At 44.3% G+C, this 144179-nt stretch overlaps 1 protein-coding gene across 1 annotated transcript; it reads left to right on the forward strand.

The window, feature by feature from the left end:
* Positions 1–35741: 35741 nt before the first annotated feature.
* On the forward strand, positions 35742–113463 carry LOC149440134 (G protein-coupled receptor family C group 6 member A-like). Its single transcript, XM_089658894.1, has 6 exons — positions 35742–35929; positions 65246–65543; positions 79696–80547; positions 85698–85910; positions 96279–96396; positions 112481–113463. The coding sequence occupies exons 1-6, from the start codon at positions 35742–35744 to the stop codon at positions 113461–113463; spliced, it is 2652 nt and encodes an 883-aa protein (XP_089515020.1).
* Positions 113464–144179: the final 30716 nt, after the last annotated feature.

Genomic DNA, 144179 nt, shown 5'->3' on the forward strand with positions numbered 1-144179 from the left:
TGATTTTAATTTTCCTTTACAGTTTAAATTGCCTTACATTTAACAACAGCCCCCAAACATGATTTATTTTATTTAAATAAAGGCTTTATGAAAGTTTTTCCTGGACAGAATAGGATGAATGGTGAACATATATTAGTGAGAGTCCCATGAAGATGTAGTGCCATAGACCAAAAATTTGCTCTTTCACCACGTGCAGACAATAAGTGAATTTCTCACTCATCAGAAAAAGTTAACCTCAGCTTAGGTGCTCATATATCAATTTGTTATCATAAATAATGACCAGCAACAGGCTCTCCTGTATCAGGCCTCCTTGTCTCCTAATAAGTTGTGGATCCAGGGGATCAAAGATGACTTCCCCCAGTTGAGTGATCACAAGACTCTAGGTACACAGATAGTGGATGGATTCACAATCCCAGGCTCTCCTCAAGATAAAAATAATTCTCCAAGCAGCTCAAATAAGCACAATGAATTAAAATGCCACGAGTGTAGTATTTGTTGAAAATTGCATAACAAGTAGACATATATCAATGCACTCACGTGTATTGGTGCCCAGAAACCGGCACCATTCTATGCAGCCTGTGTTTGTGTTAATTCCAATGGTGATGGCCAGCATGCGTTCCAAACCTCACTTTCGGCAGGCTGGATGTAATGTCACCGGAACCCGAAAGTGACAGGATCACTTTTCTACATACGTTTCGCCTGGCAGCGTCCTCAACACTTCCTGAGGATGCCGCCAGGCAAAACGAACATAGAAGCTATCACTGTTCTCTCTGATGCAAAACTATCCTGCCAATGGCAAGTTTCTATCAAACTTTTAATATAAATTCAGATACCACAGATGAGAGTGCAGTGTAAAAATTGGCAAGCAACAGGTCTGCTTAAATGAGAAAGTCTAGATTAAAATGTAATGTAATGTAACCGACCACAGGCAGGTAATTTTCCAAAAAGAAATAATGTACTGCAGATGATAAAGCAGTGTAATATTTTCCAGTGTCAGGGCAATTTTAACTAGGGAGAAGAGTTCTAACAGTGCATGTCCAACATTTTTTCCCCATGATGATAGGGGGTGCTGTGAATGTGAGTAATAGAATTCATACTTTTTAATATATTTATAAACGATATAGGGTCTGGGATTAAAAATCCCATTTCAGTCTTTGCAGATGACACCAAGCTGTGCAGTGGAATAACGTCCTTACAGGATGTCTCCAACTTACAAGCCGATCTCAATGTTCTGTGTAATTGGGCAACTATGTGGCAAATGAGGTTTAATGTTGATAAATGTAAGGTGATGCACTTGGGGGCTAAGAATATGCATGCATCATACATACTGGGGGGTACAACTGGGGGAATCAATGGTGGAGAAGGATCTGGGGGTTCTGGTAGATCACAAGCTTAATAATGGCATGCAATGCCAAGTTGCGGATTCTAAAGTGAGTAAAATCCTCTCTTGTATTAAAAGAGGTACAGACTCCAGAGAGAGAGATATCATATTACTGCGGTACAAATCATTAGTAAGACCTCATCTGGAATATGCAGTTCAGTTTTGGGCACCAATTCACAAAGAGAACATTGGGAAACTGGAGAAAGTACAGAGAAGGGCAACCAAACTGATAAGAGACATGGAGGAGCTCAGCTATGAGGAAAGATTTGTGGAAATTAATTTATTCTCTCTTGAGAAGAGGAGATTAAGGGGGGATATGATCAACATGTATAAATATATCAGTGGTTCATATAATGAACTCGGTGTAGAGCTATTCACCCTGAAGTCATCACAGAGGACAAGGGGGTACTCTTTACGTCTGGAGGACAAGAAATTTAATCTCCAAACATGGAAAGGTTTCTTCACAGTGAGAGCTGTGAAAATGTGGAATAAACTCCCTGAAGAGTTGGTTCTGGCCAGCTCAGTGGATTGCTTTAAAAAAGGTCTGGATTCTTTCTTAGATACACAGAATATAACTGGATATAACATTTATAGGTAAAGTTGATCCAGGGAATATCCGATTGCCTCTCGGGGGATCAGGAAGGAATTTTTTTCCCTGCAGGAGCAAATTGGATCATGCTTTGCTCGGTTTTTTTTCCTTCCTCTGGATCAACTGTCGGTATAGGATTATAACTTTTTTTTTTTAATGGTTGAACTGGATGGACTTTTGTATTTTTTCAGCCAGACTAACTATGTAACTATGTAACTATACTTTTCAACCTTAGAGTCTGAAAATCATTAACACCCCATTAACCACTTGGGCTTCGAAAAAGTTTTACCCCCTTCATGACCAAGGAATTCTTTGTTTTTCAGCACTGTGCTACTTCAACTGGCAATTGCTTGATCATGAAACACTGTACCTGTAAAATTAAATTTTTACTATTTTTTCACACACATAGAGCTTTCATTTGTTGGTATTTAACCACCACTGGGTTTTCTTGGGATTTTTTTTGGTATATAAAAATAAAAAAAAAAAAACTTTTTAAAAAACATGTTTTCTTAGTTTCTGTCATAAGATTTTGCAAATACATTTTTAAAAATAATTTTTATTAAATTTCTTAAATCTGTTGCTACATGATTAAGGAATTGGCAGAGACCAGTGTAAAATATGGTAGACAGCATTTCTTCTTTTTCATTGTCAGAGGTAGAAGTAGGAGTATTAAATAAGGGTTTTGGATTTCTGCCCCACGAAAAGATGAATGATTTTGTATTGAGACAGGACTTGTATTGTTTTATAGAAAGATAAGCTTAAAAGCCTATTACTAGATCTAGTATAAATTATTCTAGTGTACCGTCTTTATCTAGTAAAAATGTTGAGAGTGAAAAGTCAGTTTGTACCGTCTACATCATGCTCTGCAGTAGAAGTATATATTAATAAGGTAGATTGAGGATGTTAAATCCTTTTACTTCGGTTGTACTAGAATTGACCATACACAAAGCATTCTTAGCAAGGCTGAACCTGATGCCTTATCCTCCTTGTTGGCTTGGCGTGATTGTCACGGTCCCCCTCTCACTCCCTTGCTTCCCCCCTCCCTTCCTCATTACATATCCCTGGGCCTGCACAAGCCCACATCAAAGTGGTGTGCTGGATGCCAGGGATCTGCCCCCTGCACTGCGGTTCACACCTCTCCTCAGCCTGACTCTGAGGAGTCTGACACCCCGCTGTGCCTGCCCTTGGATTTTCCAAGTGCTGGCCACCTGGGTGTCTCCGCATGCTCCTCTCCCCTTGTCTCAGCGGGCACAGTGTGGTCCCGAGGTTCCCACGCTCTGCGCTCGCCGGAGACAAAGGCCGTGCTCCCTGTGTGCGGCCAGAGTGAGGGAGCGGGGCTTGTTGCCCCGGAAAGCCGACGCCGGGCTGGCTGTTGCCAGAGAAACCAGGAAGCGTCCTGCTCCGGCGATAAAAGACCGGAGCAGGACCTGGGTAGGTAGTTCGTCCCCTGCTTGGGGGCAAAGTGCTGTGAGGGGTCTGAGTTGCAGCCAGACCCCACAGCCAAGACCCTGCCAGACCCTGCAAGTCTGTCTACTGAGCACCCCTGCACCCTGCCAATTGCTGAGTGCCCCTGGAAGCTGTTCGTTGCTGAGTGCCCCCAGAAGCTGCCCACTGCTGAGTGCCCCTGGAAGCTGTCCACTGCTGAGTGTCCCTGGAAGATGTCTGCTCCTGAGTGTCCCTGGAAGCTGTCCGTTGCTGAGATCCCCCAGAAGCTGCCCACTGCTGTGTGCCCCTGGAAGCTGTCCACTGCTGAGTGTCCCTTGAAGCTGTCTGCTCCTGAGTGCCCCTGGAAGCTGTCCGCTGCTAAGTGTCCCTGGAAACGGTCCGTTGCTGAGTGACCCCAGAAGCTGCCCACTGCTGAGTGTCACTGGAAGCTGTCTGCTCCTGAGTGCCCCTGGACTGCCTGCTACCGAGTGTCTCTGCATGCTGACTGCTGCTGAGTGTCCCTGGAAGCTGTCTGCTCCTGAGTGCCCTTGGAAGCTGTCCGCTGCTGAATGTCCCTGGAAGCTGTCCGTTGCTGAGTGTCCCTGGAAGATGTCCGCTGCTGAGTGCCCCTGGAAGCTGCTCACTGCTGAGTGCCCCTGGAAGCTGTCCACTGCTGAGTGTCCCTGGAAGCTGTCTGCTGATGAGTGTCCCTGAAAGCTGTCTGCTGCTGAGTGCCCCTGGAAGCTGTCCCCTGCTGAGTGTCCCTGGAAGCTGTCCCCTGCTGAGTGTCCCTGAAATCTGTCTGCTGCTGAGTGTCCCTGGAAGCTGCTGCTGAGTGACCCTGCACGCTGCCTACTGTGAGTGTCCCCGGAAGCTGTCCGCTGCTGAGTGTCCCTGGAAGCTGTCCACTGCTGAGTGTCCCTGGAAGCTGTCTGCTCCTGAGTGCTCTTGGAAGCTGTCCGCTGCTGAATGTCCCTGGAAGCTGTCCGTTGCTGAGTGTCCCTGGAAGATGTCCGCTGCTGAGTGCCCCTGGAAGCTGCTCACTGCTGAGTGCCCCTGGAAGCTGTCCACTGCTGAGTGTCCCTGGAAGCTGTCTGCTGATGAGTGTCCCTGGAAGCTGTCTGCTGCTGAGTGCCCCTGGAAGCTGTCTGCCGCTGAGTGTCCCTGGAAGCTGTCCCCTGCTGAGTGTCCCTGAAATCTGTCTGCTGCTGAGTGTCCCTGGAAGCTGCTGCTGAGTGACCCTGCACGCTGCCTACTGTGAGTGTCCCTGGAAGCTGTCCGCTGCTGAGTGTCCCTGGAAGCTGTCCACTGCTGAGTGTCCCTGGAAGCTGTCTGCTCCTGAGTGCCCTTGGAAGCTGTCCGCTGCTGAATGTCCCTGGAAGCTGTCCGTTGCTGAGTGTCCCTGGAAGATGTCCGCTGCTGAGTGCCCCTGGAAGCTGCTCACTGCTGAGTGCCCCTGGAAGCTGTCCACTGCTGAGTGTCCCTGGAAGCTGTCTGCTGATGAGTGTCCCTGGAAGCTGTCTGCCGCTGAGTGCCCCTGGAAGCTGTCTGCCGCTGAGTGTCCCTGGAAGCTGTCCCCTGCTGAGTGTCCCTGAAATCTGTCTGCTGCTGAGTGTCCCTGGAAGCTGCTGCTGAGTGACCCTGCACGCTGCCTACTGTGAGTGTCCCTGGAAGCTGTCCGCTGTTGAGTGTCCCTGGAAGCTGTCCGCTGCTGAGTGTCCCTGGAAGCTGTCCGCTGCTGAGTGTCCCTGAAAGCCACATGTTGCAGAGTGCCCTGAACTGTCCCCACTGTGTGCCCAGATTACCCCTGCCTGAACTGCCCCCATTGTGTGCCCGGATTATTGTTGCAGGCACTGCCCCATTGTGTGCCCTGATTATCATTGCCTGAACTGCCCTGTTGCGTGCCAAGATTATCCCTGCCTGAACTGCCCCCATTGTGTGCCCGGATTATTGTTGCCGGAACTGCCCCTATTGTGTGCCCAGATCACCTTTGCCTTAACTGCCCGATTGTGTGCCCAGATTATCCCTGCCTGAACTGCCCCATTGTGTGCCCGGATTATTGTTGCCGGGACTGCCCCTATTGTGTGCCCAGATCACCTTTGCCTTAACTGCCCGATTGTGTGCCCAGATTATCCCTGCCTGAACTGCCCCATTGTGTGCCCAGATTATTGTTGCCGGCACTGCCGCATTTTGTGCCCAGATTATCCTTGCCTGGACTGCCCCTATTGTGTGCCCGGATCATCCTTGCCTTAACTGCCCCGTTGTGTTCCCAGATTATCCCTGCATGAACTGCCCCATTGTGTGCCCGGATTATTGTTGCTGGCACTGCCCCATTGTGTGCCCGGATTATCCTTGCCTGAACTGCCCAGTTGTGTGCCCAGATTATCCCTGCCTGAACTGCCCCATTGTGTACCCAGATTATTGTTGCCAGCTCTGCCCTATTGTGTGCCCAGACTACCTTGACTTGAACTGCCCCTGCTGTGTGCCCGGACTTTTTTTGCCTGACTTGTCCTCTGCTGTGTGCCCGGATTATCTTTGAATGAACTGTTCCTATTGTGTGCCCGGACGTTACCCCGATCAAGTGTCCCACATCCTTCAATAAAACCCTTGTGTGTCTACTGCTCTCCGTGTGCATTCTGTCTCGCCCACACCTCCGTCACAGTGATATTATTATCAAACCAGTCGACAAGGGAGGTGCCATAGTGGTAATAAACACAAAGAAATATGAGGTTGAAGTTTGGAGGCAACTGGCTGATAGAGAGACCTATATGTCTTTAGATACCAGTCCTGTATTTCGGGTACAATCTAGAATTAAGAATGTGTTAGCACAGGCTGTCCATGAGGGGATTATTGATAATGATACTCAATCTTTTTTAATTAGAGAACATCCGGTTACACCTGTTATGTATATATTGCCAAAGATCCATAAGGATCCTGTAAATCCCCATGAATGGCCGATTGTGTCAGGAATGGAAACAGTTACAACTCCTTTAGCTAAATATTTGGATAAGTGTCTTACACTGTCAGTGTCAATATGAGATCATATATACGTAATTTTGAGGATTTCCTTAACAAGGTGAAGAAGATAAATGTTGTGGCTTCCTTTCTTGCCACATGGGATGTATCCAATTTGTATACCGCAATTCCACATGAATTAGGGATGCTGTTGTCTCTTAGTCTGCTCCCAGATGTAAGATAATACACAGAATTCCTTTTTGTTAAAACTGCTAGAGATTGTTTTGGAGGAGAATTACTTTCTTTTTAAAGAGTCCCATTTTGTACAATTGAGAAGTGCAGCGATGGGTTCCAATGTCGCACCCCTGTACGTAAACACAATTATGGATTTATGGATATGATAAAGACTTCTTTTATTTATAATAACAGTTTATTTTTGGATAATTGCCAATGTTGGTATAGATTTATTGTTGATGTATTTGCATTGTGGGTGGGCGACATTAGAACCCTACTATTATTTAATGATTATTTGAATTATCTTGTACCGGGTCTTAAATTTAATATGACTTTAAATCAGAGATGTAATTTTTGGACACCATGAGAATTCATGAAGGCAACATTATTCGAGATATTTCTGTGAAACCAACAGATCGCAATCAAATATTGCATTTTAAGAGTTTCTATAGGTCTTGGATTTTTTGATCACTCCCCAAAAGTCAATTGTCTCATGTATCAAGAATAGTACATAATTCTTTGGACTGTGAAAATCGTCTAGATGAGATGGAGGGTAAACTTGCACAAAAAGGTTATGCTCTTGATTTAATCAAGAAAGAACGGAATAATTAATCTAAGTTCAGAGCAGGGGCGGACTGACAACTCATGGGGCCCCCGGGCAATAGTGGATCATTGGGCCCCTATGTCCTTACCCAAACTCAAAAAAGCCTATGAAAAAGGTACCAGGGGCATCTCATGGGGCCCCCTACTTACCCCGGGCCCTCAGGCAGTGCCTGAGTTTTCAAATGGTCAGTCCGCCCCTGGTTCAGAGTAAAATCAATTAGGGACAAAAGGATACCTTTTGTGACTCAGTTTCATTCATCCTCTTTTCACTTATGCTGTATAATATAAAAAAAAAAGTATCCATTTTAAGAGATAACTATCCAACAGTTTCTAAATGTCATCTTCCCCCTTTTCCTTCATACAAGCAAGGTAAAACACTACATGATAGACTAGTTAGGACCAACCAATATCGTCCAACTGTTACCTTTTTGGGAGCTCGAAACACCAGTTCATATCTTTGTTTACATTGCATTCAAAGTAATTCTATGATTTAGAGTAAATTGTTTCATCCACATAAGGGATATAATATTAGCATCAAGGATTATTTCACCTGTCAATCATCTTATGTAGTCTATATTATTAACTGCCCATGTGGGCTGCTTTATGTGAGTGAGACAACACAGAAAATAAAAGATTGTATTGCTTGCCACAAATATTTGATCAGGTTCAAATTAGTCCAATTACCTCTTGCTAGATATTTTGTGGAAAAGGGACATACGGTCTCCTAACTTAAAAATATGGTAATTGGTGGAGTAAATAAGGATAGGAGAGGTGGCAATTGTGAATTAACTAAGAAAACATGAGGTGCAGTGGATCCACCTTTTGGACACACTACACCCCAGAGGACCTAATTCAGACTTTGATCTGTATCTTTTTGTCTAGTTGATTTTCAATTAACTTTTAAATATTTTTTTCTGTATAGTTGAGAGTGTAAATATATTTAAATCAATCTCTCTGGTGGTCTCTTTACAATTTTGTTTGTTGTATTATATTTTTTATAATAGGGTATTATCTGTATGCTCTTGGAGAGATGTCAGGGAGTGAACTTGTATCTAAATATCTATGTGTACGTCTACCATTTAAATGTGTTTAAGTCTGAAGAAGGGCGTTATCATGTTAGCCTGAAACTGTTGTATGGAATACTTTTGAGTTGATTTTTGTATTTGATGAGCTTAATCAATTTTATGTGCAGCAACCCTTCTTGAACTCATATATATATATATATATATATATATATATATATATATATATATATATATGGCCCATAGGACAGTCTGATCACATTGCAATGTAAAACTGCTGAACTGCTATGTACATGTACCTACAAGATAAGTGCATATAAACATGACTATCAAGTGCAACACTGGTTTAAGGCGGAGAGACTTAGAAACTTTGTCAGTGCCTTCTGGATCTTTGGCGCACTGAGCCAAGTTACTCCTCTCAATAACAGTGGAAGGGTGGAGTACTTTTTTAAGTGGGTGCGTTATTTGTTACAACGTTGGTAAGGGGCAGTTCCAATTTTAATGGGAAGGAGTTATCTTCTGTTAGCATGTTGGGGCCCATGGGTGATGTTAGATTTTTATAAGCCAATAATATCCTTTAAGATAGGAGTTTTATGGTGTCTGCATACGATGTCTCTGAGCCAACCGTAGTCAAATATATAGACTCTCCCACAATTCTCCTCTGTAGTCCAGCATTCTGGGATGTGTAGTTCAGAAAAAACTTAAAGATGCAATGTCTTATGACTGCAAGACTGCAGGTCCCAAGATCCCAAGATCCCTTGCTGGTATTCAGGTGATCAGTCCTCTCGCTCCTCTGGCGTGAAATGATGTAAGAATCTGAATATTGGGCACTGGAGGGAAAATGCTTAATTAATAATTCCATTTGGTAATGTCCCCTGGCTTTCCTTATAAGATAGCTGGCAACCAGCTTCATCTAAGTTCTGTGTAAGTGCATGAGAGACAATTTTGACACTTTTCAAAATATTATTTAACTGCTTTCTGCCTAGCCTATTGTAATTTGGTAATTTTACAGCTTGGCGGGAGCTCCCTGGATCTGGGTGGATGTCATATTACGTCCACTCAGACGTGCTGCTGGTGCACACCCGCGAGGGTCACAGCTCTTCACTGATCGGGGAAAAGAGCCAATGACAGAGACATTTTACCATGTGACCAATCAGAGCTGAGCACAAAAATATAAACAAACACAGATAACTTACTGTTACAGGCCTCTCCTTCACACACAGACCACGTGTGAAAAAGAGAGACCGGAGCTGTGAGTTACCAATTTAACCTTTGCATTACTGAGCACAGACACTGTTTTTCCTGAAAACTCTGATCTGAGTAACCTGCAACACAGAGCAGCCACCAGTGCAGCCATCAAGTGTACCTGTTACCCCAGTGCCACACCAGTTCAGAGATCATCATCCAGTTTACCTGTCAGACATCCACTGTGTCCCTGATTGCAGCCACACCTTTCCCAGCGTCACCAGAGCCAGTATACACCGATCACACCAAAACCCTCAAACGACGCAGTCGTGCCCTGGAGCGACTATGGCGCAAAACAAAATCCCAACAAGCTTTCACCTGCTACAAATCTGCCTTCCGCACCTACACCTCCTCCCTCCACGCAGCCAAACAAGCCTACTTCCTGACCCTCATCAAGGCCCTCTCCTCCAATCCTCGCCGACTCTTCTCCACCTTCAACTCTCTACTCTCTCCACCCCCACCTCCACCCAGCACCTCACTCACCGCCCTTGAGATTGCCAATCACTTCAAAAACAAGATTGACACAATTCGCAAGGACATTGCCGCAACTCACACGCCCTCTCAACCCGTCCCCTCTCACACAGCTACCCCCTCATCCCCCCTCCCCCTTGACATTACCCGCAGGGACTTCGTCACTGCTCAAACTCCCTCCAACCCCGTTCCCCCTCACTCAGCTACCCCCTCATCACCCCTCTCCCACGGCCCCACCACTGCTCTGACCTCCACTCCCACCCCACCCTACATTCCTCATACTGAAGCTCCCCCAACACTCCACACCTTTGACCTTACTACTATCGAGGAAGTCTCCAAGATCCTCTCTGATGCCCGCCTCACCACCTGCCCCCTCGACCCTATCCCCTCACAATTCCTACGACCTCCCTCCCCCTCCATCCTACGCTCCCTCACCCACATCTTTAATCTCTCCCTCTCCTCCGGCACTTTCCCCTCCCCACTGAAGCATGCACACATCACCCCCATACTTAAAAAGCCCTCCCTGGACCCCAATGACCCGAACAACCTCAGACCCATCTCCCTGCTCCCACTTACATCTAAACTCCTCAAGCGTCTCGTCTACACCCGCCTATGCTCTCACCTCAACGACAACAACCTCCTCGATCCCCTACAGTCTGGCTTCCGCCCCCTACACTCCACCGAAACCGCCTTACTCAAACTCTCCAACGACCTTCTAACCGCCAAAGCTAATGGCCACTATTCAGTGCTCCTACTCCTTGACCTCTCTGCGGCCTTCGACACAGTTGACCACCCCCTCCTCCTCAAAATACTACACTCCCTCGGCCTCAGAGATTCTGCTCTCTCCTGGCTCTCATCCTACCTGTCACAACGCTCTTTCAGCGTTACCTATAATGCTACCACCTCCCCCTCACTCCCCCTCTCTGTTGGGGTCCCTCAAGGCTCTGTCCTTGGGCCCCTTCTCTTCTCCATCTACACCTCCTCCCTTGGCCAACTCATACACTCTCACGGCTTCAACTACCACCTCTATGCCGACGACACACAAATCTATCTCTCAACCCCCCACCTCACCCCCTCGGTCTCTGCCCAAATCACACACCTACTGAGCGACATATCAGATTGGATGTCGCTCCACTTCCTTAAACTGAATCTCTCCAAAACCGAGCTCCTTGTCTTCCCCCCAGCCCGAACCCCACCCCCCATTGACTTCTACATCACATCCAACAACGCCAATATCAAACCCGCTCTGCAGGCCAGAGTACTTGGTGTCATTCTGGACTCCAACCTATCCTTCCAGCCCCAAGTCCAATCTTTAACAAACTCGTGCAGACTCCACCTCCGCAACATCGCCAAAATCCGCACGTTCCTAACCCCAGAAACCACTAAACAGCTCATCCACTCCCTCATCATATCACGACTCGACTACTGCAACTCCCTCCTCACTGGCCTGCCTCGCCGCTGGCTATCCCCGCTTCAGTCGATCCTGAATACGGCTGCCAGACTCATTCACCTTTCCAACCGCTCCATTTCCGCCACCCCCCTCTGCCAATCCCTCCACTGGCTTCCGATTGCGCAACGGATCAAATTTAAAATCCTAACACTGACGTACAAAGCTGTCCACCATACTGCCCCGAACTACATCACTGACCTAATATCCAAGTACCGCCCAGCACGCACACTCCGCTCCTCACAAGACCTCCTTCTCTCTAGTTCCCTGGTCTCCTCCTCCCATGCCCGCCTCCAGGACTTCTCCAGGGTGTCACCCATCCTCTGGAACTCCCTGCCCCAACCCATCAGATTATCACCTACTCTCCTCTCCTTTAGGCGCACCCTGAAAACCCATCTCTTCAGGGAAGCCTACCTCACCCCCTGCTAACTTGCTGACCTCCTCCACTCTTCCTACCACTCCATCCCCCACAGCTATCTCCTCCTGTACCACTGCCCCATCCCTTCTAGATTGTAAGCTCGAAAGAGCAGGGCCCTCGATCCCCTCATGTTTTGCATTGTATTGGTATTGTTCTGTCACATGTTCTGTCCCCCTTTGTAATGTACAGCGCTGAGTGAACTATTGGCGCTTTATAAATACTGTATAATAATAATAATATCAAAAAATTATTACACTAGCGAGGAGACATTTCAAAACGCCAGAATCACGGATGAGAGCAGCATTGAGCTCTCACTTTCCAGTTCGGATTTGGAGTACAAACCGATGGGGAGTACTGGGCAAGTAATCGAATCGGAGGAGGAAAGGGTACTCACAAAAAGGATGAGGTGTTCGGGAGAGGAGCAGGCAACCACCAGCAGCACTGTACATTATCCTGATGAAGTGGTAAGCACCAGCAGTGCTATACCCCTGAATGAAAAGGACCAGCACTAGTAGTGGGGTGTCACAGAAGACAACAAAAATTAGGTCCCATAAAAGTCTCCCAGAGGCATTTGCTAGTTTGTTGCAGCTGCTCTCCAACTCAGGATCAACTAGAATCCCCCCTGTTACCGTACAGCCAGGTGTTCAGGCTAACATAGAAAATTTTACACTAATTGATTTTGTTTATTTTTTTTTTACCGACAACTCTTTTTCAGTTACTTGTGGACCAGACCTACCTCTTGGCCGAGCAATACATTGCAAATAACCACAATTCATACTATGCCTGTAAATTTGAATAGAGATCTGTAACAGTGGAGAAATCCAAAATATTTTTGGGCCTCACACTTAACATGGAACTTACAAAAAAAATTTACACACTTACTGGTCCACCCACCCCATTCATCACATGCCAATTTATTCCTCTGTTATGTCAAGGTCACGTTATGCCATGATCATGTGCTTCCTCTATTTTAGCGACAATATACTCTGCCTTGCCCAAAATCAGTCTGGCTATAATAAGCTTTACAAAATTTGCCCACTTATTAATTTGTTTATTATTATTTTTTTTTAATTTGTCCAGTTGTATTTCCATGAAAAACACATCTGTGTTGACAAGTCCCTTGTACATTCCTTGTGAATCCCTTGTGTAGGCTGGGAAACAAGCAGTACATCCCAATGGCCAGGTATGGGGTGAAACTATACAAGCTCTGTGAAAGAGCCACAGGGTTTTTGTATGCCTTTTGTGTTTATGAAGTCAATGAGAGCCAGCTCCAGCTCTCTAACTGTGTCAACTATGTTAAATATCACAAGTCCATGGAAATACCCACCTCCTTTCTCACATTTCTAGAGGATATTGCCATTGCCCTTACATATCAGCAAGGCTTTCCACTAAAAAACATTCACTCTGGTGCTGTTAGCAGACTTCACTAGGAACATTTCCCAGAGAATAATCCACCCACAGAAACAGGCCGAAGACACCAAACTAGAAGTCGGGTATGCAGCAGACAGGGAGGGGACAGGGAGTTAGGCAAGACATCAGTTTCCATTGTCCCAATGTCCCTCCCAACCTGGCTTATGCATAGGGGACTGCTTCCCATGTTACCACATGTCACTAAGATATTAAGGAATGATAAACAAATTTCTGAGAGGCTGCCATTTACCCATTTCTAATATCCTCTGTGCTGATCATTTGCCTGCTGCCTTGACTGACCATGTCTCTGACTGCCACCTGAGCTGACCCTGGCCTGTTAATTGACAATGCCCTTGCCTGCTGCCTGAAGTGACCCTGGCCTGTTAATAAACCATGCTCCTGCCTTCTGCCTTATCTGACCCTGGCTTATTTATCGACCATGCCTCTGCCTACTCCTTGAACTGATCCTGGCCTGTTTATCAACTATACCTCTGCTTGCTGCCTGGATTGACCATGGCCTGTTTATTGACCAGGTTTCTGCCTTATACCTGAACTGACCTTGACCTGTAAATAGAGCATGTTTTTTGCCTGCTGCCTTGACTAATTATTTTCCCTGTCACTGCAGGATTGAGATTCAAGATAACATGGGGGTCTCACGTATGTGATGGGCTTCAGAGTAGTGTTTCCAACTGGAGATAACTAAGTTTTTTTTGTTTTTTCCAGGTATTCTAATGCCTGGATTAGGGTCTGGAGTCCAGAGGCTTTGAACAGCTTAGGGTGGGAAGAAGCCTGTACCCATGTCCATGTCTTACCTGACCAAGGCCATAAGCCTGATGTTTCAGCCTGCACCTGTCTGACCCCGGCCTTTTACTCAATCATGCCTCTGTCTGCTGCATGAACTGACTCTGGTCTGTTAATTGACCATGCTTCTGCCTGCTGTTTGCACTTACCCTGGTCTATTTATGGACCATGTTACTGCCTGCTGCCTGGAACATTACTTTGGCTTTGATGACCATGTCTCTGCCCCCTGCCTTGGTTATTCCTTTGACTCTTGCTGGACATGTCTCTGACTGCTGTCTGGACCAATGCTAGGTCTGTTTGCTGACCATGTCACTGCCTGGCACCAGTACTGACTCATCTACACGGCCTCTGACTACATTCCTGTGAGACACCAGTCCACTCATTTTCTGTGGACAACTGCACCATTAAAACCACAGGTAATCTTTTGTTTACCCTGTGTTCAGCCTCCTGTACTTTCTGGCTAGTGAATATAGCATTGTGCTATGGGGCAGCCAAGTACCTGTAGGTTAGGCCTGCTTGGCTTTTAAGTGCAGAAACTGCTGTAGGTGAAGCTACACTATGCTATATTCACTGACCACTCTTACAGAGGCGACCATTACAGTACATTGTTTTCAATACAGTTCTATACAGTTTTGGATAAAGAACCTGAAATGGCAAATTACTTGTTGCTTTGAAAAGAGTTTTCTCCTCCAGGAACAGGGGTCTACCTTCCACTGCTGAATCACAATGAGTTCCTCCTTTTCTTGTAAGATCACCCACTGTGTAGTTTATGCCCTTAGAATGCCTGAAAGTGCTCCTTGGATGTTGAGCCCCTCCATGTGGCTCGACTGTGAAAAAGTCTCATACATGCAGTATTACCATACTTAGGAGGAGTAGCAGAAAGTATCCTTGGTGTGTCCATGTTGTGTGTTAGAAATTTCCTGTTAAATGTATGACTTTTTGTAAAAATATATGTTTTTGTTTTCTTTCCACATTTTCCAAAAACTTGTGGCAAAAAAATGACATGTTCAAAAGACTCATTATGCATCACAGAAAATATGTTGGTGTGTTTGCTTTCCAAAATTGGGTCATTTTTTGGGAGTTTCCATTGTTCTGGTGCTCCAGGTTCTTCAGAAATGTGATAGCTAGTCAGGAAATTAAGTGTGTAAGTTATGTGTAATTTATGCTTCTTGAAAGCCCAAAGGTGCTTCTTGGATTTTAGGCTCTCTCTGTGGCTAGGCTGTGAAAAAGTCTCACATATGTGGTATCCCCTTACTTGGGAGCAGTAGTAGAATGGGATGTGATTGCAAGTATGCTTATGCCATGTGAGAAATAACTTGTTACAATGACAGTGTTGAGGGAAACATATTTAATTTCTCAATTTCCAAAGAATTGTGGAAAAGAATCACTTCAAAAGAATTCACCAAGTCTCTTACAAGATACCCAAGACTGTCTACTTTCCAAAAAAAAGGGGTCATCTGGGAGTTATTTTACTGTTCTGACATTTTAAGTCCTCAAAAAATGAAATAGGCAATCTGTGCATCAAGATTGATCAGTCTTCATATATATGTACCATAGCCTGTAGACTATATAACCTTCACTAAATAATATAAGATTTGGGTAATTTTTACCAAAGAATTGTAGCAGTTTAAATGTTGGCCCAAATTTATGAAGAAAAATTACTTATTTGCAAAATTGTACAACAGAAACAAGAGAAACACTCTTTTTCAAAATATTTTGGCAATTTTTTATTTATCTAGCAAAAAAAAATAAAACCCAGTGGTGATTCTATACCACCAAAAGAAAGATCTGTCTCAAAAAATTAATAAACATTATATTTGGGTACAGTGTTGCATGACTGAGTAATTGTCATTCAAAGTGTGACAGTGCTGATATCTGAAAATTGGCCTAGGCAGGCAGGGAGTAAACATGTTTGGTTTTGAGGTTATTAATGAAAATTTAAAAATGGTGCCAATAAAATATTTATGTAAAAAAGGGTATTACAAAGAAAACAAAGAGACAATAATGCAACAGAGAAATAAAAAGGAATTTGGGGTGAAAATACTTAACAATGTCCTGATTCTGGGCGTTCAGCAGAGTCCAAGTAATGAACAAAATGGATAAGAGGCTCTCAAGTCTTTGCAGATATTCCTTCTTTTTAATGGTAAAATAGCTGAGAGAGAGCTGTCAAGTGTGGTTGCAGTCCCTCTTTTCTGGACCTAGAGAGGGTTATTGACAGAAATTATTGGTCCAATCACCAGGTCTAACCTTCGTCTTGTGTTAGGGTCGGCACCGACCTGTTTTTAGGTATTAAATGCATAAAATAACCATATAAATTTGTTTATGACCTTGTCAGGAACCTCTATTTCAACAAAATTAAAAAAAAAAGTTGTTTTCATTAAATTATAAAATGCTCAAGTTGAAATCATGACCTTTGCGTTGTTAGGGTTGGTTTTGACCCAGTTATAAAAATAAGATTATAAAGCAATAATTAGAGCCAAAACTGAAATCATAAGTTCACTGTCAACCAGCACACTGACAGCCAGCTCCTCTCCCAATCATGTGAGCTTTAGGGGATTCTCATTTTGCCTTGTTTTCCAGTATACCTGCACAAAAACAAAACAAAGACGGGCATGTCCAGACATGTGAGGCCAATTCAGTATAGAATTGGTGACTTGCCGAGTGCACGTCTCCAATTTGTAGCAGGCAAAAATGAGAAGAAGATTTTCATTGAGCCAAGTTCTGGATAATATTTTTGGTGAAAATGAGGGAGAGGACACAGAGGAGCATAGTGATTTGGATGAGCAGGTTTCTGAGGAGGAAGACAATGTGGAGTATCATCCAGAAGACACAGACACATCTGATGAGTCTGATGAGGAGCCCACCGGTGCTGAAGTTGCTCCCGCTGAAATATTCAAGTCCAAAAACGGTAAGATCTGTTGGAGCTCAGTACCTCCTCATATACATGGCAGGGCAGCTGCTGCAAATGTCATCAAAATGACCCCTGGAATCACAAGGTTTGCTGTGATGAGAGTCAGTGACATCAAGACATGTTTTGAGCTATTTATGCCATTGTCACTAAAAAGAGTCATCATTGCTATGACAAACCTTAAAGGAAAAAAAGTCCATGGCAGAATGTGGAAAGACATTGATGAGGAATACCTGGATGCCAATATTGGTGTTCTTCTTCTTGCTGGAGTGTACAGATCCTGCAATGATCAAAATAATAGTCCCATTGAATAAACAATTGTTTGTATATAGTGACTTGGTGCTTGTTGTTCTTCAATTTGTGACTTTTGTGAATTCTTCAAATAGTGAAGATGTGCGCTCACCTCCTTTAATGCGTGCAATTAGGCTATACACGCTTTCGGTTCACTTTCCCTGGAACCTGCTGGACATATACTTTTGCTGGTAAAATAGGGAGATCCTTCCTTTAGGAGTAATGGATGTATCCTCTGGTGGCTGATTATCCCCTCAGGGATTACACACTCCTTTTGTTATCCCAGACATCCTAATTATCCTCTCCTTGTGTTTCTCCGCATGCAAGAAGAAATTGAAGACATAGTGCTTTACCTTTTAAAACTTATTATTCCCACCATCCAAGTATTAAACTCACATTGCACAGGTTTAAGTAACGCAATATCGCATTGGAAATCCTCTGCTGGCCTCTGAGTCATACACCTGCCGTCTATCGGGTTGTGCGGCTCCTCTCCGAGTGATGACGTAGCCCCTCCCCTACGTGTTACGCCACCAGTCACGTGGCTTCATCAGGGGAATGTGATAGGCAATTTGAATTAATTTAATGGCATTAATTTAATTATTATTTATTGAGAAATATTTAGGAGCGCAACATATATTTGTAGATATTTCCAACACAGTTGTAGTTATGTGTTTCATGTTTGCGATCCTCTAGAAATTATCACACCTGTGGCTCGCAAGTTAATCTGATTCATTTATACTAGTGCTCATTATGGTCACAGGAGGGAAATGTGTCCCTCCCACAAAAGCAAGCTTCTCAGTAAAAATCTCCTCCCTCCCCATAGGCAAACCCTTTACCTCAGCTACTATAAGGGATCTTCCTTAATGCAGAAATTCATGGAGGGACATTATAACAACCAGACCTCAGAGAGATCACTGCAAAGAGCCAAGGAAAGTTACTCTTCATCTGTATCATGATATTTCAGAGAAGAGGAGAAAACTGCAACAGCTTTTCTCTTTTCTGAGCAATTCTGTAGATTAGATCTGATTGGCATTTAGTGCTATGCAGGTGCTCCTGGGACTCCTACATTGCATTAGGTGTAGGGTGTAGATCGCATCACCCTAGTAATGACAATGCCCCTCAACAACTGCTCCTCCCTTCACTTACCATTAACAGATTATTTTTTATAAATAAAAAGTATCCTATGAGCCACTATAAATAATTGTTCTAGGATAAGTTCGCTAGCACCTGGCTATATTCTCATTAAATATATAAACATTGGCAAAAAAAAAAAAAAAATTTTTTGCCAAAGATTATTTTTTATATTGCCTTTGGATACAATGACATAGACATCTAAATGGTTTGGAAACTTCTCTTATTATAAATGCACATCAGTGGATGAGGCACTGAACAACATTTTTGGGCTTTTTTTGCATTGGTGCATGTCCCCAGGGCAGTGCATAGCTCCCCATTGTTTAATTTTGGGGTGCCCATAATGTTTGTTTAAAAAAAAGTCGGCAAGGATATGTCATTTAGGTCTCATTCTCATGGTTGCACTGATCAGCACAACCATGCAGAGGGTCAAGTTTACCCAACTGAAAGGTGGTCCATGTTACCACATGCAGTCAGCCTGTTTAAATCAGTGACAGATGGAGAGCTGCATGGATCTTCATGCACATCCCTGAGTGTAACTCCAGAACACAGAAGAAAGCAGCTGTTCAAATCCTTTTGGTGGCACTGACCTAAAGACAAAAATCACAGTTACCTCCAAAGCCTGTCCATTTGCCTCTACTGGTTATCTCTTTGTAGCATCTCGGCCTTGGACTGGCTAAATTTAGCATATGGCTTTGCTGTAGCCAGCTGAGTTGCAATTAATTTTGCAGGTCTTCTCATGTTTTCGCAGGGGCGCATGTACAGGGATTGCCATTGTGATCCAGCCCCATGCTCCCAGGGGCCCATGTGCCCCCCCGTACACCTGGATAGATGGGCGACAGGGGTGCCCTTGTCCTCATCAACACAGGAAAAGAAATGTGGCTCATTTTCTTCTGCATACTTAAATGAGGGTTTGTTATTTTGTTTGTTTTTTGTTTGCATGAAGTTCCCCCTTTAAATCCAAAACAAATCCCTATCAAAAATAGGGGTTCTGGCATGGAGTTTGGAGAGGATCCCCACAATATTTTTGTTGCCATTTTTGCTGTTGGATGTACTACAACAAAAGAGACTTTTTTGTAAAAAAAAAAAAAAAACACCATGATGTTCCCCCAAAAGTCATAATTCCATTTTTTTTCAAAGTAAACCAAAATGGCAGGGAAAGGCAATTGAAATGGCGATTAAAAATTTTATTTTTTTCTATGTAAATATCAGTTTTGCTGTAGTTGGCTATATACATTACACAGATGCATTACTTCATAGCCAGGCTCAGGGTATTCCTAAAGCATGTTATTTAAAAGAACTGTATGTTTTTATTATTCCCTTTAGCATTAATAAAATTACTGCTCCCTGTATATTTTGTTTACATTTTGGCATTAGTACATGCCCTCCAGGGCAGTGCCCAGTCCCCGCTACAGATAAGAGAAGGGAAAACACAGATATCAGAGAAAGGGGCAGTTATAAGAAGGAAAGAAAAAAAGGAAAATGAAGCAAAATGAAGAAGAAGAGGTAAGAAAGAAGAGGAAAGGCTTATGGTTCTAATCTTCCCAGGAGCAGCCAAGGTATCCATAGGATTCATAAACTTAACTTTCTTAGTTTGGGTGAGCATAAGATACAGTATGCATGAAGACCAATTTTTCTCATGAATGTCTGAGGAGAGAGCAGACAGTTTTTCATTTATCAGTCAAGCAAAGAACAACTTGCAAGACTGGACTGTGGTTTGCTTGGTGTATTAAAGATAAAGATAATTACCTTTGCTGTGGACCATGGGACATTTTGAGGAGGTTTTTTTTGTAAGGCCTCCACTGGGTCCTTAAGCAAGTTAGAGTCCAGCATGACGACTATCAATCTGTAAACTCATATCCACAATCTACTAACTTTTGGACATATCCAGTATATATACTGTATAACATTTTGCATTCTTGTCCACAAGTACCAAAAAAAACAAAGGTTGGTACTGAGAAACAAATTTGTCAGTTTGAGAAAGACATCTAATTTTCCATCCATTATGGTGTTTTGGCAGCCCAATAAAATAATTGGGCTGCTTTAATATAGTGTAAGTTAACACATGACATGCAATGCATGGCAAAAGATTAGGAAGGTGGATCAGGAATGTTTCACTCACCTTTTTTAAAGCGACTTTATGAAATAAAGCCATCATCCCAAAAAAAGCAATTAATGCATACTGTATCTATAAGGCTGCCTGTACCCCACACCATTTTATCACCAAGGGTAAAGGCAGAACACACGGAGTAATAAAGTCATCCGGTATGTAGAAAAAAATAAAAGGATCTTTAACAAACATTGCACCCCTACGTCTTTCAAGCCCAACAATACGCTGAAACAGAAGCTTCTACATCCAAAAGACCCAACATCAACACACAAGGAAAGTAACTTGGCATATTCCATGTAGTGTAGTGAAAAACTCAAAGAACTGTACATTGGGAAGACAAAGCAACCTCTTAACAAACGAATAGCCCAATGTAGGGGTAGATTCTACAGGTGAAGACTCAGCAGTCTTCATAGTCTTTGAGGAAATGGAACATTACTTTGAAGGCAGTGAAGTGCACTGCTTGGTTCACAAAAGGCATGAAAGAGGTTATGTATGTCAAAATGGAACAACCATCCAAATTGGAATATTGATACCTCAGTGTTTTGAGAACAATTCACACCTTCAGGCATATAAATAAAAAGATTAACACCTATGAAGTCTTCCTCATGCCAAGGATGGGATTAAATAATTAGAGCAGGGTGGTTCCAGAATTTTCACACATCCCATTCTGTTCTTATAGACAATAACATCCACCTTTCCATGGTAATTGAATTAAGGTGTCTTTGTTATCTGTGTAGATATATTGTAAATGCTGGGGTATGTTCAAGAACTGAATAAGTTCCACAATTGGTTCCACAATTTTCACACATCCCATTCTGTTCTTACAGACAATAACATCCACCTTTCCATGGTAATTGAATTAAGGTGTCTTTGTTATCTGTGTAGATATATTGTAAATGCTGGGGTATGTTCAAGAACTGAATAAGTTCCACAATTGGTTCCACAATTTTCACACATCCCATTCTGTTCTTACAGACAATAACATCCACCTTTCCATGGTAATTGAATTAAGGTGTCTTTGTTATCTGTGTAGATATATTGTAAATGCTGGGGTATGTTCAAGAACTGAATAAGTGGCTTGGACAAGTTAGAAAATGTCTTCAACATTACAGAACAAGTCCAGTGGAATGTCACTAACTACAGCTAGATACATTGACAGAAGAATTGTGCACCTCGCCATGACAATCCTTGAAACTTAAAAAAATTAAGAATGCAAAATGTTCACACTCCAATTCCCTTTCGATTCATCTTGTTAGGTATGTTTTTTTTCTCAGTTAAACATGAGTGCTCTGGAAGAAAAACACAGTTAAGCATTTGATTCACCTAGCTTTGCATGTTTTTTTCAATTAAACTTGAGTGCTCTGGAAGCAAACATCAAAATGCATACATGTTCATAGATTCATCCAATCAAATAGTACTTTCCAATGGAGAATTGCAATAGAGAGCAGGTGCCTAAAAAAGATGAAGTGTCCTTCCACCAAAAACATGCCCTAACCTCCGCCCTTACTCCCTCACCCCAAACATAAATTCACTCCCCTACTCTAGCACAAAAAACATAAAAAATCCATATGCAAACAATGATTTATGTTTGTGAAATATGATAATTGTATCCTAAGAAACAGAAATCAAAATTATGGAGATGTTCAAATAGTACAATAATATATAATAATTATATGGTTTAATTTAAGTCCAAACAATGAGCCATTTATATCTAAAAACAACATACAAAAACAACATACTGTACTAATCAAATGAGGAGTCTGCAGATATGGGAACTAGAGGAGAGATGTACATTACTTGATACTTGAGAGCAACACTGGATCAATATTGGACAAATATGTCACTGTGAAGTGAAAAATACCTTCAAATCACTCAGAGAAAAAAAAATGTTCTAGTTTGGCCAAAGAAAATATACACAATTGCACTCCTTTATATAAGTGCTTAGGTGTGCTATACAGTGTTTGGTGTGAAATCCCATAATGATGGACAGAAGGATGCAAATACCATACTACTGTAACATCATCATGATGAGTAATGAAGATTGGATTGCTGTTTTTTTCCTCACTAGGGAGATTCATGCTTCATAATAAAGCATTAAATGCCCCATTAAACATGCAGTTTGTAAATCTAGTTAGATCATCATTGGATCACTGTTCTATAAATAAAGGTGGATCATAGTTGGTATGAGGGTCCAACAAGGTCAAAAATATTCTGTAGAGAGCAATGTTGAGAAAGTCCAGATTGTGGGGGCAGTAATTTGTGTGCAATGGGACTTGCCTTCCTTAAAGTGTAACTAAAGTCAAAACCTTCTTTTCTTTTCTTTTTTTTTTTTTAGTTTTGGATAGAGTGGAGAGAAGTTAGAACACCTGACAGGTTTTTATTGTCTGTCTGTCTCCTTGTTAGGGAGATTCACCCTCTCAAATTTTGTGTTGTCCCCAGAACATGAACAGAGGGGACATCTTCCAATGGGATCTGTAGTTCTGGTGACCCTGGGGAAAACCAGGGATTCCTCCCTTTAGAATGATTATCCCTAACTTCCTTTTTTGACAGTAGGACAGGAAATAAATGGAAATCTCCCCAATGGTGGATGGCAAAAATACACCTTACAGGGGTTATAACCCTCTCTTACCCTATTTAAATGGAAAAAAAAGTTTTGCCCTTAGTTCTACTTTTAATTATTTATAGAAAACTATCAAATTTGTTTTGAGGAATGTTTGCTGAACCACCCCTAAGTTCAAAAGTTAATCCAAAACCCATTAAAGTCAAAGGGGAGCCAAATGAAAAAAAAATGCTCTGCCCACTTTCAAGGCTAATAACAAACTGGCATTGGCATGGAATGATGGCCACTGTCTATACAAGTGTTCAGTTCAGAAGGAGAAAGCTCTTTTAATAATGCTTAAAGTGAAACATTGAACCTGAAACTGCCAAAGGAGTGATGCATCTGTAGGATGTGTAGGATGTATTTCAGCAAATCCGGCCTTAAAAAAATATAATTTGTAAATAACAGTTTTCTACTGGCCTTTCTTAAAATAATTTTATAGCCCCCCAAATCTATACCAGACTCTCATCAGGGTCTGGAGACAAGGGGTTCTTTCCATCATCCCTGGTCTTATCAGAGCTTATCACAATGTGAAATTCCCTTTTAAGATAAGAGGTCCCCAGATATCCAACCTCTTCTCTACATAAATGGCCATTGTCATATTTGGTCAAAGATGGCAACCAGTATCCTCACCCCATTATTTGCTTTCAGGCTCTGGCTGGGAACTTCCTGGCTGGCAGATGATTTGCACCAGGGATGTGTCACTGTCAGGGGTGGACTGACCATTTGGAAATTCGGGCACTGCCCGAGGGCCCAGGGTCAGTAGAGGGCCCCATGAGATGCCCCTGGTACCTTTTTTATATGCTTTTTTGAGTTTGGGCAAGGACACAGGGGCCCCATGATCCCCTATTGCCCGGGGGCCCCATGAGTTGTCAGTCCGCCTGTCAAGGATTCATTTAAAACGATCACCCTGTCACGTGTCCACCACACGCCACGCCTACAGCGACTAGCTAACCGTGACGCACACGTGCAGCCGCGACAGGGTGGTAAAGAGGGGGAATAAAGGGGATTTACACTTAAATATCTCAAACCGTATATAAGATCAGCCGTGATACCTTTTCACAGCCCGCACTACCTCTGGCCACCACCGGATGGAGACTCCACTCCAATCCAGCTGGTCAACCACACACTGGCAGATACGATCTTACATACAACCTGGTGCCCTGATTAGAGTTGAGGACCAGCTTAGTAATCACACACCCTTCTAAAGGTCCCTTCAGCTATCCTAGCTTGAACCCCGGTGTTGATAACCCTTCCACTGTCCACACACCCCCACACCAGACGCACCACACAGGTAGCCTGCCACCACCCAACAGTTTATCCGCAGAATGGTCTGTTGAGACACCACACACACACAGATCTCCGCCTGGCAGATCTGTTACCTTTGCAATCTGCGTGCAATCTGCCCACTCACAGTGCAGTTGCATACAGATTGGCAATGAGCTTAACCGAGCGTTTTAAAGGCACTAAAATACAATATAATATAACCCAATCTAATCTCTCCGATCTAGTCTCTCTGATCTAATCTCTCCGAAGATATGAGCACGTGCTTAAGTACACAGAAGTTCACTAATTAATTTTAAGATTTAATTTCCCAAAGTGGGCAGTGCATAAAATATGTACAAAAGATAAAAGGTTACAGCAAATACAAAGATATAAGAAGACACACAAATGACTAATTACTATAAAATAAAAGGGAATAAAAGACAGAATAACACTTTACCCTGCGGCTGGAGCAAGCCAGAAATCGGCAATCCGCTAGTCAATCGAACAAGCTCCGTACGGATCACCCTGTCCAAATGTCCGTGCGTTCAATTTATGGCGATTTGGACATGGGCGGGACATTAGTCTTCGGCCAATTGACTCTGGGGGAGGTGGTCCTGACCTGCCCACAAGAGGTACTGTGTATGGACCTGCCCAAGTTCAATTGGGCCGAGACTGGCCTGAACACCAAGTCGGGGATTGGATTTCTGACACCAGCGCATCAGCCCGATCGCAACAGTACCAAACACCATCAGACTGTCGCACCCCCGCGTCATCTAATCATTCCATGCATTTCCCTGGCTTCCTCCCCAAGCCACAAATATGATTCTTATATGTAAATGTAGCACACAGAATGGCCTGCACAAAGGAAGCTTTTCCATCTCTCTCCAACTAATATTTTGGCTTTTATAAGTGATTAAACATACTTCTTTGATGTGAATATTGCCTATAGAGCTTTCCACTTAAGGCAGACAGTCTGTCTGCTGTCACTGGTTTTCCTAGAAGGTGATAACCTGATTGACACACAAAAGTTGTCACCTCCAGGAACATGGCTTTAGACTAATTAATGCTAAATGATGATTGGGTCTGTAAGGCCTATGGAGTAATTGTGTATACATACACATCTGATCCCAGATCATTTGTTTGTACCTTCTATTCATTTCCCTACTGCCCAGGGGGCTCAATGTACATCCTTAATGACCAGACTGTTCCTGCACACACCTTTGCAATGAAAGGGCCTGACATAATCTAATCTTCTCAACCTGTCATGGCTATGATACCATATTTCCACTCAAATCTTACATGTCCGTTACAATAAATTTTACATGTCCGTTACATCTCCCCTCTTCCAGATGACGCATAGCTGAGCCTAAACGGGTTGGCTAACGCGTCTACATGGAAGGTTCCCTAGGTTGGGGGGGGGGGGAGTTCTCCCAACTAAAGTTTGACACCGCTGACAGCTCAGCCCATCCCCCTGCTGATGGGGAAGGGCGTCTGCCCAGCTCTCTGACTGATCCCAAAGGGTCTGGGTCACCACTGGCCAGCAGATCCCCCCGCGGATCCATTTCATCTGCTGGCCACCGACTATCGACTGGACGGGTACAGGCAAACCTGTCATTGTGCGCTGTCACCATTTCCAGCCACTGGCCAGGGTCATCTGGTGGTTCTCTATCAGCTGCAACACCCAGATGCCTGAGCCTGACATAAGGTTGTTCCTGGGTGATCTGGACCTGGTTCCATGGCTTAGATACCAGAACCTCCACCTTTGGACCTGTCTCCCACACTTCTGCTCTTTCTGCCTCAGCCAGAGACTGGTCAGCATAACCCCTGACTTTCTCCGGGCTGACATCAAACCTATCAGCCAGCAAGAATACAGGGCTGTCAGCTCCAACCTCTGAGAAAGCAGATTCAGAGGGGATCAATGTTCCCCCATCATCCTGTGATCCTCCCCTTGCTGTGCACAGCAATGAGTCCTCAATCATGTAACTCATAGCTGTGGGGACAAAGGATAAATCCACAGACTTTACTCCACCAGGGGTCATCCTCTGACCCGGGCCACACCCTTCTACTCTGTCCTCCTCAGCAGAACATCTGCCAGCACCACACCTGAGCTCCTCCAGGCCAACCTCAAACCTATCAGCCTGGAAGGACTCAGTGATGTCAGCTGCAGCTGCTGAGGTGGAAGACACTGATTGGGCTGAATTTGCCCCAACATCCTGCAGACTTCCCTCTGCAACACACAGAAATGAGTCTGCACTGGCAGCACCCATGACTGTGGTGACAGAGGGGAAGGTTACAGAAGGAAAAATTCCACTAGGGGTTGTCCTCTGACCCAAGTCACACACTTCTACCCCGTCCTCAGCAGAGCGTCTGTCAGCACCCATGAGTTCCTCTGGGCTGGCATCAGATGTAACAGCCTCTGGAAACTCAGGGCCGTCAGCCACAGCTACTGAGGGGGTAGAGTCAGAATGAATCAGACTTAAACCCTCACCTTGTGGTCCCTCCTCTGTGCTCCACAGTCCAGGATCCAAAATGGCATTACTGGTATCTGTGGTGTCAGGGGAGCAGACAACAGAGAACTTCATCCCACAAGGGGAGAGGGGCACACAACACTGGTCTACTGAAACCCAATGTGCCTTTTCCCCGGGGACTTCAGAAGAACATCCTGTTGCTTTACATAGGGCTAAACAACCAAATTCCTTTTGCCCATGCACCCCCATCCTGCTATTCACCGCTGGCGGTCCTTCAGCCAGACCCCTGAGATCCTCTGGGCTGCCGTCAATTCTCACAGCTCCAGGGGACTCAGAGCTATCTGCCACAGGTGCCAGGTAGACAACAGTCTGAGGAGTCCTTAGGCCCTCTGGGCCAGGTTCACAAGGGTCCAACCCAGCTAGATTGGGCCCTTCCACAGACAGTTCCTCTGTAGCAGTGGGCAATGACTTGTCCGGGGTCACCTGGCGGGCACCCCGAGTCACTACTGCAGCAGAGGGAAGGTCTGCCTTACACATGTCATTACACTCATCATCACATAAAACATCAGTTGCAGAGTCCTCTGCGATTTTAAACTCTTCTCCAGGCCTTGACTCCAGACATCCACTAGAGCCAGGCCCTGGTACACAGTCCTTCACCCCCTGACCCTCCCCAGAATTCCCAGTGTGCATTGAGTCACTCAACAGTACATTACGTGAATCCAAGGCCTCGGGTGGAAATGTAGACTTCAGGGGTGTTGACTTAGACTGGTTCTGGGTTACCAACCGCCCCAGGTCAGTACCCAATAGTATGTTCGTGGTAGCTGCTACGCCCACTTCTCTCACTTTGCTTCTGGATCCTTGGGGCAAAGCAACACAAGCTGCAGGTAGTACAGGGGTGACTCCTCCAACCCCTATGATAACTGTAGCTTTCTTTGGGACCACATCCTCACGACTCTTCCATCCGGGAAGGGCTAGGATATCCTCGGGTCCCTTATCTCGGAGTCCAGCTGAAACATTGTTGCCTGCGGTGACTGGCTGCAGGCTCTTCACATGGCCTCCTTCATTAGTGGGATCTGCTCTGCCCACTTCTTCCACTTGACTTCCAGACTCCTGGCTCAAAGAAACACAAGCCACAGGCACAGCAGGGATGGCTCCTCCAACCCCTGTGCCAGCCATGGCTTCCACTGGGATCACATCCTCACAGCTCCTCAATTCTGGACGAGCTAGGACCTTCTCTGATCCCGTACCTTGTAGTCCAACTGTAACGCTGTTACTTGCAGTAAATGGTGGCCGGTTATCCGTTCGGCCTCCTCCATTTTCTCCAACAAGAAACACAGTAGGGGGTACATTTTCCACTTTTGCTGGTGGGCTAGATATCCTCACATTTGGACAGGGCCGTGCGTAATGTCCCACTTGGTTACAGGTAACACACTCCCAGGTCTCCTTAAATGTAGGTCTGGGCCTTGTAGTTCTTGATGCAGATGGAGGTAACAATGCAGTCCCCTGCTGGATTTGGGCCCTCTCGGCTTTGTGCCTTCTCTCAGTTTGCTCCCTCTGCTGCTGGTACTTTCTCCCAATTCGTAGTAACTCGGAAATGAGCTGAAACTGCAACTCGAGGTTATCACTTGCCAAAAGCTGTAGATTTATTCCCAGAGAAAGATCCTCTGATTTCTTGAACCAAGAGGGTTTGAGAACAGAGTCACACTGATTCTCACAGTCATCTGGATTGGCACAGTTGCAGTGTTCCACCAACTTGCTGCGCCGTTCTAACTCCATCTCTATCAAAGCACCTAGGAGCTGGTACCTCGTCTTGCCAACTGTATTGATGCGCTTCAGATCACAGAGCTCAATCACAGTCTCATCGGATTGTCTCAGGTACCACCGGATTACTTTATCTTCCAGGGTTACCATCTTCACGTTTTGCCAAAATAAAAAATAGAAAAGAAAAACAAAGAAGGGGGGGGAGCAAATAGCCAAGTATGTCTTCTACAAAACAAAAATTATGCACTGAGTGAGCTTCTGTAGGTCAGTCACTTCTACCGAGCTTCCAACCTTTAGTACATGGATTAAATGAATAAACCATGCACTAATGTACTAAGCAGATCCCGCACGCTGCCGCCAACTGTCAAGGATTCCGTTAAAACGATCACCCTGTCACGTGTCCACCACACGCCACGCCTACAGCGACTAGCTAACCGTGACGCACACGTGCAGCCGCGACAGGGTGGTAAAGAGGGGGAATAAAGGGGATTTACACTTAAATATCTCAAACCGTATATAAGATCAGCCGTGATACCTTTTCACAGCCCGCACTACCTCTGGCCACCACCGGATGGAGACTCCACTCCAATCCAGCTGGTCAACCACACACTGGCAGATACGATCTTACATACAACCTGGTGCCCTGATTAGAGTTGAGGACCAGCTTAGTAATCACACACCCTTCTAAAGGTCCCTTCAGCTATCCTAGCTTGAACCCCGGTGTTGATAACCCTTCCACTGTCCACACACCCCCACACCAGACGCACCACACAGGTAGCCTGCCACCACCCAACAGTTTATCCGCAGAATGGTCTGTTGAGACACCACACACACACAGATCTCCGCCTGGCAGATCTGTTACCTTTGCAATCTGCGTGCAATCTGCCCACTCACAGTGCAGTTGCATACAGATTGGCAATGAGCTTAACCGAGCGTTTTAAAGGCACTAAAATACAATATAATATAACCCAATCTAATCTCTCCGATCTAGTCTCTCTGATCTAATCTCTCCGAAGATATGAGCACGTGCTTAAGTACACAGAAGTTCACTAATTAATTTTAAGATTTAATTTCCCAAAGTGGGCAGTGCATAAAATATGTACAAAAGATAAAAGGTTACAGCAAATACAAAGATATAAGAAGACACACAAATGACTAATTACTATAAAATAAAAGGGAATAAAAGACAGAATAACACTTTACCCTGCGGCTGGAGCAAGCCAGAAATCGGCAATCCGCTAGTCAATCGAACAAGCTCCGTACGGATCACCCTGTCCAAATGTCCGTGCGTTCAATTTATGGCGATTTGGACATGGGCGGGACATTAGTCTTCGGCCAATTGACTCTGGGGGAGGTGGTCCTGACCTGCCCACAAGAGGTACTGTGTATGGACCTGCCCAAGTTCAATTGGGCCGAGACTGGCCTGAACACCAAGTCGGGGATTGGATTTCTGACACCAGCGCATCAGCCCGATCGCAACAGTACCAAACACCATCAGACTGTCGCACCCCCGCGTCATCTAATCATTCCATGCATTTCCCTGGCTTCCTCCCCAAGCCACAAATATGATTCTTATATGTAAATGTAGCACACAGAATGGCCTGCACAAAGGAAGCTTTTCCATCTCTCTCCAACTAATATTTTGGCTTTTATAAGTGATTAAACATACTTCTTTGATGTGAATATTGCCTATAGAGCTTTCCACTTAAGGCAGACAGTCTGTCTGCTGTCACTGGTTTTCCTAGAAGGTGATAACCTGATTGACACACAAAAGTTGTCACCTCCAGGAACATGGCTTTAGACTAATTAATGCTAAATGATGATTGGGTCTGTAAGGCCTATGGAGTAATTGTGTATACATACACATCTGATCCCAGATCATTTGTTTGTACCTTCTATTCATTTCCCTACTGCCCAGGGGGCTCAATGTACATCCTTAATGACCAGACTGTTCCTGCACACACCTTTGCAATGAAAGGGCCTGACATAATCTAATCTTCTCAACCTGTCATGGCTATGATACCATATTTCCACTCAAATCTTACATGTCCGTTACAATAAATTTTACATGTCCGTTACACCGCCCCTGGTCACTGTTTGTTAGAACTCCAACAGCCACTGGTTTCTTAACAACCAACAAAAAAGAAAAATTCCCATCTCTAATTTGCCAGCCAGCCTGCAAACAAACCAAATTAACCTGTCTAACAGTAGGCATTAAAAACAGGGGTTTATTTAGCACACATTTGCAAATACATGTGTAAACTACAGAGCCTTGTGACAGCACGTCAGTATTTTGTAGTTCCTAACTCTCCAATTTTAAGAGCCCATATAGTATAGGAACATGTATTTAATGGATAGACCAAGGGCAAATGGACCTAAGGGAGCCCACCCCTCCTTAAAGGTACAGGAGTGCACTGGACACCCAGCATGTAGCACAATGGCAGATAAGTTGTCCAGTGCGCCCTCTCAACCAGCAATTCAACAGTACAAAAAATGGCCACTGCCCCAGTCTATCACTGGCCTTCACAGCAAGGAGCACATGGAAGGGCGAAGCATGTCAAGCAACAAAACAGAAAGGTTCCCAGCTGGGAATTTTTCTTTTTTGTTGTTTGACACGCGTTGCCCTTCCATGTGCTCCTTGCTGTGAAGGCCAGTTATAGGCCAGTTATAGACTGGGGCAGTGGCCATTTTTTGATTTTTCTGAACAACCAGCCTGAGCAGGAAACATTCATATATAGCAGCAGTAGTAATATCAACCCTAATCAGCCCTAAATTAGCCCTACAGAGAACAAACTCTACCACAATTAGTAAAGTGTTGGTAAAACCTCATTTTTTGTATTGTTGCCTTTAAAATAAATTGCTCTTACTGTGTGCTATCTCTCAGCTACACATGCTTCAGTCTATCATGAATGTTGCTGCCTGGATCATTTACCTTACCAGCCCCGCAGTGTCCACCACACTCTCTATTAATCCTCCTACTTGCTTCCCCTCACCCACCTAATAAAATTTACAATACTAACAAAATACAAAGCCTTCCACAACTTTGCCCTTATCTATATCACCATCCTTGCCTCAAATTATCACTCAAACCATCCTCTTCATTCCTCCCAAGACCTGCTTTCCATTTCCCTCATCACCTCTTCTCATGTACATCTTCAGGACTTCTCCAGAGCCAAACTTCTCCCATCCTCTAGAATTTACTATCCCAACCAGTTTTTCCTACTCTGTCTGCTATTAGTCAATCCCTAAAAGCTCATCTCTGCCTAGACACTGAACTTTCACTTTCTTTATCAGCTCATCCTTCACAATTATTACCTTGGGTGTCACTTTCCTTTCCCTTTTAGATTGTAAGCTCTTAAAAACCGGACCCTTCTAAACCTCTTGTCTTGAATTGTATTGCACTTGTATTGTTTGCCTTTATTTTTTAAAGCATTGAAAAAGCTTTTGGCATGTAAATCTTGTTAAATAACTGGAAATACTGTATTACTTATATTCACAACACTTTCCTAACGGGTTTACATTTACTTTAAGTAGTCAGAAAATAGTTGCTTTATAAGCAATCTTCTGTTGTCCTGGTGCTCAGAGGACTTCAAACGTGTGATAGGAAATCAGGAAATTAAATGTATAATTTATGTCCCTAGAACACCTGAAGGTGCTCCTTGGATGTTGTGCCTTTCTGTGTGGCTAGGCTGTGATAAAGTCTTACACATGTGGTATCACCATACTCAGGAGGAGTAGCAGAATGTATTTTGGGGTGTAATTGTTGCTATGTCCATGCTGTGTGTTAGAAATATTTTGTAAATTGACAATTTTGTGTAAAAGAAAAAAAAAATCATTTTCTTTCCACATTTTTTTAAATCTTGTGGAAAAAAAAATAACATTTTCTAAAGACTCATTATGTTTCATAGAATATACATTGGAGCGTTTTCTTTCCAAATTGTCATAATTTTGTGGGTATTTCCATTGTCCTGGTGCTCTAGAGCCTTCACAAATGTAATAGGTAGTCAGGAAATTACTGTAGATGTGTAATTTATGTCCCTAGAACACTTGAAGGTGCTCCTTGAATGTTGCACCTCTCTGTGTGGCTAGGCTGTGAAAAAGTCTCACACATGTCATGTGATATCCCCATACTCAAGAGGAGTAACAGAATGTGATTTGGGGTGTAATTTCAAGTATGCATATGCCGTATGAGAGAAATAACTTGTTAATATGAAAATTGTGTGGAAAAAAGAATAATTTTATTTAATTTCTTCATTTTCCAAAGAATTTTGGGAGACAATTAAAACTTCAAAAAACTTACCATGCCTCTTACTAAATACTTTAGACTGTTCAATTCTCAAAAAGGGGTAATTTGGGGGGTATTTATATTGTCTTGGCATTTTAGAACCTCAAGAAATGAGATACAGTAGCAGTCAGTAAATCAGGATTGATCAAGCATCAGTGATGAATAGCTTGAGGATGCGATAACTTTCACAAAGACTACATAATATACACTGATTTGGGTTTTTTTACCCATGAAATGTAGAAGTATAAAATATGGCCTACATTTTTAAAGAAAAATTATTTATTTGCAAAATGTTATAATAGAAATAGAAAAGCCTTTGTTTTATTTTCAAAATGTTATAAATATAAAAACCCAGTGGTGAATAAATACCACCAAAAGAAAGCTCTGTCTAAAAAAAAATTATAAAAATTGTAGTTTGGGTACAGTTTTTAATGACTGAGTAATTGTCATTCAAAGTGTGAGAGCACTGAAAGCTGAAAGTTGGTCTGAGCAGGAAGGGGTAAAAGTGCCCGGTATTGAAGTGGTTAAACAGTTCAAGTCCAGTGTATAACCTGAAATGGTACAAAGGTAAACAGACTGTGTTAATACACTCTCTTAAGCAATATTTGGACAGTGTAGTACTGCAGGAGATAGTCCAGAATACAGTGCATACAGTTTCCCACACCATCAAAAGGTAATTGGAAACTGAAAGAAAGTCTAACAAGAGGAGATCTGGCAGACCTAAAGCCACAATAGAATCAGAAGACAAGCTTCTGAGAGTCAACAGCTTGCGTGACAGGTGGTTCACAGAACAACATTTTCAAGCACAGCTAAACACTGATCAAAGCAAGTGAGTCTCAGTTTCAACTGTGAAAAGAAGACTTCAAGCTGCAGGTTTGACAGGTTGAATGGCTGTAGGAAAGCCATTGCTAAGATGGCAAAATAAGAAAAAGAGGCTTGCCTAGGCCATGAAGCACAACCGTGGATTACTGAAGATTGGAATAAAGTCTTATGGTCTGTAAAATCAAAATTTGAGATCTTCAGTTCATCACACAGGATTTTTGTATGTTGCCAAATAGGTGAAAGGATAGTTCCTCGATTTGAGATGCAAACTGTAAAACATGGAGGAGGAAGCATGATTGTCTGGGGCTCTTCTGCTGGATCCAGGGTTGGCAACTTACACAGAGTGAATGGCTCCCAGAACCAAGATTACTACCACAGAATTTTGCAGCACCATGCAATACCCCCCTGCCAGGGGCAGACTGACCATTCGGAAACTTGGGCACTGCCCGAGGGCCCGGGGTCAGTAGGGGGCCCCATGAGATGCCCCTGGTACCTTTTTCATAGGCTTTTTTGAGTTTGGGCAAGGACACAGGGGCCCCATGATCCCCTATTGCTCGGGGGCCCCACGAGTTGTCAGTCCGCCCCTGCAATACACCTAGTTGGCAAGTGGTTCATCTTACGGCAAGATAATGATCTAAAACATACCTCCAGGTGGTGTCAGAACTACCTGGAATGACTAGCACAGTCTCCAGACTTAAACCCCATCGAGCTGGTTTGGGATGAACTCGACAGAAGGGTGAAAGTAAAGCAACCTACAAATGCAACACATTTGTGGGAACTTCTGCAACAGTGTTGGAAAGAACTTTCTGAACAGTATTTGATTTCCGCTGTAGAAAGGATGCCACAAGTTTGTTCGGCTGTTATATCTGCCAAAATGGCTACTTTGATGAGTCAAAATCTTAGATTACATTTTGTTAAGGGAAATGATTCCATGACTTCTTTTTTTGTTCAATTGTTTATGTGTCCTATGCCTTACTTTCAGAGTACATTGAGAAATTAAACTTCATAAATTTCAATAGAAATGGAAAAAATGGAGGTGTTCTAAAACGTTTGACTGGTAGTGTAGGTATTTGCACTTAGTGAGGTGACTATGGATACATTTAGGAACCAGACCAGCATTGTATGTTCTTGATTACTGAGTTTAAATACCATTAGATATTTTTAACACAGCTACTAGGAGAAGAGGGTTCTCTTATTCATTGGTGCAGATATAATTTCTGAATTTACAGTATAGAACATGATTCTTTCCCATTACATAACTGAATAGTTAATTTGAAAAAAGACACGAGTCCACCTAGTCCAACCAATAGAAAAAAAATACAAACTAATAATTTTATTTCTATTTACACAATCCTACACCCAAAGCTGATTAAAAAAAAGCCCCCCCCCCTTTCCCATAATGATGCAGGGAACATTTTGCTCCAGGGGGAAAAAAACATTTTTCATGATCCTCCAGGAGGAAATTGGATATTCTCTGGATCAACAATCTCTGCTAAGTAATGAGTGTAGTTCTAAAACAGTTAATGTAACATTCACCAAGTGCAAGTGTATCTTCCTTATGCATGTGTTTTAAACTACAGTGATTGATTCAGCTGCAGTGAATATTTGGTGAATGTCACACCTTTTGTTCTATAAATATGCCCCTTAAAAATAGTTAAGCTGTAAAATGGCTAACTACAAGGTAGTAGTATCAAATTTAATAAAGGAATTTTAAAAAAAGCAAGTAACTTTTTTTTAACAGCAAATGTACGTACAGTCTGGGAATATTTAAATACAAATTTCTTTATAGGGTCAGGAAGGATTATTTTTGATTCAATGTGACAACACTAGCTTCAGATGCCCAAGAGGATTTGTTTTACCTTGCTCTGAAAAAATTGATTTTAAGAGTGAATGAACTTGATGGAAATGCCCTAACCTAAATCATTAATAAAACAAGTTTGTTATTTATGTTTTGCAATTCTGAAATCACTATTTTTTTTATCCTGGGCACTCCCTTATTCAAAACGTCCAGGCCTGTCCTATAAAATGCGAGCAGACAGGCAACATGGCCTCATTCTTCAGAATACAGAAAGTGTGATCTACGAATACACGCTGCAAATATGTTTTGCTATATATTTTCCATAATCACCCTTTCTTCTCTCTTTGGATTTGCACTTTCCTGTCGTTCCAACAAACATGCTGTGGCTCGAAAACCTGGAGATATTATGCTTGGAGGCATCTTTCCCATTCACGATGGAGTTTATAATTTATTAGAACGTCCTTATGTAGATGACTTCACCTGTACAGAGTAAGTACTGAAGAAATTGAAAATGAAATGCAAGGAATTCAATTTCTCTTTTTTAACAAAGAAAATTGTTTACTTTCCTTTATTTTACTACATAAAGCATTAACATTAGTAAAACATAATAATTTGCCCTGATGTTATTCAGAGATTGGTTTCAATCCATGTTTTTCGACAGCTTTAGGAATTGTGAGTTGAGTATAGGTTTGGATTAGAGTTGCTTGTGAATTTCCGTTAATGATAAATTTGAAACAATTGGATGGATTCAGACGGCTAAATGTCAGTTAAAATTGATTATATTTTGCAATTCAGGTTACTAAAAGACTCCTGGGAGAAAGGGAACAAAAAATGCTGCAAGGGCTGTTTCTGCCTTATATTTGCTTCTGTTGTTCCTAAGCACCCTTAAACTGGCCATAGCTAGGCCATTTTTTTTTCCGTATCAGTAGACTGAAAAAAAAATTGACAGATATCTAAATCCACACAAATGAGGTAGTTAAAGGAATCTTTCCTTTCTAATTTTTGTGCTGATTTATTCAGATTAATTCTATTTCAGGTACTATGGTTGGTCAAGTAACGGCTATGGTTTGAGAGCTTTGCACATGTAACTCATAGGGCTATGTTGGAGAGTCAAGTTTCTCAGGCTTTAGTACCCATATGATGTTTAAACTTCTGTCTCAATACAGTATATGTACACATTGCTCTTAGAAAGAATAGGTACCATTTCTACACATATTTATTTCCCCTTTCTTGTGCAACCATTGTTCTTTGGCAAATAATTCTGGACCACAGTATATGCAACTGTTTTTAACGCATTGTATGTCACCAGTACATGTTAAAATTCTCTTCATGCAAAATTCATAAAACATTATGAAATGTTTGCCATGAGCTTCCCAAGCCATTCTGCCTTTTCTTTTTCTGATCTTTCCATGGGAAATCCATTTTTATTTCAATCGGACTTCTGTTTAAAAAAAACTATTAGATTTTGGAGCTTTGAACATTTTTTACAAGTTTGGTCAAACCACAATTTATCAAACTTTTCATAAGTTTGCTCAGCTTTAGTTTGGATCCACTTGGCTCCATCCCCCTCCATCTATCACAAATGGATGTTTGTGTGCTTTTGATTTATTGTGCTGCAGGTCAGCACTTCCTCCTTTTTTGCCCAGGTTACAATGACGTTGTGCATGTGTGCACAAGGGCTCTGTTGGGCTACAAGACCTGGCAGAGATCTTTGGCTCATTTGCCATATGCGGGTTTCCATTTGCAAGTGTGCAAAGATGACGCAGTAAAGTAAGTCTGCAACCTAGTGTGCCGAAGGGCTCTGTCAGGTCTCAAAGACTGGGCAGAGCTCTTTGTCGCATGTGCACATTTACCAGACTATCGAACATAATGTGCCGATGGGAGGGTGGGGAGTAGGGCCATAATCATAATCAAATTCTTCTTTCAGATTAAGTTCTTTCAGATGAAGAGATTCAAAGCTATCAATCCACCGCCAGGTATACATTTTGAATTAGCTGGTTACAGACATCTATTCCAAACCCACTGACAGAAATAAGTTACTTAGTTTCAATAGTTTCCATTATTTTTATGTTTTTAGATTGGTTGCAAGCAGTCAACTGAGCGATAAAGATCATTTCCATCTAAGACTAAGTGAGATGGAGAAGAGATTGAGGGTAGAGGATGCCCCCAACAGAAATAATGCACTCTGGAGTGTAAGGTTATATCAGATGCATCACAGAGACTCAAGCCAGAGGATTCCATTTTAATCAATATATTGCCAATTGAGTAAGCTTTATTTCTATTATTAAAAAAGCCCTGGTGTATGGCAGAGGTATATCCAGAGATACTATGATGCAAGTGGCATCACTATAGGCCTTTTGGTGGAATTGTTGCCTTGTACTCCTACAATAGATGCCAAACATACCTTTTTAAATACTGAATGCATGGGATCATACCCTTCCCTGACATGTATACAGTCATGGCTGGATTTAGGGGGGATGCTAAGGTGGCAGTGGCCCCTCAAGCCACCACCCCAAGGACACTGTGCCCCCACCACCTGAGCTCCTCCCTCCATCCCTAGCTGGGACAAGGGAGCGTGGTGAGCAGCCTGGCACAGTGAAGTAATGTAAACAATAAAGTCTCGACAGGAGAAGTGTTAGTGGCAATAAGAAGAGAGAAGGGAGGAGGTGTTGGCTGTGCTGTTCTCTCCCCCTCCTGTCATAACAACACCCCTCCATACAGTAGATGACAAAGGAGGATCGCACTTACATCAGACTGTACACAGTATGATTACCCATCAACTACCTGCATTTCTGGGAGATGAGCAGTCCTTGGAGGAGATGGGGGGTGGGTAATCATACTGGCTACAGTGTGATATAAGGGAGCGCTGTTATGAAAGAATGGGGGAGCACAGCACAGCCAGAATCACCTCACTACTCCTTTAGTTCCCGCTGTAAGATTGGGGGAGGGGGGCTGTTTGTACTGGGAGAAGTAAATGGAGGGGATTTGTGCTAGAAGGAGGAATGGGGGCTGGCAGGTAATGTGTTAAGAGGCAGGACTGGGGAATATTTGTGCTAGGAGGGAGAATGGAGGGAGAAAGGATTTTTGCTCAGAGAGGGGAATTATCTGGGGGCAGGGATTTATGCTGGAAAGGGTAACTTGGATGGGGTTGTGCTAGAAGGAGGTATTTAGGAGGATTTGTGCTAGAAAGGGGGATTTGGGAGGAAGATGGTGTGTGCTAGGGGTGATTTTTTTAAATAGTGTAGCGCTACATATGCTATCAAATAAATAAATAAATGAATATAAAATGAATAATAACAAATGGTGATCATAAGTGAATTCACACAAAAGTCCAATTGGACCCGATCAGTGACCTATATACTATAAGTAGAGATGAGCGAATAGAAGTAGGCGAAGTGGAATTCGTTTCGAATATTAGGAAAATTTCGATTCGCGTCGAATCCGAAAATAAGCAGATTTCGGATGCGCGAATCGAAATTTTTCCTAAAATGGCGGCGACATGTGCGGCGACGGAGCGGGGATGTCTGGGAAGGTGCGCAGACAAGGCGCGCTGACCCATAATGCATTCATTCATGACATGTGATCGCATTAGCCAATCAGCAGCCAGCCAGCCAGCACAGTGTAATGGTCGAGCTATAAATGGCGGCCATTTTAGAATTCTCCATTTGCCTCCAGTCATTCAACAGAGGCAGACCTGGCTGTATGCAGGGAGAGAGTTAGGGACAGAGAAACGTTAGTTAGGGCCACAGAATCGTTACTTAGGGCCATAGAAACGTTACATAGGGCCACAGAAACGTTTACTTAGGGCCACAGAATCGTTAGTTAGGGCCACAGAAACGTTACTTAGGGACACAGAATTGTTACTCAGGGACAGACAGAATTGTTACTGAGGGATACAGAATTGTTACTGAGGGCCACAGAATCGTTACTTAGGGCCACAGAAACGTTACTTAGGGCCACAGAATTGTTACTTAGGGACAGACACAGAATTGTTACTGAGGGACACAGATTTGTTACTGAGGGCCACAGAATCATTACTTAGGGCCACATAATTGTTACTTAGGGACAGACACAGAATTGTTACTGAGGGACACAGATTTGTTACTGAGGGCCACAAAATCGTTACTTAGGGCCACAGAAAAGTTACTTAGGGCCACAGAATTGTTACTTAGGGACAGACACAGAATTTTTACTGAGGGCCACAGAATCGTTACTTAGGGCCACAGAATTGTTACTTAGGGACAGACACAGAATTGTTAGTGAGGGACACAGATTTGTTACTGAGGGCCACAGAATCGTTACTTAGGGCCACAGAAACGTTACTTAGGGCCACAGAATTGTTACTTAGGGACAGACACAGAATTGTTATTGAGGGACACAGAATTGTTACTGAGGGCCACAGAACCGTTACTTAGGGCCACAGAAACGTTACTTAGAGCCACAGAATTGTTACTTAGGGACAGACACAGAATTGTTACTGAGGGACACAGATTTGTTACTGAGGGCCACAGAATCGTTACTTAGGGCCACAGAATTGTTACTTAGGGACAGACACAGAATTGTTATTGAGGGACACAGAATTGTTACTGAGGGCCACAGAAACGTTACTTAGGGCCACATAAACGTTACTTAGGGCCACAGAATTGTTACTAAGGGACAGACACAGAATTGTTATTGAGGGACACAGAATTGTTACTAAGGGCCACAGAAACGTTACTTAGGGCCACAGAAACGTTACTTAGGGCCACAGAAACGTTACTTAGGGCCACAGAATTGTTACTAAGGGACAGACACAGAATTGTTATTGAGGGACACAGAATTGTTACTAAGGGCCACAGAAACGTTACTTAGGGCCACAGAAACGTTACTTAGGGCCACAGAATCGTTACTTAGGGCCACAGAAACGTTACTTAGGGCCACAGAAACGTTACTTAGGGACACAGAATTGTTACTCAGGGACAGACAGAATTGTTACTGAGGGATACAGAATCGTTACTGAGGGCCACAGAATAGTTACTTAGGGCCACAGAAACGTTACTTAGGGCCACAGAATTGTTACTTAGGGACAGACACAGAATTGTTACTGAGGGACACAGATTTGTTACTGAGGGCCACAGAATCGTTACTTAGGGCCACAGAAACGTTACTTAGGGCCACAGAATTGTTACTTAAGGATGGACACAGAATTGTTATTGAGGGACACAGAATTGTTACTGAGGGCCACAGAAATGTTACTTAGGGCCACAGAAACGTTACTTAGGGCCACAGAATCGTTACTTAGGGCCACAGAAACGTTACTTAGGGCCACAGAATTGTTACTTAGGGACAGACACAGAATTTTTATTGAGGGACACAGAATTGTTACTGAGGGCCACAGAACCGTTACTTAGGGCCACAGAACCGTTACTTAGGGCCACAGAAACGTTACTTAGGGACAGACACAGAATTGTTACTGAGGGACACAGATTTGTTACTGAGGGCCACAGAAACGTTACTTAGGGCCACAGAAACGTTACTTAGGGCCACAGAATCGTGACTTAGGGCCACAGAAACGTTACTTAGGGCCACAGAAACGTTACTTAGGGCCACAGAATTGTTACTTAGGGACAGACACAGAATTGTTACTGAGGGCCACAGAATTGTTACTGAGGGCCACAGAACCGTTACTTAGGGCCACAGAAACGTTACTTAGGGCCACAGAAACGTTACTTAGGGCTACAGAAACGTTACTTAGGGCTACAGAAACGTTACTTAGGGCCACAGAATCGTTACTTAGGGACACAGAAACGTTACTTAGGGCCACAGAAACTTTACTTAGGGCCACAGAATTGTTACTTAGGGACAGACACAGAATTGTTACTGAGGGATACAGAATTGTTACTGAGGGACACAGAACCGTTACTTAGGGCCACAGAAACGTTACTTAGGGCCACAGAAATGTTACTTAGGGCCACAGAATCGTTACTTAGGGCCACAGAAACGTTACTTAGGGCCACAGAAACGTTACTTAGGGCCACAGAATTGTTACTCAGGGACAGACACAGAATTCTTACTCAGGGACAGACACAGAATTGTTACTCAGGGACACAGAATTGTTACTGAGGGACACAGAATTGTTACTGAGGGCCACAGAATCGTTACTTAGGGCCACAGAAACGTTACTTAGGGCCACAGAAACGTTACTTAGGGCAACAGAAACGTTACTTAGGGACACAGAATTGTTACTCAGGGACAGACACAGAATTCTTACTCAGGGACAGACACAGAATTGTTACTCAGGGACACAGAATTGTTACTCAGGGACACAGAATTGTTACTGAGGGACACAGAATTGTTACTGAGGGACACAGAATTGTTACTCAGGGACAGACACAGAATTGTTACTCAGGGACAGACACAGAATTGTTACTGAGGGACACAGAATTGTTACTGAGGGCCACAGAACTGTTACTTAGGGCCACAGAAACGTTACTCAGGGACACAGAATTGTTACTCAGGGACAGACACAGAATTGTTACTCAGGGACAGACACAGAATTGTTACTGAGGGACACAGAATTGTTACTGAGGGACACAGAATTGTTACTGAGGGACACAGAACTGTTACTTAGGGCCACAGAAACGTTACTCAGGGACACAGAATTGTTAATCAGGGACAGACACAGAATTCTTACTCAGGGACAGACACAGAATTGTTACTCAGGGACACAGAATTGTTACTGAGGGCCACAGAAACGTTACTTAGGGCCACAGAAACGTTACTTAGGGCCACAGAAACGTTACTTAGGGACACAGAATTGTTACTCGGGGACAGACACAGAATTCTTACTCAGGGACAGACACAGAATTGTTACTCTGGGACACAGAATTGTTACTGAGGGACACAGAATTGTTACTGAGGGACACAGAATTGTTACTGAGGGACACAGAATTGTTACTCAGGGACACAGAATTGTTACTCAGGGACAGACACAGAATAGTTACTGAGGGACACAGAATTGTTACTGAGGGACACAGAATTGTTACTGAGGGCCACAGAACTGTTACTTAGGGCCACAGAAACGTTACTCAGGGACACAGAATTGTTACTCAGGGACAGACACAGAATTGTTACTCAGGGACACAAAATCGTTGAATTAAAGAGTATGTCAGACAACATGCAGAGGAGTGGCAGAGGAGGCAATGTTTTAGGAGCGAGCAGACGTGGCAGCAGAGGAAGGGGTCGAGGCAGCACTATTCGCAGCCAGAGGCCAGTGCTCCCGGTGTCATCCAGTACAGTGAGGAAGAGCTAACAGAGGGCGGTCAGGAACGGGGGGAGACATCCGCCTCTTCAGCAGCCAGGCGAAGAAGTAGTGGCGAGGAGAGTGGCTCGGTAGCCGGTCTAGAGACAGGTCTGTCTCCTGACCCACACGCAGCCGAGGGGGCTAGTAGTGAGGCGGAGACCCTAATTGATGATGATGAGGCTGATCGCACTTGGCAGCCTCGTCGTCATCAGGCTATTGCTTCCGCATCATCAGGAGAAGAGGGTGGCAGCTTGGCAGCGAGCAAAACAGTCGGTGGGTTGTCTCCATCGCCACACTCTGCCATGTGCCACTTTCAGGTCTCCTCACACTGCTGGTGTGTTCCATTTTTTGTCATAGGGTGCTGGCAGATTACGGGCCTCCCATAGCTGCTGCCAGGCCCCTAATCTGCCATGGGCCCCTGTACCGCCTCCTCATGCTGCTGCCAGGTCCACAGTGTCTCATGCCATGTGCCACTTTCAGGTCTCCTCACACTGCTGGTGTGTTCCATTTTTTATCATAGGGTGCTGGCAGATTACAGGCCTCCCATAGCTGCTGCCAGGCCCCTAATCTGCCATGGGCCCCTATACCGCCTCCTCATGCTGCTGCGAAGTCCAGAGTCTCTCATGGGTCCCTGTACAGCCTCCCATTGCTGCTGTCTCCATCGCCACACTCTGCCATGTGCCACTTTCAGGTCTCCTCACACACTGCTGGTGTGTTCAATTTTTTTGACATAGGGTGCTGGCAGATTACGGGCCTCCCATAGCTGCTGCCAGGCACCTAATCTGCCATGGGCCCCTATACCGCCTCCTCATGCTGCTGCGAAGTCCAGAGTCTCTCATGGGTCCCTGTACGGCCTCCCATTGCTGCTGTCTCCATCGCCACACTCTGCCATGTGCCACTTTCAGGTCTCCTCACACTGCTGGTGTGTTACATTTTTTGTCATAGGGTGCTGGCAGATTACGGGCCTCCCATAGCTGCTGCCAGGCCCCTAATCTGCCATGGGCCCCCGTACCGACTCCTCATGCTGCTGCCAGGCCCGTAATCTGTCATGGGCCCCTGTACCGCCTCCCCATGCTGCTGCCAGGTCAAGAGTGTGTCATGGGTCCCTGTACGGCCTCCCATTGCTGCTGCCAAGCCCGTAATCTGCCATGGGCCCCCGTACCAACTCCTCATGCTGCTGCCAGGCCCGTAATCTGTCATGGGCCCCTGTACCGCCTCCTCATGCTGCTGCCAGGTCCAGAGTGTGTCATGGGTCCCTGTACGGCCTCCCATTGCTGCTGTCTCCATCGCCACACTCTGCCATGTGCCACTTTCAGGTCTCCTCACACTGCTGGTGGTTTCCATTTTTGTCATAGGGTGCTGTATGGCCTCCCATTGCTGCTGCCTCCACCGCCACACTGTGGCTCCACACTCTGGTTTTGGCCCCGTGACTGCCCAAATGAGTGAAGTGTGCGGTGATTCTAAGATCGACGGCACTCATCTGCATGTCATACTGACTGTCAGTAATATTTCTCTTCCCCAGCAGACTCCAAGGGCATTTAAATTAAAGGTACAGTGTTTTGCACTAATATAAAGGCTCTCTGAAGCCTAGAAACACCCTTTTTATAAGTTAAATTCGCAGCGAATATATTCGACTCGAATCGAAATTTTTCCACGAATTCGCCGAATCAGTCGAATCGAATTTTTGAATACTTCGCTCATCTCTAACTATAAGTAATCTGTATACACATAAACGAAAACAACAATCTCCTCCAAATCTCTGTGGTGGGATAAAACCAATAGTGTCCACAGTGATTCCCAAATAATGGGAAAAAACAACTAAATACAATAGTGCTGAACTGTGTATATTGTGAATTCCAAATGCGGGATATAATTCAGTGAAAAATGTGCTGAAACTGAAAACGTATTCTTATAATAAATAAACACATAAAAAAGACCAATCAATATGTGAACAAATCAATAAAAAAGTCCAATAATGTGAAAAACAATTTAGGTGTTTTCACTGCTCTTGGGCATGCAATATGTGCAGTGTGTGTGCACAGCCCATCTGAATGCCTCCTTCAATGGTTGAAATGGCCTCTCACCTCAAGCCTGCGGCCCCAAAGGACCAATGTGCCTTTTGGATCTCTCCTGGATCCTTCCTGAATGCGCACCCCTTTAGCCCGATCTCTTGGGGCTTAGTTCCACTGGCCATATACAGTAACAATGAACTGGCTTCCACTGGTTAGTAGGTATATACACCAACTAACCATATACACCAACTAACTTAGCAAATGTAGCTTATGAAACAACAAAAAAACAATCTCCATAGTGTTACATGTTTTATTCCATGCTGGTAGCTTTAATATTCCCAAAAAAATGCACTCACATTTGGATGGTATACAAACAGCCTTTACACCACATGGAATGGGTGTACTGCATGAATCCAGGGTGTACCAAGATGGCGTTCCGCCTGATATACGTCACCATGTTGTCCAACGTGGTGACGTACATCTTGCATTAAAGGAGGCTTTCAGATGGGCTTTGCACACACACTGCACATATTGCATGCTCTGGAGCAGTGAAAACACCTAAATTGTTTTTCACATTATTGGACTTTTTTATTGATTTGTTCACATATTGATTGGTTTTTTATGTGTTTATTTATTTATTATAAGAATACGTTTTCAGTTTCAGCACATTTTTCACTGAATTATATCCCGCATTTGGAATTCACAATATACACAGTTCAGCACTATTGTATTTAGTTGTTTTTTCCCATTATTTGGAAATCACTGTGGACACTATTGGTTTTATCACGCCACAGGGATTTGGAGGAGTTTGTTGTTTTCGTTTATGTGTATGCAGATCACTTATAGTATATAGGTCACTGATCGGGTCCAATTGGACTTTTATGTGAATTCACTTATGATCACCATTTGTTATTTTTCATTTTATATTTCTATTTATTTATTTGATAGCATATGTAGCGCTACACCATTTATATTGTTCAGTTGTTTGTTCACCTACAGGTAAAGGATCTGGGTGTTAGCTGCTTAGCATTAAGTATATACATATTGAGCGCAGGGGGAATACTCCATATCCAGTGATTTTTTTTTTTTAGATGGGGGAGGTTTTAGGGGAATTGGATGGGATTTGAGCTGGAAGGTTGGATTGGGGGTCAAATATTTGTGCTGGGAGGGGGTTTGGAATGGGAGGAGGCAGAATTTTGCATTTTTGTTTGGGGAGAATTTAGGCTTGCAGAGAGAATTTATGCTTAGGGGTGAGCATGTTGATTTGTGATGTTTTTTAGGGCAGGGAAATGTCTGCTGAGACATGATGCTTACACATTGGGGGTGAGCAGTTTGTCACCTTTGCCCTGAGCGCTAGATGACCTTGTCCCAGCACTGCCTGCACTACACACTTAACAGATCTCCTCCCCATATGGCTGAGATTGGATTCCCTAACAGACATAGCCTCAATCTGCACAATTTGTAGCTGGCTGCTTTGTTGCAGTTCTGATTTATGCAATTCCCAGATTGGATTGGCAGCTTCAGTACCCAGCTACATATTGTGTGGAGGGAATCCGATCCCAGTTGTGTGCTATTTGGGGAAGAGTAGATCTGTTGAGCATCCTCTTCTCTACTTACCACTGTCTTCTGCCCTGCTGACCAATGTCCTCTGCACTGCTTACTCCTATCCTCCATCCTGCTGACCACTGTCCTCTGTTCTGCTAACCCCTGTACACTGCCCTAAAAACTAACGGCCTCTGTACACTGCCATACAGGCTGTCAACCCTATCCTCTGCCCTGTTGCCCTCCTGTACACTACCCTGAAAACTTCACTTCCTATGTCCCCCTGACATTTTTGCACCCCCACATCAGACAGACTAGATCTGGCCCTGTATACAGTGCACCTTGATTGTTCAAGAAAATAAATTTGTACAATTAAATAAGATGTCACTACATCCGCCAGTGAATGCTGGGTGCAATAACTAAAAGTAAGTCATATACACACATCAATCAAACAAGGTACTTTTAATCAGCATTTACTGTATACCATTACATATTCTACGCATGTGAAAGACCCTCTGCCAAATGAATACCTGCCCTGGCACATCATAGCATTCACTTGGCACTCCAAGAAATAACAGAATCCAACTGCAATATTCTTGACTGTCAAAACCTCCACTTTTATTATCACATGACACACAGGAGGATATATCTTATAGTCATCACAATCTGCATAATATCACACACCAATAATAATGTGAGCATTACAGCATGAAATAGACAGATCATTTGACAGCCTCACAGCATAGAATTAATACATTACCAAAGCTATGTTAGAAGCTGGAAAGAACAAATCCCATCGGAACCATAATGCCCAGGGGGTCATGAGGGAAGCCGTAAGCGCGACCAATTGATGAGTCCTTATAGCCTTCCCAGTGTCAGAGCGTCCCATCATGCGTGGAATGGCTTCCTAATCAATCTCGCTTGGACTCCCAGCTTTTAAACCATTTTTCTGGAAGCTTTCCAATAGTGGGCGAGTGCCACACCCACCACAGGAGGAGCTAGCAGAAAGCTTCCGTGAGGATAACAGAACATTCCACATCGTTATCTGAAAAGTCAAACTTTTGCTTCAGTTCAGCTTCTTATCAATCCTAAACCTCTTTTCATCTACCCCAAACTTCTTCTCATCTACCCTACACTTAAAGATTTCTAACTTCAAAAGCAAGTAGACATCTTTAAATAGGTTCTTATCTTCTAATGGGACATTACTGGATGTCATAAACACGTTCAATTCCATAAACAAGTTTTTATTTTACTCTAAGCAGAATATCTTGTGACTGTGTTCCTTTGGCATAGAAAAATGACATTAGTCACTTTTCATGCTCCTGGCATTTGGGCAACAATGCTTTATTGTAAAAATTACCCAAGAAACAAAGGGCCCAAGGCCAACACATTTCATAGGCATTACAAGGAGGAATTATGTATTTAAATTACTTTTACATTTTAATCTATGGATTCCCTGCATGACTCAGCAACAGCATGCTGTTACAGATATATAAATTAAAACGTGTCTTGATATTTTAAACTTATAATTCACAATAGGGTCCTTGGGAGTTTGAATTATTTTGTTTTAATTAAAGTGTAATATAGACAGTTCCAAAGTCATCTGCAGAGATTTTTCAAGCAGTTCACTGCTGTATTGTGTACCTTTCTTGGGTTGGAAATAATGGGAATCAGCTGAATTGAAAGGTTTAGGTTTGTTCCTCATTAGTTTAGGTAAGCAGAAAGCTATAAAACTCTTTTAACACTGCATTTTTCCCTATTATAACAGTTAGTGTCTGTGTCAGACAATGCCTTGTAAACATGCAAGAGTAGTTTATTTACCTTTCACATCTTGTTCCACAGGAGAATGTCCATGTTCAAATGTCTGATGTCATTTCCGTGTAACCAGCATTGCCTGCTTTCCAGACGTTATTTAAAGAGTAAATTTAATTAATTTATTTTGCAATATCTCCTTCTTGACAATTATTCCCCTAGGGTCTCTTTAGCTCTGAGTGTAAGGGACCACCCGGCGGTACCACTAGCACTCCACTAAATAGGCGTTCCCAGAGCACGGAGTCTAAGTCCCAGGGTGCTTGTTCACCAGGGCCCCTGATGGTGGGGATGGACTTGGAGCCCCCCGAGACCAGGTCGTGACTACTGGGCAAACCCGTTAGCGGTAGTGGTAATCGCTGAGGGCTCCCGCGGGGAAGAGCCTGATATGACAGGGAGGACGGTACGGTACAAGGCAGCGGGCAGAGAATAGTCGGGTCACATGCCAGGTCAGCAACAGCAGGTAAGATCCAATAGGAGGCATTCAAGAGAGAGGTCAGGCAAAGCAAGGGTCAGGGCAGGAGAAATACAGCAGTGGTCAAAGCACAATCCGGGTCAGCAACTTACAATTCACAGGTTCGCAGATACAGGATACAGGTAAGACCAGAAGGCACTGAATGACAGCTCAGGGTCATTTAAATATCCCGCCCTGCGCTGCCATTGGTGCCCAGCAGGCGGCCGCGGCTTCTACTGCGCATGCGGAAACTCAAACGCCGCGGCCGGCCCGGACCTAATGCTCGAGTCCCTGCACAGGGTGGCACACTGCGCCTGCGCCGGGACCATCGCAGCAGGGATCGAGGGGATCCCTGACATTGCCCCCCCCCCTACGGACAACCTCCGGATGCCCACCCGATCTCTCCACCACGGGTGATTGCGAAAGAACCTCCGGACAAGTCTAGGTGCATGGACATTATGGGCTGGTTCCCAAGAATTGTCCTCAGGGCCATAGCCCTTCCATTTGATTAGGAATTGGGTCTGCCCCCCCCCCCCCTTCGGCACTTCAGGATTGATTCCACCTCAAATTCTTCTTCCCCTTCTACCGATATGGCCTCCGGAGGTCTAGATTCTCGTTCAGGGAAGGCATCTGGGACCACTGGCTTCAGCAGGGACACATGGAAGACTGGGTGGATTTTGAGTGTGTCAGGGAGGACAAGTTCGTAGGCCACCTCGTTGACCATCCGCTTAACGCAAAAGGGTCCTATAAATTTAGGGCCTAATTTCTTTGAGGGGCAAAGCATTTTTAAGTTGGAAGTAGACAACCAAACCTTCTCTCCGGGTCGCAACACCAGATCTCCCCTTCGTCTCTTGTTAAATGCCCTCTTGTAGTCTTCTTGGGCCCGAATGATGGCTTCCTGTAGCTTCTTGTTGTTCGAGGAGAAGAACGTCAATGTATCCTGTGTTGCTGGAATTGGGCATTCAGGGACCAAGTCCGGGAGGAAGGTAGGGTTAACCCATAATTGGAAAAGAACGGGGACTGCCCCGTTGCCGAATGGCACGCGTTGTTGTACGCGAATTCCGCCAAGGGTAGAAGTGGTATCCAGTCATCCTGAGCAAAAGATGTATAGCAGCGCAGGTATTGCTCCAGAGTCTGGTTGGTTCTCTCGGTCTGTCCATTGGACTGAGGGTGGAATGCAGGAGAGGGACAGTTGGATGTTCAGAGCTTTACACAGAGCCCTCCAAAATCTTGAGGTAAAATGAACCCCTCGGTCTGAGACAATGTCTTCAGGAACCCCGTGCAGTCTTACAATCTCTTGAATGAATACTCGCGCAGTTTCGGCTGCTGACGGAGTCTTCCTTAATGGTATAAAGTGGGCCATCTTAGATAAATGGTCCACGACCACAAGAATTGCTGTGTGGTCTCGTGAAGGTGGGAGCTCGACTATGAAATCCATTGAAATTTTCTGCCAAGGCCGTTCGGGAATCGGTAAAGGCTGCATAAGACCCCAAGCCTTGCACCTTGATAGTTTGTTCCTCTGGCAGGTGATGCAGGAGTTAACGTAGTGTTTGCAATCTTTTGCCATGTCAGGCCACCAGAAGGAGCGTCGGAGGAGCTCTAAGGTCTTGGCCGACCCAAAGTGCCCTGCCATCGGGTGGTCATGGCAATGGCCCAAGACCAGGGTTCGGATTTCCTCTGGCACCACAATCCGATCTTCCTTCCACAGGAGTCCCCCCTTGTTCTGTAGGGGCACCCCGGCTGGGATGGGTATGGCCGTGGATGCCTCCATTATCTTGGAACGAAGGTCCGTCTGGAGCGCCAAGAAGTTTCCCGAAGACAGGATAGTATCGGGCGCTGGGACCTCCTTGGCGTCCTCGTACATGCGTGACAACGCATCTGGCTTCGTATTTTTTGTATATAATGTGGAAATTGAATCTTGAGAAGAACAGTGCCCATCTCGCCTGTCGTGGGCGTAAGCGTTTGGCGGTCCTCAGGTACTCCAGATTCTTATGATCCGTAAATATCAAGATGGTGTGTGAGGCACCTTCCAGCAGGTACCTCCATTCCTCTAACGCTGTCTTAATAGCCAGAAGTTCACGATCGCCGATATCGTAGTTCCTTTCCGCCTGGGTGAGTTTCCGGGAGAAAAATGCCACAGGGTGGAGCAATTCCCTGGTGCCATTTCGCTGGGATAGGATGGAACCTACCGCATTCTCTGATGCATCTACCTCCAAGATGTAGGGTAAGGCGGCATCGGGGTGACCCAGGATGGGTGCCGAAGTGAATAGCTTCTTCAAAGCTTCAAAAGCTTCCTGCGCCTCCGGCGTCCACCTGAATCGAGTTCCAAGCTTGGTTAGCTGAGTAATGGGGGAGACCAGACCCGAGAAGTTCTTGATGAACTTGCGGTAAAAGTTTGCGAACCCGACAAACCATTGGACACCCTTCCTGTCTGTGGGTTCAGGCCAATCCAGTATTGCAGAGACTTTCTGAGGGTCCATTGCGACCCCCGCGGTGGAGATAATCAGACCCAGAAAAGTAATACTAGACTGTTCAAAGCAACATTTGTCAGCTTTGGCGTATAAGCCGTGCTGCCGCAACCGCCCTAATACCCTTGCTACATGAACCCTGTGCTCCCCCAGAGAAGGTGAAAAAATCAAAATATCGTCTAAGTAGACGATAACAAAGAAATCCAGGAAGTCCCTAAAAATATCGTTCACAAAGTGTTGGAAGGTGGCCGGTGCATTGCACAGACCAAACGGCATGACCAGATATTCGAAGTGGCCAAAGCGGGTGCGGAATGCCGTTTTCCACTCGTCCCCCTCCCTTATGCGAACCAGGTTGTATGCTCCCCTTAAGTCCAGTTTCATGAACACCACTGCCGCCTTTAAACTCTGAAATAACTCTGGTACCAACGGCAGGGGGTAACGGTTTTTTGATTGTAACTCTATTCAATTCCCGGTAATCAATACATGGTCTCAAGGTCTTGTCCTTTTTTTCTACAAAGAAAATCCCTGCCCCTGCCGGAGAGGTAGAGGGGCGGATGAATCCCTTCTGCAGGCTGTCCTCAATGTATTCCCTCAGGGCCCCCAATTCGAGCTCCGAAAGGGGGAAGATCCACCCAAAAGGGATCTCCGAGCCAGGTAACAGGTCGATAGGACAGTCATACGGGCGGTGGGGGGGTAGAGTATCTGCTCCCTGTTTACTGAATACATCAAGGAATTCATGGTAGGCTGCAGGAATGACTTGCCTTAAGTCGGCATCCCCTTCTGAGCACACGAGGACCTGGGGAACCCCCGGGCCCGAAGTGCGGCAGTGTTCCCGACAGTATGGGGAAGGGAACGAGACTACCCTGGTTTCCCAGTCAATCTGGGGGTTATGAGCCCGTAACCATGGAAGCCCCAGAATGACTGGAAAAAGGGGTGATGCGATGGCATCCAATTGGAGGAGTTCCTGGTGTTAGCTGGCAATGGTGGTAGCAATGGAAGGGGTCTCCTGGTTAACCACCCCTGATCTTATCCGGGACCCATTGGCCAGAAATATGTTGAACCCCTTTTCTTTTGGTTGGAGGGGAATACCCTGCTGGTGAGCAAAATTAATATCTACAAAACAGCTGCATGCCCCCGAGTCAATTATGGCTGTCACTTCCACGGTCCTTTCTGGAAGCTGAAAGGAGAGGGGCACAACTAAGTATTGGGAAGAATGAACATCGCCAACAGATAAGGAAGAAGAGGTGCACTTACTCAGTTTCTGCGGGCAGAATCGTACCATGTGACCAGCTTCACCACAGTAGAGGCATAGGTTCTGGGAGCGTCTGCGCTGGCGTTCCTCTGGAGATAGCTTAGGTCGCGCCAGGCCTAGCTGCATGGGTTCAGGAGTATCCTCCGGTGGTGGGTTCAGGAACTGTGGCCTAGTGGATTGGCTGGGACCCTGGAAAGACCCCCAGGTACCTCCGCGACCCTGACCGGACCTCTCAAACCTGCGTTCCCGCAGTCTACGATCAATCTTGATGGTTAGTGCAATTAAGTCTTCTAGCGCCTCAGGCATTTCTACCTGAAGTCTAGGGGGAGGATGTGTGGCCATACGGTTCCTTCCTCCCCTGATCCCTAGGGGACTCTTCTTCGGGAAAGTCCCCTTGCCTAGTACTGGATGTCTGGCTTTGGCTGGGCATAGGGAACGGTGGTCCACCAGGACTTTTGGCCAGGAGGACCACTTGGGAACCTTGTCCCCGTCAGGAGCTTCGTGCCCCGGGGGATCAGGGTAAGCGGTCCAAGCCCCTTTAGGGGTAGGACGCAGCACACCCCTAACTGCACTTTTTCGTGTGGTGTTTTGCACTTGCACTTTTTTTGTGAACACTTACGGGTTTTTTCGTTATAGTTGCACGTTTGCGGACTTAAAAAAAAAAAAAATTTCTACCCGGGCAAGCTCGTCTTTCAGGGCTTCTGACAGGCCCATACGGAACTGGTGCACAAGGGCAAACTCGTTCCAGCGTGTGTCCCCCATCCAATGCCTAAAATCAGAGGCGTACTCCTCCGCCACCCGTCGGCCCTGTCGGAGTGTGTACAAGGTTGCTTCGGCCGAAGCTGCCCACTGTGGGTCATCATATAAGATGGCCATTGCGTCAAAAAAACTGTTAACTGAGCCTAGGTGGGGGTCATTGTTCCCTCTCAGTCGGTGGGCCCAGTCTTGGGGTTCACCCTGCAGGAGGGAGATGACAAACCCCACCTTTACTGATTCCGTCAAAAAGGTACGAGGTTGTAACTCAAAATAGAGAAGGCAGGACTCACGGAACGACCTGAAGCGTGTGCGGTCCCCGTGAAAACGCTCCGGTAGGGGTACCCGGGGTTCGGCCATAGGAAGTGATGCGGGGACCCCTGAAGCAGGCTCAGGGGCCGCTACGGGCGGAGGTGCAGGGGCCGGGGCCTGTGGTGCAGGGGCAGATATCGTGCAGGCCTGGAACCAATTTTCAATCTGTAAACACCTGTCCTGAAATACGTTTACAGCTTGCGTCAAGGTAGCCAGGTGCCTACAAACTTAATCCAGCGGGGAGGGTCCTCCTCGAGGCTCTGTCATGGCCTTCTGGTACTGTAAGGGACCACCAGGCGGTACCACTAGCACTCCAGTAAATAGTCGTTCCCAGAGCACGGAGTCTAAGTCCCAGGGTGCTTGTTCACCAGGGCCCCTGATGGTGGGGATGGACTTGGAGCCCCCCGAGACCAGGTCGTGACTACTGGGCAAACCCGTTAGTGGTAGTGGTAATCGCCGAGGGCTCCCGCGGGGAAGAGCCTGATATGAGGAGGTCAGAAGACCCCACTGGGAGGGATGGATGGCTGAGCAGGCGCGAGGTCAGACAAGCCGGGTCGGTAACAGGGAGGACGGTACGGTACAAGGCAGCGGGCAGAGAATAGTCGAGTCACACGCCAGGTCAGCAACAGCAGGTCAGATCCAATAGGGGGCATTCAAGAGAGAGGTCAGGCAAAGCAAGGGTCAGGGCAGGAGAAATACAGCAGTGGTCAAAGCACAATCCGGGTCAGCAACTTACAATTCACAGGTTCGCAGATACAGGATACAGGTAAGACCAGAAGGCACTGAATGACAGCTCAGGGCCATTTAAATATCCCGCCCTGCGCTGCCATTGGTGCCCAGCGGGCGGCCGCGGCTTCTACTGCGCATGCGCGAACTCGAACGCCACGGCCGGCCCGGACCTAATGCTCGAGTCCCTGCACAGGGTGGCACACTGCGCCTGCGCCGGGACCATCGCGGCAGGGATCGAGGGGATCCCTGACACTGAGTCTGGGAAATATTAACCACATGCCGCCCAGCCACTGTAGAAATACGTTGGCAGGGCGGCACAGCTGGGCAAAACCACGTTTTAAAACGTGTGTTTGCAAAACAGGTAGTTGGCGCGCGAGGCGTGCCACCGCCCTACCTGTCCCGCCGATCACGGCCACGGATGTCAGTCGCCAGGTCACAGCCGATCGTTACCAGCTGTGTCCTGCTGATTAGTGGCAATCACTGACAGAGAGCAGGGCTGCAGTAGCTCTACTCTCTGTCAGTTCCCTGTCAGCTCCTGACATGCTGAGCCGGAAAGAAGAGTTCTCTCCTGATCAGCTTGTCCCCGTGCAGTACACACCCCCACCCCCTAGTAAAACACTCCACTCACACAGTTAACCCTTTCAGTAAATAAAAAAGTTAACCCCTTCCTCCCCAGTGCCATTAGTACAGTGTCAGTGTTTTTTTTTTTTGCACTGATCACTGTATTAGTGTCACTGGGGATGTCAGTGACCCCCAAGTCAGTTCCCCCCAGTGTCAGAATGTCCACTGCAGTCCCGCAGTCCCGCAGTCCCGCCATAAGTCACTTATCACCGCCATAAGTCGCTGATCGCCGCCATTATTAGTATAATTTTTTTTTTTTAAATCCCAGTATCTTTACCGCCATTTGTAAACGCTATAACTTTCGGCGATCAGCGACTTATGGCGGTGATCATCCCCAGAGTGGAGGAGGTCGGCAAGTTAGCAGGGGGTGGGGTAGTCCTAAATTTATACCTAACTTTGAGTTTACTATATATTTTTTATAGCTGAAAGTAAAAAATATAGTTTTTCTTCAAAAGTTTTGTTCTTTTCTTGTTTATAGCGTGAAAAATAAAAAGCGCACAGGTGATCAAATACCACCGAAAGAAAGCTCTATTTGTGTGAAAAAAAGGACCTAAATTTCGTTTGGGTGCAGCATTGCATGACCGCGCAATTATCAGTTGAATTAGTGCAGCGCCGAGTAGCAAAAAGAGGCCTGGTCATTAAGGGGGGTAAATCCTCAGGAGGGCAAGTTGTTAAAGTGACTCTCGATTTCAGCCTATCTGAAATCTAGACCAGTTTCCCTCAGAACCATATCTTATAGTTTCAATCAGAAATCATATGTCAAAACTAAATTCGGGGTCTCCAAACTCTCTAAACAAAGGGCCAGTTTATTGTCTTTCAGACTTTAGGGGGACCTGGACTGTGGTCAGTGGTAGTAGAAAATTCCTCAGGGTCAGTAGCAGTAACAATGCCTCAGCCTTGGGAGTAAGAAAATTGCATAGCACCTGTGGTCAGTAGGAGGAGGAATAGAACCCTATAAACGATATCAGTTGAAGGAATAGTGCGAATGTAAACAAACAACAGGGATAGTGGCCCTTTAGGTCTGGCATGAATTTTAGGAGGAACTTAAGGGGGAAACCTATGCAAAATAGAGGAGAAGAATGCACAGGCCCCCGTTAAACCCATGCCAGATCCTTTTCTGAGAAGCATGGATGGCCAATAAAGGGGATGACAAGCATGCACACCCCCCTCCATGAACCATACAAGTCCACTGTCCTCAACGTGGGGGGGGGGGGTACTGTGGTAGGGGGACCACCTGGCAAAGCACCTTGTCAACATGGTATGAGGACATAGCCCTTTACCACAACCCTGGCTCAGTAGTTGTAGGGATCTGTGGATGGGGGCTTATCAGATCCTGGAAGCCCTGTTAAAAATTAGGTGGTCCCTAGATACCCCCTATGTGAATAAGTATGGGATAGATAGTACATCTACACATTCACAAAAAAGGTCAATAGTAAGTATACACATACACATTTTTAAAAAGTCCTTTAATTAATAAAAAAGGTACCACAATGTAAATTCACTATCAATCAAGTCAACCAGCAATGCAGATCAATGTCAACATACCTGCCAACCCACCAAATGGAACAGAAACCTGCTGCCTGCCAAAATTTCCAAAAGCCATCACTTGACTTCCACTGAATTACACCTCCTGATCCCTGACTCCGCAACATAAGAAAAGGGACGTGGTCTCTGGGTGACGTTCATGACCATATATGGTTCAAATATTGGGGGGATCCCATGCATTTTTTCTTTCTGTGGAGTCTCTCTTTGGGACGTAAAGGACATGGCATGAATTTTGGGGAGACCCCATACTTTTTTTACACTATCCCCGCTGTTTGTTTACATTCCCCTATTATTTAGGAATCCCTGACTGATATCATGTGCTACAGGTGCTAGATCCCCAAGATCCAGGAGGAAGCTGTCACATTTAGCAGTGGTAAAAATCTGTCCATTAGAGAAATTTCCCCTCTGCCCTGGTGACAATGGTTTTACCAGAGTGTGACAGTAAACCTCCAATAGCAACAATGCTAGAAATACATTGCTTTTCTTTGTAGAGTAGGGGAAGGGGCTAGAACAATCATCAGCTTTGCATTTCTGTCCCTGTTGCAGATTTTCCCTCACTTCCTGTTTGGTAAAACTCATTAAAGAGAACCTGTCACTTGCATTGTGCTATCACATAGTGGGTTTGCCAGTTCCCCATATGATAAAAATAAAGCTGAGTAAAAAATAGCTTGAAAAAAATAGGAAATTACATAATCAATAAAAACAGGAAAACAAAATTGAAACACCCCCACCCTTTCCAGTTTTATCCCCTTGTTAAGTTGTCTTCCCGTTCTACCTTTTTTTTAAAAAACTGTATATGTTTAGCAGTTGTTATGTAGACAGGCATTCTGCAGCTTGCTTGGGTAATGGGGACTTGAAGCCTTTCACTTATCCAAATTTCATACTGTGCGGATTACTGCTGTATTGTACTGTAGAGGTTTGGGTGTGGGTGGGGAACCAGGTGCTAGTCTGTCTGGTGGGGGTGGGGGTGGAGGTGGCAGGTATTACTGCCAGCATGTACTGTATAAGTTGAGTTGTGTTCAATAAAGCGATGCATTCATTCACTCTACACAAAGTTCCAACTCGTGGCTTGGGATATCGGGGAAGGATTGTCTTTGAGCTTTAATACCCACCTTGGCAGAATGCTGGACAACTTGCCGGAAAGGGGGACCATTGGCTGAGATTACGCCATGGACGCCGCATCACTCTGCAAGAGGAAACCCAGGCGAAACAATTCTGCCACAACTAGTTTGCAGCAGTGGGATCTTTCCTCATTGTGGAGAAAGTCAAAACCATCAACCAGAACCCCATCTTTTTCACTGCTTTTAAAACTTTCTCAGAGGCGGATGGGGACATTGACAGCTTTCTTCAGGACTTTGAATGGTTGTGCACCATCCATGATGTGGCAGCCAAAGACCGGGTCCCCATTTTGAGCAGCAAGCTAACTAGTCGGGCTGCAGGCGCATTCAGAACTGTACCTGGCAGCTACTGCTTGGATTACGATTATGTTAAGGAACACTTGCTGGCCCGCTATGCTCTCACCTCAGAGGCGTACCACTTAAAGTTCCGGGCACTCAAGAAGAAACCCCAGGACACCTTCACTGAATGGGCACATCAGTTACAACACGCTGCCCACAGCTGGGTTCGAGGGTGTCAGATCACCAAGCTAGAGGAACTGTTGCAACTGCTGTTACTGGAGTAGTTTTACAATGGACTCTGGGGGATGTTAGACATTGGGTCCGGGACAGATACCCCCTAACCTTAGCCAACGCTAGTCGCTGGGCAGATGAGTACCTGAACAACAGGAGGCTAACTGAGCCCACCATTCCCCCTGTACCTCATTTACAACCAGTGGTACCCACTCCGGTCACCCAAGAATGCCTCAGACCATCCACACCTTCCAACCCAAAGTGGTCTGGCCCACACTGTTATGGCTGCAACCAAACAGGGCACATCTGTATTCATTGCCCCTGGAATCCACCAAGGCCTTAGACCAGCCAACCCCCTCGGGGTGCTTCCAACCGACCCACCACTCCCTCTGCCTAATGCCTGCAGGACCACCCCAGTGACACCACCTCTTCATGGAGGAATTTTACAACCAAGGATGAGGACATAGGGGTCTTTCACAAGGCTAACCCTGTCCAGGCTGCCACCCCAGACAATCGCCGACATCACCAACAGGTTGTCCATGTTAACGGCCGTTGGGCCCAAGGATTACGGAACACTGGGGCCACACTCACCCTAGTCCAACCCCAACTGGTACCAGACCAGGCCAATACTGGGTGGTCTATGGCTGTATGGGTAGTGGGAGGCCATGTCTACCGGATTCCTACCGCAAAGGTTCATCTGGACTGGGGGGCCAGGGCCAGGGACGTTGAAATTGGAGTAATGCAGAACCTGCTGGCTGAGGTTCTCCTTGGAAATGATCTGGGAATCCTGGTCTCCACTTTTGGCACTGGAACTCCTGCTGAAGCTCATCCGGTCACCACTCGCCACCAGACTAGGGAGAACGCTGCCGGTCCACCTGCCAAGGCTCCTGTAGGAGTCGAATACCCACCACCTGCTGATCTCATCCCTGCCCTGACCTGGGATTCCCCTGCTAATTTCGCTAAAGAAACAGCCAGTGACCGGACCTTAGACCCCTATAGACGGAGGGCTGGGAGTGATCCTGGGGGATTGGGAGATGTGAGGTATGAGTGGGAAAAGGGCCAGTTGTACAGGGTCCATGTCGGAGCGGGGGTGGGCACTGCCCAAATACTACAGTGCCATTGCTAAACCCCTAACGGATCTGACCCAGAAGAATCTTCCCTGACAGGTTGTGTGGTCCCCAGAGTGTGAAACGGCTTTCCAAAAGCTCAAACATGACCTGATCTATGCTCTCGTTTTGGCTGCTCCTGACCCTTGCAAATGGTTTTGTGTTCACACAGATGCCTCCACCTTTGGATTGGGCGCTGTTCTGAGCTAAATTGGGGAAGACGGGAATGTTCATCCAGTGGCCTACCTAAGTAGAAAGTTGTTACCCTGGGAGGTGGCCTACACTGCTGTGGAGAAAGAGTGTCTTGCCTTGGTATGCGCCCTCAAGAAATTCCGGCCCTACCTGTACGGGCTCTCCTTTACCCTACTCACGGATCACAACCCCCTGATATGGCTGAACCTGGTCTCCGGGGACAATGGTAATCTGCTGCGGTGGAGCTTGGCCCTCCAGCCCTACAACTTTAACATCCAGTACCAACGCAAGACGCCAATGCGGATGGTTTGTCCCGGCAAACAGAGTTGGTGAAGTAACCCTCTGAACCGACCAGCCCCAAGCAGACCCATTGGAAGGTCTCGCCAGAACCGTCCATTTGTGATAAAATTTTGCCCTTTCCATTTCAGTTTTATCCCCTTGTTAAGTGGCCTTCCTATTCTACCTTTTTTTTTTAAACTGTATATGTTTAGCAGCTGTTATGTAGACAGGCATTCTGCAGTTTGCTTGGGTAATGGGGACTTGTAGCCTTTAACTTATCCAGATTTCATACTGTGTTGATTACTGCTGTATTGTACTGTAGAGTTTGAGGTGTGGGTGGGGAACCAGGTGCCAGACTGTCTGGTGGGGGTGGATGGGGCAGGGATTACTGCCAGCATGTACTGTATAAGTTGAGTTGTGTTCAATAAAGTGATGCATTCATTCCCCCTACACAAAGTTCCGACTCGTGGTTTGGGATATCGGGAAAGGATTATCTTTGAGCTTTAATACCCACCTTGGCAGAGTGCTGGAAAACTTGTTGGAAAGGGGGACCATTGGCTGAGACTATGCCATGGATGCCACATCGCTCTGCAAGAGGAAGCCCAGGTGGAACAGTTCTGCCACAGTGAACCCAAACACTTTTTTGGTTCCAAAGGGACAAACTGGCCCCAGGTGTTGAATGGAGGAAATGCCTGTTGGATCACTTTCAAAAGATTGCCATAATCAAGACATTGGCTTCCAACTGGTAATACAAGCATAAGGCTAAATATGGACCTGTAAAAATTAATTATACTCATAGAGGACAATATCATTCAAAGAGCAAGAAAATCCTCATAGTGTAGTATATTCAAAAGGACTTATTGCCTTAAAACGTAGTATTGAACGCACATAAACAAAAGTAAAAACAGCATGTCACCATGTATCCCAATGATATGTTTCAAACCCATAAGATGGCCGCCATGTTCCGGTACATGTTGATGTCACGCGCTCTAACTCCATCCAACGCGCTTCGTCATCAGTGATGTCTGCAGGGGTGTGGCCAGCATACAGATGTGGCGCCTAAATATAGGGAGGAGGGAGCCCATCTCTTCCCCTAATCTAATGAGAGCATGCATCAGAACAGGAAAAAGGGAGTCTGGCACAGAAGCCAAACACTCCCATACACATTTGCCAGTGCCAGCACATCATAAACTAGAGTTAGTGGGACACTGGACAGCAATAATACAAAAAAATCGATCGATACTCGGGTGGACTCCTCTGTATATACTATAGGTAAACATAAGTAGAAATAATTATAAAATGAAGTACACTACTAAAACGAACCCGAACGTAGCAGTACTGGCCGTGGCTCCAACTTGTGTGCAAAAAGCATATAGCAGCTTAACCATTCACAAACATCACAAAAAGGCAAGAAGATATATTACATTCCAAAAATAAAATAAAGATAAGGGATACCAAATACAAGTAAACGTGAGAATAAGAATAAAAGAATATAAGTAACAATAAAATATACAAATCATAAATTATAAATATACCAAAATAATAATATAAATATACAGAAAAAAACTAACCATTATTAATGAATGCGGTGACATCCCACTCAATATTGAGACCATGGGGCACATAAGATTTTAAAGTATAAATCCACTATACTTCCAACTTAGAGATCTTTCGCTTGGTTTAACTACCCCTCCCATTCTTAGAGAATTTATCAATGCCAATGAATAGCGTACCTTCAGGGTTTTTATTATGGTGAAGAGCAAAGTGCTTGGAAACACTATGATTGGGAAAGCCCTTCTTTATGTTGGCAATATGCTCTTTCACCCTGGTTTGTAGTTTTCTGACTGTGCATCCTGTGCATACTGGAACCCGCATTGGCATTGAATCAAATAGACTACATTTCTTGTAGAGCATGTAATAAAGCTTTTAATTTTAAATGATTCATTAGTAATAATGGAAGAAAAACCACCAATTTTCCTATTTTTACACACATTATACCTACAGACTAAGCATTTTCTGCAGGGATAATATCCCTTCATTTCATCGAACATGAAAGGTTTTTTCAGAGGCATGACATTAGGGGCCAAAGCTAATCTCAGAGGGGGTGCTCCCCTAAAAATGACAGGAGCAGCTTCTGGGAGCAAAGGGCTCAAAATGTTATCATTCCGTAACACTGCCCAATGTTTCCTGATTATGTTCTTAATGTCTTAATACTAGGTGGAATATTTAGTAACAAAAGCCGATTTGAATGGCTCTGTTGTGTTTTCTTTAAACTAGGAACAAGTTCACTTCTATTTTTGGCATCTGCCTTGCTAAATGCTTTCTGTAATATATGGTTATCATAACCCTTTTTGTGAAATTGCAATTTTAAATGATCTGCTTCCACTAAGAAATTGGTTTGATTAGTACAGTTCTTTTTGAGCCTAAGAAACTGGCTCTTAGGCACAGACTTTAGCCAAGAAGGATGATGACAACTGCTGGGCCCAATAAAGCTATTTCTGTCAGTTTTTTTTAAAAAAGTGGAAGTGAATAACTTGTTACCCTCCACACTAATTCGTAAATCCAAATAATGTATTTACTCTCTGCTGTGTTCATGTTGAAGAACAATACCCCTATCATTCTCATTAAGAGTGGAAATCAACTCATCAACAGTGTTTACTCCCCCCTCCCATATAAACAAGACATCATTGATGTACCTTTTCCAAAGTAATAGCTGTGGATGATTTTGTCCATAGATAGCATCCTTCTCGCATTTGGCCATAATGAGATTGGTCATACAGGGAGCAAGCTTTGCTCCCATGGCCACTCCCCTACTTTGTAAATAATATATATCCCCAAACCAAAAATAATTGTGTTGCATGGCAAAATCTAAAGGGAAAGGATGAAATCAGTCTGAAGATCAGATAATGTGTCATCCTTTTTTAAAAAATGCTTTACTGCCTCCCTGCCATGAGAGTGGGAAATGATAGTGCATAGAGAGGCAACGTCAGCAGTCGCCAAAACATAAGACTCTTTCCACTCAACATCACCAAGGATATTAATAACTTGGGTGGTGTCTTTCAAAAAGGACAGTGTATCCACAACCAGAGGCTGGAGGAAATGGTCTATGTATTTCCTCTTGAGGTCACTAAGTCAATTCCACTAATAATGGGCCTACCTGAAGGGTTAATAGGATCCTTATGCACTTTTGGTAAATAATAAATCACAGATACACGTGGAGCAATAGGGACCAAAAAAGACCTCTCTTTCTTATTAATTATTCGATTTTTGTATCCTTCTTCTATTAAATTTAGCAACTCATTTCTGTATTTGGTGGTGGGATTACTCTTCAAAGGTGCATAAGTATTCCTGCTGGCTAGTAAGCGACACATTTAGAATCAATAGGCTTCACGATCCAATACAACAATTACACCGCCCTTATCCACTGGACAAACTACAATGCCATTTCGTTTTTTTAAGGTTTCCATTCCCATCTGGAATCTGGTGTCCGGTCTCTGCTTTCTAATGGAAAGATCTTCCAAATCTTTAAGAACCAAGTCCTTGAAAACAGAGACCGAAGGCGCCACATTCCCAGGCGAGATGCATTAGCTAAGGAAGTTTGCTTAAAATTAAGTCCTCCTACATTCATATTCCCATTAGTCCTAGTGGGATTGCTAACAAGATACCTTTTTATATGAATTTTGTAATGAACTTATGAACATCCATGAAGGTCTCAAATTTATTAAGTTTTCTTGGAGAGGTAAATTTTAAACCATGGCTCAATACATGCTTTTCATTGTCATATATTGAGGAAGAGCTAAGGTTAAAAAAACCTATATTGTTCATATCCGCCTTCTTTTTTGAGCGGATCCTCCTCCCCCCCTCTGGTGCCTCTTTTTGTTCTATAGCCCTTTTTGGGTTTACATTGACCTTGGGAAAAAAATGGGAATTGATAGTAGAACCCCAAGAGCCTTCATTATCATAGGGTGCTTGATCACATGGATATCCCGCATCTCTATGATCCCTTTGAGGTCTAAAGGCATGGGCAGTATCTGGAATATTATTCCTAGATCCATAATTATTCTGCATATAAGGCTGTTCAGTAATATTTCTATCTGATCCCCAATTATCTCCCCTATAATCATCCTGTAATGGTGCAAATTGATTATAAGTATTATATCCCCCTCTCCCCTTAGGATGGAATTGGCCCCTGGAGCCACCTCTAACTCAACCGCTTCCCCTTTTGGTATTAGGAACATAATTGGAGGAATAAGAATTTTGAGATCTCTCATTGCCCCTTAGCGAGACCGAGCCTGTGGTGGAATTCAAGCGAGGTACCCTTGATGACACCTTACTACAATCCTTATCCTCTATTGATGCTTTGTTAATGTCTTGGACTAAAGTGTTATCCTTTAATTGCCATTTGAATACTCTATTAGCCTTATAGTCCTCAATGTCTCTCAAATATTTTTTCAGTTTTTTTGTTTTTTTGCTCGATATCTTCCTTATCCAAATGTTTTTTAAGACTATCAAATCTAGTAATGTATTCTTCTTGTGCCTTAAATGGAAGTAATTTGTTTTTCAAAGCAGTGATTTCCTCATCCAATCTGGCTAGCTTCTGCTTCTTTTTACAAATAATGAAACCAAGCATTGAAATAGTGGAACCACTCTTGAGTGTCTAAGATGTCACTCTGGGGAGCAACTTCCCATCGCAAGCTTCTAGGGACCATTTTTTCTGAAACATATTTCTCCAAAAAGGCAATATCCCAATGTGTGTGTATTTCTGATGTGACCAGATTTTTGAGCCTCATAAATGTGTCCCCTAGTTCATCTCGGGGTCCGACTACATCAACAAAGGTGTCATTGGTGTTAAGCACCAAGGATTCACAATATTCAAAGATATCTATGTGGATCAGAAACAGCTGTATAATATTAACCTGAGTAGATAACTAATAATATTGACACTTCTGCGCTATAATGTAAAAGTAACACACATAAAATTGTTCATTGTTAACTCTAAATTAATAAACTGTAAAGACTTTAAAGTATCTCCTTTGGACAATTTTGGGTCTCCAAGTTTGGTACCAGTTCATGGACGGGTGAAATTCTAGGGATTGACACATTTGGTATCTATTTACTTGATGCAACACCTTCTTTTATATATTTTACCAAATATTTGGATACCATATTGTGCTTGTTTGCAGGAAAAGTAACTTAAAGGATAAGTTTACCTTTGAAACATGTTGCATGTTCCACACATTTTTAGGGTGAATCATGTAGTATGTTCTCATAGCCGCATTAGCGCATGCCACCCCCCTCCTTCTGACAGATAGAACGGGGAGAAGTTTCCCCATGCGATCTGTCAGATTTGAAAACAATATTTCCATGCAGGGCTCAACTTCTGTGAATGAGTGCCTATAAGTCCCGGCACCCTTAGCAGCTGTTGGCTTGTAGTTTTCAATGAATTACCACAGTGCTCTGGGTTTGATAAACAGTTCAGCTAATATTGTGTAACATAAACATTACTGCCACCATTTTATTCTCCAGGATCTCTGCTTTCAGAAAATATCTAAATATATGATTTCGGGGGGTTTTAACTAATCTTCAGCATCAAATGTGTATTTTACTGTGAGTAACGCAAATACAGCAAAAGAGTTAACGCATTGAGTTCCTTGGTTCTGACCAGGTTAATTTTGAATGATGTTAATATGTTTTCCACATGGTAATAACTGTAACCCTACAACAGCTGTAGTTTAGTTGTCACTGTTGTAGTCTCACTACTAACATCCAGGACTAACTAACCCTTTCATTCCATTTACCTGTCTCTCTGTGTCTGCTTCAGGTTACAGTTACGAACAATGGTTGATGCTTTGTCTATGATCTATACAATTGAGAAGATTAACAATTCCACTCTTTTGCAAGGAATAAAGCTGGGCTATGAGATCTTTGACTCTTGTTCTGATCCTCTCAAAGCGGTTCAGGCAACGCTGAGGTTACTACCAGAAATCTTTGCAATAAACAACTCAACACAATGTAACAGCACAGAGGTCATACCTACCATTAAAGCTGTTATAGGAGAAATGTCTTCTGAAAACTCCATTGCCATAGGAAGGATACTGAGCAGTTACTTTATACCTCAGGTAAGACTTTAGTTTTGTCTATTAGGTGTTCATAATAGGTACATAGATGACATGAATGTTGATTAATTCAATACAGTGGTGTATCATCCATTTGTGCAATTTGTGCAGGGCACATGGACCCTGAGGTGGAGTGGGGTCCACAGTGTCCCCACACATTGCACACATGGAGGAGCAGCTGCTGCTTCACCTCTGTCCTTGAATATATCTTCTATCTGCTCGTATGTGTCCCTCCTCCCTGCAACACCAATCACCTGTGGCTCCCCTGCAGCTACTGGCTTCATCTCCCCTCCCACTTTCTTCGGGAGCTGCAGGGGAACCACAGGTGGAATAAAACTTTCAAAACACATACCCCCCATGGCACTCAGACCCCACCCTGTGCTGTCTCTCCACTGCAGTACCAAACCCTTGTGCCCTCCTCCTCCCCCCCATCAGCTACAGCTGCTGTTGGGGCATAAGATCTGTGAATGTTTAGTGTGGAGGGGGGGGGGGGTGTTGCACAGGGCATGCTACAGTTTGTTTTAATGTGATAATAATGGTTTTAGTGTATTTTTAGTGAAAGAAGGGATTTGATAAAATTTCTTTAACTATTGCAGGGATTGCCTTACTACGATTACACCTCAACCTTCAGCCTTAGCTCCATTTTGTACTCTACTTTACAACAAGTACCTTACATAACAAATGGGTCACAGTGACAGTGGACCCAGCTGAGGTAGTTAAGGCTGTCACGCATCAAAAAAAGTTGATTGGTGCTCATGACGTGCATCGTTCTTCTCTGGACGCTAAGCTGGATGATATTACTGCTATGGGTAAATCCTTGCTGCTGGCCTCCTCTGAATCAGATCAGACCCCTTCCCCTGCTCCCGTCCACGCCATGTCTTTGGTGCCTCCTAAAATTCCCTTACCTAAATTTTGAGGTGATACTGAAGATTACAGAGTCTTTTTGAACATTTTTCCATTTGCATTTCCTTAATAACCCTGAGACATTCAACAGCTCTTAAGCTAAAGTGACTTTTGTAATTTCTTTGTTAAAAGGGAAAGCTTTGACATGGGTTTTTCCTTACCTGGAACACAATGATCCTTTATTGTAGGATGCTGATAAGTTCCTGTCTTCTCTTCAGACATTTTTGACAAACCAGGTAGGGTTTCAGCCACAGAATGCTCACTTTTGGGCATACTGCAAAGTACCAGTACTGTGGCACAATATAGAGTTTCACATTCTGACTGCTGAGACTAAGTTGGATGCCAGTGCTCTTTGTGCAGCTTTTCATACAGGTCTTGCAGATGGCATCAACAATGAACACTGGAGCTGTGTGTCTGTCTGGATGTCCGGTATCATGAAAGGTGTCAGGAGAGTTTATGGACACATAAGCTACCTCAGTCAGTTTTTTGTCTAGCCACTAACTTCCAAAAAATCACCGGAGCCTAAACTTGAATCTCTAGTTGATTCCGTGACACTTGCAGAACCCATGGAAATCAACCGTTTCCACTTGACAGAAGCAGAGAGACAAAGGAGATGCTCATTGGGCCTATGTCTGTATTATGGACTGAAAGGACATTTTTTATCCGTTTACCTTCCTGTCCTGTAAAAAGGAAGGTTCTAACTCATGTTGGAGGAACTGTGTTAGTCCTTCCTCCAAAACATAGATCATTGTAGCTGCAATTTTTCAGTTAGCCTCAAACTCTGTGAGCCTTTGAGGCTTTTGTAGATTCTGGAGCAGCTGGTATATTCTTAGATCACATCTTTGCTAAGAAAAACAGTACTCCTTTGTGTCTAAACCAAGACCCTTGAGCATCATTGCTGTGGATGGCCAACCATTAGGAAAAGGCACAGTGGTATTCAAGACCATCACAATCTTCATGTTGGAGCACTCCACAAGGGGGGAAATTATCCTACCTCTGATTGACTCTCCATTTCTGCCTGTTATCCTTGGGAATCCATGGTTGCAACAGCACAACCCTTCTTTTGGCTAGGTTAATGGAGAATTAACCTCCTGGGGGTCGTATTGTCAGCAGAACTGTTTATATCATCCCAAAAGACTATCTCACAGTCGATTGGCTGCTGTGACAATACCTCCTACCTTGCTTTAAGAATACTACAACTTTGCATATGTATTTCGCAAGAAAAAAGCAGAGGTTCTACCCCAACATCATTCTTTTGACTGTGCAATTAACCTGATCCCTGGAGCACCTCTTTCAAAGGGAAAGACATATCCATTGTCACAACCTGAACAAAAGTCCATGGAGGAGTACATTCAGGACAACTTGGAGAGAGGTTTTATCCCTCCCTCTTTTTCTCCAGTATGGGCAGGTTTTTTTTTGTTGAAAAAAAGATTGGGGTCCCCATCCATGTATACAATATCAAGGTTTAAACCAAATTACTGTAAATGAGCTATTTGATGTTCTTAACCACTTGCCTTCCGGCCGCTGTATATAAATGGCCAGACGGTGGCAGTCCAGGGGTGGGTTGCCGTTCATAAATGGCGCCTGCCATTTTGGACTGTGCGCTTTCCCAGTGATCACATGCAGAGTAGTAAGCAAGGTGTCACTTCTGACATTATTGCTTACTACATGTAAAATCTGTGAATTATCACAGAGGTCACATGGTACAAGGCTATTCACAACAGCCTTGTACCATGTGACAAGCTGTGACCAATCACAGCTCACACAGTAGTTCTCAATGGCTGCAAGAATGCAGCCAGAGAGGAGGATAAATTATTGCTTTTGATTGCTTTTATAGCCTTTATGGGTGTAAAAGCAATCAGTGTAGAAAAAAAAAAAAATCTTCATCACCCCCCACAAGCAGTACAGTGGCACCATGGTAACAATGCACTGCTAGGGTGACAGTATGTAGAAAGAAAAAACAAAACATAAATAATAATATAAAAAAATAAAGTAAAAATGTAAAAAAACAATTTTTTTAATTATAATTTTTGTTATAAACTAATTTTGGGTTATTTTTTTTACTAAAAAGGTAACTGAATAAATTTTGGCCAAGATTTATGATGAAATATTATTTATTTGCAAACTTGTATAAGAAAAACACTTTTTTTCAAAATTTTTGGACATTTTCATTTATATAGCAAAAAAAATTTAAATCCCAGTGGTAAATAAATACCACCAAAATAAAGCTTTATCTGTCTAAAAAAAATGCTAAAAAATTCATATGGGTACAGTGTTGCATGACCGCACAATTTTCATTCAAACTGTGATTGCGCTGAAAGCTGAAAATTGGCCTGGGCAGGAAGGGGGTAAAAGTGTCCGGACTTGAAGTGGTTAAAGGAGTCATTATTTTCACTAAGCTGGACCTGCGAGGAGCCTATATCCTGATTCATATAAGAGAAGGTGATGAATGGAATACAGCATTCAATAATTGCAATGGACACTATGAGTATCTAGTTGTGCAATTTGGACTCTGTAACACTCCCGCCTTCTTCCAGCATTTCATGGATTAGGAATTTCACAACTTCAGAAGCAAGTTTGTGATAATCTACCTGGATGACTTCTTAATCCTTTCTAATACTCGCCTGGAAAACATCTTACATGTGAAACAAGTACTACGGTGGCTACAGGAATATCATCTCTATGCCAGCATTGAAAAATGTAGCTCTCATCAGAGTTGCATATCTTTTCTGGATTACATTATAAATAGAGATGAGCGAATCGAACTTGGCGAAGTGGAATTCGTTTCGAATATTAGGAAAAATTCGATTCGCGCCGAATCCGAAAATTAGCAAACTTCGGATGCACGAATCGAATTTTCCCCGATCGGCCGATTTTCATCCCTTCTACAGCCGGCAAAAAGTGTCCCTGCAGAGAGCTCCGCTATTTCTGACAGTTCTCTGACAGTTCCTTCACATTTACAGCAGTTGAAACATTGTATCTATTTGTTTCCATTTAGGATACAGATGTTTTTATTCGGAAACAAATAGATACAATGTTTCAACCGCTGTAAATGTGAAGGAACTGTCAGAGAACTGTCAGAAATAGCGGAGCTCTCTGCAGATACACTTTTTACTGGACTGGAATTCTTCTTATTTTCATCCTACTTCTTCTTCTTCTTCTTCTTCTTCTTCTTCTTCTTCTTCATCCTCATCCTCATCCTCTTCTTCTTCTTCTTCATCCTCATCCTCTTCTTCTTCTTCTTCTTCTTCTTCTTCTTCTTCTTCATCCTCATCCTCATCCTCTTCCTCTTCTTCTTCTTCTTCTTCATCCTCATCCTCTTCTTCATCCTCATTCTCTTCTTCTTCATCATCCTCATCCTCTTCTTCTTCTTCTTCATCCTCATCCTCTTCTTCTTCTTCATCCTCTTCTTCTTCTTCTTCTTCTTCTTCCTCACCATCATCCTCTTCTTCTTCTTCATCCTCATCCTCTTCTTCATCCTCACCCTCTTCTTCTTCTTCATCCTAATCCTCTTCTTCTTCTTCTTCTTCTTCTTCTTCTTCATCCTCATCCTCTTGTTCTTCTTCTTCATCCTCATCCTCTTCTTCTTCATCATCCTCTTCTTCTTCTTCTTCGTCCTCATCCTCTTCTTCTTCTTCTTCTTCATCCTCATCCTCTTCTTCTTCTTCCTCATCCTCATCCTCTTCTTCTTCTTCTTCCTCATCCTCTTCTTCTTCTTCTTCATCCTCATCTTCTTCTTCTTCATCATCATCATCATCCTCACCTTCTTCTTCTTCTTCATCATCCTCATCCTCACCATCATCCTCTTCTTCTTCTTCATCCTCATCCTCTTCTTCTTCTTCTTCCTCATCCTCATCCTCTTCTTCTTCTTCTTCTTCATCCTCATCCTCCTCTTCTTCTTCTTCTTCTTCATCCTCTTCTTCTTCTTCTTCTTCTTCTTCTTCATCCTCATCCTCTTCTTCTTCTTCTTCTTCATCCTCATCCTCTTCTTCTTCTTCTTCATCCTCATCCCCTTCTTCTTCATCCTCATCCTCTTCTTCATCCTCATCCTCTTCTTCTTCATCCTCATCCTCTTCTTCATCCTCATCCTCTTCTTCATCCTCATCCTCATCCTCCTCTTCTTCTTCTTCTTCTTCTTCATCATCATCATCCTCATCCTCTTCTTCTTCTTCTTCTTCTTCTTCTTCTTCTTCCTCACCATCATCCTCTTCTTCTTCTTCATCCTCATCCTCTTCTTCATCCTCATCCTCTTCTTCTTCTTCCTCATCCTCATCCTCTTCTTCTTCTTCATCCTCATCCTCCTCTTCTTCTTCTTCTTCTTCTTCATCCTCATCCTCTTCTTCTTCTTCTTCTTCATCCTCTTCTTCTTCTTCTTCCTCTTCCTCATCCTCTTCTTCCTCTTCTTCTTCTTCATCCTCTTCTTCGTCCTCTTCCTCTTTTTGTCTTCCTCTTGCAGGTCACTGCTCATGCGCAGATTTTTTATCGGCAAAAAATCGTCCGATTTGCCCACTATTGCTGCGAAAATCAGCCGATCGGCAAAATCGGCCGATTTTGTTTCCAACTTTACAGGGAAAAAAAATGGCCAAAATACCGAAAAACGGCCAACCAAATAGCCCACTAACGATCCGAAAATCGGCCGATTTTATTTTCGGCCGAAAAATCGGCCGATTTTCGACCCATCTATGGCCTGCATTAGGGCCACAGAGACTTTAGGGCCACAGAATCGTTACTCAGGGACACAGAATCGTTACTCAGGGACACAGAATCGTTACTTAGGGCCACAGCTATCAAAGAATCGAAAATTTAAAGTGACATACACCCTTTTTTTTTTGGTGGCTGTCGTGCACAGTTGGTGCTGCAGTTTGCCGATTGTGCAAAATAAACTGACTTTCTGCTTCACAACCACTATTGTACGTTCAAAGAGTTAAATCCATTTACACGCCGGGTGGCGGTAATATTTTTTGGGTGATTAGTGCATTCCAGTGACACAAACGTACAGTTTCCAGCCAACGGCAAGCTGCAATTGACCAATTGTGTACAATAAACTGACTTTCTGCTTCACAACCAATATTGGCCTTCAATTGAAGCTGCTTCCGCTCCGCCACTCTGCCATTGGACTCTTGATAGTCGTCTCCCCACGCTGCTGCTGGGGGGACTTTTTAACCTAGGCCTGTGTATGGCCTTCAATTGAAGCTGCTTCTGCTCCGCCACTCTGCCATTGGACTCTTGATAGTCGTCTCCCCACGCTGCTGCTGGGGGGACTTTTTAACCTAGGCCTGTGTATGGCCTTCAATTTAAGCTGCTTACGCTTCGCCACTCTGCCATGGGCCCCTGTACCGCCTCCTCATGCTGCTGCCAGGTCCAGAGTGTGTCATGGGTCCCTGTACGGCCTCCCATTGCTGCTGTCTCCATCGCCACACTCTGCCATGTGCCACTTTCAGGTCTCCTCACACTGCTGGTGGGTTCCATTTTGTCATAGGGTGCTGGCAGATTACGGGCCTCCCATTGGTGCTGCCAGGCCCGTAATCTGTCATGGGCCCCTGTACCGCCTCCTCATGCTGCTGCCAGGTCCAGAGTGTGCCATGGGTCCCTGTACGGCCTCCCATTGCTGCTGTCTCCATCGCCACACTCTGCCATGTGCCACTTTCAGGTCTCCTCACACTGCTGGTGGGTTCCATTTTGTCATAGGGTGCTGTATGGCCTCCCATTGCTGCTGCCTCCACCGCCACACTGTGGCTCCACACTCTGGTTTTGGCCCCATGACTGCCCAAATGAGTGAAGTGTGCGGTGATTCTAAGATCGACGGCACTCATCTGCATGTCATACTGACTGACAGTATTATTTCTCTTCCCCAGCAGACTCCAAGGGCATTTAAATTAAAGGTACAGTGTTCTGCACTAATATAAAGGCTCTCTGAAGCCTAGAAACCCTTTTAATAAGTTAAATTCGCAGCAAATAAATTTGCATCGAATCGAATTTATTCCGCAAATTCGGCGAATCAGCCGAATCGAATTTTTGAATAATTCGCTCATCTCTAATTATAAACTCTGAAGGTTTTCAAACAGACCTGTGAAAACTTGCTGCTCTCCTGCAGTGGCCACAGCTGAACACCTTGAGAGGGCTGCAAAGTTTTTTGAGATTTTCCAATTACTAAAGGCATTTCATCAAAGGGTTTGCCTCTATAGAAGCACCTCTTATGGCTATGACCAAGAAGGGGGTAAATTTTAAAGTATGCTCCTCTGACACAGTGCCAGCTTTCTGGCAACTGAAGGAAAGGTTTAGCAAGGATCCAATTCTTCAATATCAAAATCTAGACCTCCAGTATATTCTTAAAGTTGAGGCATCTGAAGTAGGGGCTGGTGCAATGCTGTTTTAAAATCAGGTAGAGTTCACTCAGTAGCATTTTTCTCAAATAAATTTTCTCCTGCTGAAGTCAACTATGATGTCTGGAATAGAAAGCTATTGCCTATTAAACTTGCGCTGTCTGAATGGAAGCATCTCCTGAAGGGAACTCAAAAGCCTTTTACCATACTGACAGACCATGAAAATAAATAAAATAAAAATCTGTTGTATCTTCAAACAGCTAAATGTTTGAATTCATGTCAAGTTTTATGGGCTTCTTTTCTTTTCATGTTTCCATTTTATCCACTCCTATGTTCCAGGACACAAGAACAATAAAGCTGATGCTCTGTCTAGACAGTTTGAAGTATCCAAAGTAGTTCAGCCCACTGAACAGTGCATAATTATACCACAAAGGATCATTGCACAAATCTCCACAACCCTTCTACAACAATTACAGGAAGCCCAGAATCGTATTCCCCCAGATCTGAAAGTGTTGCCAGGACATCTGTAGCCCCTAGCCTCAGGAAGGCTGTACTTCTTTGGGCACATGATGGAGTATTGTCTGGTCATCCTGGAATCACTATCACCCTAAAGACTTTGAAGCATCATGTTTGGTGGCCAGGTATGAAAAAAGATGTTACAAATTATGTGGCCGCCTGTCCAACATGTGCCCATAATAAAGTTCCACTCACCATACCTCGACAGTCTTGGACCAATTTGATCATGGAATCTATCACCGATCTACCCCAATTATTATTATTATACAGTATTTATAAAGCGCCAACAGTTCACTCAGCGCTGTACATTACAATGGGGGACAGAACATGCGACAGTACAGTAACAATACAATGCGATACATGAGGAGGGCCCTGCTCTTTCGAGCTTACAATCTAGGAGGGAGGGGATAGTGGTACAGGAGGAGATAGCTGTGGGGGATGGAGTGGTAGGAAGAGTGGAGGAGGTCGGCAAATAAGCAGGGGGTGGGGTAGGCTTCCCTGAAGAGGTGGGTTTTCAGGGTACGCCTAAAGGAGAGGAGAGTAGGTGATAGTCTGATGGGTTGGGGCAGGGAGTTCCAGAGGATGGGTGACACCCTGGAGAAGTCCTGGAGGCCGACATGGGAGGAGGAGACCAGGGTACTAGAGAGAAGGAGGTCTTGTGAGGAGCGGAGTGTGCGTGTTGGGTGGTGCTTGGATATTAGGTCGGTGATGTAATTTGGGGCAGTATGGTGGACAACTTTGTACGTCAGTGTTAGTATTTTTAATTTGATCCGTTGCGCAATTGGAAGCCAGTGGAGGGATTGGCAGAGGGGGGTGGCGGAAACAGAGCAGTTGGTAAGGTCTGGCTGCCGTATTCAGGATCGACTGAAGTGGGGATAGCATGTGGCGAAGCAGGCCAGTGAGGAGGGAGTTGCAGTAGTCGAGTTGTGATATGATGAGGGAGTGGATGAGCTGTTTAGTGGTTTCTGGGGTTAGGAACGTGCGGATTTTGGTGATGTTGCGGAAGTGGAGTCTGCATGAGTTTGTTAATGATTAGACTTGGGGCTGGAAGGATAGGTTGGAGTCCAGAATGACACCAAGTACTCTGGCCTGCGGGGTGGGCCTGATAGTGGCATTGTTGGACTTCATGGAGAAGTCAATGGCGGGTGGTGTGCGGGCTGGAGGGAAGACTAGGAGCTCGGTTTTGGAGAGGTTCAGTTTAAGGAAGTGGAGCGACATCCAGTCTGATATGTCGTTCAGTAGGTTTGTGATTCGGGGGGAGACTGAGAGGGTGAGGCGAGGGGTTGAGAGATAGATTTGTGTGTCATCGGCATAGAGGTGGTAGTTGAAGCCATGAGAGTGTATGAGTTGGCCAAGGGAGGAGGTGTAGATGGAGAAGAGAAGGGGCCCGAGGACGGAGCCTTGAGGGACCCCAACAGAGAGGGTGCGTGAGGGGGAGGTGGTAGCATTATAAGTAACGCTGAAAGAGCGTTGTGATAGGTAGGATGAGAGCCAGGAGAGAGCAGAATCTCTGAGGCCGAGGGAGTGTTGTTTTTTGAGGAGGAGGGGGTGGTCGACTGTGTTGAAGGTCGTGGAGAGGTCAAGGAGTAGGAGCACTGGATAGTGGCCATTAGCTTTGGCGGTTAGAAGGTCGTTGGAGAGTTTGAGTAAGGCAGTTTCGGTGGAGTGTAGGGGACGGAAGCTGGACTGTAGGGGATCAAGGAGGTTGTTGTCATTGAGGTGAGAGCTTAGGTGAGTGTAGACTAAGCGCTAGAGGAGTTTGGATGTGAATGGGAGCAGGGAGATGGGTCTGAGGTTGTTCGGGTCATTGGGGTCCAGGGAGGGCTTTTTAAGTATGGGGGTGATGTGTGCATGCTTCAGAGGGGAGGGGAATGTGCCAGAAGAGAGGGAGAGATTAAAGATGTGGGGGAGGGAGCGTAGGATGGAGGGGGAGGGAGGTCGAAGGAGTTGTTAGGGGATAGGGTTGAGGGGACAGGTGGTGAGGCGGGCATCAGAGAAGACCTTGGAGACCTCCTCGATGGTAGTAAGGTCAAAGGTGTGGAGTGTTGAGGGGGGCTTCAGTGTGAGGAATGTTGGGTGGGGTAGAGGTCAGAGCAGTGGTGGGGCCGTGGGAGAGGGGTGATGAGGGGGTAGCTGTGTGAGAGGGGACGGGGTTGGAGGGAGTTTGAGCAGTAACAAAGTCTCTGCGGATTGTGTCGAGGGAGAGGGGTGATGAGGGGGTAGTTGTGTGAGAGGGGACGGGTTTGGAGGGAGTGTGAGCTGCGGCGATGTCCTTGCGAATTGTGGAAATCTTGATTGGCATTCTCAAGGGCGGTGAGTGAGGTGCTGTGTGGAGGTGGGGGCAGAGAGAGTAGAGAGTTAAAGGTGGAGAAGAGTCGGCGAGGATTGGAGGAGAGGGTTTTGATGAGGGTCAGGAAGTAGGCTTGCTTGGCGGCATGGAGGGAGGAGATGTAGGTGTGGAAGGCAGATTTCTAGCCGGTGAATGCTTGTTGGGATCTGGTTTTGCACAACAGTCGCTCCAGGGCACGACTGTGTCATTTGAGAGTTTTGGTATGATCAGTCTGCCAGGGCTGAAGCAGTCGGGGTCTGGTGTTTCGTGTGGTTAAAGGCGCTAGTGATTCAAGGGCTGTTGACAGCGTGTTGTTATAAGCAGTCATAGCCAGGTCAGGGCAGGACAGGGGGAGGATGCTGTCATGGAGCTGATCAGCTGCAGAGTGGAGCGGGGCAGGGTTCAGGTTGCGGAGGTTATGGCTGGTGGTAGTATGACATTTGGAGGGGTAGGCGTTAGAGGATGAGGAGATAGAAATCTGCTGGTATGACTGTAAAATGGGTCATAGTGGATCACTTTTCTAAAATGTCCCACTTTGTCCCACTTCCTGGACTACCAACAGCCAAAGCACCGTCTTCTCTCTTTTTAACTCATATTGTAAGACATCATTGGATTCCTACCAGTATTGTGTCTGACAGGGGTTCCCAGTTCATTTCCTGATTCTGGAGACCATTATGTAAGAGGCTGGGGGTAACAGTGTCTCTCTCTACCTTACACAAGCCACAAACTGATGGACAATCCAAACGCATGAACCAGAACCTTGAGCCCTACCTTCAACACTACATCAACTTGTTACATTTCAATCGGACTGAGTATTTGCCATTGGCTGAATATGCCATCAACTCCCCTTGGCACAGAGCCCTTCATAACATGCACTTTTATGCAGCTCTAGGCTACCACCCACATACTTCCCACACTGCAACCTTTTTCCAGTGTACTATCAGCAGATCAACGAATAAAAAAAATATTGCTACAATGGAGAAAAATTAGCTTTCTTTTACAAAAGACAGCAGGCAAATATAGGAATTTTTTCTGATAGACCTTTGCATGTATGCATTAGGAGACACTTTGGTTGTCTGCTAAGTAATTGAGACTGAAGCAACCTTCTACCAAGTTGTGGCCTTGATTTATTGGTCCCTAAAGGATTGCTTCCAAGTTGGACAAGTCTCCTATTGCCTTAAATTGCCCCCTTCTCTTTAGATACATCCAGTTTTCCATGTTTCCCTTCTCAAGAAGGCATCCTTTAATAATTACTTCAGGACACAACAGCCACCTCCTCCTGTTCGCATTGATGGGAAGCACAAGTATGAAGTGTCTAAGATCCTGCATTCTGGAAGGCAGGACTGTGGTATACAATATCTTGTTAACTGGAAGGGATATCTTGTGACTGATAGTTCTTGGGTTCCTGCCAAAGACTTGTATGCTCCTGCTCTCATTCGAGACTTTCATGCTGCTTTCCCCACTAAACCCCCTAGGCCCCCTGGAGAGATTAATTGGGGGGGGGGGTTCTGTCATGTGTCTGGGTGGCTTTGGATCTGGATTTTTATGGTTCTGGTGCTGCAGCTCTATTAACTCTGCCACAGTAGGATCTGAGTCTCTGCACATGTACTCTGCTTAGTGCTTTGGCCCCTTGGACTCTTTAGCTCCACCTGCCTTCCAGCTGTAATAAATCTGCAATCAGCTCAGGCTTTATATAGCAGGACTTCAGATGCCCTGTGCCTGTTTGTGTGGATTTGTTTCCTGGGTGTCTGCAGGTCTTGTGAACTACTGAACTATTGGATTTGGACTTTTGTCTGATTACTTGGCTACACTTCCACTTAATGTTTCTGCTTTTCTCTGCCAGACTGTTCATGACCTCTCCCTAACCTTGACTATTCTTCCAGATTCTGATTTTGTGCCTTTCTGCCAGATTTGTTGGTGACCCAGCCTTGCTGACTATGAATTCATCTCAGCCTTCAGCATAAGCTCCAGTTCGGACTCTACCTTGCAATAGGCACCTTACACAGTGGGGCCCAACATGTGATCTTGCACACGGGCCCACTGATTTCATGAAATACCCCTGAGTAAATAGTTTTGATAATGAATATGGTGGAAACGATGACCATGAAAAAGATAATGATGATAAAGGTTGTAATATCGAACTGATGGTCATGATTGTCCTAAAGGCGATTGCTAGAGGTGAGTGGATTGGTTTGTTTAGTCTGTTGTATGTACTCTTAGAGAGAATGAAGAATAATTGATGAGATAGGGCTAATGAGCTAATGCAGATATACTTGTCTTAGAATCCCCCCATGGTGTCCCAGAGAATATTTTGGATTGTCTCTCAGGAGTGCTCAGACAGCCTAGTTTGGTGCACAATAAATATTTGGAATTAGGGTTAGTCCTGTTGTTAATTGGTAGGAGAGTGTGAAAAGATCTGTATGTGAAAGTCACTCTTAGACATATGCAATTAATTTTGTCCCAAATCTTAATTCGGAAGAAATTTTGGTTATTCTCTCTGAATGACAATAGTAACAAATTTCAACAAATCTTAAATGACAGTTACATGACAATGAATCAAACAAAGCTAATTTGTTTCATTCAGATATTTGAAGCACTTGAATGAAACAAATTATTCAGATTCATTTCTAACAGCTAGTTGTTAAGAAGTTGTTAAGGAGTGTACCGGCAAACCAGCTGCCACGTCCTTAACAACCAATGACTCATCTGCTGTCAGAACACAGCTAATCCCATTTAGGGATACAGCCAGATGACATATAAACATAAGGGGTGGAAGCTACCTGGAGATGTCACTGATTGACTCCTCTCCATGTCTAACTGTCATTGGGTGAGTGTCGTTATGGGGATGGGGTCATGTTTATCTGTTATTTGGGAATGACATTTGCCCAATGACAAGTTGACATGGGAACAGGGCCACCTGGTAAGAGAACTTTGGGGCAGGTGGCTCCCCCTCAAAGCACCTTGTCACAAGGGGCTCTTCCCCACAACCCATGCCCGGTGTTTGTGGGGGCCTGTGGGTGGGGGCCCTATTGGAATCTGGAAGCCCCCTTTAATAGGAGGGCCCCCAGTTCCTGCCAACCCATATGAATGGGTAGGGGTACGTGGTACCCCTACTCATTCATCAAAAAAAGTGAAAGCTAGTAAAAACACAAACATCATTTTTGACAAGTCCTTACAAAAACACAATCCACATAAAAAAAAGCATGCCAAGTGCGACTGGCCCATCCAGGTGTTACTTTTATGATGTCCCTGCCCCCATGTCTACCTTTCAACAGGAGGACAAGGTCCATTGGGGAGGAGCTCTCCTGCCCCAAAGGACCCCCCCCATGTTGAGGGCATGTGGCCTGGTAAAGTTAAGGAAGGAGGGCCTCACTCGCCCCCCCCCCTTTCCTGACCTACCAGCTGCATGCTTGGATAAGTTTTTAGCTTGATTTTTGGGGAGGACCCCATGCCATTTTTTTAAATATTTTGGAGTGGGAATTGCTCTTAAAATCCATACCAGACCCTAAGGGCCTGGTAAGGATTGGGGGACCCCTTTGCTGTTTGCTAAAAAGAATTTTTTAAACCTGTATTAGTTTTGTTTACATTCTGCTGGCAGTGGGGGCAATGTAATCAATTATTAAGGCGAGGCAGATGGCTTGCCGGCCTGCTCCTTAACAACCAGTTATTCTTAAAATAGAATATGGTTTGGTCTAATGCTAATCCTTCCGAAAATTGGTCGATCAATTTTCAATCGATTTGAATGCGAATCCTTCTGAAAATTTGGAATTCATACGTACACGAATAAAATAAACAAGCCTAAATGAATTTTGAAAACAAATCAATGAAATTAAATTACTAACATAATGAATCTATCCAAAACAAAACTAATTTTTACATTCTGTACATGTCTAGTCCCTCTATTATACTAAAGCAGCAACCTCGCTTCAGTTCTGTTCTTTTACATTTGTACATAACAGTCCTCAAAGTGTTGCTATACTTTTTATCCTCAAGCTTAAAAATGATATCTTTACCATGTTGTTTATGTTTGATGTTTTTTCAGGTGGAAATAAATAAAGTGTGTTATTTCATTTTGTCATTACAGATAAGTACAACATCATCTGCTGATATTCTAAGTGATGAAATGAGATATCCATCTTTTTTTCGTACCATTCCTAGAGACTATTACCAAACCAAAGCAATCATGGATCTTATCAAAGCATTTGAGTGGAACTGGATTGGAATCATTGCCAGTGATGGTGAATATGGACGTTCCAATCTTGATTTACTGAGCTCCCTCTTTTTAGATAATGGAGTATGTAAAGCCTTTGTGAGGACTGTTCCCTCCTTTGTGAAACATCCATCCCTGCAGAATAGCTTAAATAATGTCATAAGTGATCTCAAAACTAGTACAGCCAAGGTGGTAATACTCTTTGCAAAGAGTGCTATTGTGGCTGAACTATTTAGAATAGCCATTCATCAGAATATATCCAGAACTTGGATTGCAAGTGAGAGTTGGATCAACTCCAACTTAGTAGCAAGTATAGAAGATATTGCAAAGGTGGGCACAATATTTGGATTCACATTTAAAAGTGGTTTAATTCCTGGAATAGAAGATTATCTTAAAAACCTTTTTTCCTCCAATGACATAGCCACAAATGAAATTCTTGATGAATATAAAATGTTGAGATATGGATGCCCAGAAGACTATAGAGAATATCTAAAGTGTTTGAACTCAACGTCTGACAACTGTCCTGTTCCTGCTTCAGTGATACACAAATCCCCATTAGCCTGCAATGTGACTGACGTCTCTCTGCAAAATGATGATTATTTAGAACAGTATAAAGAAGTAGCATATTCTACAGCCCTGGCTGTTACAGCCATAGCTCAAGCACTGAAAAAAATAATGTGCAAAGACGGAACTTGTGACAAGGATCTCCAAGTATCACCACGCAAGGTTAGTAAATAAAAAAGGACCTGAACTAAACTCTAAAGATCAAGCCCATTGGTCTTGAAAAGAAGATTACATTACATTACATTGTCTCTGTGCCCCTTTTTCATCAACCACTAATTAGTAGACAGTCTGGATCCTAATGGGTTCCAAAGGAAATGACAGAAGAAACAAGGAATTGTGATGCAAGATACTACACTTCCTGTAATATACTGTAACTTCCCTGATAAAGAAAGTATCACATTACTTTATTTGGCCTGACCTGATAAAAGGGAAATTCCATCGTCTCCCCTATACACTTACTGGCCAAAAGCTGAGGTAACAAGATTAATACGTCAGTGGATTTATTTGCCCTGAATCTGCTACAGAGCTGTGTGCAGTGGCCGTGACTATTCAATCAGCTGTAGCCCATAAACCTGGAAGGAAGACCGGGTGAAGATGGAAGCCTCTGCAGTGGTGACAGTGTGTCGCTGGAGGGCTTAGTTCTAAGGTCAATCTTTCATAATGTGCTAGTATGGGATGCATACTAGCATATTATATTTCCGTTCAACAGGAAACTTTTTTTTTTTTAATAAGTTTACTACCAATTTAGCACCCATAATTGTGGGTTTGTCATGAAGTAGACTAGCGTACCTTCAAATTATATTAGATGATACCTCTACAGATGCAGCAGAAATTGTCTGCTGATTTTTATCTTCCTGTAGGTTTACACAAACATGACCTTCACAGATATGTACAGTGGGGCAAAAAGGTATTTAGTCAGCCACCAATTGTGCAAGTTCTCCCACTGTTGAGAGAGGCCTGTAATTGGCATCATAGGTAGACCTCAACTATGAGAGACAAAATGAGAAAACAAATCCAGACAATCACATTGGCTGATTTGGAAAGAATTTATTTGCAAATTATGGTGGAAAATAAGTATTTGGTCACCTACAAACAAGCAAGATTTCTGGCTCTCACAGACCTGTACCTTCTTCTTTAAGAGGCTACTCTGTCCTGCACTCATTACCTGTATCAATGGCACCTGTTTGAACTTGTTATCAGTATAAAAGACACCTGTCCACAACCTCAAACAGTCACACTCCAAACTCCACTATGGTGAAGACCAAAGAGCTGTCGAACGTCACCAGAAACAAAATTGTTGACCTGCACCAGGCTGGGAAGACTGAATCTGCAATAGGCAAGCAGCTTGGTGTGAACAAATCAACTGTGGGAGCAATAATTAGAAAATGGAAGACATACAAGACCACTGATAATCTCCCTTGATCTGGGGCTCCACGCAAGATCTCACCCCGTGGGGTCAAAATGATCACAAGAACGGTGTGCAAAAATCCCAGGACCACATGGGGGGACCTAGTGAATGACCTGCAGAGAGCTGGGACCAAAGTAACAAAGGCTACCATCAGTAACACACTACGCCGCCAGGGACTCAGATCCTGCAGTGCCAGACGTGTCCCCCTGCTTTAGCCAGTATATGTCCGGGGCCCATCTGAAGTTTGCTAGAGAGCGTTTGGATGATCTAGAAGAGGATTGGGAGAATGTCATATGGTCAGATGAAACCAAAATAGAACTGTTTGGTAGAAACACAACTCGTCGTGTTTGGAGGAGAGAGAATGCTGAGTTGCATCCAAAGAACACCATACCTACTGTGAAGCATGGGGGTGGCAACATCATGCTTTGGGGCTGTTTCTCCGCAAAGGGACCAGGACGACTAATCCATGTACAAGACAGAATGAATAGGGCCATGTATCGTGAGATTTTGAGTGCAAACCTCCTTCCATCAGCAAGGGCATTGAAGATGAAACGTGGCTGGGTCTTCCAACATGACAATGATCCCAAACATACCGCCCGGGCAACGAAGGAGTGGCTTCGTAAGAAGCATTTCAAGTTCCTGGAGTGGCCTAGCCAGTTTCCAGATCTCAACCCCATAGAAAACCTTTGGAGGGAGTTGAAAGTCCGTGTTGCCCAGCGACAGCCCCAAAACATCACTGCTCTAGAGGAGATCTGCATGGAGGAATGGGCCAACATACCAGCAACAGCTGTGTGCCAACCTTGTGAAGACTTACAGGAAACGTTTGACCTCTGTCATTGCCAATAAAGGATATATAACAAAGTATTGAGATGAACTTTTGATATTGACCAAATACTTATTTTCCACCATAATTTGCAAATAAATTCTTTCCAAATCAGCCAATGTGATTGTCTGGATATGTTTTCTCATTTTGTCTCTCATAGTTGAGGTCTACCTATGATGCCAATTACAGGCCTCTCTCATCTTTTTAAGTGGGAGAACTTGCACAATTGGTGGCTGACTAAATACTTTTTTGCCCCACTGTATTATCCAACACTGTTTCAAATGATGAAACATCTTTCTGACATTGTTCTGAGACTGCCTTCAGCTGACGTTCACATTAACATGCAGCATTCCCAGGACAATGTTCAAGGTACTCAAAATTACTTTATTGCAGATGCACAGATACAGAGGAATAAAGTAATGTATTGTGAAATCATTTATAGATAATGGTCACTTAAAACCCAGATCCAAAGAAATAAAAAAATAAGTTCACTACAACCCCACCCCAGTTGAAAAATAAATGTCCCAAAGCAATGCCCACCCTTTCCACACTTTTGCACTGCTCTCTCCATTCTCCTCCATTCCAAACCACTGCTCCTCTCCCAAGTTGATTGACTCTCAACATCATACAACCCACATCCTATGGTGGGGTGGGGGCAGATGCATCACCAAGCAACCCTGGGCTCACAGGTAAATGTTGCATGTCATTGTGTGGCACCATTTTCTGCATCATAGAGGACCACCCACCTCAGAGCTACAATCTAGCTACAATCAACTTAAGCATTTTTAAAAGGCAAGAAGGCATTTGTTTTAGATGTGGTGGGATGATGTGGGGTTTTCATTTGTTTTGGAAATGTTTGATTTTTATTTTATGCTGATAGTGCTTTTATAGGCTTAAGATACTTAAAGCCCAGCATCCGCTTGTTACTGACCATCTGTTTGTGGAGTTGCCTTTCGTTTGCAGTACAACTCTTTGTTGTTTGAAAGAAATAAAAACTGCAAGAACAGTGTGTGCCTAAACTAGCCTTTCTTAACCAGGGTGCCTTCAGGCAAAATGCCCAAAAATTGTATGCAAGCCAGCAGGTGGATCAATCCTGCCTTTTAGTACACAAAGCCACAGGTTTTCATTGTGCACTTTTATGACCTTCTAGCTGCCTGCATCCTAACAACCAATGACATCATCAGTCGATAAGGAGGACGATGGGTGTATGCACATCATCCTTGTTTGCTCCTCTCTGTCAGCACTGAGCTCACATTAGCAGAGTGAGGGAGCAAATCAGAAAGACACACTGGAATACTAGTCGGCACCAGTGTGCAAAGGTGTATTTGCTTTTGAAGAATAAATCAAATCTAATGTTGGGTGTACCGGATGTGTGTAGCATAGTTTTATACATTTTAGAATGGGGCGCCTTGAGATTGTGCAGAATTTTAAAGGGTGCCTTAAGATTATCCATGGTTTTAATGGGTGCCTAGACTGGAAGAAGGTTGAGAAACACTGGCCTAAACCATCTCACATTATATCATTTACATTCACTGCACATTCACTGCAACCCCACCCCATCCCTCTAAATAAAATAAAAGTTAGACACACAACCATAAGGCCTATTATCTTTGATTATTTGTCCTGCTGCTAGGCAATTTTGCACTGCTGTGTCCTCTGCAGTATCGCAATTCTGTTCTGGACCACCACATACATCTTTAAAGCATCCTGCAAGCATGTTATTTAAATGATTTGTGTATTTTCTATGTTGTCTTTGAAGCCTCATGAAAAAAACCCATCCCTGCTGTATGGTATTAAAAAAAACATATTTGCAATTTTACATGCCCCATATGGCAGTGCTTAACTTCCGATGCATTTTTGACAGTACTTTGCCTATTATTCATAAAAATAACCAGAATTTAAAGTATAGCTGAATGCAAACCATTTTTAGCTTTGGGTGGAGTGAAGAAGGATTAGAACATGTTAGGTTTTTATCACTCTCTGTACCCCCATTAGCAAGAGTCTATGTGTCCTGTTTGCAGTTATCACTGAGCCCGAAAATGAATGAAAATCCCAAATGTTGGGTTGTCACCAGAACAAAAACAGAGGGGAAATCTTCCAATGGGGAGTTTGGCGACCCTGATAACAACCAAAAAACCCATCACTTTTAGGCCCCTTTCACACGGGAGTTCAGTTTTTTTTGTCAGTTCAGCTATGTTTTTGCCAAGAAATAACAGATCAATTTGCATCAGCTTTTCATCAGTTTATGTCAGTTTACATCCGTTTTTCATATGTTTTTTTTTATCAGTTTACATCCAGTTTTCATAATTTTTTACATCCGTTTTTCAGATGTTTAAATCCATTTTCATTTGTTTACATCCGTTTTTATCCGTTTACATCTGGTTTTGTCCATTTACATCCGTTTTTGTCTGTTTACATCAGTTTTTCATCCATTCTGTTTTTTTTAACAGAAGACAAATGGGGTTTTCTTCCATTCAAAAAAAGAATGTTAACGGATGCGGACATTAACTGATGTAAACAGAAGATACGTTTACATCCACTAGTCCATAGAATTACATGGGTATAAGGAACACCCATGTGAAATGGGCCTTAGGGAATTTCTGTTGTGGCTATGGAACAGAGAAAAAAAAGTAAATCTCTCCAATAGAACACAGATGACAAAAAAAAAACAACTGGCAGGAGTTATAAATCTTCCTTACACTATCCAGAATAAAAAAAATGAGTTTAGTCTTTAGTTTTACATCAACAACAGAATTCTTCTCCATAGACTTTAGTGGGATTTGCCAATAAGTTTAGGTTAACTGAATTAGAAACAGGATTCACTGAACTCTTGGCAAATCACCCTCGAGGAAGATTATCCCATTCCAATTTGTAGGAAAAAAATCAGGTGTGCCTAATGCATAATAAGGGGTTTATATACTAAAGTGCAAACTCAGGCTCACTTCTGCATAGAAACCAATCAGCTTTCAGGTTTCATTGCCAAAGCTGAAATTTTTATGCAGAAATGAGCTTGATTTCTGCACTCTCCAGCTTGTCGGTGTTATTTAAAAAAGGCTTGTCATTATCATTTTTATTTTCCAGCTTCTCGCAGAAATAAAGAAAAACAACTTTACCTACAACGGTGAATCCTTTCACTTTAATTCATTTGGGGAAGTTTTACGCAGCTATAATTTGTTTAATTGGCAATTCACAAATAAATCTGTTAACATGATGATTGTGGGGCAGTACGATACCGTCAGTCAAAATCTAAGCATAAACCAAAGTCTTCTTTTCTGGAACAATGTCAACGGCTCGGTATGTAACATATAATACATATTTCACATAAAGTTTCCAGGTCAATTGTATTATAATATAGATTTATTTAGCTGAATAAAGTTTTCAGGCAAGTGCAATGGTTATGATATATGATAAGAGATAAAAGCTTTAAGGTATAGCTCAACTTTGGGCAAATTAAAAAAATATAATCCCCCAGAAGGTGACAAAAAAAGAACAAAAGCATCTCTGGCTGCAATTAGAGATGAGCAAAGTATTCAAAAATTCGATTCGGCTGATTCGGCGAATTCGAGGAATAAATTCGATTCGAGGCGAATATATTCGCTGCGAATTTAACTTATAAAAAGGGTGTTTCTAGGCTTCAGAGAGCCTTTATATTAGTGCAGAACACTGTACCTTTAATTTAAATGCCCTTGGAGTCTGCTGGGGAAGAGAAATAATACTGTCAGTCAGTATGACATGCAGATGAGTGCCGTCGATCTTAGAAACACCACACACTTCACTCATTTGGGCAGTCACGGGGCCAAAACCAGAGTGTGGAGCCACAGTGTGGCGGTGGAGGCAGCAGCAATGGGAGGCCATACAGCACCCTATGACAAAATGGAACCCACCAGCAGTGTGAGGAGACCTGAAAGTGGCACATGGCAGAGTGTGGCGATGGAGACAGCAGCAATGGGAGGCCGTACAGGGACCCATGAGACACTCTGGACCTGGCAGCAGCATGAGGAGGCGGTACAGGGGCCCATGACAGATTACGGGCCTGGCAGCAGCATGAGGAGTCGGTACGGGGGCCCATGGCAGATTACGGGCCTGGCAGCAGCAATGGGAGGCCCGTAATCTGCCAGCACCCTATAACAAAATGGAACCCACCAGCAGTGTGAGGAGACCTGAAAGTGGCACATGGCAGAGTGTGGCGATGGAGAAAGCAGCAATGGGAGGCCGTACAGGGACCCATGAGACACTCTGGACCTGGCAGCAGCATGAGGAGGCGGTACAGGGGCCCATGACAGATTACGGGCCTGGCAGCAGCATGAGGAGTCGGTACGGGGGCCCATGGCAGATTACGGGCCTGGCAGCAGCAATGGGAGGCCCGTAATCTGCCAGCACCCTATGACAAAATGGAACCTACCAGCAGTGTGAGGAGACCTGAAAGTGGCACATGGCAGAGTGTGGCGATGGAGACAGCAGCAATGGGAGGCCGTACAGGGACCCATGAGACACTCTGGACCTGGCAGCAGCATGAGGAGGCGGTGCAGGGGCCCAAGACAGATTACAGGCCTGGCAGCAGCATGAGGAGTCGGTACGGGGGCCCATGGCAAATTACGGGCCTGGCAGCAGCAATGGGAGGCCCGTAATCTGCCAGCACCCTATGACAAAATGGAACCCACCAGCAGTGTGAGGAGACCTGAAAGTGGCACATGGCAGAGTGTGGCGATGGAGACAGCAGCAATGGGAGGCCGTACAGGGACCCATGAGACACTCTGGACCTGGCAGCAGCATGAGGAGGCGGTACGGGGGCCCATGGCAGATTACGGGCCTGGCAGCAGCAATGGGAGGCCCGTAATCTGCCAGCACCCTATGACAAAATGGAACCCACCAGCAGTGTGAGGAGACCTGAAAGTGGCACATGGCAGAGTGTGGCGATGGAGACAGCAGCAATGGGAGGCCGTACACGGACCCATGAGACACTCTGGACCTGGTAGCAGCATGAGGAGGCGGTACGGGGGCCCATGGCAGATTACGGGCCTGGCAGCAGCAATGGGAGGCCCGTAATCTGCCAGCACCCTATGACAAAATGGAACCCACCAGCAGTGTGAGGAGACCTGAAAGTGGCACATGGCAGAGTGTGGCGATGGAGACAGCAGCAATGGGAGGCCGTACACGGACCCATGAGACACTCTGGACCTGGCAGCAGCATGAGGAGGCGGTACGGGGGCCCATGGCAGATTACGGGCCTGGAAGCAGCAATGGGAGGCCCGTAATCTGCCAGCATCCTATGACAAAATGGAACCCACCAGCAGTGTGAGGAGACCTGAAAGTGGCACATGGCAGAGTGTGGCGATGGAGACAGAAACAATGGGAGGCCGTACAGGGACCCATGAGACACTCTGGACCTGGTAGCAGCATGAGGAGGCGGTACGGGGGCCCATGGCAGATTACGGGCCTGGCAGCAGCAATGGGAGGCCCGTAATCTGCCAGCACCCTATGACAAAATGGAACCCACCAGCAGTGTGAGGAGACTTGAAAGTGGCACATGGCAGAGTGTGGCGATGGAGACAGCAGCAATGGGAGGCCGTACAGGGACCCATGAGACACTCTGGACCTGGCAGCAGCAAGAGGAGGCGGTACAGGGGCCCATGGCAGAGTGGCGAAGCGTAAGCAGCTTAAATTGAAGGCCATACAGAGGCCTATGTTAAAAATAATAACATGTTTGGGAAATGATTCATGGCGGATTTAGTCAGTTGTGTCAGGAACTGGTGGTTTGAAATCCAGACTAATCCACGCCTGATTCATTTTCACAAACGTGAGTCTCTCCACACTTTGGGTGGACAGTCGTGTCCTCCGCGGAGTTACAATACCTCCTGCCGCACTAAACACGCGCTCTGATGCCACGCTACTGGCCGAGCATGACAGCCTTTCAAGGGCAAATTCAGCTAGTTGGGGCCAAAGGTCAATTTTCGTTGCCCAGTAGTCAAGGGGATTGTCTACCTCGGTTGGCAGGGTGCTGTCCAAGTAGGCCCAAGCCTGTTGTTTGAGGTCCTGCTCCAGGTCCACCTGATGCTGCTGCTGCTGCGGCTGGTTAGTAGTTTCCTCACTGCGCTGGTGAAGAAAGCTACTCATCATCGACTGCAGACTGAGGCAGCCGCTGCTGGTGGAGCTGCCACTGCTCCTACCACCCCACCCCTCCCATGCTGCCATGGCAGCGGAACGCGAGCGCACAGGGCCCACAGTGTCTGAGGATGGACGTTGGCGCAGAAAGGCAGAGACCAACTGACTACATAGGTGGTTTTTATAGTACGTTATTTTGGCCTCCCTCTCAGCAGGTGTGAAAAAGGCCACCATTTTTGAACGGTAGTGAGGGTCCAACAAGGTGGACAGCCAAAAGTCATCCCTCTGTCTGAAGGTTATTATTTGGCTGTCGCTACGCAAGCAACCGAGCATGCTATGGGCCATTTGTGCCAAGGAATGCGAGGGACTCCCTGCCTCCATCTCCACAGCATACTGCCACGGTGCGTCTGGGTCCTCTGTCTCCTCCTCCTCCTCTACCAGATGCTCCTGCTCCTCCACTCCTGTCCGCTGAGTGGAAAAACCACCCATTTCACTCAATGATTCCTGAGCACCAATGTCCTCCTCTACCTCCTCCTCTTCTTCTTGTCCTGCCCCCACAGGGGTCATGTGGCTTTGAGATCTGTGCGCCACGTCTACCGCACCCTGACCAGCCATTGTTAACAGCATTTGTTCCAGGACGTGCAAGAGAGGAATGACGTCGTTCATCCCATAGTCCTGCCGACTCACGAATAGCGTGGCCTCCTCAAAGGGCCTGAGCAAGCAGCAGGTGTCTTGCATGAGCTGCCAAAGGCTGACATCTAAGTTACACAGGGGAGTACCTTTATCCGCTTGTAACATCAGGAAATCTGTGATGGCCTTTCGCTGTTCGTAAAGGCGGTCTAACATATGTAGGGTTGAATTCCACCTTGTTGCAACGTCACAGCATGAGGAGTCGGTACGGGGGCCCATGGCAGATTACGGGCCTGGCAGCAGCAATGGGAGGCCCGTAATCTGCCAGCACCCTATGACAAAATGGAACCCACCAGCAGTGTGAGGAGACCTGAAAGTGGCACATGGCAGAGTGTGGCGATGGAGACAGCAGCAATGGGAGGCCGTACAGGGACCCATGACAGATTACGGGCCTGGCAGCAGCATGAGGAGGCGGTACAGGGGCCCATGACAGATTACGGGCCTGGCAGCAGCAATGGGAGGCCCGTAATCTGCCAGCACCCTATGACAAAATGGAACCCACCAGCAGTGTGAGGAGACCTGAAAGTGGCACATGGCAGAGTGTGGCGATGGAGACAGCAGCAATGGGAGGCCGTACAGGGACCCATGACAGATTACGGGCCTGGCAGCAGCATGAGGAGGCGGTACAGGGGCCCATGACAGATTACGGGCCTGGCAGCAGCAATGGGAGGCCCGTAATCTGCCAGCACCCTATGACAAAATGGAACCCACCAGCAGTGTGAGGAGACCTGAAAGTGGCACATGGCAGAGTGTGGCGATGGAGACATGGGCCCCCTGGCCACGCTTGACTTTCTGGCCACATAGTCGACATACGGCTACGTTTACTTCCTTGGGCGGCTTGACGAAAAATTGCCACACCGCCGAGTAGGAAACTTTGCCCCCGCTACTCCTCACTGGCTGACTGCTACTTCCTCCGTGCACACCGGCACCACTACTGGCCGTGGTGGTAGGCTGCAGTGGAGCTGGTGCTCTACTCCGTGGCCGTTTGCCTCCACTGACACTGCTGCGACCCTGCTGCCTCCTGGGCAACCCACCGACTGTTTTGCTCGCTGCCAAGCTGGCACCCTCTTCTCCTGATGATGCGGAAGCAATAGCCTGATGACGACGAGGCTGCAAAGTGCGATCAGCCTCATCATCATCAATTAGGGTCTCCGCCTCACTACTAGCCCCCTCGGCTGCGTGTGGGTCAAGAGACAGACCTGTCTCTAGACCGGCTACCGAGCCACTCTCCTCGCCAGTACTTCTTCGTCTGGCTGCTGAAGAGGCGGATGTCTCCCCCCGTTCCTGATCGCCCTCTGTTAGCTCTTCCTCACTGTACAGTGGGGCTGAGCCCACAGCATGCGATACTTCGCTTGGTGAAGGAACACGAAAGGACAGGGGCAGGTAGAGGACACGTGATTTCAGTGGGCTTGCTCCCGGGCCATGCCAACTAACGGTTGTGTCTGACGTACCCACCGACCGTTGGCTGTAGGTGTCAGAGGTGACCTGTGAAGAGGAAGACGACCGAGCCAACCAATCGATGACGGCAGGGTTGTCGGTGGAGACACGACCGCTGGATGACACAGGGAGCACTGGCCTCTGGCTGCGACTAGTGCTGCCTCGACCCCTTCCTCTGCTGCCACGTCTGCTCGCTCCTGAAACATTGCCTCCTCTGCCACTCCTCTGCGTGTTGTCTGACATACTCTTTAATTCAACGATTCTGTGTCCCTGAGTAACGATTCTGTGTCCCTGAGTAACAATTCTGTGTCCCTGAGTAACGATTCTGTGTCCCTGAGTAACAATTCGGTGTCCCTGAGTAACAATTCTGTGTCCCTCAGTAACGATTCTGTGTCCCTGAGTAACAATTCTGTGTCCCTGAGTAACAACTCTGTGTCCCTGAGTAACAATTCTGTGTCCCTCATTAACAATTCTGTGTCCCTCAGTAACAATTCTGTTTCCCTCAGTAACAATTCTGTGTCTGTCCCTGAGTAACAGTTCTGTGTCCCTGAGTAACAATTCTGTGTCCCTGAGTAACAATTCTGTGTCCCTGAGTAACGATTCTGTGTCCCTGAGTAACAATTCTGTGTCCCTGAGTAACAATTCTGTGTCCCTCAGTAACAATTCTGTGTCTGTCCCTGAGTAACAATTCTGTGTCCCTCAGTAACAATTCTGTGTCCCTCAGTAACAATTCTGTTTCTGTCCCTGAGTAACAGTTCTGTGTCCCTGAGTAACAATTCTGTGTCCCTGAGTAACAGTTCTGTGTCCCTGAGTAACAATTCTGTGTCCCTCAGTAACAATTCTGTGTCCCTCAGTAACAATTCTGTGACTGCCCTGAGTAACAATTCTGTGTCTGTCCCTGAGTAACAGTTCTGTGTCCCTGAGTAACAGTTCTGTGTCCCTGAGTAACAATTCTGTCTCCCTGAGTAACAGTTCTGTGTCCCTGAGTAACAATTCTGTGTCCCTGAGTAACAATTCTGTGTCCCTCAGTAACAATTCTGTGTCCCTCAGTAACAATTCTGTGTCTGCCCCTGAGTAACAATTCTGTGTCCCTCAGTAACAATTCTGTGTCCCTCAGTAACAATTCTGTGTCTGTCCCTGAGTAACAGTTCTGTGTCCCTGAGTAACAATTCTGTGTCCCTGAGTAACAGTTCTGTGTCCCTGAGTAACAATTCTGTGTCCCTGAGTAACAATTCTGTGTCCCTGAGTAACAATTCTGTGTCCCTCAGTAACAATTCTGTGTCTGTCCCTGAGTAACAATTCTGTGTCCCTCAGTAACAATTCTGTGTCCCTCAGTAACAATTCTGTGTCCCTCAGTAACAATTCTGTGACTGCCCTGAGTAACAATTCTGTGTCCCTGAGTAACAGTTCTGTGTCCCTGAGTAACAATTCTGTGTCCCTGAGTAACAGTTCTGTGTCCCTGAGTAACAATTCTGTGTCCCTGAGTAACAATTCTGTGTCCCTCAGTAACAATTCTGTGTCCCTCAGTATCAATTCTGTGTCTGTCCCTGAGTAACAATTCTGTGTCTCTCAGTAACAATTCTGTGTCCCTCAGTAACAATTCGGTGTCTGTCCCTGAGTAACAATTCTGTGTCCCTCAGTAACAATTCTGTGTCCCTCAGTAACAATTCTGTGTCTGTCCCTGAGTAACAATTCTGTGTCCCTGAGTAACAGTTCTGTGTCCCTGAGTAACAATTCTGTGTCCCTGAGTAACAGTTCTGTGTCCCTGAGTAACAATTCTGTGTCCCTGAGTAACAATTCTGTGTCCCTGAGTAACAATTCTGTGTCCCTCAGTAACAATTCTGTGTCCCTCAGTAACAATTCTGTGTCTGTCCCTGAGTAACAATTCTGTGTCCCTCAGTAACAATTCTGTGTCCCTCAGTAACAATTCTGTGTCCCTCAGTAACAATTCTGTGTCTGTCCCTGAGTAACAATTCTGTGTCCCTGAGTAACAATTCTGTGTCCCTGAGTAACAGTTCTGTGTCCCTGAGTAACAATTCTGTGTCCCTGAGTAACAATTCTGTGTCCCTGAGTAACAATTCTGTGTCCCTCAGTAACAATTCTGTGTCTCTCAGTAACAATTCTGTGTCCCTCAGTAACAATTCTGTGTCTGTCCCTGAGTAACAATTCTGTGTCCCTCAGTAACAATTCTGTGTCCCTCAGTAACAATTCTGTGTCTGTCCCTGAGTAACAATTCTGTGTCCCTGAGTAACAGTTCTGTGTCCCTGAGTAACAATTCTGTGTCCCTGAGTAACAGTTCTGTGTCCCAGAGTAACAATTCTGTGTCCCTGAGTAACAATTCTGTGTCCCTGAGTAACAATTCTGTGTCCCTCAGTAACAATTCTGTGTCCCTCAGTAACAATTCTGTGTCCCTCAGTAACAATTCTGTGTCTGTCCCTGAGTAACAATTCTGTGTCCCTCAGTAACAATTCTGTGTCCCTCAGTAACAATTCTGTGTCTGTCCCTGAGTAACAATTCTGTGTCCCTGAGTAACAGTTATGTGTCCCTGAGTAACAATTCTGTGTCCCTGAGTAACAGTTCTGTGTCCCTGAGTAACAATTCTGTGTCCCTGAGTAACAATTCTGTTTCCCTCAGTAACAATTCTGTGTCTGTCCCTGAGTAACAATCCTGTGTCCCTCAGTAACAATTCTGTGTCCCTCAGTAACAATTCTGTGTCCCTCAGTAACAATTCTGTGTCTGTCCCTGAGTAACAATTCTGTGTCCCTGAGTAACAGTTCTGTGTCCCTGAGTAACAATTCTGTGTCCCTGAGTAACAGTTCTGTGTCCCTGAGTAACAATTCTGTGTCCCTGAGTAACAATTCTGTGTCCCTCAGTAACAATTCTGTGTCCCTCAGTAACAATTCTGTGTCTGTCCCTGAGTAACAATTCTGTGTCCCTCAGTAACAATTCTGTGTCCCTCAGTAACAATTCTGTGTCTGTCCCTGAGTAACAATTCTGTGTCCCTGAGTAACAGTTCTGTGTCCCTGAGTAACATTTCTGTGTCCCTGAGTAACAATTCTGTGTCCCTCAGTAACAATTCTGTGTCCCTCAGTAACAATTCTGCGTCCCTCAGTAACATTTCTGTGTCTGTCCCTGAGTAACAATTCTGTTTTCCTGAGTAACAGTTCTGTGTCCCTGAGTAACAATTCTGTGTCCCTGAGTAACAATTCTGTGTCCCTAAGTAACGATTCTGTGGCCCTAAAGTCTCTTTGGCCCTAACTCTGTCCCTAATACAGAGTGGTCTGTCTCTCTTGAATGACCGGAGGCTAATGGAGAATTCTAAGATGGCCGCAATTTATAGCTCGACCATTACACAGTGCTGGCTGGCTGGCTGCTGATTGGCTAATGCGATCACATGTCATGAATGAATGCATTATGGGTCAGCGCGCCTTGTCTGCGCGCCTTCCCAGAGATCCCCGCTCCGTCGCCACACATGTCGCCGCCATTTTTGGAAAATTTCGATTCGCGCAACCGAAGTCTGCTAATTTTCGGATTCGGCGCAAATCAAATTTTTCCTAATCTTCTAAACAAATTCCACTTCGCCAAGTTCGATTCGCTCATCTCTAGCTGCAATACTCACCTCTTCTGCTCTGCATAATTTCTTTTAGGGTCAGTTAACACCACATGTGTTTCAGTGTGCTTTTTTTCTGCATCCAAAACACACAGAAAGTAGATTACATGGTTGTCAATGTTATAGTTCAAGTAAGTACAAGGCATCGTGGACCTGCCCTCTAAGGGCATGTCATCACATTGCTCTTCATTGGGTGTCAACTTTATCCTGAAACGAAACTCCAGACAAAAACGTGTATCTTCATTTTTGAAAGAATGGGTTTGAGGTGATTGTAGCCATATTAGTGCATTTGTGACAGAAACAATTAAGTACTGTCCATGATACTTTTTTTATCTGCACTAATATATAATTTTGAGGACAAGCTTTCGGGGAGTGTCCCCTTCTTCAAGGTCCAAGCAGTACTAAGTACTGCTTGGAATTTGAAGAAGGGGACATTCCACCGAAAGCTTGTCCTCAAAATTATATGTTAGTGCAAAAGAAAAAAGTATCACGGACAGTACTCAGTTGTTTCTGAAAGAATGGGTAAAAGTCAAAACCTCTTTCAAGTTTTTATTGCTGCTCATGTCCACACTGAGATTTTTTCAATCTTGTTGCCCTGGTGACACAGTGAGAAGAAATGAGAGGGTGCACTGGTCACAGGCAGAAGTAGACAAAGAAAACAATAAAAGTCTAACTCCTCTCCATGCTAATAAATCATTTTGTTTTTATTGCTGCCATGATCAGAGAGATATTACATGACTTTTCCTGCGACCATGGCAGCCTTGAAATTCTATGCAAAAAGGGCAGCTGACCCAAGCCAATTACTCCAAGGAGTTCTTTATTCCCATACAAAACCTTGCACAACATAGCCCATTAGTGAAATCACAGCACACCTCAAGTGCTGTTCAACAATGGGGCCAAGGGGCTGGTTATCATGTGAGAGTACTGGCTTTTATGATTACCCAAGGTGCTGCTTCCTCCTGCTACCTAAATAGAGAGGAGGTCTACTGAGTTCAATCCAAACCATCTGACATGGGATAGCATGGAAAAAGGTTAAGGGACTGAAGATGGTGGTTTGAAGAGAGGTGAAGGGTCTGAGGTGCCATGAACATAGAGAGAGAGAGGTGAGGGAACTGAAGGTGAGTAAGCATGAAGAGAGATGATGGGACTAAAAGTGGGGTGAGCATGGAAAGAGTTGAATGGACTGAAGGTGGGATGAGTATGGAGAGAGGTGAGCAGACTTAAGGTGAGGTTAGCATGGAGAGAAGTGAGGGAACTGAAGATTGGGTGAGCATGGATAGTGGTGTGGGGACTGAAGGTGGGGTGAGCATGGACAGAGGTGAGAGGACTGAAGGTGTAGTTATCATGGAAAGTGGTGTGGGGACTGAAGGTGGAGTGATCATAGAGAGCGGTGTGGGGACTGAAGGTGGGGCGATCATGGAGGGAGGTTTGTTAGATCTCTGCTGAGCTGAGTTCTCAGGTTTGTACACCCACTGAGTCTGCATCCAAAAATGATAATAACTTTATTTTCCTGTCCCAATGTGTATAAATTAGGAAAAATTAATTTTCCGTGTTACACCTTGCTTGCCAGTAAGAGCTGAACTGCCTTGGAATGCAATCTGATTAGTTAAAAAATTCCAGTTAAAGACACCATTCACTTCTATAGTTTCTGTCTCTGACCATTGCCTAATACAGTCCATCACTCTGCATCACTCATTCACACAACTTTTCACACTTATGTTACAGTCAAATAAACTTGCATTGCATCATTTTACAAAATGTTCTGCAGTTTCACTGCAGTTTTTAGAATTGTTTGATTTAAATTGTGGAATGCTATCTTGCAGGTCCCTTTTTCTAACTGTACAGAAACCTGCAAGCCTGGGTATTTCAAGGAGCATTCAATTATCAGCTGCTGCTATGAATGTAATGCTTGTGCAGAAAACACCTACTCCCCCATGCCTGGTAGGTATACTGAAATCTCACTGGTTCACTAAACTGTCGTGTTTCCCTTCATGTGGGCAAATAACTGATACATTTCACAGTGCTGCTGCTACCTTCCACACAAGCCATCATGTGAGTATGAGTTCTAGAAACGTATTATGTGCAGTACAAAAATAAATTTAAAAAATTCATTTCTATTCTTTTTGACTTTTGTGATCAGAGGTCACTGATGCCTTAAAGCACAGGTCCAATTTTGCAGCACCAGTTATAACCACTGGATATAAATGTACAACTAGTTTGTATTTTGTAATTAGTTTTATGAACAATTAAGACTTTTATTTGGTAATAATAAAAAAAATGCTCTGTTTATTTATTTTGAAGTAGCAAATGCACAAAAATGTAAAAAAATATATCATTTTTGTTCTCTAAACTTTTTAATATTGCAATTGTATCTGACAATTGCAGTTTACAGCAGATACAAATTGCCAGTTAGAGTTTGTAGTGGCATCTGCAGGTTGAATAGTTATTTTATGAATTAAACTTTGAGCCTTTGTAATTATTATTATTCAGGATTTATATAGCACCAACAGTTTACACAGCACTTTACAAAATAGAGAGAGATGGAACAGTTGTGATGCAATTTAATACAAGAGGAATCAGAGGGCCCATATTATTAGCGCTTACATCATTATGTCATAGTTGAAGTTAATCAGGATAATGACTAGTTGTATATGAATAAATATTGCAGTGTTCCTCTTTAAATTTTGTTATTTGACTTCGCTTATGTGCTTGTTTTTCCATATTTTTTATTATATTAAATATAGAGATTTATAGATTACTAACTTAAGGTAGTTTTGCATTTGATTCATTTTTTAACCTCTCTGCTTAATTACTGCCAAGATAAGATATTGGCCACACAGTGCATTTTTTTTAGCGAGTCAGATTATTATTGATATATAATTTATATAGTACCAACAGTTTCAATTCAATACAAGAGGGTTAGTAGGTCATGGGAGTTTACAATCTAAAAGGGAGGGGCAAGTGGAACAAAATATAATAACTGTGAAGGATGAACTCTAGGGAGAAATAAAAGATTCAGATGTCAGCTGAAGGCAGGATAGGCTTCTCTAAAGAGATGAGTTTTCAGGAATCACCAAAAAGTGGACAGAGTAGGAGAACTCACACTCTTATGGGTCACATAAGAGGACTACCCCTGAGGTGGGTTCTTCTGAGCTATGCTAGGCACCTATAGCAGGGTCACTGCCTCACACATGGGGTACCTTTACTCTGTGCATTCCCATCAATGCCCTGGGAAAAAGATGAGGCCTCCATGGGGGAATACCCGACCTTAAGGCATGCTTCTAATTTTAGAAATGAACGTACATAGTGTACATTTACACAACTGTTCTTCAGATAACTCTCAGGTTCTCATGTAGATTTACACCTTCACTGTTGTTTGCAATTAGGAGGGACATGCTAAGCCATGTCCACATCCACTTGTCCAGCATTCTCCACTACCTTTCCCCAGTAGTGGAATGGGCCCTGCCGTGCATCTAGCACGAGCTTCACAAGTGCAGTTTGAAATGCAACGAGGTGCCCGATTCCTCTGACCTTCTCACCAACTCAAGACAAAGGACCAGCCAATATCACACCACGCTGTCACTTGCGTAACAATGCCACTCTCAGCTGCACCCTGCACAAAGGTTTTCCAGTTTGCAGGACCACAATCTATGTGTCAGCAGCCTGAGAGCAAATGTCACTGGGTTACAGTAATTACACAATTAACCTTCAAACTGCCACCACCACCTTTTTACATAGAACCAGGAATGAACAGAGTCTTGGAGGCTAAGCGAGTGGAGTTTATTGAGGAGGAGGGGATCATCAGCAGTATCAAAGGCAGCAGATCTGTCTAATAGTATGAGTTTAGAGTAGTGGCCACTGGTTTTAGCAGTTAGTAAATCATTTGTGAGTTTTAAGTATTGGATTGGGGTGATTCTAGTGTGTTTTAGAGAGGAGAGGAAGGTGCCAGTAGAGAGGGAGAGATTAAAGATGTGAATGAGGGAAGATAGGATAGAGGAAGAGGGTGACTGTAGTGTTTTTTGAGGCAATGGAGTCCAGCGGATAGATGGTAAGGTGGACTTTTGAGAAACGTTTGGCAACCTCTTCTGTAGTAACAAGGCCAAAAGAGGAAAGTTTTGAATGTGGTTTTCTACAAATATGTTAAGTGGGATAGATATCTGTGCAGCCAAGATATACCCGTGAATTGCATCAATGAATGGCAATTGAAGTGATTGGCAATCTCATGAGCAGTGAGTGAGTTACTCAGTGGAGGTGGTGGAGAAAGTAGTGAGTTAAAAGTAGAAAAGAGACAATGAGGACTGGATGACAAAGTATTAATGACAGTGGCAAAGTAGGCTTTCTTGGCAGCATGGAGGGTGGAATTGTATTTTAGGAAGGCAGATTTATATAGGGTGAAGGTGTGCAGCGATTTGGATTTACGCCACAATCACTCTAATTCATGGCTATGTCTCTAAAAATTTCTGGTGTTGTCAGTCTGCCTAGGTTATAATGGTCGAGGTCTTATTCTGGGTGTAGTAAGAGGAGCAAGTGCATGCAGTGAGGATAAGAGTGAGCTGTTGTAGACAGAAGTGGCCAGGTCAGGGCAGGACAGGGGAAAATGGAAGGGTTAAAGTGGCAAAGACCCTAACAGAGAAAAACTAATGGGGCTTTTCAGGGCACCATACCATATATAAAGATGCACAACATGAAAACACTAGATAAAATAGAACATGTTTTATTGTAATTTTTATTAAAAAAACACACATATGGTAAGAAAGACAATTTGGTCAGCCAAAATAGGCACATACATAGTAAAGCAGCAAAAACAAAATAACAATATATAAATAACAAAAAGGGGGAAAGGCTCTGGCCCGGGATGCAAAAGCGTCACAAGAAAGAGTATAAGAGCCCCACCAATTACATCAAATAAGTAGATCATCATTAGGCAAATGTATTTCCATAGAGTTGAATTAGAAAAATGGATAATTGATCCAGAGAGCCGATGCGTTTTATAGAATAAGACCCACTTCTTCAGGGAATTTAGGAAAACAAAATAATAGTGCCTATAGTGAAATCTGTCAGGGAGCGAGGAGCCAGACACACAAGGAGGTGCAATTAAAGGTAGGTTTTTTTACACAGAAACAAGGCAAGAGTCTATGCAAGTCCGACAGCAACAGCGGATGACTTGGTAGGACAGAAGTTCTCCTGTGGAGGTCGTCTTCCAGGATAATCAAGCTGAGAACCAGTGGGAATCGTAGCCGAAGCTGGGGTCAGAAGCCAGGAAGAATGGTCGCCAGAGCCGGGGTCAGAAGCCAGGAGGAGTCTTAGCCAAAGCCGAGTCGGTATCCAGGAGAGCAAAGAGTTAGCTGAACAGGAGCTTGCTGCTGTGCAACAGACTGGACACGAATGCAATGGACAGCTGCAAACAGCAGACTTAAATGTGATAAGCCGCCACCTCCTGGGAGGAGCCGCAGAGGGCTGAAAGCATAAAGGATCCCACAATGCTTTGCAGACCTAAGATGGATGCCAGCACATGGAGCAGCACAAGCCCTGAGGAAAGGTAGGACCTTGATAGTACCTCCTCCTCAAGGGCCCCTCCCCCTCCGCGGCTCAACATAAGGCTTCTGGGGAAAGCGGGTGTGAAAAGTGCGGAGGAGGGCAGGAGCATGAACATCCGCGGAAGGAACCCAGGAACGCCAATGGACCAGGAACTGCACCCGACCACGGACCAACTGAGAGTCCAGGATGCGGCTCACCTCATACTCCTCATGACTGTCAACCCGGATAGGACAGGGCCGAGGCAGTGAGGCAGTAAAGCAATTGCAGACCAGAGGCTTCAACAGGGATACGTGGAAGACATTGGAGATACACATCCCAGGAGGAAGAGCAAGGGCATAGGTAACCGGGGTCACCCTGCGGAGGATGCGGAAAGGACCAACAAAACGGGGAGCCAGTTTTGGTGCGGGCACCGGAAAATTGAGGTTACGAGTGGACAACCACACCTGATCTCCGACCTGGTATGAAGGAGCGGGCAACCGTCTACGATCAGCCTGGAGCTTCTGGCGCTGTGCTGAGTCCTTCAAGGACCTCTGGATCTGCCCCCATGAAGAACGCAGGGCAGCAAGATGGTTCTCCACAGTCGGAATGTCCTGTGGCGAGAACAACTCAGGCAATACAGCGGGTTGGAACCCATAGTTGGCCATGAAGGGAGACATCCCGGAGGAGGAGTTGACAGCCGAGTTCTTCGCAAACTCTGCCCATGGCAGGAGATCGACCCAATTGTCTTGATGGTCTGAGATATAGCAGCGAAGGAATTGTTCCAGGGCCTGGTTGGAACGCTCCACAGCCCCATTGGACTGCAGGTGGTAAGCCGAAGAGAAGGAGAGCTTGATGCCCAACTGGGAGCAGAAGGCGCGCCAGAACCTGGACACAAACTGGCTCCCACGGTCCGAGACAATCACCTTAGGCAACCCATGCAAGCGAAAGATCTCCCTGGCGAAAACCGTAGCCAGTTCTTGCGCAGTCAGCAATTTCTTGAACGGAACACAATGGCACATCTTGGAGAAACGATCAATGACCATAAGAATGACCGTATGGCCTCAAGACGCAGGGAGGTCCACAATGAAATCCATGCCCAGGTGTGACCAGGGACGCTCCCATTGGGAATGGGTTGCAGAAGGCCAAATGGAAGATGCTGAGGAGATTTATTCTGGGCACAGACAGAACATGCCGCTATATATGAGGCAATGCCGGAACGGAGAGATGGCCCCCAGAATAGACGAGAAACGACCCAGGACAACTGGTTCCTCCCCGGATGACCGGCAGTCTTGGAATTATGGTAGGTACGCAGCAGGCGGGTTCGCAATCCCTCAGGTATGAAACATCTACCATCCAGTCTCTCAGAGGGAGCATCAGTTTGAGCTGCCAAAATCTGCTCCCCAAGAGGAGAAGTCAGGCTGGTACGAATGGCAGCCAGGATCTGATCCGAAGGTATGACAGAGGTCGGCTCAGAGTCCTCCCTGGACAGCTCAGAGTATTGCCGCGACAAGGCATCAGCCCTGACATTCTTGGAGCCAGGCAAATAGGAGACCACATAGTTAAAACGCGACAGAGCCCATCTGGCCTGATGGGGAGTCAACCTCTTAGCCTTCGAGAGATACGTCAGGTTCTTGTGGTCAGTGAGAATGAGAACTGGAACCGCAGAACCCTCGAGCAGGTGCCTCCATTCCTTGAGAGCCTGAATAATGGCCAACAACATCCTGTCTCCAATCTGGTAGTTGCATTCTGCAGAGGAAAGCTTCCGATGCTCCCTTGAGGCGGTCGAACAACTCGGTAATCAACAGAATTGGGTATGCATTCTTAATCGTGATTTGATTGAGACCCCTATAATCAATGCAAGGCCTCAATTCACCGCCCTTCTTTTTCACGAAGAAAAAGCCAGCTCCTGCTGGGAAAGTAGACTTGCGAATGTGCCCCCGGGAAAGCGCATCCACAACGTACTCCTCCATGGGCTGATTCTCCGCAACCAAAAGAGGATACACCCTGCCACGAGGAGTGGCACCGGGTTGCAAGGCTATGGCACAATCGTATGGACGATGAGGAGGCAGAGCACCGGTGCGCACCTTGTCAAACACGTCCAGGTACTCCCCATAGTCAGTGGGCAACACAGAGTCCGAGGAGGCACACAACACCTTAACAGGTCCATGGATGCAACCGGCCCCACACTGTGGAGACCACGAGAAAATCTCGGCCGACCGCCAATTAAAGGTCGGATTGTGCTTCTGAAGTCAGGGATATCCCAAAACCACGAAGTAGTGCGGAGAAGAAATTACCTGGAAACAGGCCAACTCCATGTGAACAGCCCCAATAGCTACTTCAACCGGTAGGGTCTCGTAGGTAACCTGCGGCGGTTGCAGGGGCCTGCCATCTATCGCCTCAAGAATCAATGGAGTAACTCGAGCCTGCAGAGGAATGGAGTACTGAGCAGCAAACGAACTGTCCATAAACAACCCACCAGCACCAGAGTCTACCAACGCCTGGGCCGTTACCGAGCCTTCCGCCCCAGAGAGAACAACAGTGATTAGTGGTTTATCTTTGTGGGACACCGAGGACGAGGAAACTCCACCCAAGATCTGCCCCCGATGGGATCTCAGGTGCGAGCGTTTCCCGGACGGACCGGACAGGACTGCCGAAAATGCCCACCAAGACCACAGTACAGGCAATGACCCTCCCGACGCCGAGAGGCCCGCTCCCCCTCGGAATGGCGAGCAAACCCCAGCTGCATGGGCTCACCTCCAGACCCCAGCTGCATGGGCTCACCGCCATCCCCAGGAGGCATGGGAGGAGAGGGAGGAATGGGTGGGACAGAAAACGTAGGCGCCAATCGGTTATGAGGCCTCTGCAGATGCTCCTTAAGTGAAGCCCTCTCCCTGAGCCTGGTATCAATCAGGATTAGGAAGGAAATGAGTGCTTCAAGCTCCACAGGCAGTTCTTTGGCTGAAATCTTGTCCTTCAACGCATCTGAGAGACCATGAGAGAAAGCAGCCACCAGAGCCTCATTGTTCCAACCCACCTCTGCTGCCAGAGTACAAAATTCTATGGCGTACTCGGCAACGGTCCGTGAACCTTGATGCATGGTCATGAGCAGCTTGGCAGCAGAGGCAGAGCGAGCAGGCACATCGAATACCCTACGGAAGGACACAACAAAACCGGCAAACTCGTAAATCACAGGGTTATTGTTCTCCCATAAGGGATTTGCCCAGGCCAAGGCCTTGTCCGAGAGCAGCGAGATTAGGAAGCCCACCTTTGACCTCTCAGTAGGAAAAGCGTGGGGTATCAACTCAAAATATATGTCCACTTGGTTAAGGAAACCCTGACACTGACTCGGCTCACCCCCAAAGCACTGTGGAAGGGGGGCTGAACCAGTCATACCTCTGGGCACCACAGGTGCAGCAGCAGATGCAGGCGCAACAACCGGAGCAGCAGCGGTAGCAACCACAGGAGTGACAACCGGCCTAATTGCACCAGGAGCAAGGTGAGCTGTGCGTGCAAGCAGCGTCTGCAATGCCTGAGCGAACTGATCCAACAAGAGATCCTGCTGATCAAGTCTGGCAACCAACATAGGGAACGAGGGTGTACCTGCACCATCAGGATTCACGGCATTCATGTAGTGTCAGGGAGTGAGGAGCCAGACACACAAGGAGGTGCAAATAAAGGTAGGTTTATTTACACAGAAACAAGGCAAGAGTCTATGCAAGTCCGACAGCAACAGGGGATGACTTGGTAGGACAGAAGTTCTCCTGTGGAGGTCGTCTTCCAGGATAATCAAGTTGAGAACCAGCGGGAATCGTAGCCAAAGCTGGGGTCAGAAGCCAGGAAGAATGGTCACCAGAGCCGGGGTCAGAAGCCAGGAGGAGTCTTAGCCAAAGCCGAGTCGGTATCCAGGAGAGCAAAGAGTTAACTGAATAGGAGCTTGCTGCTGTGCAACAGACAGGACACAAATGCAATGGACAGCTGCAAACAGCAGACTTAAATGTGATAAGCCGCCACCTCCTGGGAGGAGCCTTGATAGAAATAAAAAAATACATAACCAATTAACAATAAAAATACTAATGAAACATAATATAAACTCAATGAAAATGTAAAGCAAAAATAAATGAATACAGTAAAGGCAGAAAATTACCAACCGATGATGATGCTCTGTACAATAGTAACACCTGATGTAGATGAAGATCAATATTGATAGAAAATACAAGAAAGCTTTATTCAGCTGACAACGGGGAAGAAACCATCAGTCCAAGAGTACCTCTGGTCAAATATACAGCAGAAAGCCAAACCAATGTTCTAAGGGTCCATAAGATAATCAATGGTTAAAAACTAAAAAAACTTTTAACAGTAAAAGAAGAACAAAGATATATGAGTCTCTTGCTTTTCTGAAAACCAACTTCTGTGGGTAATCATTTGGTTGAAGTGTGGTTGAAAACAGGGACTCTGTGATACTGATGATGTTGTTATCAAAGAGAAGAAAGGGGGTTTTGGTTAGGTTGTAGGGAGTGCAAATATGGGACAAAACAAGGTCAAGGGTGTTACCATAAGAGTGAGTGGAGGTCCATTGTGTTAGGTCAAGAGATGAGGTAATTTGAAAAGTTGAGACGTGGCCACTGTTAACATGAATAGGGATATTAAAATCACCATGAATGATAGTGGGTATTTCAGAGGAGAGAAAGTAGGTTAGCCAGGCAGATAAGTAATCAAGAAAGCATGGCACTGGTCCAGGATAGATGGATAGGTGGCAGATCACTGCAATCCTTAGAGAAAACTGACAAATACAGTGAGTCTCAAAAGAGGAGGAGGTGAAGGAGGGACTTGAAAGGTGCATAGCGGGTATAGAAGCATACCAGTTCCATCTTCTTTCTGTTCATGGAGTCTAGGTGAGTGAGTCCAGTGGAGGTCTCCATTGAAGAGGGCAGCAGCAGAGGCAGAGTCAGATGCATGAAGCCAGGTTTCAGTAATGGCAAGAAGGTTAGGGAAATGGGAGACAAAAAGGTCATAAATGGAGGGGAGCTTGTTACAGATAGAGTGGGCATTCCAGAGGGCACATGAGAGAGGAGTTGGCTTTTGGATGGGAAGATAAAGATTAGACTGAGTGGATTGTAGCTGTTGCCGGGGAAGGAGGGTGTCAGTTGTGGGGGTGGCATTGAGATACTGGAGGGCAAGGATTAGGGGAAATATCCACAGAGAACAGGAGAGGGAGGAAAGTAATATGGGAGCGGGATGCATAGGAGCACACATACCTCCCTGTCCTGGAGTTTGGGTCAGCATGTGGGTCAAGTATTTGCAAGAGGTGATGAGTGCCATAGTAGGGGAAAAGTAGAAGTGAGGGTGATTTATGAAAGCTTTGGGGTGGAGAAGAGGAGCAAAGTACTGAGAATTTGAGAACAGAGGAAACTAATGTGAGAAAAGAGAGTAGAGGGAGCATACTAAAGGGTAGAGGGAGTAGGAATCAGACTTGTAAGCGATGCTTTACAAATTGTTGGTTTGCTTGCGGTTAGTCCAGAGTGGAGCATAGTTATTTCTTGTTGAATCTTTTACCACTTAACACTATGTTCAATTTGCTTAACATGCCTGCAAAAAAAAAAACTCAATCAAAAACAAAATGTCCTGACTCTGACTTGCCACCTGTCTGTGACTTCCCCCATAAGCTGATCAAAATATATAGGTAGATGGGGTAGTAAAAGATTCATCAATTGGTCAATTAGGAAACAATAAGGGGCGCATGAATTGAAGGGAAATTGTCAAACCAGACCAGCAACAGACACATGCCAAAGTTATAAAATGATAATTGATTCTTTGATCACAAAAGGCAAAAGGATATGAGAATCAATCACCACAAATACTGACAAGTTAAAAGGTTCTTGGATCATTTAGCATAATGAATGCAGAGTGTCAGTACATGGCATTGAGACGGTTGACAATAGAGTTTGAAGCAGCAGCATTATTATTATTATTATTATAATACAGGATTTATATAGCACCAACAGTTTGCTAAGCTCTTTACAATATAAAAGGGAGACAATACAGCAACAATACAGTTCAATACAAGAGGGTTCAGAGGGCCCTGCTCCTTGGAGCTTACAATATAAGAGGGAGGGGCTGGTGGTACAAAAGGAAATAACTGTGGGGGATGGACTGGTAGGAGGAATAGAAGATTCCGTAATTAGCTGAATAGGCTTCCATGAAGAGATAGGTTTTCAGAGATCATCTAAAAGTGGACAGAGTAGGCGGTAGTCTGATAGATTGGAGTAGAGAGTCCTGAAGACGAGCGTGGTAGGAGGAGACAAGGGAGCTAGAGAGCAGGAGGTCATGTGAGGAGGAGAGAGGACAGTTTGAGTGATATTTCTAGACAAGATTGGTAATATAATTGGGGGCAGAGTTATTAATGGTTTTATATGTTATTGTTAATGTTTTGAATGTTATGCATTGGGCAAGGGAAGCCAGTGGAGGGATTGGCAGAGAGGGATGGCAGATATGGAACGGTTAGTAAGGTGTATGTGTCTATCAGCAGCATTCATGATAGACTGAAGAGGGGATAGCCTGTGATGAGGCCGGCCGATGAGGAGGGAGTTACAATAGTCCAGGCAAGATATAACAAAGGAGTGAATAAGTTGCTTAGTAGTTTCTGAGGTTAGGAAATCTTAGAAATGTTGGGGAGGTGAAGTCTACAAGATTTGGACAGTGATTGGATTTGGGGCTGAAATGACAGATGGGAGTCTAGGATTACACCTAGTATCCTGGCATGTAGGGAGGGACTGATGGTTGTATTATTGATCTTGATGGAGAAGTCGGGGGGGAGGGCATGGGCTGGAGGGAATAGTATGAGCTCAGTTTTTGAATGATTGAGTTTAAGGAAGTGGAGTGACATCCATGCCGATATGTCACTTAGTAGGTTAGTAATGTGAGAGGAGACTGAAGGGGTGAGGTGAGGAGTAGAAAGATAGATTTGTGTGTCATCAGCATAGAGATGGTACTTAAAGCCATGGAAGTTTATCAATTGACCAAGGGAGGAGGTGTAGATGGAGAAGAGAAGGGGTCCAAGGACAGAACCTTGAGGGAGCCCTACAGAAAGAGGAAGTGGAGAGGAGGAGTTATAGGTAACGCTGAAGGAGTGCTGCGATAGGTAGGAGGAGAACCAGGAGAGAGCAGTGTCTCGGAGGCCAGGAGAGTGTAGTTTTTTGAGGAGGAGGGGATGGTCAACAATATCAAAAGCTGCAGAGAGGTGAAGTAGTAAGAGTACAAAGTCGTGGCCATTGATTTTAGCAGTTAGTAAATCATTAGTGTGTTTTAGTAGGGCAGTTTCAGTGGAGTGTAGTGAGCAGAACCAGACTGTAAAGGGTCAAGAAAGTTATTGTCAGTGAGGTAGGAGCTCAGGCTATTGTAGACTAAGCATTCTAAGAGTTTAGAGGTAAATGGCAGCAGGAAGATGGGTCTTAAGTTGTTCAGTTTGGTGGGGTCCAGGGAGGGCTTTTTAAGTATGGGAGTGATGTGTGCATGCTTTAGAGGGGTGGGGAAGGCACCATTAGAGAGGGATAGATTGAAGATGTGCGTGAGGGAGTATAGGATAGAAGAAGAGGGTGCAGCATGCGTCATAATGATTGTAGAGTGTCAGAACATAGTATTGAGATGGTTAACCACTTGCTGCCCCGCGAGGTACCCATACATCGCAGTACTTTCAGTGATTATACTGAGATGATGCCTTTTGCTTTCTCATAAAAAGCAATCCTAGAGGTCAATTAGGCGCTGTATTGCTTTTACAAGTGGCTGGCGGGTTTATTTCCTCTCGCCCCCACCATGTTCTGATGCTTTCCCAGGCTCTCCCATCCTACTGGGGAACCCATGAGTGAGGATGGCTAACCATATAGCTGATGGAGGATTGGAACAGCCCCGATCATCTCTATGATCTAAGAATACCAGAAGCAACAATTTTTTTGTCCCTTTTGGTTTTGACAAATGTCAACAAACCATTACAGGTTTGCAAACGCTTTCTGAAGCTTTTAAGGGCAGTGGAGAGATCTGGGGTCTAAAAGACCCCAGATCTCTCAGTTATGATAACCTGTCACTACCTATTGGTATGACAAGGGATGTTTACAATAGAAGTTAGTTTAATCACTTGATGACCGCCCCATAGCAAATGTACTGCTACAGGGTGGCCTTGCTGTGCAAAATCACGTAAATATATGATATAAAATCTGCATTTCCGGGTGGGGGGGGACATGTGCACCATCCTCCCCATGCTATAATTGGCTCCTGAGGATGTTAACCTTTTGCCGCCCGGCCAATGGCTGTTTGGCGGCCGGCAAAATCCCTCAGCGTTCCGGGTGGACGCCATATGGCGTCCTCCCGGGCATGCGCAGTTTGCGCGCCTGCAGAGCCACGCAGCGGCACGATCTGTCACCAGCCGTGTACCTCGGACACGGCCAATGACAGATCTGAGTACCGGCCCCGTTGCCATGACCAATCACAGCAGGTCACATGACAGTTGTATACAATGAATGGCTTCATTCATGCCATCCATTGTATACTAGTGTGTCTAGCTGTGATTGGTCACAGTCATCACATGCACAAGCTGGGCCAATCACAGCCGAGCTGTGTCATGTGATTAGCCGTAGCCAAATCACAGCTAAGCACACAAAAAAAAAACCCTGAATGAATCGATGTCATTCAGGTAAATGCTTGCTTATAGCAAAGTAATTCTTTGCTATAAGCAAATTGTGTAGAAAAAAAAAAAAATACTGATCATTTCCCCAAAGTAGTACAATGTTACTATGGTAACATTGTACTACTTTGGTCATAGTGGAATATGAAAAAAAAAATCTTAAAAAAAAGAAAAAAAATGTAATAAAAAATTAAAAATAATAAAAAAATAAAACAAAAATTATATTTTTTTTTTTCATACTGTCACCAGTCAGTGTCCCTGATCACCGCCATGCCAGTTATATGATGACGCTGTACTGCACTGGTGACAGTATGTAAAAACAAAATAGTGAAAATCATTTTTAAAATTTTTTAATTTTCTGAAAAATCATGACAAAAAAATACAACTTCAAAAAACTCGCCATGCCTCCTATGAAGTACGTTGGACTGTCTACTTTGCAAAAAGGGGTCATTTGGAGAATATCTGTACTGTTCTGACATTCTTGGACCTCAAGAAATTAGATTGGCCGTCAGTACTTCAGGATTGATAAATTTTCAGATCTATACCATAGTTTGTGAACTCTATAACTTTCCTACAAACTAAATAATACATCCTAATTTGAGTTATTTTCACCAAAGTCATGTAGCAGAATACATCTTGGCCTAAATTTATGAAGAACAATTATTTATTTGCAAACTTTTATAACTGAAACTAAGAAAAATGTATTTTTTTTTTCAAAATTTTCGGTCTTTTTTGTTAATTTAGCAAAAAATAAAAATCCCAGTGGTGATTAAATACCACCAAAAGAAAGCTCTTGTTGTGTGAAGAAAATGATAAAAATTTTAGTTTGGGTACAATGTTGTATGACCGCGCAATTGTCATTCAAAGTGTGAGAGCGCTGAAACCTGAAAAATGGCCTGGGCAGGAAGGGGGTAAAAGTGCCCGGTATTGAAATGGTTAATCACCAGGTCCTGCCTGGACTCAGTGATTATTGGTGAAGCTGAAAGGGGAGAGATCTGTGTAAACCACACAGGTCTCTCTCCTGTCAGCATGGACGTGCTGCTTTCTATCTCTCTGCACAGCATATACAGTCATGGCCGAAATTGTTGGCACCCTTGATATTTTTCCTGAAAATCAAGTATTTCACACAAAAAAGGTATTGCATTAACACATGTTTTGCTATACACATGTTTATTCCCTTTGTATGTATTGGAACAAATATAAAACAGAGGCAGAAAAGCAAATATGACATAATGTCACACAAAACCCCAAAAATGGGCTAGACAAAAGTATTGGCACCCTTAACTTAATATTTGGTTGCACACCCTTTGGAAAACATAACTGAAATCAGTCGCTTCCTATAACCATCAATAAGCTTCTGACACCTCTCACCCGGAATTTTGGACCACTCTTCCTTTGCAAACAGCTCCAGGTCTCTCTTATTGGAAGGACACCTTTTCCCAACAGCAATTTTAAGATCTCTCCACAGGTGTTCAATGGGATTTAGATCTGGGCTCATTGCTGGCCACTTCAGAACTCTCCAGCGCTTCTTTGCCATCCATTTCTGAGTGCTTTTTGACGTATGTTTGGGGTCATTGTCCTGCTGGAAGACCCAGGATCTTGGACGCAAACCCAGCTTTCTGACACTGGGCCCTACAGTGCGACCCAAAATCCTTTGGTAATCCTCAGATTTCATGATGCCTTGCACACAGTCAAGGCACCCAGTGCCAGAGGCAGCAAAACAACCCCAAAACATCATTGAACCTCCACCATATTTTACCGTAGGTACTGTGTTTTGTTCTTTGTAGGCCTCATTCCGTTTTCGGTAAACAGTAGAATGATGTGCTTTACCGAAAAGCTCTATCTTGGTCTCATCTGTCCACAAGACGTTTTCCCAGAAGGCTTTTGGCTTACTCAAGTACATTTTGGCAAACTGTAGTCTTGCTTTTTTATGTCTCTGTGTCAGCAGTGGGGTCCTCCTGGGTCTCCTGCCATAGCGTTTCATTTCATTTAAATGTCGACGGATAGTTCGCGCTGACACTGATGCTCCCTGAGCCTGCAGGACAGCTTGAATGTCTTTGGAACATGTTTGGGGCTGCTTATCCACCATCCGGACTATTCTGCGTTGCAATCTTTCATCAATTTTCCTCATCCGTCCACGACCAGGGAGATTAGCTACAGTGCCATGGGTTGCAAACTTCTTGATAATGTTGCGCACTGTGGACAAAGGCAAATCTAGTTCTCTGGAGATGGACTTGTAACCTTGAGATTGTTGATATTTTGCCACAATTTTGGTTCTCAGGTCCTCAGACAGTTCTCGTCTCCTCTTTCTGTTGTCCATGCTTAGTGTGGCACAGACAGACACACAATGCAAAGGTTAAGTGAACGTCTCTCCTTTTTATCTGCTTTCAGGTGTGATTTCTATATTGCCCACACCTGTTACTTGCCCCAGGTGAGTTTACAGGAGCATCACATGCTTGTAACATTCTTATTTATCCGCAGTTGTGAAAGGGTGCCAATACTTTTGTCCAGCCCATTTTTGGAGGTTTGTGTGACATTATGTCGAATTTGCTTTCTTTCCTCCCTTTTTTTGTTTTGTCCCAATACACACAAAGGGAATAAACATGTGTATAGCAAAACATGTGTTAATGCAATACGTTTCGTGAGAAATACATGATTTTCAGGAAAAATATCAAGGGTGCCAACAATTTCGGCCATGACTGTATACTGCCATTTGTAGACACTATAACTTTCACGTAAACCAATTAACATACGCCTATTGGGATTTTTTTGAGCAAAGACATGTAGTGGAATACATTTTGGCCTAAATTTATGAAGAAATTATTATTTTTTTATTTTTATTTCAGTGTCAGTGACAGTTAGTCAGTTCCCACCCAGTGTCAGAATGCCTGCCGCAGTCCAGCTATAAGTCGCTGATCACCAGCATTAGTAGTATAAAAAAATTCAAATTCCAGTATATATACCGCCATTTGTAGATGCTATAACTTTCATATAAACCAATTTATATACACCTATTGGGATTTTTTTTTGAGCAAAGACTTGTAGCGGAACACATTTTGGCCTAAATTTATGGAGAAATTTTATTTTTTTAATTTTCGTATTGGATATGTTTTGTTTTTTTTTCAAAATTGTCAGTCTTTTTTTGTTTATAGTGCAAAAAATGCAGAGGTGATCAAATACCATCAAAAGAAAGCTCAATTTGTGGGAAAATAATGACATATATTTAATTTATGTACAGCATTGCATGATTGCACCATATCGCAAAAAATGGCCCGGTCATGAAGGGGGGGGGGATCTTCCAGAGGGCAAATGGTTAAAAAATAAAATGGAAATGTCTAAAAATTATAAAAATAAATAATAATTTAAAAAATTTTAAAGAGCCCCCCATGCTTGCGGGTATATATATATATATATATATATATATATATATATAAAATTTAATTTATTTTTTTTTATTTAAACGCATATTAAACTCAACTTTTGTTGAGAAAAAAATAAACCCCTCTGGGTAAAAGATATACATTGTTGCTGTGAAAAAATAGCTCTTTATTTCATCAGACTGATCACATACTCATTTTGAATGGGAGTGAATATTTAAATATTAATCAGCTGATGCACTTTCTGGGTCCTAAAGAGGAAATGTACAGTATCTGCATCCCTTCAAAAGTGATTAAGTGATATTCCCTTGGGGAATATCTAACTAATTTTTATCTAAGTTTGGTCATCTTTACTTTAGGTGCCTATGGTTGCACGCTCCATTTGCAAAATGTATGCAAATAATTAAAAATATATATTTTAAACATTTGTTTTTAATGTATAATTTATTTTTTTCAGACATGGCTGAATGCTTTGTGTGTCCTTCCCATCAGTGGTCATCAAATGGAAGCTCATTGTGTGAAAATAAGACGGTTCAATATCTGGAGTGGAAGGACCCATTTGCTGTAACTTTGATGACTTTTGCTTCATTTGGAATTGCAGTCCTACTATCAATAGGAATCCTCTTTATGAAAAATGCCAACAATCCCTCTGTTAAGGCAGCAGGCGGCCATTACGCCTACATCTTGATAGTGTCTTTAATATTTAGCTCAGCAAGCATTTGGTTTTTCATTGTAGAGCCAAACCCTCTAGTCTGCCAGATTAGGCAGCCCTTGTATGGCATTAGCTTCACCATTGCTGTCAACTGCATCCTAATTAAATCTATCTTGATCCTTATAGCTTTTGAGTCAGCCAAAAAGGGCAAGCGGATAGGTAACGTCAGTCGCCAGCGCTCAATCATTGCCGTGACTGTATTAACCGGTGGACAAGTTGTTATTTGTGTGGTGTGGCTCATTCTAAAAAGCCCCTCTTCTATGACCGATAACACCATACCTCAGCTCATCATCAAGTATTGTGATGAAGGATCTTATGTGGCCTTTGGTATTATGTTAGTGTACATTGGGCTGCTTGCCTTAACTTGCTTCCTTCTTGCTTATAGGGGAAGGAAACTGCCGGAAAAATACAATGAGGCCCGAAATATCACTTTTAGCATGCTTGTCTACATGTTTGTGTGGATTCTTTTTATCCCCGTCTATAAGAACTCCAGGGCCATGTACCTCTCTGCAGTACAAATAGTCGCCATTCTTTCTTCTGTCTTCGGCATCATAGGATGTCACCTTTTACCAGTGTGTTACATTATATTATTCAAACAAACTGACAATGTTGTTGGGAACAGCAGCACAATTGGGTTCTTCAAGGCTAAAGCCAGAAATTTTCCCATGTGCATGAATAACGTGTCTGAATCAAATCCACCAGCTAATGAAATCCAAAGAACTACATGAGAACAATCTTAAAATGAAGAAGATGAATCATCCATGAAATTAAGTGTCCGTGATATCCTAAGTGAGACCAAGTAAAATGTGATTAGTGAATCCACCACCTACACATACAGCCTCTTACCGACTCATCAGACCCCAAATTATAGGTGGTTTGACATGGCATGAAGTTTAATCTTGACCTGGATCATTCAACACAGAAATGCATGTGGCACTCATGGAAATTCCTTTGCTATCTTCTTCTCCTGCTCCGGGAATAACTCGGCATGAAAGATATACACCTCTAATAGTGTAGTACCATCAAAAGGTTTATTAACGCAAGCCAAAAAACTAATTACAGAAAATCTTCCTAGTAAGCACATATAGTAATAAATGCTACTGGTGTCAGCTCCAGCAAAGCGTGGGTGACATCAGCACAAACTCCACCCCACCCCGCCGTATGTTTCGTCTTAACAGACATTGTCAAGGGGATGAGTCTGTTGTGCTGACATAATGCGGTGGTATAAATAGATAAAAGCCACATGTACGGGAACCGCCCTCCTCTCCTATGTCATCTGAAAAAATAAATACATTTAAATAAAAAAATAATAAAATAACAATAGTAGAAACCTGTTTTAGGCTTAAAATAAAATAAATTGTGTATATAGAATATTGAATTACACAATATACCATTATCAACCTCGGAGTTGAAACCCCCTACTGGTCATATCTTAATGATTCAAATTATTAACTAGTGAACTTGGAGAAGAAAGACCTCTCCCACTGATGAAAACAAGTTAAGTTAATTACATCAAAGGTACAAAAATTATATGAAAATAGAACTAAAATACATAAATATATAAAAATCAATATGATAAAAACAATTAACTGATATTAGTAAGCTATCAAGATCTCATTTAACTATTATTGATGAAGTTATTTAAATCCCAATCTATATTATGACCATAAGGGGCATATGATTCTAAATCAAATATCCATTTTGTTTCTAATTGAGAAATACCCCATATTTTATTACTACCTCTCCAATGTGACAGATATTTGTCTATACCCATCAACCTCAAACTAGAAGGGTCCTTAATGTGGTGCAAAGCATAATGCTTTGGCAAATAATGATTGGGATATCCTCTGTTAATATTATCTATATGTTCACCATTCTTGTCTGCAAACTGAGTTTAGCTCTTCGCACATATTGTTTCTTGCATGGGCAACTAACCATATAAACTACATATGTAGTAGAACATGTGATGAAATGTATGATGTAATATGATTTATTTATTTTTTCTGATATAAACATCCTCCTTATTTGGCAATTACTACCCACTGTTTTACATACTTTACATTTCATACAGGGATAAAATCCCTTAAGGTTCACAAATGAACCTTCAGTGGTTTTTCAGCTATATTTGAGGCTAAAAAAATGTCTCAGTTTAGAAGCTTTTTTTATATACTATGATAGGAGGTCTGTCTGGGATTTTATCACTTTTTAATATGTTCCAGCATTTATTAAACAATTTTCTAACATATGATGTTGAGTTGAATAGGTTGTAAAGAAAGCCCTTTTAAATTCCCTCACATTTGGAGACATCCTGCAATAGGCTAGTTATGTCTAAGCCATAAACATAATCCATCTCTTTATTTAACTTCTTTACTTGATAACCTTTAACCTTAAATCTGTCCTTCAGCATACCAGTTGCTGGAAAAATCAGAAATACTAGAATAATTTCTGCGTAATCGCAGAAACTGTACTTTAGGTATACAACACAGGCACGAAGAATGGTGACAGCTCACGGTTGGGTAAGTATCCATTATTTTTTTTTACAAATTTTATTCAAAAGAGAGGAGGCAGGTTCCATGACATAGATGATGAAAGAAACAGCTTATCACAAAACATGACTTCCATGACCATGCAAAATAACATAGATACATTCCAGGCTTATGAAGAGGTCATGTTTGGTATGTATGTGTCCATTGTTTGTCTATTTTCTTTAAAAAGGTTTTAGTCAAAAGTAACCTATTCACCTGATAAATGGTGAGATCAAGGAAGTTGATTTAATTGGAGCTTAATTTGTAAGACCACTTAATACCCAAGTAGTTTTCATTAAGGGATGCCATAAAGGTATGAACAGACTCTTCATTTCCTCACCATACTATCAGAGCATCATCTATAAATCTTTTCCAGATAGTAAATTTCTGGTCTAATGTTATTGACCACCCATCGCAACCCCTGTTTTTTGCAAATACTGTTATTTATTTAATTTCATGTTGAGTGTTTGGTTGAAGTAAACATTCTCTGGTCAGACAGTTGGTTAGAGCGACTCACACAGGAACCAACAATCAATGAAACTAGACTTAAAGTGTTACTAAACCCAGGACCCTGCATTCTCTATATCTGGTCTCCCACAGCACAGTGAACATGGAAATGCAATTATTTCAGAAAATATAAACTGCTAAATACCTTTTCTCACCAGTAGTATATATCAGTGTGAGGAACTAGGAGCACAGAGAGAGAGCACACAGAGGCAAACCACAACCTGACGTGCGGGCATTTATTGGGAGACTCGGGGTACAGGCAGTAGGAGAATTACTCCACAGAACAAACAGTAGACACAACAATGAAGAGGAATCCTCAGGACAGCAATACAGGACATCAAATGGGTAATAGTTCAAAGGGCAAACAGGGCAGAGCAGTGTTTGGCCCAGCGGGGTTAAAGTCCTTGGCACACGGGAAGAGCAGTGTTGGCACAGCAGGGTAGCATGACACAGTACAACAAAATAGTCCACCGGACTGTAATGTGTCACCACAGATAGTCCACATAGGATGCAGGCCAGAGTCTAACGAAGCAGGGTAGCAATCTGGGCATACAAGAGTTAAGTCCAGCACACAGGACAAAGGGTCCAGGAAAAACAGAGTTAATCCAGCATGCAGGATTGGGCACACAGCAGGGCTGGCGGAGTTCTAGCAGGCAAAGGATTAATTTGAACAGGGAACTGGACACACAGCAAGGATGACAGAGTTCTAGAAGGGAAAGGGTTAATATGCACACAGGATTGGGCACACAGCAGGGCTGGCGGAGTTCTAGCAGGCAAAGGGTTAATCTGCACAAGGAACTGGGCACACAGCAGGGATGGACAGGGATCATTCACAACAGGGACTACGTCCTTGGAACAGGGTGGCACTCTAGTACAGCAAAGAGTCAAAGAGCAACAATCTGGGCACAGTGAGTAGCAGGCCATGAACTGGTACAACAAAGTCCAGGGGCACAGGGCAGCAATTAAGGGACTCACCAGCCAACAGCAGCCTCAGCAGAGGAAGTCTAGGCAGAGTGGCATGGAGAAGGATATCCAGCAGGCAGAGGTTCTTCATAGGCACATTATGGTCCTCAGAGGGCTGTGTGTCCTGGCCACAGCATCTGGACCACACAGACAGCAGTTGTAGGAAAAGCAGAGAGGAGAGCAGAGTCCCAGTGTCCAGTAAGCCACATAGACAATATGGAACTACAAGTCCCAGCAGTTCAGAAAGCAAAGCACAGTCCATACAGAACTATTTTTCAAAGCAATTTTGTGTATCTTCTAACTTCCTTCTAGGAAAACACTCAGCCCTCAGCTCCTGTGTGTCCATCACAGAAGTAAACTCAGAAAATGTCTGACCCTTTCTGCCAGCATAGGGATACTATATTGTCCTTTGAATCAGGTTCCTCGGTGAGTGGAAGTAACAAGCATGCATTACTGCATTGACAGACTGATTTTACTGATGTGGGTTACTAACACTATAAGGCTGGGAATAAGTTGGAAAAAGCAGCTCATACAATATCCATACCTCCCAACAGCCCCGAATTTTGACATACACTATATTGCCAAAAATATTGGAACACCCCTTCAAATCATTGGATTTAGGTGTTCCAATCACCTCCATTGCCACAGGTATATAAAATTAAGCACACAGGCATGCAGACTGCTTCTACAAATGTTTGTGAAAGAATGGGTCGCTCTCAGGAGCTCAGTGTATTCAAGCGTGGTACCGTGATAGGTTGCCACCTGTGCAATCCGTGAAATTTACTTGCTACTAAATATTCCATGGTCATCTGTTAGTGGTTTTATAACAAAGTGGAAGCAACTGGGAACAACAGCAACTCAGCCACGAAGTGGTAGGCCACATAAGATGACAGAGCTTGGTCATCGCATGCTGACGTGCAAAGTGCGTCGAAGTCACCAACTGTCTGTAGAATCAATAGCTAAAAACCTCTAAACTTCAGGTGGCCTTCAGATTAGCACAACAGTGTGTAGAGGGCTTCATGGAATGGGTTTCCATGGCTGAGCAGCTACATCCAAGCCTTAGAACACCTAGCGCAATGCAAAGCATCAGATGCAGTGGTGTAAAGCACGTCACCACTGGACTCTAGAGCACTGCAGATGTGTTCTCTGGAGAGACCAATCATGCTTCTCTGTCTGGCAATCCGATGGACATGTCTGGGTTTGGCAGTTGCCAAGAGAACGGTACTTGCCTGACTACAGCCTGTCAAGTGTAAAGTTTAGTGGAGGGGGGATTATGGTGTGGGTTGTTTTTCAGGGGTTGGGCTTGGCCCCTTGGTTCCAGTGAAGGGAACTCTTAAGGCATCAGCATACCAAGACATTTTGAACAATTTCAAGCTCCCAACTTTGTGGGAACAATTTGGGGATGGCCCCTTCCTTTTTTAACATGACTGTGCACCAGTCCACAAAGCAAGATCCATAAAGACATTAATGGAGGAACTAGACTGGCCTGCACAGAGTCCTGACCTCAACCCGATAAAACAGCTTTGGGATGAATTCAAACCGAGACTGCAAACCTGGCATTCTCGTCTGACATCAGTGCCTGACCTCACAAATGCGCTTCTGAAAGAATGGTCAAACAATCCCATAGACACACTCCTAAACCTTGTGGACGGCCTTCCCAGAAGAGTTGAAGCTGTTATACAGTAGCTGCAAAGGGCGGGCCAACTCAACACTGAACCCCGGACTAAGACTTGGATGCCATTAAAGTTCATGTGCATGTAAAGGCAGGCGTCCCAATACTTTTGGCAATATACTATATGTCCCATAGTCCTGCACAGCTAAACATTATCCTGCATCACCTCCACTGCCCCGCTCACTTTCTTCTTCTACTGCATAACAGACAATAGGCAGGAAAAATCACAGCCATTTATTTGTTTCTCTCTATCATTTTTGCCACAATGCACCTCCAGTCTCATATTTTTATATACATATACCACTGCTGATGTGAAGTGGAATTATGATATAAAGGGGGACTCTGAGTTAAAGGAGGACTCCTGTTGTTATGTAGAGAATCCTGATGTAAGGGGGACTTCTGATGTAATGGGAAGACTCCAGATATAAGCGGGGACTAGGAATTGAAAATGGGACACCTAATTTAAAGTTTGGCTATTGATGTAAGAGGTTGCTATCCTTATGCAAAGTGGACACCTGATGTAATGTGGGAACTCTTAATGCACGAGGGGATTCCTGATGTGAAAGGGGGAACTCTGATGTGAAGGATGGGGGCTCTGATTTGAAAGAGGGAACTTCTGATGTGAAAGGGGGACTCCTTATGTGAAGGGAGGAACTCCTGGTATAAAAGGGGGGCTCCTAATTTTAAGGGGGACTCCTGATGTGATGGGTCTTCTGATAAAGGGAATCATGGTGCGAAAGGGAGACTCTGATATGATGGGGGGAACATCTAATGTTAAAGGGGGGAATCTGATATAAAAGGTGAAAAAGTATACCTCAGCCCCTGACTGTATCTGAGCGTATATGGGGCAGGACTTTTTTTTATTAAGTGCAGGGTTCTGTCAATGAGCCTCTCATTCATAGCACAGTAATTATGAAGTATTTTGCAGGCACTGGATTGCAAGGATTGCAGACTGTGCACAGTATATACCATATAGGTATATATGTAGGCTTAAGCTCTATTTAACCATGCTCCTTTAACCCTTTGAGGACCGTAAGATTTTGGAACGCCAAAAGAATCAATTTTTTTGTTTTTAAAGTTCGTACACTTCAGTTGCTGTAACTAAGCCATTTCATGAAATAATTGGCAAAAAGCTAGATCCATTTGTTGTTTGTTGATAGGAACTAATATTTTGACTCAAACCAAAAAAAAAAAAAAAGAGTTTTAAGTTCTTAATCAGATGATACACGCAATTAAAAACATGGGACAAATACGTCCCTTGGTCCTCAAAGGGTTAAGCCGCCTCAGTATACAGTTCATTTTACCCACACCCATTTTTGCAAAGGTGTGCACCGCATGTGTTCTCTGTTCCTAGGTGTCCCTCATTCGAAAGTTCCAAAGCTGAGAGATATGCAATATATGATATATAATTACCAATACAAAAGCAAATATTATGCGCTAATTCACACTAAGTAAAATAAAAAGCGGTCTCAGTAATAAATAGTGTACACTATTTCAACCCCCACAGGATTCCCTGACTAGAAAGAATTCATTCCCAGATCTATTAATCACAATTACAATTGTCATCATTCTAACACTGAGTAATGCAACAAAAAGTGAATGAATGCAATCAGGGTAGCTAAAATAGACTGCAATGGACGCATATCAGAGGGGAGTAAAAACAATCCCAAAATTTTTAAAATATATTATGAGTAAAAATGAGGTCAGAACATATTGGCCCCTTAAAGGATGATGAAGGGAGGCTGGTTACAAATGATAAGGACAAGGCAACTGTACTAAATGCATTCTTATCCTCAGTTTTGTTGAATTTTTTTTCATAAATGATATAGAGGTTTGTATAAATAGCTCTATCTCAGTGTATGCTGATGATAAAAAGCTAAGTAGGGAAATAATTTCACAGCAAAATATAGGAACTTTACAAGAAGACCTCAATAAAATAATGGGGTGGGCAACTACATGGCAAATGAGGTTTAATGTTGAAAAAATGTTAAAAAATGCATTTGGGGGCTAAAAATATCAACGCAAATTACTCACTAGAGGAAGAATCTCTGGGAGGGTCTTAGGTGTCCGTTTATGAACCAGCGGTAATAGTTCGCTGCTCAGTTCTCCGGCATTCTTGGAGAACACAGTTCTCCTGTGAATGCAGTTTATGAAGCAGTTTTCCGAACGAAGGGAGAACGATCTCCAAACGCTGGAGAACGGTCTACAAACTCTGGAAAATGGCTGATTTTACTATAATCTCGTGAGATTACAGTAAAAGATCAGTTTACTAAACAGAGGTAAATTATCGCTGCTGAGTTTGTGGTCCCTCTGATTCTCCAGCTCTGGGCTGGAGAATCTGGAGGGAGAACACAGATCTCCAGTGAAGGGCTGACATGATCTCCTGAGTGTCATAAACTGTGAATGACCAGAGAATAGCTGAGATCCATTGAATCGCAGCTATTCTCTGTTTCATAAATGGACACCTATGTGATGACAGGTTCAGCAAAGGCATGCAATGCCAAGCTGCAGCAAGCAAAGCTACCAGAATATTAGCGTACATTAAAAAGGGAATTTACTCAAGAGATAAAACTATAATCCTGCCACTTTATAAAATTCTGGTCTGGCCACATCTGAAGTATACTCTCTATTTCTGGTCACCAATCTTCAAAGGGGAGGTGTGGGAACTGAAGAGAGTCCAGAGAAGGAAAAGTTAATAAGAGAACAGGAGGAACTCAATTACGAGGAATGACTACAGACATTAACCACTTTCCCTCCGGAAGATTTACCCCCCCTTCCTGACAAGGCCATTTTTTGCTATTTGGAGCTGCACTATTTCAACTGATAATTGCACAAGCATGCAACGATGTACCCAAGCCTAATTTTTGCTCCTTTTTTCTTTTGGTGGTATTTGATGACCAATGGGATTTTTAATTTTTGTGATATTACCAACAAAAAGACCAATAATTTTGAAAAAAAACAAACACTTTCTACTTTCTGTTATACAAAATGGCTAATAAACTCAAATTTTGTCATAAATGTAGGCCAAAATGTATTCTGCTACCATCTTAAATGTATATTAATTGGTTTGTGTGAAAGTTATAGTGTCTATAAACTATGGTATAGATACTGGAATTTTCGGTGCTTTTACTTTCTGACTGCCTATCACATTTTTTGAGGTGCTAAACTGCCGGAGCAGTACAAACATCCCCCAAATGACTCCTTTTCAGAAAGTAGACACCCTAAACTATTTGCTGAGAGGAATGTTGAGTCTAAGGAAAATATTTATTCTATTTCCACAAGGTTTTAGAAAATTACAAAAACTTTTTTTTTACACAAAGTTGTCATTTAAATTGTATATTGCTCACACATGCCATGGGTATATTTGGAAACACTTCAAAATATATTCTGTTACTTCTCCCGAGTATGGGGATACCACATGTGGGAGACCTTTTTGGGAGTCTAGCTGCATACAGGAGCCCACAATCCAATGACCCCTTTGAAATCCTGATGGTGCAGTGCGTAAATTCCTCATTTCACTTCCTCATTACCTATCACTGTTTCAGAGGCTCTGAAAATCCAGGATAGCACAAACCCCCCCCCCCCCCCCCAAATGACCCCTCTTTGAAAAGTAGACACCTCAAAGTCAAGCTGTTTTTAATATTGATAGGACCCTCCTGGGCAAACATTTTTTTGCCCCCCCCCCCCCCCATAAAATTTTGCTTTCCACCTGCTCTGAGACATACTGTACAATAAATAGCAGCTAAACTCAAAATCAGTTTACTGCAGCAGATCAGGCAGCAATTGCATTTGATTGCTTGAGAACATATCATTACCACACACTGGCTGGTTGCTAGAGGTCACAGCACACATTAGACACACATTGGTTAGTTGCTAAAGGTTACAGCACATGATTTCTGCTTGCTGATTGGTTGCTAGAGGTTACTGCACATAATTACTGCTCACTGATTGGTTTCTAGAGGTTTCTGCACATCCTTACTGCTCACTGATTGGTTGTTAGAGGTTACTGCACATCATTACTGTTCACCCATTGGTTGCTAGAGGTTATTGCACATCCTTACCACTCACTAATTGGTTGCTAGAGTTTACATCACTTAATTACATCTCACTGATTGGTTGCTGAAGGTTACAGCACATCATCTCAATATCTGCATACCATGGACTGAAAAGGTTAGGAGACACACCAACAGACAGAAAACTCATAGGACTCTTGGGATCAGTGGCAGTTTTGGGTGGGAGGGTGTGATCAGTGGCAGTGCTGGGGGGAAGGTTGATGGGATCAGTGGCAGTGCTGGGGAGATGGGATGATTAACAGTGCTGATGGGGGATGTGTTCAGTGGCAGTGCTGGAGAGGTATGGGATCAATGGCAGCGCTTGGGGTAGATGAGATCAATGGCAGTGCTGGATGGTGATGGGAGGTGACATTTTTACACCGATCACCAATGTTAGGGGGAATTAAACTAATGACCAATATACGTAAGGGGGATTTACACTGACCACCAGTGTAACAGCAATTCTGCACTTACTACCAATGTAAAGGTCACCAATGTAATGGAAAATGTAAACTGGCCACCAATGTAATGAGGAGTTTGCACTGACCACCAATGTAATGAAGAATTTACTCTTACATCCAATGTAATGGGGGATTTTACACCAACAACCAATACATTTCTACATTGGCCACCAATGGAAAGGGAAATTTACACTGACCACCAGCAAAGGTGTTGGTGGCTGGAACCTTGGGGGCATAATATACATATGAATGCCACATTGCAGTTTCCATTTACATATGAATGCTACACTGCTGCCACTAGTTACATTGCTGCCACTAGTTACATATGAATGCCACATTGCTGCTGCATATGCATTACACCGTTATTTACATGTGAATGCTGATATGGCTTGCACATGTGAGTCATCAGTATATGGCAACAGAACAGAGCTGAGCAGCATAGGTTACAGCGCTTCACACTAAGATATCGAAAACAGCCTGGGACAAAGACTTCCAAGGACAAGGGAATGTACACCAGTACAGCTGGCAAGTATAGGACAGCTGCTTTGAGCCCCACAACAATGACTGGGCTCAGGGCAGTTTCCCCTTTTGCCCCTGCCCAAACTATTGTGTAGTGCAAACATCCCCCAAATGACTCCTTTTCAGAAAGTAGACACCCTAAGTTATTTGCTGAGAGGAATGTTGAGTCCATGGAAGATTTATTTTTTTCACAAGGTTTTAGAAAATTTAAAAAAAAATGTATTTTTTTTTTTTACACAGAGTTGTCACTTAAATTATATATTGCTCACACATGTCATGGGTATATGTGGAATTCCACAACAAAATATATTCTACTACTTCTCCCATGTATGGGGATACTACAAGTGCAAGACTTTTTGGAGCCTAGTGTCACGATCGCTGGATCGCCGCCACCAACATGCGACAATCGTACGACCGAGTAATACAGTAATACATCACGCCCGCGGCGTCAGACCCCAGACCTTCTCACCAACTCGTGATCGAGGGACTGGCCGATCTAAAACCGCGGTGTGACGCGTGTAACAAGGCCCCACCCAGCTGCACCCTGCACAGCGATTGTCCAGCTAATGGGCTACAATCGGTGCCTGCAGCCTGAATGCGCTTGTTACTGAGTCGGGTTAATTACGCAACTAACCCTCTACTGCCCCCACCACTTTTGTCGGAGACTGGGAAACTCCCGTTATCAAATATACACTATAATGATTGAAAATTTTCCTGTTCAATACGGTCACCGCAGGCCGATTGGGCAGAGGATTAAACAAACACAGTAGCGTCTCTTCAAAGGCAGGAATTTGTGAATTGCAAGTAAGCGCTTAGAAACAGTTTAACACTTTCAGAAAGAAAGATTTATTACTAAAAGAGTCAAACAGGTGCAAAAAAATATTTACAAAGAAAATGTAACTATATATATATATGCATATAAAGGTACAGCAAAGAGATAATAGGAAGGAAGTTAAAGGGTTAAGGTACTTGTCAATATGCCTTGGTTTGTAAGCAGATCCAAGTGCAGAGCAGGAAGGGTCTTTGATCTCCTCTGTTACGATGTTAAACTCAGGAGATGTGTTTTTCTTCTTAGCTTACCTCGAGGCTTGCAGCATGTCCTTTTTAAAATCCCCCTGCAAGGGGGGAGGGGGGTGGCTCTGAGTCTGCCCAATACAATATTTTGCGCAGGATGTCAGTGGACTCTCAATTAAAACTAACAGCTTCATACTCCATGATATGAAACATAGGTGACAGCTGACCTGAGGAATGTTCAATTAACTGCTGGTCAGTTTTATGAGGTTCCAACTTCTTTCAAGTCCGGGGAGAAGCTGCCTTATCTGTTTTATGATGGGTGAGAAAGGTTACACTTTCACAGACTGCACGGCACCAAACTAGGGATGCCTTCACCTGTGTTGACCCCCCACCATCTGTCACTCAGGAAGGGAGGGGGTAGGGAGTGAATGATCGAGGAATACCTCAAATAAAAAGAAAAGAAAAAGGAAAAGGGGAACTCCTCATCCAACTCTGATGAGCAAGTTTGCTACAACTCCCCCTCAAGTGGTTGCCAGGGAGGGAAGTACAAGTTCCCTCCTGACGCAACCAACCTCTGTCCAGAGGTTCTTCTTGGGTCGTCCTGGTACCGCTGTACTGCGGGAGAACCGAATTCCGTCTGAACAGGAATCCGTTCTCCCCAGCAACACTGCTGGGCCGACCAAGTGAGTGGTCACGGGTGGGTACCAGTCGGCTGTGGCTATCCGAATACCGTGGCAGCTGCCGGGGTGCCCACCTGTTCACAAAACACTTTGGCTCAGGGGTGTCATTTGCTAACATATTAATATGTAGCTTCTTGTCAAGGTAGAGAAGTTGATTTCCCTCTCCTATCTTCTCCCTCAGGCTTAGGACTACATCTGGCCTGAAGGTAGTAGCGCCTGTGTGCACCGGAACCGGATAGGTGAATTCTGGACCTCGCCTCCCAGTGGTGTCCACAGGTACCTTCATCCAAGATGGACAGTCCTCGTTACCTGCTAGCATCCAGGACACCAGTTCCTCCAGTTTCCTGTCTGCTAGGTCAGTCACAGGTCCAGCTGAGCCATGATCGTCGCATCCAGGCGTCTTACCGTAGCCAGCAGCACCCATGACTGACATAACCGGCTTTTTGGCCTGGGGAGCAGACCAGACCTCAACTGCCTCAGTCTCCCCATGCCCAGACCTCTGGGGGTCTCTTCTTACTGGTGGGTTCCTAAACTGAACCACTGACATGCCCCTCTGACAGTTACCCTTCTCGACTGTCAGACTGGGCATGGGTGGTTGGTTCTTGACTAGTGACAGGGGCCCAAGTGGCTCTTCCCAGACAGGGTCGATCACCGTGAGGCCCCTAAAGTGGACAACTGCACCCAGGTCCACTGCACATTGCGGGCCACCCCTGACCGCTGGAGAGGTGGTCGGTGCATTCTCAACCCCAATTAGCTTTCCCATGGAATCAGGCAAGCCGCATGGGGTAGCGAAGGCTGGCTCGTCTTGAGCTTGCTGGGTTAGAGATGGTGGCCTATGCTCCTTGCTCAGGTCCATGATGGCAAAACAGCAGGCACCTTCTGGATGCTCCATTACCTCATGGCTCCTGGGCATGGGGCAGGCCACAACCACAGGGCTGGCGTTCAGTTTTCCAAGGTCCTCAGAAAGCCTGGTCATCGTATCCTGCTTGAGGACCGCGACCACCAGAGTTGCCCAGACTCTAGCTGACCCCTGGATTCCTGACTGTGCCATTCCCTTCGTCTCTGTGGCCCAGTAAGCCTGCACCTTCTGAATCCAGACACCATCTATCAGAGGCCTGGCCAGCGGCTCCGGAACCCGAGTGCCAAGGAAGGGTGATTGGGTCTGGGCCCTGCAGCCCTCTCTCTGTAACCCAAGCATCAACCCTCCTCCCACTCATAATCCAGGCATGCTGCCCCTGCCTATGCCTGTGGATACACCTTGACAAGTAAGATTAACTGACAGGCTTTCAGGCTCCCACCCCCCTGGGGTTAGGCCATTTGTCCTCTCAGGCTTTTGTTTACCCTTCCCAGCAGGGGGGCTCAGCCCTGGCCACAAGCTGAAATCTCCATATGAATTACTTTCCAGGGCTGTCTTCCCTGTGGGACTACAAATCTCAGTTAGCTTACCTCTGAAGGTCCTTTGGGACTCACTTTTTAGGGCTGCCTGAAGTGTGGAACTACAAGTCCCAGCCAGCTGTTGTGTACCCTCCTTAGCATGGCAACTCACAGCTAGCGGACTTCCGAAGTTCCTTTGGGAATCGCTTTCCAGTGCTGCCTGAGGCGTGGAACTACAAGTCCCAGCCAGCTGCCTAGTCCTATGCAAGGCCAGTGGCTGGGCACTTATCAAGGCACAATCTTTTGAGCCTGGGCAAGGGACAAGCCTATCCAGACCATCCCTTTGCTCAGCCCCCAGAGATTGTACCTCTGCCCCCGTCACAGCACTGTGGGTGACCCCCAACAGTGAAAATACATCATTTGTCTCATCATGAAGATCACAATCATTGTTAGCATTACCAACCTTACCATCAACAATACTGACATTGTCAACGACATTACTGACCTTACTATCCATGTTACTGACATTATTAATATCACCTCCATTGTCATCACAACGATTATCAAAAGTCACTTTCATAAGATCAATGACACATGAGTTCAATACCTCCCCAGGCAATGGGATTTCTTCTTGTTCTCCAGCTAATGGAGAATCCTGTAGCCCCACACCATTCCCAGCCCCCTCCCTCTGTCTATCCACCGGTGGCCCAGACATTACCCCAATATCTGTCCCCAGTACCTTGGCTTGTCCAGAGAGTTCCAGGAGGCCCTTCCGGGCATTCTCGGCAAGGGCATAATACGAAACAAGAGTGCCTAGGTCAGCACCCAACAAAACGGGTGGGCAGTTCATCTGAGACCCCCACCTCTCTCATCCCCCTCCCCGCACCCCAATCTAGGAATACCTTTGCACAGGGTATGCGTGAACGGGTCCCCCCAACTCCTGTGAGGGTAAGGAACTTTCCTGGGATGAGGTTCTGTGGCTCAATTAGCTCTGGCCGGATCAAGGTGACTTCTGCCCCGGTGTCCCGGAAACCAGTTGCAGACCGGTTGCCCACGGTAATGGGCTGCAAATTGGCGAGGGTTACCCGCATCTTCCTGCGAACGAACAGCGCAGAAGAAGAGTTGCTGGCCGGCTGGCCAGATGATGTCATCTGCTTCTGCTCAGGACACTGCGTCCAGAGATGTCCGGCTTTCCCACAGGTGAAACATCTGCGGGTGTCAGGCAGGAATGGCTTGGCTCCAAGTGCTACAGGGGTGGGCGGAGGAGAAGCTTGACTCTCCGAAGTAGGAGAGGTTGCTAGGGATGATTTCCCCCCTTTCCAGCTGTTTGGAGGCGCCTTGCGAGGGTCAGACACTCGCGTGTGGACGAAGGTATCTGCCAGATCTGCTGCAGCTTTAGTGGATGCTGGCTCCCTCTCCAAGACAAATTGTCTGACGTCTGCTGGGCAAATGTGCAAGAGTTGATCTCAGATCATGAGATCCTCCAAAGATTCATAGGAATCAGCTTTCAGTCCCTTAGTCCACTGTCAGAATGTGGTGCGTAAGCAACTTGCCACATCCATGTAAGAGTTCCCAGGTCTCTTCTGCATGGACTTGAACCGCTTGCGGTACACTTCCGGGGTCATCTGGTACTTCCGGATGATGGCATCTTTTAAAAGTTCATAATCATCATCTTGCCCCTCTGGCAATTCAACAAATGCGTCCAGGGCCTTGCCTCGTAGCCCTGGTGTCAGGTACCGAGCCCATTGAGCTGGGGGCACATGGTACTGATGGCACGTTTTCTCAAAGGACAGTAAGTAGGTGTCAATGTCACTGTCCTTTTCCATCACTGGAAACTTGGCTGCGCCTACGGCCAGAGTGGCGTCCCTGTGATCTAGGGCCCCGAGGTTCTGACCCGGTCGCTGCTGGAGCCTTGCCATCTCCAGCTCATGCCGACGATCAGCTTCCCTCTGTACCGCCTCTCTCTCAGCCGCTCTTTCAGCTTGGCGTTCCGCAGTTTCTCTGTCAGCCGCTGCTTGGCGTTCTGCAGTGTCTCTGTCAGCCGCTGTTTGGCATTCTGAAGTTTCTCCATCAGCCTGGCTTTCAAGGAACCGCAGGTATGCCTACAGATCTGTCTCCATGAGGCGTTTCAGGGCTTCCTGCATCTGAGGAGAGTCCCTGCTGGTTACAGGCACCACGGTGCTAGCGCGCTCAGGCGGTGATGTGATGATAACATTTGGTGATCTTCCAGTGTCAGTCTCTGTATGCCCATCCTGTGAGGCCGTCTCTGAGCCACTGGAAATGTGGGTAACAGGAACCCCTCCATGTTCAAGTTCCCCCGAGTTCTGATTTGCTATCATACTCCACTAGATCACTAATCAAATCTTCACGATTTTTGCGACCGACGTCCAATCCTCGTGAGGCACATTCAGCTTTCAAATCACCTTTGCTCATTTTCTCGTAATCTGCTATACCAGGCATAATTGCAAGCAAAGATAGAAGAGAAAGTAGGAAAAGGAAATAGCTGTTGCTATATGTCTTTATATATATATATATATATATATATATATATTTATATGTATATATAAAAAAAAATCACCGCTTGTTTCTAAGGACTGTTTCCACAAAGGTTACAATCCTTCAGTGCAGAGCCAATTTTTAACACTGCACTGAAGCTCTTAATGCAATTATCCCACGTACACTGCCAGCCAATATGTCACGATCGCCGGATCGCCGCCACCAACATGCGACAACCGCACGACCGCGACTAACAGTAATACGTCACGCCCGTGGCGTCAGACCCCAGACCTTCTCACCAACTCGTGACCGAAGGACCGGCCGATCTAAAACCGCGGTGTGACACGCGTAACAAGGCCCCACTCAGCTGCACCCTGCACAGCGATTGTACAGCTAATGGGCTACAATCGGTGCCTGCAGCCTGAATGCGCTTGTTACTGGGTCGGGTTAATTACGCAACTAACCCTCTACTGTCACCACCACTTTTGTCGGAGACTGGGAAACTCCCGTTATCAAATATACACTATAATGATTGAAAAATCGCCTGTCCAATACGGTCACCGCAGGCCGATTAAAATCCTTTTTAAAATCCCCCTGCAAGGGGGGGGGGTGGCTCTGAGTCTGCCCAATACAATATTTTGGGCAGGATGTCAGTGGACTCTCAATTAAAACTAACAGCTTCATACTCCATGATATGAAACATAGGTGACAGCTGACCTGAGGAATGTTCAATTAACTGCTGGTCAGTTTTATGAGGTTCCAACTTCTTTCAAGTCCGGGGAGAAGCTGCCTTATCTGTTTTATGATGGGTGAGAAAGGTTACACTTTCGCAGACTGCTCGGCACCACACTAGGGATGCCTTCACCTGTGTTGACCCCCCACCATCTGTCACTCAGGAAGGGAGGGAGTAGGGAGTGAATGATCGAGGAATACCTCAAATAAAAAGAAAAGAAAAAGGGAAAGGGGAACTCCGCGTCCAACTCTGATGAGCAAGTTTGCTACACCTAGCTGCATACAGAAGCCCGAAATCAAATGACATTTTTTAATTTTTACATTGTCCCTTTCATTTTTTTTATTTGATCACTTTTATTGTTATCATGGCTATGTAAATATTCCCTGTGATAGCAATAGGCACTGACATGTATTCTTTTCTGAGAAATCTGGGGACTATTAGACTCTAGATATCTCCTTTGCCCTCAAATCATCTACTCACACCAATATCGGTGGGATCAGATGCTTTCCCAATTAAAAAATTGTGCTGTTTACATCTAGCAAAATTGAAGTGATGAAATGCTAGTAGCTTCCAGTTTATAGATTATAGAGATAATTGGAGCCATTACAGTCTCCAATCAGCTCTATGGTCAGCTGGTGGAAATGCCAGCTGCATTCTCAGGTTTCTCTGATTGTACAGGGAAGACAGAGAAAGCCATGGAAGGCAGCAGGAGGGGGGTTGTCCTGTCCCACTACTTGTAAAAGCAATCCAGCAGCTAATTACCTGCTAGTATTCCTTTTACATAAAAGCCGACCACCTGCTGAAAAAAAACAATACCAGGATTATGCCTGTAGCTGCAGGCATCATCCTGGTATAACTACTCAAAGTCCAGTGATGTATCAGTACGTTGCTCTTCCTTGTTAAACACTGTATATGATGTTCTTTTTTTTATGCAGCCTGTGAGCTGAATGAAAAAAGAGAAGAAATATCTGCAAGAAAAAGTGTGTGATATGCCCACCATTAGAATATACTGCCCTGCATCCACCCACTTGTAATGTTGGGCATACATGAAATGTTCTTTTTTTGTTTAGCCTCCATTCAAATTGATCAATGTGGATGAAGAAATCTCTGCCAAAAATATTTTTTTAAATATATGCTGAAGCATAGGAGCGATTCACCCAATGACCACCCCAGGTCCCTAAGCTAGGGCATATATATTTTTTTTAAGCTGCTGATGATAAATTTCATCCAGCAGCGCTGCACGCACTGACATATATTCTCAGAGCACACCCTGTTGCTGCTGTCAGAATAAACAGATTGGTGCTGCAGCTGAATGATGTTCCTGCAAAGAAAATAACAACAGTTAACAATAAAACACAGCATTAATAGAACATTAAAATGATAGAAATAGTGTTGCGCTCCTGTGATTATTATTTATATATCACCCATATAAATCTGAATCTTTAAATAAATATATGTAAATGTGATTAAAAATATATATCCTTGTGTGCGTGATAAATTAAAACCTCAAATACTAATCAAATGCTGATTAAAATATATCAATAAACATCAAAAAAGTTTGAAAAATCAATATCATAGGAAATTTGCATATAAAATATGTCCATACATAAATAATAAATAGTCCTCTTTGAATTAAGACTGAAAGGGCTTGCTTCAATAAATGGATCAATTATGATTTTTCTATGCGCTCACCTTCTTTTTAGCCTAATTAATATTTAGGCTAAAATAGCTTTTTGTCCTATATGGACAGATGAAAATCTCCTGCTCCAGAAATCCTTCTCTGATGATATAACATTGTAATATTCTTATTTTCCACCTGGTGTCTCACCAATGCACTGATCCCTGTATTGGTTTTGGATGGATGGATTCCTTCTTCTCACCTCCAGGGGCCTAATTCCTCCTTATGCCCCCTGCAGAACTCCACATAAGTAGTGTCAGAAAAGAAGAAAAAAAAACACATCGTGCCTTATCCTCTTAAGTGTTTTATTCATATAAGGTGCATATTACTACTCACATTTCATAAAATTAAATTGTGCCTTTTTGATAAGAAAAAACCTTTGTTCAGCAAACCAAATGTGTATTCATTTGATTTATTTGATTAAATTTAGCACAATTGAAAGTCACCATAGTTGCTCACAAGCACTATACACACCAATAGAACATTAACTAAAAAAAAAACAGCATTTTTATCGAAATCTGTGCCAAAAAAATATGAAAAATGTATATACCGACGCATAGAAGCAATCTACCCACTGACCACCCCAGGCCCCCATGCTTGAGCATATATGTTCTTTTTTTACCTGTGGATGATAAGTCTCATCCAGCAGCGCTGCACTCACTGACGTATATGCTGAGAGCACACCCTGTTGCTGTCAGAATAAACAGATGGGTGATGCAGTTGAATGACATTTCTGCAAAGAAAATAACAGAAATTAACAATAAAACAGTTGCAATAAAACAGTAACTCAATAAAAAGACAACTATTTTTGGCTTGTTTATTTTTTAAATTTTAAACTGTAAACTTTTCAGATTTTAGGGTCTATGAAAATGCGGTAGCCAGTTTCCTGACTACCTAACATCTTTCAAGACTCTGTGTAAATATGTACCCAAGACTGTGCCGTGCTATACCCTATATTAATACTTCACTAGTGTGCGGTAGCGACAGAAGCAGTCCTTGTGGCAGAGATCAGGTTGGCCAGGACAGCAGGGACAGAAAAAGCAGGTGTCACATCAAATTCCATGTCTGCTACAGAAACATTTTTTAGGGGGTGACTTTTGAGTTGGGGTACCAGGAATGACATCAGGAAAATGCCTCTCGTGCAGCCGGCTCACTGCATCTGGGTTGAGGGTTTGGGCCACAGCACCTTCTGGATACAATAGAGCCATGATGATCTCTTCCTGAAATTTTAGTTAGAATCCACTTCATCCAGTTGCTTTGTAAAGCACAAAAGCGTTGTACATAGTCAATTGAAACAAATATACACACAGTTTTTGTACCAGCATCTGGCTTTTTGGGAAACTAAGTACGGCTTCATCATCTGGTCATTGAAGTCTACCCATCCCATGTTAAGGTTATAGTCATGGACACAGAGAGGCTTCTGAACAACACCAAATTTGTGCAATGTTGGACTCTCGTGTCTGCATGCATGGAAGACAGAGTGAAAACATCCTGTTTGTCCTTCCACTTCACCGTGAGCAATTAATCATTTTTAAGCAGGCTTTCTACACCTTTCTAAGCCAGGTGTTTACAAGCTGTTGTGGGAAGCCCCGAGGATTAGACCGCACGGTGCCACATGAGCCAATTCCAAGACTGTACAAATGTCTAAATAGTGGCACGCTTGTATAAAAATTGTTTACGTATAAGTGGTATCTCATATAAAAAAGGGTGGCAAGTCCAAAACTATCTTGCCACTGTGTCAGGAAGATGCTCGCCATAGTGCGGCTGAAGTCTCTGGGCTTACACAATGGCGCAGGCGCAGATGTGCGGGGGCCCGTTCTGCTGTGCATAGTCGTGCGCATGTGCGTTCGTTGCTAATGTTGGCACCAATAAGACTATTTAAACCCAGCAGCACTATTAGCTTGTGCTGTCTGATCTGCAGCTCCCCCTCCTGTATTCTTGTGCCTATTCCTATGAGTGATACCTGTGATTGACCCCGGCTTGCTTCTTGGACTCCGCCTCTGCCTTCTGACTCTGCTTGATCTGCTCCCACCATTACTGACCTTGGCCTGTGACCCAACTATTCTTCTGCCTGTTTTTATGCCTGATCTGTTTATTCGTTACCGACCCGGCCTGTCTGACTCTGCATACAGCGTGCTACTCTGCTCTGCAACCTACCTCTCCTGCTGTGATGTCTGCCTGCTACCAGCCTGCTCCACTGCCAGACTGCTCTTTTACCAGTCTGGTCTGCTACCAGCCTGCCCCACTCTGATGTCTGCCCACTGCCAGCCTGCTCTGCCACCAGCCTGTCCATCTGTGACATCTGCCGCTACCAGCCTGCTCTTCTGCCAGCTGGTCCAGCTGTCCTATCTGCCAGTGAAGTGCCAAGAATTTCTGCACAGACTACAGGACTGACCAGGCACTCATACCCCGCTGTGCTCTTGTGGTTGCTGTTCCACCTTCAGTGGCCCCCGAGCCAGAGCTGTATGAGAGGCCTTCCTCTGCCATCAGGCTCACAGGCAAGGTACGTAACAGTATCAGACAGCCATATCTGAGCCTGCAGGAGGATCCTCTCCATGGATGAGATGTGCCAGCATCTTGCTGCCCTGACTCAAGCTGTCAAGTCTCTTCAAGAGGAGTATGTCCAGTTGGAAGAGTGGGTACAATCTCTTGCTACATCTGCAAGTCCTGTGACAATGTCCACTTCCTCTTATGCTACGGCTCCTACATGATCTGCTTCTGCACCCAACATGGTGATGCTACCTCCTTTAACCCAAGGTCCCCACACCAGAAAGATTTTCGGGAGATCAAAGTAAATTCTGGGCATTCCAAAACGCATGTCAATTGTACTTCTCCCTGAATCCACAAACTTTCTCTCTGGAATCCACCAAAGTTGGGTTCATCATTTCATTACTTCAAGGTGAGCCACAGTCCTGGGCCCACCGACTTCTTGAAGAAACCAATTCTCAGCTGCACATCATGTCTGCCTTCTTTGAAGCAATGGCTCAGTTATATGATGACCCATATTATTTTATTTAATATTTCTTGGTGTTTATTCACTATTTAGCGCATTCCTTTATTTGCATACATCATGTACCTTTCTTTGGTTAGGAGTGCTGCTCTTTTTTCTATGTAGATTGTTGGCGCTGTTTCTACTGACATTTCATGTACTATCTGTACCTGGAGTAAGGCTGCAAGAAGCAAAGCTTGGGGTCTACTCAAACTCTTGCCAGTTCCTGAGACCATGGAAAATTATATCTATGAATTTCATAGTAGAATGTCCACCTTCTGAAGGATGTATAGCTCTTTTCGTTGTGGTAGACCGATTGTCTAAAATGGCCCATTTTTTGCCTCTAAGGAATACACCTTGTGCCATGGAAACCGCCCGGGTGTTCAGTAAGGAAATTGTGAGGCTGCATGGGGTACCTGCAAACATTATCTCTGATCGATGAGTCCAATTCACTTCTCGCTTTTGGAGGTGTGAGGTTTTGAATATTGGATTGTCCTTGTCTTTAGCTTACCACCCCCAAACTAAGGGACAAACAGAAAGAACTAATCAGACACTTGTACAGTACCTTCAATGTTTTACATCCTTTGTCCAGGACAACTAGGTATCATTATTGCTGTTGGCAGAAGTTGCCTATAATAATGCCAGCTATCCCCATTCTTTGCCAATGTTGGCTTTTATCCTTCGTTTCTGCCTGACTTTATTTCAGAATCAACAGTTCCTGGTGTTCTCAACCATAACAATAAATTGTTACAAGAAGCAGTGGCTAAAGCACAGGCTGATAATAAGAAAGCATTTGACAGGAAGAGAAGGGGGGAATTGAATCTTCAGGTGGGTGACCAAATGTGGCTATCCACGGCAAACCTTAGGTTGGCATGTCCATCAAGGAAACTCGCACCTACATTTTTGGGGCCATTCCTAGTGAAGAAAACACTTAACGAGGTATCGCATGAATTATCTTTACCAGAATCATTTAAGATCCATCCAGTATTTCATGTTTCACTCTTAAAGCCTGTGGTGATGGATCTCTTTCCAGATAGGGGGTCTGGTCCTCCTGAACCTGTGCTTTTAAATGGAGATGAAGAATATGAGGTTGAAGCTATTGTGGATTGCAGGAGAAAAAGGAACTAGCTGCAGTACCTGATTAAGTGGAAAGGGTATGGTCCTGAAGAAAAATCCTGGGAGCCCAAACAGAATGTCCATACTAAAAGGACTTATTTGTGCTTTTTTCCATGCCCACCAGGAGAAGGGAAGACAGCTGGGCATCCGGAGGCTGCCCATAGGGAAGGTGCAATGTCAGGAAGATGCTCGCCATAGTGCAGCTGAAGTCTCTGGGCTTACACAACGGCATAGGCGCAGGTCTGCGAGGGCCCATTCTGCTATGCATAGTTGTGCGCATTTGCATTTGTGCATTGCGACTGCCTGTTGCTAATGTTGGCACCAACTAGACTATTTAAACTCAGTAGCACTATTAGCCTATGCTGTCTGATCTGCAGCTCCCCCTCCTGTGTTCCTGTGAGTGATACCTGTGATTGACCCTGGCTTGCTTCTTGGACTCTGCCTCTGCCTTCTGTTTCTGCTTGATCTGCTCCCACCATTACTGACCTTGGCCTGTGACCCGACTATTCTTTTTGTATTAACAATTTTTATTGATTTTCACACATATATATATATATATATATATATACACAAAGAACACGTTGAAAGAGAACAAAATAAAAAGAAGGAGCACATCGATGGTAAAATCTGCATGGTTACAAACATAATAACGTCACATAGCTACAGTGGGGAGGCTATCAGAACAGCACAGTTGGAGAAAGGTGGGAAGGGGAAAAATAATCCCATGGGTGCCACACTGCCTTGAACTCAGCTGTCGAGCCGGAGTGTATAGCAGTCAGGTTTTCCATCTGTCGTACATCAGCAATAATTTTAAACAAAGTGGACATCGAGGGTGGTATAGCGGATAACAAACACACAGGAATGCTACTTGTGGTCGCAGTCAAAATATGTGTGGAGAGTTTCCTGGAAACCTTGGGAAGACCTGGGAACGCCAAGCCCAATAAAAAGTATAGGGGCTCAAAAGAGAGAGAGGTATACAATAACAATTGTAAAAAAGACAAAACCTCTTCCCAAAAAGGGACAATGGATCCACAAGTCCAAAAAATGTGAAAGAGGGTGCCAAAGTCTTTCCCACAATGCCAGCAGGCAGAAGAAGCACTCAGGTTAAAAGCATGAATAACCTCAGGGGTTTTGTACCACAACATCAGAATTTTGTATGTATTTTCTTTCTAAACCACACAGACAGAAGATTTAGATGCGTTTTCCCAAATTTTCTTCCACTGTGTTAGATCGATGTCATATTGTAGGAACTGGGACCACTTGCGCATGTAATGGTGAGTGTCGTTAGAGAGGGGAGTAGCGTCCATTAAGAGTTTGTATGTTTTGGAAATTATACCCCTTTGATGTGGGCCCTGTATACATAGACTCTCAAAGGGAGAAGGTTTCCCAAGAGTCAAAGTGGGTGACATGGTGGAGAAAAAATGGCGTAGTTGAAGATATATATAAAAATGTTAGGAGGGCAGATCCTTTTTCTGGAGGTATGAGAACGGTTGCAACTTCCGAGTAATAGGGTGTACTAGATGGTGCAATTGGAAAAGCCTGGCCTTGACCCAAGAGAGCAACTGGGACACGGCCAAACTATCTGGAACATTGGGATTAAAGAGGATATTAGTCAGTGGAGAGCAGTCTGAGGTCAGTGCAAACCTGGTCTTACAATTTTCACCAAATACTCATGGGAAATTGCATGGGGCCAAGGAAGAGACGAAAGGGGCAGGGTCCACCGCTGAGGATGACCAGAGGAGAGAGCAAGAAGGAGTCGGAGTCAATTGTAAGGACTTGATCTCAGTTCGCAAATTGGGAGGAAACTGGGTGGACCATGACGGAATGAAACGGAGGTGAATAGCATAATAGTAGGTCACAATATCCGGTGCCCCTAGGCCTCCTCTAGAGCGCAAAGACAGTAGCACACTGCGAGCAATTCTATGCCACTTATATGCCAGATAAAGTGTAGAAGGGATTTCTGGAGGGAATGTAGTTTGGACATGGGAACAGTAACAGGTAGAGTCGCAAAAAAATATAAAAGCTTGGGTAGTACAGTCATCTTTATGACATTGATACATCCCAAGAATGATAAGGGTAGAGTATCCCAAAACTTTAGGGAATGGGAAATAGCTATGAATAGTGGGGGGAAATTGACATCATAAATAGAACTGTAGGAAGAGGTAAGATTAATACCCAAATATTTTAAAGAATGGGTGCACCATCGATATGGAAAAGAGTCTTGGAGGGATGAGAGGACAACTGGTAGAATGTGGAGTGGGAGTGCTTTAGTCTTGGATGTCTTAACCTTGTAACCCGAAAGAGTCCCGAATTGTCAAAAAAGTTTATGTAATGCTGGAAGGGAGATTTGGGGGTTCGAGAGAGTGAGGAGAATATCATCCACAAATAGGGATAGTTTGTATTCACGGCCATGAGACAATACCCCTTTTATGTCAGGATGGGCCTGGATTGCAATAGCCAATGGTTCCAAACAGAGGATAAATAATAGGGGAGAGAGTGGACATCCCTGCCGCATACCATTCTACATCTGGAAAGGAGGCGAAAAGAAAGGAGGCTAGTCTGACCTCTGAGGAAGGGTGAGAGTAAAGAGCTTTTAAAGCTGCCAAGAAAGGGCCACAGAAGCCAAACTTCTCCAAGACCATAAACATATAAGGCCAGCTGAAGTGGTCAAAAGCTTTTTGGGCATCTAAGCTCAATAAATTAGTGGGGATGGAGGACCGGTTAACCAAGTCAACCAGATCAATAGATCTTCTGGTATTATCCACTGCATGTCTGGCAGGAACAAAGCCAACCTGGTCTCTGTGTATGAGCTTGGAGATGAGCCTAGATAACCGATTGGCGAATATCTTAGTAAAAATCTTGTAATCAGAGTTCAACAGAGCAATAGGACGGTAGTTATCTAAGATGGAATGGTCCTTGCCAGGTTTGGGAATCACAGGGATATACGCTCGGGAAAAATCGTCTTGGGGAACAATACCTCTGAAAAAATCATGATAAAGAAAAAGAAGATGGGGAGCTAGGATACCAATGAAGGTCTTGTAATAGGAGTAGGGAAGTCCATCTGGTCCCGGGGCTTTGCGTGAGATGAGATGTTTGACTGTATCAAATAGTTCTTCAGGTGTGATGTCAGCGTTGAGGGCCGCAATGTCAGAAGACGATAGCTTTAGTAATAGTAGGGGATTGAAAAACCTATCAAAAGAAGTTTCTGTAAGAGGAGGGTGGAGGTCTGAGGTCAAACAGTTGTAAAGGGACTCATAATATGAGCCAAAAAGGGAGACCATCACACGAGGATCGTAAGTAGGGCTCCCATTCGGCTGGACAAGATGGTCCGGCAATGTAGAAGGGGACTGTGCTTTAAGTCTATTGACAAGCATATGGTGGGGTTTGTTAGAGAATTTGTAGAATTTCTGCCTGACCCAGAGGAGATTTTGTGGACTTACAAGCATCAAGGGTTTTGCTTTGGTCACGTAGGGAGGTCACTTTATACAGCCTAGGAATAGAGAGCTTTGCAAGAAGTCTACATTCAGCTAGGGTTAACTGGCGAACTAGGATAATCCTGGCATGCTCTGAGAATTTCTTCAGGCGAGAACCCATGGAGATACAAAGGCCTCAAAATACTGCCTTGTGGGCTTCCTATACGGTCGAGGTAGATGGTACAGAGCCTACATTGTGTTGAAAGTATATATCAAGTCCCTGTGAGAGCTCAGCACGGAGATGTTCCGTGGTAAAAAAAAGGACTCATTGAGACGCCAATGGCCTGATTTTGGCATAACATTGGGGAATAATAAATTTAAGGTCAGGGAGGCGTGGTCAGACCATGTAATAGGATTGATGTCAGAAGAAACTAGGAGCGAAAGAAGAGGAGCTGAAATTAAGAAATGATCTAAGCGGGAGTAGCAGCGGTAAGGTGTGGAATAGCAGGTGAACTGTTTGTGGGTAGGATGTTGAATCCGCCAGGCATCAAAGAGACGATGCTCCCTGATCAATTTACAAAAAGATTTCGAGGAGGAGCATTGCCGCTTCGAAAGAGTGGACTCGAAGAGGACCTTCCTATCCTTATGTGGTGAAAGGATTAAATTAAAGTCACCCCCTATAATCATGTGTGGAGCGCAAAAGGAGCCTAATTTGGTGAGCGTTTGTGTAAGGAATTGTAATTGACCTGAATTCGAAACATAGAGATTCAGCAAAATAAGGGGAGTGTCACCAAGCATACATTCTAGGAGAATGAAGCGACCATGATGACCGACCTTGGAGGAGACGACCCGAAGGGAGCAATGTGTTCGGATCAGTATTGCCACTCCAGCCCTACCAGATGGGTCAAAGGCCGAATAGGATTGAGAAAAAAACCTTGTGGCAAAACGAAAGGAGCCTGCTGACTTAAAATGAGTCTCCTGAACAAAAATAATATCTGCTCCTGAGGATCGGAATTCCTTCAAAGCCATCCACCGCTTCTGAACAGAGTTAAGACCTTTGACATTATATGACAGAAGTCGTAAAGCCATCACAAAATAACAATGAGTATGGCACATGTACCAGCAGAAAAGATAAAGGAGATACCATCGATGAGACAAAACAGAAAACTAACAATAGACAAATCAAAAACATTGCAATAAAGAACATAGATATCCGTAAGGATATGGACTTGGGAGAAACATCAATACCCAAGTCCTCCAGACAATTGTCTGGATGGGATCGGGGGCAACAGGACAACCGGAACATATCAGTTGGCAAATCCGGCCAATATAACATATGGGGGACCCAGCACAGGAAAAAAGGAAGGGGGGGGGAGGGGAAGGGGGGTAGGGAAGGGAAGGGAGGGGAAGGGGGTTAGGAGGGGGGGGTAAGGATACAACCTCGAAGTGCCCACAGAAGAACACCGCAGAGAAGCATCAAGCAGGCACATCGCTGGAACGAGAAGGACGAGGACGTTGCGGAGTACGTGAAGGACGCTTCCGGCCCCTACGAACTGGTGTCCAAATCTTGTTGGGGGTAGCAGAAGGACGAGATGGAGAAGGCGGTAATGAGGAATTGTCTTCCAGCAGAGGAGGTAGTCCCAATTGCTTCAGGAAAGAGTCCGCCTCAAAAAGATCGCGTAGAGTAACTTGGGAATTATCTTTGGAGACGACCAACCTGAAGGGAAAACCCCAGCGATAGGGGACACAGCAAATATTTTACGCCTGCGCTGGGGATGGACTCAGCAGAGGCTAGGATGACAACGTAAATGTTCTGGAATATGCACTCCTTGCTTCCCTCAACCAACCGGCGTAGTCCAAAGTCACTGAATGCAAAAGAAAAACAAAAAGAGGGCGCATCGACCTAGTGCATTATCGTTTAAAATATTTATTGAAAGAATAAAATGGTAGGTATCATACTCACAATGGATATGTAAAACATCACAATGAACAATGACTGTTAGACTGTTCTCTATTACATCTGTTTACTTCAGTTCATTCATTTATTTATTTATGAGGTGTGGGTGGACCCATCAGATCCCTAGTTTCCCTCTCATCAGGGGGGTGCCCTTCATTTTGCATTTTGCGTATTGTTCAATAATACTACATTGCCAGAGAATTATCCTGTTTAAGACACACATCGTCCGTGTGATCCATTGAGTGCTCTCTCTCTCACTCCTCTGCTTTAACATGCTCAGAGTCTGTGTACAGGGTTCTGCCTCACTTGTGGAGCCACCCCGTGACCCAATTGGTCCCCATTGGTTCTAGGTGGAGCGCATTGGCATCTGCCCCCTTCAGGAGATGCATCGACCATGTGGCTCCATGGTGCCAGCCCATTGGTTGCCTGTGCAGTGCTCATGTCTGCTCCTCCTGCTTGAGGAGGGACCATGTCTATTAGGCTGGGGAGCACTAACCGGCGGCTGAGCAGTGTGGCCTTAGACTGCACATGCTGGCTTGCGTTCCAGCTATCCACAACAGGAACCATACTCCTATTCCTCTCCATATTACACCCATATTGTTTTTTCCATGTCTCCCATCATATGACCCCTCACCATCATCCCACCATCCTGACATGTGATCCTTGATCAACCATCATATGCATATACAGATATGTAAGTCTACAGTTATACAGTCATTCATCATAGATTCCCTCTTTCCTTTCTCCTTTTTTTTTTTTTTATTTTATGTTGCTTTAATTCGTATATGTGTGTACATGAAATTCCAGAACATTGCAGAACATTGACCGTGTACGCTCCTATGTTTATTTGATGTGTTCCCCTTATTTTTATTTATATATATATATGTTACAGAGATTCTAATTTTCATTGGATTTACTATTGCTTATATATCGTTTTTATTCTATTTATTGAGATATATGGTAATAAGTCATATGATGGCAGTCTCTGCCCCTGGGCTTGCTTGAGACAGCCCACATTTATTCCTAACACCAGCATTAGTCAGCTTATATAAGAGAAGTGCAGACTCTTGGAGTGTTGGCTCTGAGGAAGAGGCTGAGTCCTTGAAACACGTCAGCCAGTTGGTCATCCAGGGTTCCATCGTTGTGGACTCAGATGCTATATGGATTGAACACCATTGTTCATTGTGATGTGCCTGTGTTTTACATGTCCATTGTGAGTATGATACCTACTTTTTTATTCTTTCAATAAATATTTTAAATGATCAAATACCACCAAAAGACAGCTCTATTTGTGGGGGAAAAGGGAGTAAATTTGATTTGGGTGCAGCTTTGCATGACCGCAAAATTGTCAGTTAAAATAGCACAACGCCGTATCGCAACAAAATGGCCTGGTCAAGAAGGAGGGTAAATCCTCTGGAGGGCAAGTGATTAATATCACAATGCTTAGTCATAGGACTTGAGCAAAATTTAAATTGAATAAATAAAGTCCCCTACCACCCAAGCCTGTTGAAAAGAGGTGCAGGTCTTACCCAATAGCCAGGGCCATTTCGCTACATGAATTTAAATCTAAATTAAACAGATCAAGACCAATGTCAGAGAGATGAATGTAATCCTGCCTATATAAACCAGGAACATCTCCTTCAAGATCACTATAATGGTACGGCATAAATTTCTCAATGGATCTGTTAATTTGTCTCCTGTTTCTCTCCAACAGTTTTCAATGGGATGATAAGAACCATAAGTGGCGAGGCAGACTCTCAGAAAATATTGTTGTTTGCGGAAAAGACGTTAAACTGCTGCAAATCCCTTTTCATTGCAAAAAGCAAATCTAAAGTCTTAAGGTGAGCAATATCATTTTTGACATAAAATAATAATAGGAATAAAAGGATATGGCCACAATGTGCATAACATAGAAAGCTGAAAATAAAGATTACACCATCCTAATCCTCAAATACCTTTTCAAAACATCTGAAAATAATCTGTCGGTAAAAAAAGATTTACAGAATGACACCTTTGTGATGCTCATTTGTGAGCCCAGAAGACATAGAGTGGTTTACCTGCAAAATTAAAAAAAAAAGGTTAGGATGCACATATAAATTAAAACGATAAGATTTCCATCTTCCCATTTTTTGATGATATAACCATCCAAACCTGATCTGGCTTCTTCTGATGCAGTAAAAATTCCAAAGGAATAAGAAGTAAACTTAAATTGCTGTAAACCTAAATAAGTAAAGCATTTCTTGAGAATGAAAGTAAATTGAAACTTGATAAGGGGTGTGGCATTAGAGTGAATTAAAATATTACCAAAATGCATAGGTCTGACAGGCAAATAGGGACTGGAAAAATGAAAGGATCACAACAAGGAGTGATCCAACAACCCGTACATAATTGACCTGTCTTAGATTTACTAATAAAAATACGAACACCACCTGTTGAAGAATGAACATCCTGAAACACGAGGCCTGAATTGCCTGCTTTGCTGTGTTAAACAACAAAGATTTAGAAGAACAAATGCAAATAATAGGAGTGGATAGGCAAAATTGTTTTAAGATGTCAATAGAAATGGGTCTATGATTAACCTCCCTAGCGGTGTGATTATTTCATATTTTTGGTGCTGAAAGCGGTACCATTATTTTGCATGGAAATATGTAGTTTTTTTATTGTAGGCTGTAATTTTTAGGAATAACTCACTGAAATCTGTCTGAACAAGAGCCTAAATCATACATTTAATTCAATAATATAATCGAAATTTGAAATATAGCGCCAAGTTTGCACATCGCTGAGCAAAGTCGCAAAATCGTTTTCAGTGTCTGATGACGAATTTCTCCACGAATCATTATCACTCAATTCTGCAAGTGGTTCTGATTTACTATCGCTGTTCTCTAGCTGATCTACACCCGCTTTTGACCTAAAGGGACACTTTTTCGACGCCGTGGACTTTTCTAAGTTTCCAGGCAGAAAGAACAATCAAAATGCAGACAGGGGACAGGACAAAGCACTCAGGACAAAATGTATGTGAAATGGGTTGAAACAGCAATGTTTTACTATGTAAAATCATTTTGAAAAAAATGACATTTTTTTTAAATTTTCAAATTTCACGGCGCCCGTACGTCCCGACGTCACAGGGACTGGAACACAGGAGGCGGATGCCGGCATCGGCCGGAGGAGATGGCCGGGGACGCTGCAGGGGACACATCGCGGGAGCGCAGGACAAGGTAAGTGCTACAGGGACTCCCTATGCAGCGCCGCATGGTAAGCCCGAGTGTAGCTCGGGGTTACCGCTTTTGGTACTGAG

The sequence above is a fragment of the Staurois parvus genome, unplaced genomic scaffold (genome assembly GCF_062004578.1).
Source record: "Staurois parvus isolate SC_StPar_1 unplaced genomic scaffold, SC_StPar_1.0 ptg001110l, whole genome shotgun sequence".
In the NCBI taxonomy this organism is placed as follows: Eukaryota; Metazoa; Chordata; class Amphibia; order Anura; family Ranidae; genus Staurois; species Staurois parvus.

Excerpts from the sequence above, each read along its gene's own strand:
- LOC149440134 (XM_089658894.1), top strand. The coding sequence starts at position 35,742 with ATGTTTTGCTATATATTTTCCATAATCACCCTTTCTTCTCTCTTTGGA. Across the intron at positions 35,930-65,245 it reads GATGACTTCACCTGTACAGA|GTTACAGTTACGAACAATGG; the intron begins GTAAGTACTGAA and ends TGTCTGCTTCAG. Across the intron at positions 85,911-96,278 it reads GGAACAATGTCAACGGCTCG|GTCCCTTTTTCTAACTGTAC; the intron begins GTATGTAACATA and ends GCTATCTTGCAG.